This window comes from Capricornis sumatraensis, chromosome 10, assembly GCF_032405125.1.
Source record: "Capricornis sumatraensis isolate serow.1 chromosome 10, serow.2, whole genome shotgun sequence".
NCBI classification, from domain to species: Eukaryota; Metazoa; Chordata; class Mammalia; order Artiodactyla; family Bovidae; genus Capricornis; species Capricornis sumatraensis.
In genome coordinates this window covers 21,025,272-21,169,450 of record NC_091078.1, presented here as the reverse complement: position 1 = coordinate 21,169,450, position 144,179 = coordinate 21,025,272, and the positions used below count along the sequence as shown (strand labels likewise).

The 144,179-nt window shown below is 40.0% G+C and overlaps 1 protein-coding gene, 1 non-coding gene and 3 pseudogenes across 3 annotated transcripts; 3 read left to right on the top strand and 2 right to left on the bottom strand.

Annotated features, from left to right (window-relative positions):
* Positions 1-11,948: 11,948 nt before the first annotated feature.
* Positions 11,949-12,791, bottom strand: LOC138087324 (small ribosomal subunit protein uS2B-like; annotated as a pseudogene).
* An 18,376-nt stretch (positions 12,792-31,167) lies between these two features.
* Positions 31,168-33,846, top strand: LOC138087323 (small ribosomal subunit protein eS1 pseudogene; annotated as a pseudogene).
* Positions 33,847-38,461: 4,615 nt separating this feature from the next.
* TRNAS-UGA (transfer RNA serine (anticodon UGA)) lies at positions 38,462-38,543 on the top strand. Its single transcript has one exon. It is a non-coding gene; the product is annotated as a tRNA-Ser (tRNA).
* A 31,716-nt stretch (positions 38,544-70,259) lies between these two features.
* Positions 70,260-131,506, bottom strand: DNAJC12 (DnaJ heat shock protein family (Hsp40) member C12). Of its 2 annotated transcripts, none has more exons than XM_068982123.1 (6): positions 131,433-131,506; positions 103,670-103,774; positions 96,525-96,603; positions 87,328-87,467; positions 78,130-78,334; positions 70,260-70,771 (listed from the first exon to the last, which is right to left on the bottom strand). In XM_068982123.1, the coding sequence occupies exons 2-6, from the start codon at positions 103,745-103,747 to the stop codon at positions 70,677-70,679; spliced, it is 597 nt and encodes a 198-aa protein (XP_068838224.1). In that variant the 5' UTR covers positions 103,748-103,774; positions 131,433-131,506; the 3' UTR covers positions 70,260-70,676. The 2 variants fall into 2 exon arrangements, with proteins under 2 accessions (XP_068838224.1, XP_068838223.1); XM_068982122.1 differs by lacking the exon at positions 131,433-131,506 and adding an exon at positions 111,581-111,704.
* A 4,832-nt stretch (positions 131,507-136,338) lies between these two features.
* On the top strand, positions 136,339-136,644 carry LOC138087322 (tumor suppressor candidate 2 pseudogene; annotated as a pseudogene).
* Positions 136,645-144,179: the final 7,535 nt, after the last annotated feature.

The window sequence follows — 144,179 nt, the reverse complement described above, 5'->3', positions numbered from 1 at the left end:
AAAATAAATAAATACACAAACACACACACCATAGCACCTAGATGTTCAACAATGATTAATAAAATTATATCTATTCACTGGGAAGAATGTTAGCAATCTAAAATAACATCTATGTAGACTAGGTAATATTATATGGAAAATGTTTTGGTAAAGATTAAATGAAAAGCAAGGTTCCAAATTTTATCCACAGTATTACTGCGATTCATTTTAAAGTTGTGCAGAGAAAAAAGACTAAAAGAAAATGTATCAATGAGATTACAGATAATTTTGTCTGTGCTTTTAAAATCCCTACAATGATCTCATATCACTTTTATAATGAAAATAAAAATAAATTTTACCATAAAAATCCCAATATTCCACTCAATTAAGAAGAGAGACACAGAGTGTGTACAGGACACAACAAATGGAAATAACTGTATATATGCTCTTCGTATTTTGGGCTTCTCCATTTAATAAATTGTCCTATGCCACTACTAAGGTAATTTTTTTATGGTGGATAACAAAATTTTAATAGTTCATCCAAATATGCCATTTGAATTTGACTACTGATAATCTCTATCTCCAAACCACAATGGTTCTCAGTATGTTGACATTTTAGACTGTCTAAAAAGACCTAGCCATAAACCCAGAACCAAGGCTAATTTGAAATCCTATTTTTCCCACCTGCGTGTTTTAAGCAAATCATTGGATCTCTTACATCATCAGATATGTTGCAGCTGTCTTAGTGGTGCGTATCCATGACTCAAAACATGCACAGTTAATGAACTTCCTGATGCCTAACCTAAATTTCTTCTTGTTTCCATTTGTATTTCTCTCCAGTTCTGTTTTCAGTGCAACTAAGAGCAATTGCTTGCAGTCACCCAGCCACTGTCAGACAGTGACCTTCTCTTTACATGACTGATGACTGTTTCCCATATTCATCTCATCTAGTGTGATTTTCATTTGATTATAAATGGCAGTAAAAATAGCTCTGAGAAATTCCTCAATTTCCTAATATTATTAACAATTGTAAAACAAGTATATAAAGCAAATATTAAATTCAAAAATTAAGGCTTTTGCCACATCTCATTTTTAAAATCTCCCATTACTGTGAACAAGTTTTGGGTTGAAAGTAAAATCGCTTCAAATATTTTGCCCCAGCCCCATGCCAAGGCACATGTATCCAGGCCATATCTTATCTTTTCCTGCACTGGATCCCAATCGGCTTTTTATAGCCAGAAACTCTGAATGCACAGCACGACCTTGGCTACTAGCTTCCCCTGGCACTAGTTTGAAAGTTATTTATAACTTTAAACTTAGCTTGAAAGCCTATATTTCTCAACATAACTAGTCAAAACAGTCCTGTTTTATATGATAATGTGATGTTCTTTAATTCAGAAAGAAACCCCACACTTTAAACCTACGATATGTAACTAAGACAGAGCAATTTCAACGCAGAAACAAGAATGCACTGAAGTCCAGCTCCTCTTTTTACAACTTGACTCTTACCTTTCTGTTGCATCCTATAGAGTAAATGTGTTTAAAATTCGGCTCTTGTAGGAAATTTTCCAAAAAGATTTTGGGGGAGGAAAGAAAATAAGACTTCTTGGTTAGACACAGAGTTCCAGAGTACCAAACTGAGAGGCAGTGACAGTGGGGCAGTCACTTCAGCTGAGCGTCATTCACCCAGGATGAGAAAGAAGGGGGAGGTTACAGACCAGGGTGGGTGGTATCTAATCCTGAACTGCTAGTCACTGACCTCACTGACAACTTGTTACTGAAAATACTTTGTTGAAAAAGGCCAGACACATACTTTACCCAGAGATCTACAAACATAGCTGTCAGGAAGCTCTAAATACGTAGGATCTGCATTTCTCTGGTACCTTTCTAAAACAAGGACCTCTTACATCTAATTAAAGCTGAATGCTGGAATTATCGAGAGTGAAAAATGATAAGGCGGGGATAATAGGAAAGTCCAGGAAATTCACACATCAAAAGATCAATTATGTAAAATTCAATGTCTTCAGTACCGTAGAATTCTGTATCACATCTGAGATAGTTTTTTCCTCTGAAATCTTACCAAGCATCATGCTCTTTATTAATAAAGAATGTAAGTGAAGATGTACCAAAAGCTCCACAGGTGAAACCACTATTAAAATCACAAAAAAAAACTCTTTTCCAACAAAATTTCTTTTTCCTACAGCTATTCTTTTATATATTTCCTCTTTCCCTTTTTAATCTCTCAGTATCAACATCTTAACATTCACCGGAACAATCTTCCATACCCCTGCTTTATGCTTAATCACTTCATCTATTCCTTGACACCCCTCCTGAACTTGTACCATATTCTTTTAGGCATTAACACTTTTGTGACTTTCTTCCGAAGTCATAAAAGTAGTGACTGTAGTAGTAGGTGGTCACTACCCCTAAAATAGAACTGTTCGTTTGAGTTTTGGAATTCCTGTTCTTAAAAGGCTGAATTCAAAAACTTTTCAAGGCATTTTTTTATTAGCTCTATAGGCACTCTTAGAACAAACATTAGGGAGCTAAGAGGAAAAGGCAAGGTCTGCAAATTGTCAGAGAGAATCAATTATGAAAGAGGTCTCATTTTATATGATTTCTAGGGAAATCTGTGAAATAACTATTTTTATGTAGCTTCCTTTAAAATGTGCATACACTTGACATTACATTTCTCTAACGATTCTTAGTTGCTAACATATTGTCTTCCCCAGATTTTTTTTTAAGCAGCTTTTTCCCCCTGGAGAATCTAGGAACAGCCTCTTTTCACAGTGAAAACAAAGAGTAAGTTTTATGTCTCTCAATCCATCTTTTCTTGAATAAAGAAATCACTTTTCACTTGCAAAATAGAAGTTTTTGTTTTAGAGTTTTAATAATGAATGTTTTCTAAACACAGACTGTTGAATTGAGCCCAAGATTAGACACCCAAATTCTATTATGAGCCAGCCTGCTCCTACTTTAAAGCCACAGATAAGTTACTTACCTGCTCTGTACCTCTCCTTTCCATCTGCAGAATGGAGATGAAAACCCCTATTCTTTCTATCTACTTTTCAGGGGATATGTGATTTTACATGGATCAAATCTGAAATGCTTCAAATTACATTGAGCTCCTCAGAGATGCAATACAGATGCAATTATATTACTTGGTATAATCAAAGCAATTAAATAGTATAAAAAATGAAATATAATTTTAAAGAGCTCTATAAAGTTGTGTGTTTTTTTTAAATTCCCTCTTAAAAATGTCTGCAGCCCTCAAGATAGGTTTTAGCTGAAGTATTTCCCACTATAGCCACAAGAGGTCCTCCTCCTAGCAATTCAAATCACGTCGGATTTGATGAGCAGAGGCCCCACGGTTCTCTATATTTATATCGGTTGGGTGACAGAAAATACAGATCACCTATGTCAGATTTCCATAGCAAACTATAGGGTAGCAAACAAAACCGGAAAAATCTGGCTTTCTCTGGGTGATCACTGAAGCATGCTGAACACTAAATAGTTCCTGTAAACTACACAGCCACTGCATTTTGTGCCCTGGCCCGCTTCCAGATTTTCACAGTAATTCCATCTTGTCACCTTGCCCAGTCTTGTTCAGTATTTATTATCCTTCCCTATTTACTTGTTTTCTTTCTTTATACTTTAAAAACTTTAAAATTTTGGCTCACATTCTTCCTGCAAGCAAACAAAGGTTAAGGATAGAGGAGCTAGATAAAAAGAGAAAAAAGAATAAACCAGAGCCATCATAGAAATCTTTCTGAGGTAATCAAGGGTGTCTTTGGCTTTAGGTATCAGGGCTGGCCCCAGACAAACTCACTCAACCACATGTACTGAGAAGCCCCTTTACGCAGAGCCCTGTGTCAGGGGCCAGTTAGATTAGAGGAACAGAAGGGAGGCCTCCAAAAGAAAACAACTCAACCCCTATCAGCAGTCCCTCCTGGGAAATCAGCCTTTCAGGGTACAATCAGTATTTTAATCAGAATGGAATTCAGTTTCTTCTTTACATTAAAATCCCTTAAAAAATGAAAGTTAGCTTTTGCATGAACCATGAGTCCATTTTATTCTATATATGACACCCGAAAATATTGGCTTTCAGATTGAGACGTAAAAATATGTATTTTCTGAACAGCTATAACACTTTTTTTTTTTCTAATTCATGTTTTATTGACTAAGGAGAGGCACCTAGCTGGAGTTTAAACACAAGATGGAAGTTGGAATGTCCCACCCCAAATCCTCTTTCTCATTCCAGGTTCCAAGTAGCCTCTGTGTTGTTCACCTCACCTTGCCTCTGTCACACCTTTTTAAGATGATATTTGAAGTGAAGAATACTTTCAGTTTGTGATAATTAAAGGTATTTTATTCTAAAAATATGTGATAAATAGTTCTGGTACTTTGTTGGGCGTTGTAGATGAATCTGCTCCTATTTCAACATTTGTATACTGTAGTAAAAAGAGGTTTACCCCACTCTCCCTTTCTACCCACCTTGTTATTAAGTACTAACCAACTCTCCTGCCTCATTCACAAAAATAAGCCATCTTGGAAGACAGCCCCTACCTTCTCATCATCAAATCTACAAACCCACCCATTCGAGTCCTGACTTCTCTCTTATTACAATTCAAGCTGTACCCTTGCTCCTACCAAAGGTTAATCTCTCCTCTTCTGCTCTGGATCCCTTCTTCTCCTACCTTCTCTAGGACTCTGCTCTTTCATTATCTCATGTACTTCATTATAACCCCTTCTCTACTTTTCTTGGCAGAAAATCAGGCCACCATCTTTAATTTTAAAACATTGAACAAACATCAGCTTCACCTTACAGATCTTTCCAGCTGCTCCTCCCAAGTTCTCTGCTGCCTTCATCACAACACTTCCCTGAGTTGCTTGCCATACCTATGTTTTCACTTCTCATTTATTCTACAAACCCATTCTATGTGACTTCTGTCACCTTCACTGCCACAAGGACCATTTTAAAGTCTATCCACAACTTCCCTGTGGCCAAATCCCCAGCAGGGATTACATCATCCAATCTGACAGTTTTAAAAATGAGATCTGTAATAGGATGCTGAGCAGAATTTTTCTTATTGCTCAGAATTGGCAACTAAGGCTCAAAATGAAAGAAAAAGAAGCCTTCTATGTACATCACATGCTAAGGGATTTAGAACAGACATCTCTCTCTGGGGCTTACTGAAAATCAGTTTGAAAAAAGCACATCATGCTTCCCTCTCAGCCCCAGCAACAGAGGAATAGTTAGGGGACTTGAAAAATTAAAGGAGTCCACGGGGTCGCTAAGAGTTGGACACGACTGAGCGACTTCACTTTCACTTTTCACTTTCCACTTTCATGCATCGGAGAAGGAAATGGCAACCCACTCCAGTGTTCTTGCCTGGAGAATCCCAGGGACGGGGGAGCCTGGTGGGCTGCCGTCTAGGGGGTCGCACAGAGTCGGACACGACTGAAGCGACGCAGCAGCAGCAGCAGCAGCAGCAGGCCAACTACTCATCTCCTCTAGAAGATATCAGAGCAGGAGAAGTGGTGGAAAAGTCAATCTTGCCCCTTCCTCCTTTCAGGTCCCTCAAGAGGACATCTGGTCAGTGCTGGAGGAAAGGGAGGAGATGAGATTTAAATAGGAATGAGATGAAAGTTTCAAACTGGACTAAGCAGGCCTTAAAGCACTGAAAATGGCAGGAAAATTATGGAACCCACCAATGTGTCATTAAGGAATGAGACAGGGAGGTGTAGCAGAGCAGAGTGAAATGTAAGAATTGAACTAACTGATACACTCAACAGTCACACCTTCACAGGCTAACCATTCTCAAACGTGTATCCCCAACCCAGACCTCTCTCAGGAGCCCAGAGGCATATATCCAACTGTTATTTCCATCTGGAGAGCAAGCATACATTTCAAATTTATTCTGTACCCAAAAAAATGTTCTTGATTTTTCCCTTCAAACCTATCTCATTTATGGTGATTATAACAGAAATATCAAATCAATATGTTGTACACCTGGAACTAACATAGCATTGTAGGTCAAGTATATCTCAATTTTAAAATTATAATTTAAAAAAATTAAGGGATGGAGGGGTGTAAAAGCCCTATTTCTATCTCTCATATTCTAGTAATCGGCACCATCACTTAATTGCTTAAGCCAAAATCTTGCAGTCATCTTTCATTCATTCTTTTCCTTTAAAATCATCAAGAATTTCCATAAATCGTATTTCCAAAAGTTATCTTGAATACATCCACCTGTCTCTGTCTCCCCTACCCCAAGTATTCTGAGGCATTTGCAATCCATTTTCTACATAGCATCTAAATGATATTTCATAAGACAGTTTAATTCATGTTATTCTCCTGCATAAAGTTATCCAATGGCTTCCTATTATCCATAGCACAAAAGGAAAATCATTTACCAAATCTACAAGACCCTTCATGATCTGGCTCCTGTCGACCTCTCCCACTGGACTCACAGTACTGTTCCCCCTAGTTCACTGACTTCAGTTACACTTTCTGTTCAAAAAACATCCAAGCTTATTCCCTTAGGGCCATTGCACTTGCTGTTCTTTTGCCTGAAATCATTTTCTCCCAGCTATTTACATGCCTGGCTCATTCTCATCTTTGATATAATCCCTCAGAGAGGTATTACCTGATTACCTTTTCTCACTGCCCCTAGTCACTTATCACAACCTTGCATATTTATTTATATGTTTACTTTTTCTGTTTTCACCACTGGAATAAAAGCCAGGGGCAATGGCAATGTCCTTAACAGCAAGGCATATGAAAATTAACTATACAAGATAAAGTATCAATAGCTATTGGCTTTCAAACGAAGAAGAAATAGCTCTAGAAGGAGGAGGTAACCAAGAAAATTTCCTGGAAGGAGTTATATTTGCCTTAATACAGAAACGAAAGATGTCAGCATCATGATAAAATGATATGCTATTAATTTTATTTCTCAAATATCCTTCAAACCCATTGCCTCTCCATGTTTACAGCTATTACCCTGATACAAACTACGGTTGTCTTGCTTGCTGTCTTTATATACTTACCACTTAATTTCTCCCTCTCCCTCTGTTTCACTTTGTGTAAACCCAAATATGGTATTTAGATGCTAGTCAGAATATGTGGATGCTAAAATTTAAAATCTTGATTTAACTATTTCTGAATTACTAAAACTGACACATTAACTTCACTGCCTTGGTGAAAACAGAAGGGCTAAAATGAATGTTCTTCTGATTAATTTTCTCAGAGTGCCATGCCTCAACTCTGACAGCTCATCTTGCTGTTAGTCAATAACCTTAACGAGCACAGTAATTACAGTCAATCATGTCTGCTTTACTTCATTGATTACTTTGTTATTTCTTTTACAACTTGTTAATGAAAATTCCCAGCACAGACATCCTGGGTGACATTTCTTTTATTAATTAACTACCCTATCAGTCCCTTGACTATATTATAACACAAAAGCATCTTGTATTGATAGTTTTAGAAACAACTTGCTCTTGCAGCTTTGAAAAAAATCAAAATCATTTTCAAGGCCATAGGATTCTGAGCATAGCCACAGTTACTGCCATAATTATGATGTGCTGTCTTTTCTTTTTCCTGCCTCTTTGTATAAACTTTAGTTAAAATGTTATCCTGTAGAAAATTAAGGAAAGGGTCTATTTCTTGAATTAGATGGAATATCGACCTGGAGAACAAGAGCAAAAGCAGCAGTGCAGCAGCATGGCAAGGCATCCAAAACAGGAAAACATGATGGACCTCTTCCTAAACACAGCTGAGAGAGCTCTGGGCATGACTCAAAAATAAACCAGAAACACATTCAGGGGCTGATTTCCAGCACTAAGGCAGGAAGAATTTAAGCTATTGCAATCTAGGTATCTAAAATAATAATGAGACTTCATTTTATAATACAGGTGTTGAAATAGAAATTTTAACAACATAAAGTTTTCAAGTAAATAGTAACTTTTTAATCATGTTAACTATGTAGTAAATGGCATACAGTTCATATTGCATTTTAGGCAGGCTCTATTTCAATTTCAGCAGTGAGAAAGTACAAGAGAAAGAACCAAGCAACAATAAAGAGCTGAGCCCAATCGAAGTAGCTTGGTGGCCTAATGAAATACAGTTAACTTGTATTTAATTAGGACCAGTTACAATATCTAAGAACCAACAATCTAGAGAGTGGGACACTGCAGCAGGAGTCTCTACCCAGCAATGTCACTGTATGTTAGGTGGTGGTAATGCCCTATTTCAGGTGGTTCAACTAAAAACATCCAACCTGAGGCATAAGTTAGAGCCACAGTCAAGCACACTGGGCAGAAACCCAGTCACCTAGATTAAATGAACATGGTGGAAAGTTAGATGGAAGGATATGATTCAATGGACACAAAATTGCTCAGGCTTCACACAGGCACACCAGATATGGGACTAAAATTCTGGCTTCTAGCTACAAGGTAGATTCATTTGGAAACAGGATCTGACTAAGGCTGGCTGTTTGCAAACATTACAATCTACACAAGTAAAAAAGTTTGGGGTAGGCATTCTTCACATAATATAGGTTTAGTTCTTCTCAAGTAATCAGTGCAAATACTTATCATGTCCTAAGCTGTAAGAACCCTTTTCATACACATATTCTTAGGAATAGGTATCTTTTTGCCTATAGTCTGCTGAATAAGAAGAACCTTTACTATAAGGCACCTAGATATGAATGATCCTTGTTTGGGTGGGCTACTCCTTTCAGTAATACAAACATAAGAGCTTAATGTTTTATTTCAGAATTCAGATTGTCAAATACAGGAATATTAACACTTACCATGTGCAAACTAGGAATTTATGTCTCAGAAATTATGCAAAAAAACTAACTTTAAGTATTCATTAAATTAATGAATGTATTTGCTCATGTATATTCAGTGTTTATGAACTTGATTAAAATCCTTTCTATGGGTTTATTATGACACAGAAACAGTGTATAACCCAGAGTTTTACTTGAGGAAAAGGAAAGAGAAGGGAGAAAAAACTACATTTTCTCCCAAATTTTTTTCAGTACTCTGATAAGCAATTTAATCTCGTGATTATAGCGTCACTGTGAATGTTTCATCCACCTTTTAAAACATTATAAACCAAGTATCAGCTGTATCAGAAACTTCTGGTTAGCCTCACCCCTGATTCCCATCACACCTGTGGAAGATAGTTATTGGCAGGCCATAACACCCTCACATTGTTAGCATCACACCTCACATCTCTCACTGTCTGCAGTGGGGCTTCTCCAATACCACAGAAAACAGGGGGAACCCACTCAGTATGTGCATATCCATAGAAGTCCCCAGGACTGAGTGTCCAGGATTAAGACACAACCAGTGAGGGTGAAGAACTGCTCCCTCCAGTTGACCCCCATGTAGAGAATTCTAAGGGGCATTTTACACAATCCTCAGAAGGTTCTGGGTCGCATCAAGTCACAGTTGGACTCAGTAGTAACTCTGACAATGCAAATTTATAAGATTCTTTTCTCTTTTCCTCATCCTGCCCAGTCTCTCATCCCTGCTCCCTGGTGCTACCACCTAAATAAACTACCTAGACACAAGTCCTTAGCTCAGGCTTTTGCTTTCAGGGAGAATCCAAGTCAAGGCTTGGAATGGGTTCCCCCTCTCCTCTGTGGTATTGGAGAAGCCCCACCGCAGACAGTGAAAGATGTGTGGTGTGACACTGAAATGTGAGGGTGTTCATGGCCTGCCAGGAACTATCTTCCACAGGCATCATGGTTCTGGTATAGCTGATACTTGGTTTATAATGTTTTAAGCCACTTAGAATCAAGTAGGCCTAGAAAGCAGGTCCTTGGAATGATACTCTTGAATCAGATCACTAAAAGGCCAAATGGAAATAAGAGCCTATTGCTGGTGAGTTGCATGTGGCATCTTACCTATTGTGGGGTAAGATGAAGTTACAGGTGAGAGAACTGACTGCCAGCATCTAATTCCAATTCTGCATTTACTGACTTCATGTAGGTAATTTTTAAATGCCCCATGGTTAGGAGTATTCATAGCACAAAAATTGTCGAACACTACAAATCAGGGCTTTCCCTTTCCCAGCATTCTCTTGAAAGGACTAGATGTTTGGGAAGCGGCTACAGAACTTTGGCCAACACTCTAGTTTTTAGCTTCTTTCTTTCCATACCCCATTTAAAGAGGTAACCTGATAACTTTTCCAGGATTTATGCTATAAATCACCAATTCCAAGGCTGCTCCTGTTAGCATATAAATCAGCTGCTTCCACTATGGTCAACCTTGTATCCAAATGCAATAAATCTTTTTTTAGCAATTAAAAATTCTTCTATAGTGTAGTTTGGGAAAGTTTCTAAATATACAGTACATTGTGGTCTGCTAGTGCTCAAGTGAGGTTTCCATAAACATAAACAGCTAATACATATTAGTCATATTCTATTTTTATAAAATCATATCATTTGTACTTCAACTACAATTTATTTTCAAACTTTTTATCTCTCAGGGCACATAATGCTTGATAAGACAATGGCTCTACAGTCTCTACATGAGTCATTTAACTATGTATCCACCTAATAAAAATATTAATTTATTATATTGCTTTTAAATAGTAATATCTGCCTGTCTAATATACTCTAAGGACAAGAGATTTTTCTTTCTCCCAATTTCCAACTACCAGTTCCAAAATAAAAGCATATAAATATACTAAGGAGAAAAAATTTTTCTTTTCTGATTGGTTATCTTTCATACAGGTACCCACCAGTCTCTAGAACAAGAACAAACCATGCTCTTCTTTTTCCAGCAAGCTTCCTTCAAAACACCCTCCAACCACTCCTTAAGACTGTCCATTTCCCCACACGCTATGGTGAAGAACAGGAAAGCCTGCCTTGCCGCAGTCCATGGGGTTGCAAAGAGTCAGACAGACCGAGCGACTGAACAACAACACTTTCATAGTGGTAGACACTCTGCTTGTCTTCAATTCCCCTACAATAAAAAAACACTGCAGCAGGAGACTTCCTTGTCAGTCCAGCGGTTGAGACTCCATGCTTTCAATACAGGGGGCACAGGTTTGATTGCTGGTCATGGAACTAAGATCCCACATACTGGTTCATGGGTCCCAAAATAAATTAATTAATTAAAAAGAAAAACACTGCAACAAAAACTCTTGTAGTAATACTTAGGATAGTGTTATTTACTGTAACCAACAAACCCAAAATTTTAGTCCTCTCAGCTCCAAATCTGCTATTGCTTTGTGATACTGGAGCTGGAACTCAGCTTGCCCTCCTTCACCAGCTGGTTTTCTCTTAGCTTCTTCCAAGGACACTCGAACGCAAGAGAGTAGGTGGAATTTGCTTTTTCCTATTTCCTTGCTGTTCATACAGCTCAACCCAGCAACGGTTCTTCATTCCTTGAATCAGCAACAGCTGTTCCAGGTTCCGCTCCTTCACAGTCCCAGAAATGTCCTGTCTGTATCCTTCATCCCGACAGTTCTCTCTCCTCAGACAACTGTGTCCTGGCTCCACTGGACCAACTTGAAGGTTTTAAGAATGCCTCTCCTTGCCTTTGTTCCCCCAAGGGTGATAGCTGTGCCTGTATTCCCTCTGGTTCCCTGATTTTCAGCCCTCCAACACCAATTTAACCATTTCCTAATAGTGAATTATTTTTACTAAACCTCCCTGTATGTTTTTTTTTTTTTTACTAGATGCTGGACATATACAGTTTATTGGCATTAATTATGCTATAAAGTCACCATAAACACTGAACTAGTGACTACTGAACCATTGCTCCTAGGAGAAATACAGTTACTGTGAGTCTGTGGTCACAATATTTCCACTATGATCAATATTTGCTTCTTGTTTTACGTGTGCTTCTGTTAAAAGCATCTTACTTGATATATTCTCTTTTTTTTACAACTGTTCATCTTCTGTCAACCCAATTTCCATTTTAAGAGTTTGAGGAAGAACAGTTTATCCCCATTCTGTGGCCCGAGCAGTGTGAGTTGCTGAGCAGTGAGCAGCGGCAGGCTGAGCACTCCATTCTTCAGTGGGGAACTGCTGAACAGGCACGGAAGGGACCGGCACACCTTGCGACCAATCCAGTACCTCAGGTTGAGGAGAAGTGAACTCTGGAGCTGAAGTAGTCCATTTACCCTGAAACCCCTCCTCAGTCACACCTGCTCAGCTGCTGCCTGCTCTTCCTTTTCAATCTCTTCAGGATATCTGTAGATATCTCTTCAGGATATCATGCAGAGATGAAGCATGACTTCCCATGAGTGTTCCACGCATGTGCTGAACTTCCCAGTTGAGCATCCACTGCACTCGACCCACTAAGTGAGCTCCCTTGTTGTTGCATGGCAATATCCACAGTGGAGAATCTGTCTTACACAGAGCAATGGTAGGCAGGTTAACATAGGCTTCTGTGAGAGGCTGGTGGTCAGCCCTGGGGTCAGTAAACACCAGAAATCATGGCTCCCAGAACACTGCATGTATCTGGTTAGTGAAGGCTCCAGGAGTGGAGCAGCCAGCAATAGAAGTGGCCGCAGCGGCAGCAGCAGCGGCAAAGTTCAACAACACTCACTGGCCAGTGTTCCTAGAGAATGACACCAGCATCAGCTGGGTTTTCAATTGCAACAATGAACAAGCTGCCAACAGAATCTTCTCCCAGGCTCTCTTCAGATTTATGATTTAGATGCCATCATTTTTGTAGATGTACTGTTCCATGTGGAAGTCAAGGTTGGTGCCACCTAAGTGGGTTCCTACTGCAAGGAATTTGAGGACATTCTCCTCCTTCATTTGCAGAATGAAATCCATTTGAATTCTTGACCAGTAGCCCTGTAACTCATATCTGAAAAAGCTTATGTAACACAAATATCTTCTCCATAAAACATATCACAGACTCCTTGCACTTAAGAACACTAGAGAGCGCTTGAACACTATACATATGTGGAAGTCATTTTAGATAGTGAAATCACTATCAAAAGGCACAAATTTGGGACTTCCCTGGTAGTTGGGGGATTAAGAGTCTGCCTTCCAAAGAAGAGTACGCAGGTCCAATAATTGGTCAAAGAACTAAGATCCCACAAACTGCAAAACAAATAAGCCAGCATGGCAGAACTAGAGAGCCTGAAGGCCACAAGAAACATGCCCTGTGACACAACTAAGATCTGACACACACAAATAAATAGGCAAATATTTTTTAAAGCTGTGGGAATGTGTAATAGTAAGGCTTTTTAATATGTATTAATATTTGTTTTCCAGTAGTCATATATGGATGTGAGAGTTGGACTGTAAAGAAGACTGAGCACCAAAGAATTGATGCTTTTGAACTGTGGCATTGGAGAAGACTCCTGAGAGTCCCTTGGACTGCAAGGAAATCAAACCAGTCAATCCTAAAGGAAATTAATCCTGAATATTCATTGGAAGGGTTGATGCTGAAGCTGAAGCTCCAATATTTTGGCCTCCTGATGCCAAGGACTGACTCATCAGAAAAGACCCTGATGCTGGGAAGGATCAAAGCCAGGAGGAGAAGAGGACAACAGAGGATGAGACAGTTGGATGGCATCACCGACTTGATGGACAGGAGTTTGAGAAAGCTCTGGGAGTTGGTGATGGACAGGCAAATCTGGTGTGCTACAGTCCATAGGGTTGCAAAGAGTTGGACTAGACTGAGCTACTTAACTGACTGACTGACTGATTTCATATCTGGCAATCTCACAGAACTTTCCTTAGTTTTACATTTCTTGGTTGATTCCTATGTCATCTACAAATGATAACAGTGCTCCTTTTATATTCTGCTCTCTGTTCCCTCAGATATACCAGCCTGGGCCACTCTGAACTTGGCTCAGTTCAGACAAACATTTTCTTTGACAAGTCTTACCTAATTGCCTGGCCTCATATACAACTAAGTTCCCCAACTAAGTTAAATGCCAAGTTAAATGTACCAACCACATGCTTCTTTCTATATACCTCTGTTATAGAACTTAGCATATTGTATCAAAGTTATGTGTTCACATGTTTCTCCACAAAAGAAATGAACTCTACCATATCTTACCCATGCTTATCCACCTAGGACCAAGCATGGTATGTAACACATAATATTCACTCAATGAAAGGTCGATAAGTAAATGAATAAATGTAATAGGCCAAAGTATTGCACACTGCTCACTCAGCACATGGAGAGAACAAATAAATACAAATATAATCACTTAAGTGAGTAACTCATGCTAAACAGCTTTCTTGGAGTCAATAAACATATGTCCAAAATCCCCAAAATTATACAATATAAGAATAAAGCTTAATTGTGCTTCCTTTATTTTTCAGTTAGTATTTTAAGTTATGATGCCTAAGAACTAAGCATATTCACAGATTACAAAAAAATATTAAATAAGCTTATAATTAATAGTACACTAACATATGCTTTTCCCTGCAAATTTCTAGGAAAGCTGTAATATTATAATGGCAATAAAAATAAACTTACTTTACCAAAGATACTTCCTCTGAGAAAGTTTTTTATAAGTTTGAGTTTTTAAAAAGAAGAAGAAAATAGGAATCTGAGATAATGCCTTCATAAAACACCTTTCCATAAAAATTTAAATTTTAAAGGTTAAATATAATTGTAGGAAAAAGTAGAGCCAGTTTTCCATTAACATAAAATGTAAATAACTTAAGCATTATTAGTCACAAAAATGAAGAGCTAAAACCAAGAATCTCAGCAGCTGTACAAAGATGGCTCTAGAGTTAAACAAACACTAATAGTGCTTCTAACAGTACTATCTAATAGTTATTGGGAATTTGTCAGACATTATCCTAGCACTTTATATATAATGTAATGCTCATATCTATAAATTATAATTTAAGTGTAATATAATGCTCACATGTCTCAGTTAGATACTGTTAGATTATTTGTTTGTTAGATGAGCTAGTCTAAGCTCAAAGGTATTTATTTTCCAAAGACAGAAAACTAATACATGGAGAGGTGGTCTGTCTGGCTCCACAGGTCCTCCATCAACCCCTATGCTTAAGTAAGCAAGCACCTCTATGCTGAGATCCAAGGCAAGTAGGTCAAGTACCTTTTCAATTACTTATCATAGTCTCCAAATTCCTGCCTTTAGGGGTTTGAAGATAGAACCTGAGGAAGACTGTGAAAATATTTAATGGAAGAAACGAATCCAAAAGACACTGAGCAGCAAAAGGGTCAGTAAACTGAGGAGACAGGAAGGATACAAGCCTAAAAGGAGGTCTCAAAAGGAGAAGACATGAAATGGAAAACACAAAATTGTACCAAATTAATATTTTTAAGCACCAGCAACTGCCTGCTTTACAGTTTCACCAAATTTGTCTATGCCTTTTTGACAATATGAGAAGATATTGCCAAGTATATAGAAAATAATATTGTAAGCAAGGAACTGCTCCCTCATCTCAACTTCTAGAAAGATAACCTTCCATAGTACAAATGGAAAACAAAGAGAATGAAATTATGAACTTTTAAGCAGTCTTTAAATAGTATCTTTACAACATACTTTTAATGACTTTTACAAAGTACTTTTTTACCATTAGGTAAGTCCAAAAAAGACCAAAGTTTCAAATTGTATAGATCATATTTTCTAAAATTTGTAAAAGTATGTGTAAGAAAAAACCCTTAAAGAAATATTGAGGGAGGACAATTTTAGAAGACAAAAAAAATTCTTTTATTTTCATCTTTACTTCGGGATTTCTAGGCCAAGCCCAGTTATTTGTCAATGCAGTTTTGGCAAAAACACTGGAGGGCACTCTATCAGTGAATAGTAGGGTAAAAGTGAAAGTGAAAGTTGCTCAGTCCTGTCTGACTCTTTGCGACAGTCCATAGAATTCTCCAGGCCAGAATACTGGAGTGGGAAGCCTTTCCCTTCTCCAGGGGATCTTCCCAACTCAGGGATCGAATCCAGGTCTCCTGCATTGCATGGCGTAGTAGGGTAATTCTCCACTCTCCAAATTTTAACGTGAGTCCTATATTAGAACCACCTGGTGGTCCAATGGTTACGACTTCATGCTTGTAATGCAGAGAGCCCAGGTTCAGTTCTTGATCAGGGAACTAGATCCCATATGCCACAACTAAGAGTTTGCATGCCACAGCTAAAGATCTTGCATGCTGCAACTATGCCCTGGCACAGCCAAATAAATAACGTTTTAAAACACAGTTTAAAAATAAATAAAATAAAGAACCACCATGAGGGCTTATTAAAACAGGGCTTGCTGGATCCCACCCCTAGAGTTTCTGAATCAATAGATACTATAGTTCTGACAAGTTCCTAGGTGATGCCAATGCTGCTGGTCTGGGACCCACACTTAAAGAAACACTGTTTTAAATAATTACATATATGTATATATTTATATACATAATTTAATTAAAATGTAATTTATTTTACTTATTTTATTATAGTACTTTGGTTATTGTTTTCTATTTAATTTACTATCCATAATTAATGTAATTAAACTTTGTGCTTTTTTATAAATCTCCATAGTTACATAGATTTATTAGGTATATGTGTTGTTGTGTGGTATTTTATTCCACACTAAAACAGGAAAAAGAGACTAGCTGTATATTTGATTGATAGAATAAAACAACAAATTTGGCTTAACTGCTACCCATGACTAACCAAAGCTGGTGAGAGTCTGCTTTCCAGAGAGAACGTTTCTTCCTCTGAAGCTTTCTTATTCATTTCTAAATCTCATTTACAAAATAAACAGCTAGATAATAAGAAAAGCAGAAATTTGAAGGCAAGATATCTAATTTTTAAAAATAGAGTTTTAGGAGAAAATGAAAAGATAAAAGCATTCTCTGACCCTTTCCCTATTCCCTTCTCTTCCACCCCCCACAATGGTACCAGAAATTATTCTCCATTAAATTCTACCCACTTTAAGCCCTGTTTAAAAGAGAATCTCCATCACAGAATGACAATGTTGATCATTCTACAGCATATGACAAATGAGAGCATATGTGCTGGTTAAAAAAAAAAAAGCAAAAACATTTACAGATCTATTAACTTATTTGCTAAATTAACCATTCTTTATGAGACTTGCCTACTCAGCAGCCTGCATTTTCAGTCTTATAGCAGTACACTTCTAAATATCCTAAAACAAAAACAATAAATAAAATGTTATTCTAGGTTTTTTAATACTATGTTCTGATTTAATTTCTACATGACTGGATTCAAAGAACATGATAGGAAGAAAGGACATTAATATCCTTTTGAGATTTTCTGATAAGAAAACTATAAACTGTATAAAGTGAAGCTCTAAAGGAATTGCATGGTCAGAATATAACAATCTGGCTTATTTCCATGGTGGCTGGTATATTAAGAACAAATTTTGAAGCCAGTGTACCAGTTTATGTTCCAGAAAAAGTATCCATGTCTAGATTGGGCAGTCTTTGGGGATGATAAAAATGTTTTGGAACTAGAAAGTGGTGATGGTTGCACAACACTGGGAGAGTACTAAATGCTACTGAATCATCCTCTTTAAAATGGCTAATCTGGGGGTTTTCTTGGTGGCTCAGTGGTAAAGAATCTGACTGCCAATGCAGGAGACACGGGTTCGATCCCTGGTCCAGGAAGATCCCACATGCCGCGGAGCAACTGAGCCCATGCACCCCTACTATTGAGCCTGTGCTCTAAAGCCCATGCTCACATCAAGAGAAGTGAGAAGCCCGCCCACCGCAACCAAGAGTGCCCTCGCTCAGCACAACCAGAGCCTGCCCAGCAACAGAGACCCAACACAGCAAAAATTAAAAACAGATAAAATGACTAATTTTTGTTTTGTCTTTTTCACCTCAGTAAAAAATAATAAAAGCAAAAACAAAAATCAGCAAGACAACTTTCACAATGTCCACATCCTTTTAAGATCCTTGCTCCTGACATTTTACAACAGGAAGAAAACTTTTAAAAAGAAAATATTGCATTTCTTATGTATAAACCCAATGGCCAAAAAATCTTCAATGCTCTACTCCCAAAAGTATTGAGAGAGTCAATTACTAGGCAGGTAGATAAGAATTCTGGCGGTCCCCAAGGAGAGAGGGGTCTGGAATTCTCAAGGAGGAGGAAAGGACAAAACTTTTTTTCCTCTACATTCCTTAGGATTATATAACAATAATGTATCCTGCTTAAGGACAGTTTCTGGGCAAAAAAAAAATTTCTGGCTAATCTTGTTATCTTAAAATGTAAATTATGGGAGTGGGTCTAGTAACATCTTTACAACCTCCAGACATTCTTTTGATACACTATAATATTTTTCTGGGTTCCAAAATCACTGCAGATGGCGATTTCAACCATGAAATTAAAAGACACTTACTCCTTGGAAGGAAAGTTATGACCAACTTAGACAGCATATTAAAAAGCAGAGACATTACTTTGTCAACAAAGGTCTGTCTAGTCAAGGCTATGGTTTTTCCAGTGGTCATGTATGGATGTGAGAGTTGGACTATAAAGAAAGCTGACCACCGAAGAATTGATGCTTTTGAACTGTGAGAGTCCCTTGGACTGCAAGGAGATCGAACCAGTCCATCCTAAAGGAGATCAGTCCTGGGTGTTCATTGGAAGGACTGATGCTCAAGCTGAAACTCCAATACTTCGGCCACCTGATGCAAAGAGCTGACCCATTTGAAAAGACCCTGATGCTGGGAAAGATTGAGGGCAGGAGGAGAAGGAGACAACAGAGGATAAGATGGTTGGATGGCATCACCCATCAATGGACATGGGTTTGGGTGGACTCTGAGAGTTGGTGATGGACAGGGAGGCCTGGCATGCTCCAGTTCATGGGGTCACAAAGAGTCAGACACGACTGAGCAACTGAACTGAACTGAATAACTAATTAAGAGTATATAACTTCATTCCTAACACTAGTGAGGGGGTACTCTTTCTGCCCCCTTCTGATGTCTATGTCAGAAGCTTTCTCTATCCCTTTTATACTTTAATAAAACTATTACACAAAAGCTCTGAGCAATCAAGCCTCATCTCTGGCCCTGGATTGAATTCTTCTCTGAAGGCCAAGAATCCTGGTATCTTCTTGGTTCAGCAAAACCTTTCAGTATTTAATTTGATTGGTTTCCCCAACCCACCTGTTTCTTCATCTACTCTCCCCTCTCTCTTGGAGTGACAGTCCCACTCTGACTTCACACATGTTATCAGTAGTTCTAGAGAAATTTTCAAAAATTTCTAAGTAAAACTTTACACATACATCTGAATGGTACACAGTTTTAGAAAAGAAAGTGTCATAAAATCTCAAAAATCATAATTTTTACAATTATTGTTGACTTTATCTTTTGATGAGTAAAAACTTTGCGTTACTAATTTCACCCAAACTAAGAAGTCACTTTGTGTTCTAAGCACTTACTAATGATATAACTTTGAATTAAAAATGCACTGTGCTTTAGGGTTTAAAAAAAGACATAACCTTTCATTTCAGAGCCCATCAGTGACAGAATGGCTTTATTTCTTACTACATTATTTACAAATAATGAGCCAACAATACAAAAATGGGCAGCGGTTTTATAACTGAGATATTCTAATAGTGTATGAAATTAGATAAAATATTTTCCAATTTACAATCTCACACAACATATTAGTTTCTCATTATCTTTTTATTTGTTCATATGACTCTATAAGACCTGACTATTAAAACTGTGCACTATAATTTATCAAGAAATGATTAAGAAATAGGTTAAAGATGGCAAATTGAGCACACCCTTATCTTCTCTTCATCTCAAGACTTCATTAAAATTATGCAGTTAAGCAAACAAGTCCAGCTCCTAAATGATCAGAGAGCAAACAGACCAAACTTGGAACAGTGTTTATGGGAGAAATGCACAGAGATAGGAATAATAGCACGTTCACAGTCCCATGTTGCCCAATACATAGCCAAAAAATGTAAATGGCTAGGTATGTGATATAGGTACTTGCCTGAAATGAAAATATAATAATGCTGCAGGAATTGTAATGAATTACCCATGTACTTGTATTACATACATCTATTTAAATTTTTAATTTAGGGACTTCCCTGGTGGTCCAGTGGTTAAGACTCCATTCTCTCAATGCAGGGACTGGGGTTCAATCCCTGGTGAGGGAACTAGATCTCACATGATGCAATTAAGAGTTCACAGTTCAGTTCAGTTCAGTTCAGTCTCTCAGTTGTGTCCACCTCTTTGCAACCCCATGAACCGCATGCCACAACTAAAAGGATCCTACAATCTGCAAATGAAAAAACAAACAAACAAACAAAATCCCCGTATGCTGCAATGAAGATAGAAGATCCTACATGTTGCAAATAAAACCTATTACAGCCAACCAGATAAATAAATAAATACAGCAAAAATAAAATTTTAATTTAAAAATCAGTAAAGTTCTGTTTTGGAAAAGTTCAGATTAAAAAATAAAATGGCCCATAAAAATTTTATTTGAAAAGTTGCTACTATACTTTCAGTTCAAAAGATTTTATTTTTCCTGAAAGAGTACCAGCTCAAATCATGATAAATCTATTTGAATGTGTCAAAGGCATTTCAAATACAATAGATATCTACAGTGGAATTCTCTATCACTCACTCATTCTCAACTTACTCTCCATTCCTAGATCATACCCACATCCCACCTCCATGCATTGATTCAACATTTAGAGAAGAAGATGTCCTCAGTTTGGAGAAGGGCCACAAGGACTTAGATGGTATATATTCTCTTCTATTGCTCAAAACAATTCAATTCTTGCCCTAAACTTGTGCTTCCTACTCACCTTCTCCAAGCTAGACTTCAACAGTATGTGAACCATGAACTTCCAGATGTTACAGCTAGATTTAGAAAAGGCAGAGGAACCAGAGATCAAATTGCCAGCATCCATTGGATCATAGAAAAAGCAAGAGAGTTCCAGAAAAATATCTACTTCTGCTTCATTGACTATGCTAAAGCCTTTGACTGTGTGGATCACAACACTGTGGAAAATTCTTAAAGAGATAGGAATACCAGACCACCTTACCTGCCTCCTGAGAAATCTGTATGCAGGTTAAGAAGCACAGTTAGAATTAGTCAAAGAAAAACAACATGGCTCCAAATTGGAAAAGGAGTATGTCAAGGCTATATATTGTCACCTTGCTTATTTAACTTATGTGCAGAGTGCATCATGAAAAATGCCAGGCTTGGTAAAGCAGAAGTTGGAATCAAGATTGCCAGGAGAAATATCAATAACCTCAGATATGCAAATGACACCACCCTCATGGAAGAAAGTGAAGAGGAACCAAAAAGTTTCTTGATGAAGGTGAAAGAGGAGAGTCAAAAAGCTGGCTTAAAACTCAACATGTATAATATCATGTATGAAATGAATCACCAGTCCAGGTTCGATGCATGATACTGGATGCTTGGGGCTGGTGCACTGGGATGACCCAGAGGGATGGTACGGGGAAGGAGGAGGGAGGGGGTTCAGGATGGGGAACACGTGTATACCTGTGGCAGATTCATGTTGACGTATGGCAAAACCAATACAATATTGTAAAGTAATTAACCTCCAATTAAAATAAATAAATTTATATTTTAAAAACTCAACATTCACAAAAACGAAGATCATGGCATCCGATCCCATTACTTCATGGCAAGTAGATGGGAAAACAGTGGAAAGAGTGACAGAATTTATTTTCTTGGGCTCCAGAATTACTGCAGATGGTAACTGCAGCCATGAAATTAAAAGACGCTTGCTCCTTGAAGGAAAAGCTATGACCAACCTAGGCAGCATATTAAGAAGCAGAGCTATTACTTTACTGACAATGGTCTGTCTAAGTCAAAGCTATGGTTTTTCCAGAGTCATGTATAGATGTGAGAGTTGGACTATAAAGAAGACTAAGTGCTGAAGAATCAATGCTTTTGAACAGTGGTGTTGGAGAAGCCTCTTGAGAGTCCCTTGGACTGCAAAGAGATCAAACCAGTCCATCCTAAAGGAAATCAGTCCTGAACATTCATTGGAAGGACTGATGCTGAAGCTGAAGCTCCAATACTTTGGCCACGTGATGCGTAGAACTAATTCACTGGAAAAGACCCTGATGCTGGGAAAGACTGAAGGCAGGAGGAGAAGGGGATAACAGAATATAAGATGGTTGGATGGCATCACCGACTCAATGGACATGAGTTTAAGCAAGCTCCAGGAGTTGGTAATCGACAGGCATGTCTGGCTTGCTGCTGTCCATGGGGTCGCAAAGAGTTGGACATGACTGAGCGAATGAACTGACCTGACTCAGCACTCAGCAAAGGAAGATTGGACCCACCTTCCTTGGAAAGTATCTAACTGAACACATCTTCCTTAGGTAATAGTTTAGCAACATCTCTCATTGTTGGAGCATGTTGCCCACAAATATCCCATTATTAGCACCCTCCCCACCCCCATCATTCCAAGCATTTTAGTGCTTCCTGTCATATTTACTTTTTTTCCTGAGAGACATTCAGGAAAACACCATTTTCTCCATTCCATTACATTGCCACTGACGTTTTAATAACACTTATAAGTGAACATTTGGGGGAGCTTCCTGGTGGCCAGAACCGAAATTTGATGCTGCCCTTTAAACAACACAAAAGAACAAGCCACAGTCCGTACCCTTCAAAGTTTCCCTTTCCGTTAAAAGGCTGCAACTGGACCATTAAGAAGGAGACAGATTTTCAGAAAACACTTACCCTCCACCAGGGAATTTATTTTGTCTCATAACAAAATAAAAACACACTGGGATAGTTTTTATTATGTCCAACTCAAACTCTTCCAGAAGCAGTGTCAGTGCCTTCTATCAACTATGTAAAACCCACTTATGGACTTGAGCCTTATTAAATAACTCTTTCCCTTTCTCTTTTTCTAGCCAATTAAAATTCCTTTAACCTGTGTTCAAATATTAATTCTACATTTTAATTAATTCAAATTAATTGTCCTTTTTTTAAAAAAAACAATGAACTTAAGAACTGTGTGAAGATGGACTATGACTATGGTCAAAATCAGTGTGTCATTGGGACTGAAACATTAACAATCATATAATACATTCTGAATCTGGAAGTGAAAGCTGAAAAATCTCCTGTTTCTGGGATTCAAATCAAACAGATAAAAATTTATTGAGTGCTTATCCAAGACAAGCATCCAGTAAAGACAAATATGAAGAAATAAAAGATTCAAAAACATATCTGATCCTGAAAAAGTGAATAATTTAACAGAAGAAAATAATACGGTTTTACCTATCACAAAAGGGATAATTCACATAACAGTCAATTAATCAAAACAAGGAGAAACTATTTATTGCTTATTATCAAAATATAAGAGAATAATCAGACTGGGCATAAGAAAGTCAAGAGTGCAGAGAAACAGATAGCAAGACACTTCCAGTGTGTATGCAAATTGGGAAAACAACTCTAAAGGACAATTTGGCAACAAGTACCAACATCCTTTTTAAAATACATACTTTTAATCAGAAATTGCATATCTAGGGATTTTTCCCAAAGAAATAACCTGTCAAGTATTTAAAGACATATGTACTACAAGGATGAAAGCAACACGGTTTGTAACCATGAATAACTACAAATAATCTAAATGCCCTACAATATGGACGTGAACGTGATGACATAGCTGGCTAACCACCAGCATGGAAATATCTTTAAGATAGGATAAATGGGAAGCTTTATTAACAATACAAAGTATTTTTCCGAATAATATATACCATTGTTTTTAAAGACAAGTAATGTCCCCACAAAAAAATAAAATAAAAATAAAGACAAGCAATGTCCCCACACACTCTAGTATAAAAGGCTTAGAACAAGGCCCGGAAATGTGAATTTTCAATATTCCCCCTCCTTGCACACGCACACACACACACAACTGACCTGGGTAATCCTGGCACAAGTGTTCTATAGAGGACCCTTTGAAACATGGTGTATGAACATACCTCAAATTTGAGAGTGAGTATATATGATAAAATATATATACATATATATGATATATGATAAATGATATGATATGATATATGATAAAAAATATATACAGTCTGGAAGTGATGTTCAATTGGAAGATTGAGAGATAAAAGAATAAGAAAAAGAAATATAATACATCTACTCAGACTATCATGTAACCATTAAAATAATAACCACAGTGACAGAAACAGACAATATGACATAGTTATAACTTATGTCAATCAACAGCCAAAAAAAACAAACAAACCACAAAAATCTAGATCAAAAAAGGCAAAGGAATTTGTGACAACACAGATGGACCTTGAGGGCATTATGTTAAGTAATATCTTTCTCAGACAAAGAAAAACAAATACTGTATGATGTCAGCAATATGTAGAATACTTTTAAAGCTGTACTCATAAAAATAGAGAGTAGAATGGTGGTTACCAGGGGCTATGGGGTAGGGAAACTGGGGAGATGTTATTTAAGGGAACAAACTTGCCACTAGACAATAAATAAGTCCTAAAGATCTGCTGTACAACACAGTGATTGTAGGAAACACACTGTATTATAGATTTCAAAGAGACTAGATCTTAATTATCCTTCCCATAAAAAATGAAATAATAATTATGTGACATGATACAGGTGTAACCTAATGCTGCATTGGTAATCATATTGCAATATACAAATGTATAAAATCAAAACACGGTATATTTAAACCTACATGATATTATAAATCAATTAAATCTTGATTTTAAAAAATAGGCAAAGGATTTAGATAGACATTTTTTCAAAGGAGATATACTAATGGCCTATAAACACATTGGAAAGAGTTCTTAGTCATTAGTCATTCAGTTCAGTTCAGTCAAGTTGCTCAGTCGTGTCCAACTCTTTGCTACCCCATGAATCACAGCATGCCAGGCCTCGCTGTCCATCACCAACTCCCAGAGTTCACTCAGACTCACGTCCATCGAGTCAGTGATGCCATCCAGCCATCTCATCCTCGGTCATCCCCTTCCCCTCCTGCCCCCAATCCCTCCCAGCATCAGAGTCTTTGCCAATGAGTAAACTCTTGGAAATATAAATCTAATTTACAGTGAGGTGAAAAAGCAAGAGAGTTCCAGAAAAACACCTATTTCTGCTTTATTGACTATGCCAATGCCTTTGACTGTGTGGATCACAATAAACTGTGGAAAATTCTGAAAGAGATGGGAATACCAGACCACCTGACCTGCCTCTTGAGAAACCTATATGCAGGTCAGGAAGCAACAGTTAGAACTGGACATGGAACAACAGACTGATTCCAAATAGGAAAAGGAGTGTGTCAAGGCTGTATATTGTCACCCTGCTTATTTAACTTCTATGCAGAGTACATCATGAGAAACGCTGGGCTGGAAGAAGCACAAGCTGGAACCAAGATTGCCAGGAGAAATATAATAACCTCAGATATGCAGATGACACCACCCTTATGGCAGAAAGTGAAGAGGAACTAAAAAGCCTCTTGATGAAGGTGAAAGAGGAGAGTGAAAAAGCTGGCATAAAGCTCAACATTCAGAAAACAAAGATCATGGCATCTGGAGCCATCACTTCGTGGGAAATAGATGGGGAAACAGTGGAAACAGTGTCAGACTTTATTTTGGGGGGCTCCAAAATCACTGCAGATGGTGATTGCAGCCATGAAATTAAAAGACACTTACTCCTTGGAAGGAAAGTTATGACCAACCTAGATAGCATATTCAAAAGCAGAGACACTACTTTGCCAACAAAGGTCCGTCTAGTCAAGGCTATGGTTTTTCCTGTGGTCATGTATGGATGTGAGAGTTGGACTGTGAAGAAGGCTGAGTGCCGAAGAATTGATGCTTTTGAACTGTGGTATTGGAGAAGACTCTTGAGACTCCCTTGGACTGCAAGAAGATCCAACCAGTCCACTCTGAAGGAGATCAGCCCTGGGATTTCTTTGGAGGGAATGATACTGAAGCTGAAACTCCAGTACTTTGGCCACCTCATGCAAAGACTTGACTCATTGGAAAAGCCTCTGATCCTGGGATGGACTGGGGGCAGGAGAAGAAGGGGACAACAGAGGATGAGATGGCTGGATGGTATCACTGACTCGATGGACGTGAGTCTGAGTGAACTCCCAACAGAATTTGAACATCTGTTTGCAGTTCTCTTGAGTAGATACCTGGGAGTGGAATTGTGGGGTCATAGGGTAATTTTATGTTTAACTCTTTGAGGAACTGCCAAACTGTTTTGCAGTGGCTGCATCATTTTACACTTTATCTTTTACATATTACTGTCATCAGTAATGTATGGGGGTTCCAATTTTTCTACATACTAGCCAACACTTATTTTCTATTTTAAAAACTATTGTATCTTAATAGATGTAATGTGGTTCAGTTCAGTTCAGTCACTCAGTTGTGTCCGACTCTTTGCAACCCCATGAACCACAGCACGCCAGGCCTCCCTGTCCATCACCACCTCCCGGAGCTTACCCAAACTCATGTCCATTGAGTCAGTGATGCCATCCAACCATCTCATCTTCTGTTGTTCCTTTCCCCTCCTGCCCTCAATCTTTCCCAGCATCAGGGTCTTTTCAAATGAGTCAGCTCTTCCCATCAGATGGCCAAAGTATTGGAGTTTCAGCTTGAGTATCAGTCCTTCCAATGAACACCCAGGACTGATCTCCTTTAGGATGGACTGGTTGGATCTCCTTGCAGTCTAAGGGACTCTCAAGAGTCTTCTCCAATACCACAGTTCAAAAGCATATTACATTAAGTAAAATATGCCAGACACAAAAAGATAAATACTGTATGATTCTACCTAAGGGAGGTTACCGAGAGCTGAGGAGGAGAGGGAGGAATCAGGAGTTATTGTTTAATAAGCACAGAATTTCCATTCAGGATGATGAGAAGGTTCTGGAAATGGATAATGGTTGGTGGTACAACACTGTAATTGCATTCAGTGTCCCTGAATCCTGAATTGTACACTTAAAAATAGTTAAAATGGCATATTTTGTGTTATGCATATTTTGTCACAATCTTTTAAAGGCAACACAGAAAATTACTGTCAAAACACACATAAAACTTAAAAAATAGTGATGTATGGTATAGTCACATATAACCTTGAAAATGATATGCTAAGTGAAAACAGCTGGACACAAAAATCCACATATCATATGATTCTATTTATATGCAAGGTACAGAATAGGCAAACCTATAGAGAAAGATCTAAGACCATGGCAGCCAGTTCCATCACTTCATGGCAAATAGATGGGGAAACAGTGGAAACAGTGACAGAATTTATTTGGGAGGGGGGCTCCAAAATCACTGCAGATGGTGACTGCAGCCATGAAATTAAAAGACGCTTGCTCCTTGGAAGAAAGCTTATGACCAACCTCAACAGCATATTAAAAAGCAAAGACATTACTTTGCCAACAAAGGTCCATCCAGACAAAGCTATGGTTTTTCCAGTAGTCATGTATGGATGTGAGAGTTGGACTATAAAGAAAGCTGAGTCCCGAAGAATTGATGCTTTTGAGCTGTGGTGTTAGAGAAGACTCTTGAAAGTCCCTTGGACTGCAAGGAGATCAAACCAGTCCATCCTAAAGAAAATCAGTCCTGAATATTCACTGAAAGGACTGATGCTGAAACTGAAACTCCAATACTTCGGCCACCTGATGTGAAGAACTGACTTACTGGAAAAAACCCTGATGCTGAGAAAGATTGAGGGCAGGAGGAGAAGGGGATCACAGAGGATGAGATGGTTGGATGGCATCACCGACTCTATAGACATGAGTTTGAGTAAGCTCCTGGAGTTGGTGGTGGACAGGGAAGCCTGGCGTGCTGCAGTCCATGGGGTCGCAGAGTCAGACACGACTGAGCGACTCAAATGAACTGAACTGATAGGGACAGAAACATATTAATTGCCAGGAAACAGAAAGAGTGAAAGAGTAGGGAGTGATTGCTTAATGGGTACAGGGTTTCCTCCTAGGATGATGAAAATGTTCTGTAGTAAGATATTGTGGAAAAACCCAAATGAACTTTTTGGCTAGCCCAATAGATAATGTTGATGCTTTCACGTAATGAATGTACTGGAAGCCCCTGACATGTACTTTAATGGTTAAAATTGGGAATTTTATGTTATATGAATTTATCTCAATAAAACAAAAGCAGAAAAATTGTCACATACACAATTAAAATTATGCAAAAACCTATGTAAGTGTAAGGGGAAAGATAAAGCAGAGATGCTAAAAAAGGCTTAAGTGGGTCAGGGTTTTTTCTATTTCTTAAAACTTTTTATAACATTATTACATTGTTTTCATAATAAAAAGAGAACTATCATGTATCAAGTACCTACTAAAAATTAAGCACTCTGTTAGGCATTTTCATGAATCGTAGGTACTTTCCAACATACTGGGTGAACAGGAAACATTTGATAGAAACATGGAAAGGAGAGCAAAGGAATCTAGTTATGGGCATGGGGGGTTGAATTCTTAGTTATGTATTGCTGTTTAACAATCCCAAAACATGGCTTTAGAAGAAAGATTTGTACATTTAATTCATAAGCTTATATAAGCTGCCTAAGGTCAACACTTGATTTTCCCTTATAATTGAATAGCCCCAAAGAGAAATCAGAATTAGTAAGAGACAGCATTCTTTTACAAAGAACCAGGACAATGTTAAAGTTATAATTCCTTAAAGTTAGGACTTCCCTGGTGGCTCAGACGGTTAAGCATTTGTCTACAATGTAGGAGACCTGGGTTTGATCCCTGGATCGGGAAGATCCCCTGGAGAAGGAAATGGCAATCCACTCCAGTACTATTGCCTGAAAATCCCATGGACAGAGGAGCCTGGTAGGCTACAGCCCATGGGGTCATAAAGAGTCGGACACAACGGAGCAACTTTACCTTACCTTACTCCTTAAAGTTAAAAGAAAACTGGTCTATGAGTTGTTTTCCAATCAATTTTAACTATAATGCAGTGATCATAGCTATATTTTTATATAATTCATAAAGTTATTTTTATGACCTCTGTTCATAATTTCAGTTGCCTTTATAAAAGCCACTTGGAGTAACAACCTGGAGGGTAGGACTGGGTAGGCGGTCGGAGAGAGACTCAAGAGGGCGGGGAGATGTGTATGCTTATGACTGATTCACACTGTTGTATGGCAGAAGCCAACACAAAATTGTAAAGAAATTACTCTCCAATTAAAAATAAATTTAAAAAAATAATTTTTAAAAAAATCCCACTTGGAAACCCCAGTACCATCAATTCTATATAGAGAGCCAGTCCAGAGAGTTTTATAAGGCAATTCAATTCTTATTAATAAGCTGGGTGAAGATTTCATCCTTAATAAATTTATTCTGCCCTTTTGATATTTAATTGCACTTAAAAGCATACTAAGATGTCTTCCCTGGTGGCTCAGATGGTTAAGCATCTGTCTACAATGTGGGAGACCCGGGTTCGATCCCTGGGTCGGGAAGATCCCCTGGAGAAGGAAATGGCAATCCACTCCAGTACTATTGCCTGGAAAATCCCATGGACAGAGGAGCCTGGACAGCCCATGGGGTCGCAAAGAGTCAGACACAACTGAGCGACTTTACCTTACCTTTACCTTACCTAAGATGCCTTTAGTAAATCTAGATCTCTGCTATTTCAAAATCAGTAGGTGCTACTATTGAGAACTCAAGACTGAATATCATACCAGCATCATACCCTTCAAGAAAAGAGGATTCCATCGTTCTTGACTTTATTTCTTAGTTGACATGGCATTAGAGGACTGATTAGGTAGGAAAATCCTACCAACAAATTGTTCTAGTCCTTACTAGGATATATCTCCAGTCTTCTTTAAAATATATACATATAAGCAATCTAATGATCAAAAAGCAATCCACAACTAATTGCTTAGACTTTAAAAGCACAGTTGGTGGCTTCCCAAGTGGCTCAGTGGTAAAGAATCTGCCTGCCAATGCAGGAGATGCAAGAGACACAGGTTCCATCCCTAGGAAGAGCCCCTGGAGGAGGAAATGGCAACCCACTCCAGTATTCTTTAACCTTGGAAATCCCATGAACAGAGGAGCCTGGTAAGCTACAGTCCACAGAAACTCAGTCAGACACGAATGAGCACACACACATGCAAAAATACAGTCATTTGCAAAGGAATAATTTTCAAGAGAATTATTTACATCACTTTTCAAGATGTCTGTAATTTAACAACTAAATTTTCATCAGGGTTTTGCTGCCAATAAATCAGTAAATTTTTTGGCCATTCTGAACTAAGCCCCTTACATATGTTGTCACAAATGTACAGCTAGGTTTATTCTCCAATCAGTATAGAATTAAATTCAAGAATCTTGAATGGTGGCTAAGCCTCTTAAACTCTGCAGTTGTTACCAATTCTCTTCCTTTTAAATGAAGTACAAAAGCACAAAAAGCAGCTAAGTTAAAATTTCCACACTCTGATTACCTATCATTGGTTACCATATGTACTGTGCAGTGCTGAGTTCAATTCAATTCAGTAGCTCAGTCGTGTCCGACTCTTTACAACCCCATGGACTGCAGCACGCCAGGCTTCCCTGTCCATCACCACCTCCCAGAGCTTGCTCAAACTCATGTCCCATAGAGTCGGTGATGTCATCCAGCCATCTCATCCTTTGTTGTTCCCTTCTCCTCTTGCCTTCAATCTTTCTCAGCATCAGGGTTCTTCGCATCAGGAGGCCAAAGTATTGGAGTTTCAGTTTCAGCATCAGTCCTTCCAGTGAATATTCAGCACTGATTTCCTTTAAGATGGACTGGTTTGATCTCCTTGCAGTCCAAGGGACTCTCAAGAGTCTTCTCCAACACCACAGTTCAAAAGCATCAATTCTTCAGCACTCAGCTTTCTTTGCAGTCCAACTCTCACATCCATACATGACTATTGGAAAAACCATAGCTTTGACTAGATGGACCTTTGTTGGTTGTGTGCTGTGTAGGATGCCCATAAAAATACAATTGTATAATGGAAAGAACAGGGATTCTGAGAGAGTCTGATTGGCCCAGCTTGAGCTGTCTGGTGGACAGAATTCAAAGATAGCTCCCCAGATCCCTGCCCACACTGTACACAGCCTGTATAATCCCCCTCACTTGAGCAGGATCTGTGGTATGATGCAATAGTCACTGCAGGAATTACATTATATTATATAAAACTCTACTGTAGTAAACTAGAGAGCAGTTTTCTCCTGCTGGCCTTGAAAACCCCAACTACCATGTTGTAGAGAGGGCCACATGGCAAGGTAAGTGTGCAGCCTCTAGGAACTAAGAAAGGTCCTCCTCTGATGGCCAAAAAGTCCTGAAACCACAGGAGCTGAATTCTGGCAACAACTAGTGATCCTAGAAGAGGATCCCAAGCCTTAGACTGAGAACAAAGTCTCAGTCAGCACCTTGAAAACTGGTGAGACCCTAAGCAGAGGACACAGTCAACCCGTGACCACACATCTGACCCACGGAAACATAAGATAATAAATCCATGTTGTTTATGCCACTAAGTTTCTGATAACCTATTATTCAGCAACAGAAAACCAAGTCCCATGCCTACCCCTTAACCAGAGCAGGATGGAATACCTTGACTAACAGATGAAGTAAGTCCACATCCAATGGGAGAGGATCCATCCTCCTAAAGCGCAATTGAAGTGTCATCATCAGTTTGGAGGATGCATACTGGAAAAAAGAAAAGCAAAAATTATCCACCACAATATATTCAGTATCTGATATTTCATAGGCTTTCAGTGTTCAACTCACAACTCTTCCCTATTGTTGGCTCCCTAATCTCCCTCCCAATGCAAGAGATACAGGTTCGATCCCTGGGTTGGGAAGATCCTCTGCAGAAGGAAATGGCATCCCACTCCAATATTCTTGCCTGGAAAATCCCATGAATAGAGGAGACTGGCAGGCTACAGCCCATGGGGTCGAAAAGAGTCAGACACGATTGAGCATGCATGCACACTGCCGTACACACACTTCTAGAGCTACATGTCACTGAGCCAGAGACTAACAGAGAAAACATGAGGGCAACAAAATCTAGTAAACAAAGTAGGCTAATAAAACAGATTATAGTCTTGGATCTGCCCACTAATTAGATGTGTGACCTTGGGCAACCACTCATGGGCCACAGTTCCTATCTGAAAATAAAAGGATTGGACTAGCTCTAATGTTATTCCAACATTTAAATTCTGATTTATTAAAATTGGGGGGATCATCAAAATAATTCAAATTAAGTTCTGATTTGTTATAAAAGGACAAAGAAATGTCACACTGCTCCCAAACATATGCCTTATCCCTCTCAGGATTCTGCTTCTGAAAGTGGCATCAAGAAAGTTTTCGAGTGAAAGCCACAAATATTTGCCTTCCACACACAAATTAGCTTAATAAAAACTACCACATAAAGGAACAAAATCTGGGGGTGCTATGGAGTAGGAGGCAACCAGAATCACAGGGGACCTTTATAAACTAAAATGTCCATAGTTGAAAATCAAATTTTTATGATGTTATTGTCTTGAATGATAACATATCATAATTGGGTTGAAACATATGTATTTCATTTTTTTTCTGTTACTTGCCACTCACTGCAGTAAATGGCAAGGCTAAAGAGCTAATGCTGGAAAAGAACTAATTTAGAAATTCACACTTTTAAAAAATAACACCTATAATAAATTTGACCTCCTGGCTCATTTTAGCAATATGATAAATCATTTTAAAAGGCAATTTAAGCTTTTTAAAAATCTACAGTAACTCAAAGAAGCTGAAAATTAAAATTCAGAGGAAAAATCATCAAAATAATGTTAAACCTAGGGTATTGCATTTTTTAAATGATTCAAAGAAAAATTACTCACAATTGTTCTTATCAAATGCACATTAATTTTGTAATATTCTTTTCCTTTGCAGCATTCCTTTCGTCTACACAAACACACAAAAACCCTCAGTAGAATTTCTGACTGAACTATTTTAACCATAATCAACTCTCATTACTGTCAAGTGTTTAAGCAAGTGAAGAAAATTCTTAAAAGGGGAAGTTAGGGAAGAGTAAGAATTTTCCATAAATATTATCATTCAACGACACAGAAGAAAGGAATTTTTAAAAGACTTCAACTTTTGGCTCTCTGAGCGGCACCACGGCGGTCGGCAAGAACAAGTGCCTTACGAAAGGAGGCAAAGAGGGAGCCAAGAAGAAAGTGGTTGACCCATTTTATAAAAAAGATTGGTATGATGTGACAGCACCAGCTATGTTCAATATAAGGAATATTGGGAAAACACTGGTCACGAGAACTCAAGGAACCAAAATCGTATCTGATGGCCTCAAAGGTCGTGTTTTTGAAGTGAGTCTTGCTGATCTGCAGAATGATGAAGTAGCATTTAGAAAATTCAAGCTAATTACTGAGGATGTTCAGGGCAAAAACTGCCTGGCTAACTTTCATGGTATGTATCTTACCCGTGGCAAAACGTGCTCCATGGTCAAAAAATGGCAGACCATGATTGAAGCTCACGTTGATCTCAAGACTACCGATGGTTACTTGCTTCGTCTGTTCTATGTGGGTTTTACTAAAAAGCACAACAATCAGATTCGGAAGACCTCTTACGGCCCAGCACCAGCAGGTGCGCCAGATCTGCAAGAAGATGGTGGAAATCATGACCTGAGAGGTGCAGACAAATAACTTGAAAGAGGTGGTCAATAAATTGATTCCAGATAGCATTGGAAAAGACATAGAAAAGGCTTGCCAATCTATTTATCCACTCCATGATGTCTTCGTTAGAAAAGTAAAAATGCTGAAGAAGACCAAATTTGAATTGGGAAAACTCATGGAGCTACATGGTGAAGGTAGTAGTTCTGGAAAAGCTACCGGGGATGAGACAGGTGCTAAAGTTGAACGAGCTGATGGATACGAGCCACCAGTCCAAGAATTGGGATAAAATGCAAACTCTTAATGGTGACAAATAAAAGATCTTATTTGTGGTAAAAAATAAATAAATAAATAAATAAATAAATAAATAAAAAGACTTCAATATATAACCAATAAATAGTAAGATAAAATTATAGATCATCTCAGCACACATAGAATATAAGAGATATAAAGACAAAGCTTTATTTCTTCTTGGATAGTGTCTAGTAGAAAAGCAAACGTCAATATAAATGTTAATATACATGATAAAAGTACATGTGCATACATGATACAAAAGTAAATGTTAATATACATGATAAAAGTTATGCCTGGAAATATCAGAATAATTTTGCTCTCATATAGTGTTCATAAAGAAACTGAGACCACCCACATAGCTCTGCCAAATTAAAATCAAACAAAAAGATAAAATTTTTAAAAGCAAAATCTCAAATTAGATAAAACTTATTCTTACAATTCTCAAGTATTTTGCTCCTCATCCACAATTCAGTTCAGTTCAGTTCAGTTCAGTCGCTCAGTCATGTCCGACTCTTTGCGACCCCATGAATCACAGCACACCAGGCCTCCCTGTCCATCACCATCTCCCAGAGCTCACTCAGACTCACGTCCATCGAGTCTGTGATGCCATCCAGCCATCTCATCCTGGGTCGTCCCCTTCTCCTCCTGCCCCCAATCCCTCTCAGCATCAGAGTCTTTTCCAATGAGTCATCCACAATTAAATAGATTTAAACTAAAGGAGATCAGTCCTGGGTGTTCATTGGAGGGATTTATGCTGAAGCTGAAACTCCACTACTTTGGCCACCTCATGACTCACTGGAAAAGACTCTGATGCTGGGAGGGATTGGGTGCAGGAAGAGAAGGGGACAACAGAGGATGAGATGGCTGGATGGCATCACTGACTCAATGGACATGAGTTTGAGTGAACTCCGGGAGTTGGTGATGGACAGGGAGGCCTGGCGTGCTGCAATTCATGGGGTCGCAAAGAGTCGGAAACGACTGAGCAACTGAACTGAACTGAACTGAGACACTTAGTACCTTGTTTTAGTTAAGCTGTTGTTCTGTCACTCTGTTGTGTCCGACCCTACAACCCCATGGACTGCAGCATGCCAGGCTTCCCTGACCTTCACCATCTGCCAGAGTTTGCTCAAACTCATATGCATTGAATCAATGATGCTATCCAATCATCTCTTCCACTGTCATCCCCTTCACCTCCTGCCTTCAATCCTTCCCAGCATCAGGGTCTTTTCCAATAAGTCAGCTCTTCACATCAAGTGGTCAAAGTATTGGAGCTTCAGCTTCAGCATCAGTCCTTTCAATGAATATTCAGGACTGATTTCCTTTAGGATTTACAGGTTTGATCTCCTTGCTGCCCAAGGGACTCTCAAGAGTCTTCTCCAGCACCACAGTTTGAAAGCATCTATTCTTTGGTGCTCAGCCTTCTTAATGGTCCAAATTTTTCACATCTGTACATGACAACTGGAAAAACCATAGCTTTGACTAGACAGACCTTTGTCAGCAAAGTGATGTTTCTGCTTTTTAATATGCTGTCTATATTTGTAATAGCTTTTCTTCCAAGGAGCAAGCATCATTGGACCTCATGGCCGCAGTCACCATCCACAGAGATTTTGGAGCTCAAGAAAAAGTCACTGTTTCCATTGTTTCCCCATCTATTTGCCATGAGATGATGGGACTGGATGCCATGATATTAGTTTTTTGAATGTTGAGTTTTAAGTCAACTTTTTGACTCTCCTCTTTCACCTTCATCACAAGGCTCTCGAGTTCCTCTTTGCTTTCTGCCATAATGGTGGTGTCATAGGTCATTGATATTTCTCCCAGCAGTCTTGATTCCAGCTTGTGATTCATTCATTCACAGCCTGGCATTTCTCATGATGTACTCTGCATATAACTTAAATAAGCAGGATGACAATGTACAGGCTTGATGTACTCCTTTCCCAATTTGAAACCAGTCTGTTGTTCCATGTTCAGCTCTGTTGCTTCTTGACCTGTCTACAGGTTTCTCAGGAAGCAGGTAAGGTGGTCTGGTATTCCCATATCTTTAAGAATTTTCCTCAGCTTGTTGTAATCCACACAGTCCAAAGCTTTAGCATAGTCAATGAAGCAGAAGTAGATGATTTTCTGGAATTCCCTTGCTTTTTCTAGATCCAACAGATGTCGGCAGTTGATCACTGGTTGATGATCGCTGGTTCCTCTGCCTTTTCTAAGTCCAGCTTGTATATCTGGAAGTTCTCAGTTCATGGACCGTTGAAGCCTAGCTTGAAGGATTTTGAGTATTCCCTTTCTAGCTTGTGAAATGAGTGCAATTGTGCAGTAGTTTGAACACTTTTTGGCATTGCCCTGCTTTGGGATTGGAATAAAAACTGACCTTTTCCAGTCCTGTGGCCACTGCTGAATTTTCCAAGTTTGGTGGCATATTGAGTGCAGCACTTAGCTAAGGGAGATGGCCGACAAACACGGGAAGAGATGTTCAACATCACTAATTATTCAGTTCAGTTCAGTTCACTCTCTCAGTCGTGTCCAACTCTTTGCGACCCCATGGATCGCATCACTAATTATTAGAGAAATGCAAATCAAAACTACTATGAGATGCCACTTCACATCTGTCAGAATGGCCATCATTTTAAAAATCTACAGACAATGCTGGAAAGGTTGTGGAGAAAAGAGAACCTTCTTGCATTGTTGGTGGGAATGTAAACTGATACAACCACTTTATGGAAGTTCCTTAAAAAACTAAAACTGAAACTACCATATGACCCAGCAATACCTCTGCTTGGCACATACCCAGAGAAAATCATAATTCAAAATGACACATGCACCCAAAGGTTCGCTGAAGCACTATTTCCAATAGCCAGATTATGGAAGCAACCTAAATGTTCATCAGCAGAAGAATGGATAAAGTGGTACCTATATACAGTGGGATATTAATTACTCGGTCATAAAAATGAGTAAAATTGGATCCTTTGTGGAGATGTGGATGGACCTAGAGATTGTCATACAGAGTGAAGTCAATCAGAAAGAGAAAAACAAATATTATATATTAATGCACTGGGCTTCCCAGGCGGCACTAGAGGTAAAGAATCCACTTTCCAATCAAGAGACATCAGAGATGCAGGTTCAATTCCTGCATCGGGAAGATCCATATGTATGGAATCTAGAAAAATGGTACTAATGAAACTGTTTGCAGGATTGGAATAGAGACACAGAGGTTGAAAACAGACATGTGAGCATGAAGAGGGTGGGGAAGAAGACAGTGCGACAAATTGAGAACGTAGCGCATATATGTGTGTGTATACACCCTAGGGAACTCCACTCAGTGCTCTGCAGTGACCTAAATGGGAAGGAAAGCCAAAGAGTGGATATATGTATGGCTGATTCACTTTTCTATGCAGCAGAAAATAACACAACATTGTAAAGCAACTATACTCCAATAAAAATTATTTTTTTAAAAGTTTAGATGAGAAAGGTACTGGAAAAATATCTCAAGAAAATTCACACAACTTTCAACTGAGGTCACTTAACATCTGGTCTTCCAAAGAGCAAGAATTCGTTCTCCAGCCTTACTATGAAATCCCGGCCCACGCCCAGGAAAATTTCTGCATCTGTGAAAATTTCTGTGAGAAATTACCATGAGAAAGATGGTAACGTTTCCCTGAACAGGTTCAGAAATTTAAAGTAATAAAAGGCCTCCTATGGTTTTCTGAAGATCTTCCTTCAACAGACAGAACTTTCGGGTAGTAGGACGCCACAGTGCGCGAGTAGGAGGTGCTTGCATGCACCCTGGGATTCCCAGCGCCAACCCTTGGGCCACATTCCCGCCTCAGTTCTCTGAGGTAAGAACCAGGGAGGGTACAGACCTACCGGATTCTGAGAACCTTAACGAAATAACGCAGTTAAAGTACCCAGTGCAGAAGCTACACTTAACAAGTGGGGGTGGGGGTGGAATTAATGGCATTTAAAGGTAAAATGCAGACCTAATTCGCAGAACTCTGTTCTCAAGGCATCCCCAAGTCACCCGGTCAACTGAGAAAACTGAGGCCACAATCGGGCACATTTTCTTCCAGAAGGGCTCAGCAACGAAGGGGTCAATGGGGAGAAAAGACTGCATGGGCAAGAGCCTGGGAGAGGCGAGCCCCGGGGCAGCTGCGGAGGGCTCATGCATGCCCGCACTCCTCCCTATCATTCCGCAAAAAGAGGAGCGCTCAAACGCGATCTCCGCGGTCAAACCAGTCCAAGATGCAGAACTTTTCCAGGGCGCGGGCCCGCAACACTGAAGGAGAGAGTTATTTGTTTCAGATCTCTCTCTGTGACCGAATGAGGAAGCGGGAGGGCAAACAGCAGGTCTGAGACCGGAAGCTAAGTGGCGATTTTCGATTTTCCAAGCACATGGAAGGGAAGGATTTCTAAGATCCTCCCTTAAAGGCGTTTACTTAAACTACTTAAGGGAGATTTTATTATTTCTTCGCGTTAACGAGGTAGCTCCTGCAACTTGAGCCCCGACCGCCTCTCACAGCAGACCTCCGGGAGATTGTAGGCCCCGCCCACTAGCGTGTCTGGTGCGCCTGTGCTCAGTTTTAACACTAAAGTGTCTCCGCCTTCCCTTTTTCGCCGTGGCAGCGATGGCCGAGTGGTTAAGGCGTTGGACTTGAAATCCAATGGGGTCTCCCCGCGCAGGTTCGAACCCTGCTCGCTGCGGAAGCGGTTGGTTTCACTCTTTTTTTCACCGATTTCTAATAAATACCTTCAAATGATAATCTGCCTTCTTCAGCTGAATTTCCGGTATCTGCCGGCTAAATGGTCTGACTACAGAGAAATTAAACGTGTCAAAGAAAAGCCAGTAAGTGTCAGTGCTGTGAACATGCCGCTGTTCACACTAATGGAAATAGTCTTTCTTTATCCTAAACAGCAAGCTAATCTTTCAGAATCTTGTTCCTCATTCGCAGGATAAAAATAAAATGAAGATAAATATTGGTGAGAATTTTCAGGCTACGATAGCCTGAACAAGCTATCATCTCATTAAAACTGATGGCAAACCTAATATTATCTCTCCTTCCATCCCAGAATCACCTTCACCTTCACCTCACAACATCTAAAAGTGGTGTGAAATGCAAACTTCTAAAAGTTCAACTTCTAAAGTAGAATAGGTAGATCCGCACGATGGAACGCTGCATGTAGCCACTAAAATATTACAGACATGGAAAGACTTTTCCAATATATTTCCAAATGCAAAAAGTTGGACAGGTGGAAAGACAATATATATTATTATCACATTTTTGTTAAACAATTCATTTATATAATCATTTATGTGGAAGGAATGGCAGAAAAAAAGAATAAATGGGGGCTGGAAAGAAAGAACCAAAATGTTAGCAGTAATTATTATCTCTGGATGGTGGAATTTGGGGGGGTTTTAATTTTAGTTTTCCTAAAAGATAGTTTTTTGTTTAACTTAGTTTTCTAAAATGTGTGTATTTATCCAGTTTTGTGGTTTTTTTTAATAATAAAAGGACCAACTCTAGCAGCTTAAGCACATAAGTGGTTTGTCTCAAGAAATCTGGAAACAGTTAACTCTCCAATGGAACAATGGAACAGTGCTCTTTCCAGCTTTCTTTTCTGCCATTTTTATTTTATTTTATTTTTTGTCCACATGGCACATGTGGGATCTTAGCTCTCCAACCAGGGGAACCATGCCCCCTGCCTTGGAAGGACCAGTCTTAACTAGTGGGCTGCCAGGGAAGTCCCTCTGCTCTGCCATTCTTAATGCACAGGCCACATTCCAAGCATGTTGTCTCATTGTGCTAATATGATTGCCAGACCTCCAGACCTCACATCTATATTCAGCTAAAAAGCAAAAAGACAAAAACCCTGTTTATATCTCATTTCCTTGAACTGTGTAACATGACTACCACTCAGTTCAGTTCAGTTCAGTCGCTCAGTTGTGTCCAACTCCCACCAGTTACAAGGAATTCTAATGAAATAAGTGTTTTAAGCTGAGTGTATTGTTACCCAATTCAAAATTAGAATTTCACTGATAAGGAAGAAAAATGGATGGATATAGAGTGGACAATCAACTGTTTCTGCCACACTCTTCTATAGGAAAGTCAAAATTTCTAGGCGTAAGACCTTCAAAATAAGTCCCCTATCTGCCTCCCCAGCCTTCCCGTCCTTCTCTTCCATCTCCTTTTGAGTTATTAGAAGGCTTCCCAGCCCTGTTTGATGGCTCTTATCTTTGAATGTTTTCGCTTGTTCACACACAATTGCCTTCCTAGTTAGAAGGAGGCAGCATGTGACCTAGGCCCAACCAATCAGATGTGCTCACTGCCCCCAACTTTCAATCAGAGGTATTAATGCAAAGAAGCAGGGAGGGTAAGGATCCACCCTGTTGGTAAGCAGAGGCCACAGTGGCAGCTGCAGAGATTGCTAAGGGTAGCAGCACCAAGGCTACAAATGAAGTTTACAGTCAGTCCTTCCACAGAAGCAACAGTAGTGTCATCATTCCACAGTGTCGTCATTCCACATTGATCTTGGACTTTGCCTAGCCTAACTTACTCCTGTCCCATTTTCCAAAAGTGGCTGTGCAGCCCTCCTGGCGATCCTATGAACTATTTGATTTCCTTCCAGTAAGTATTCTGCTTAAATCAGGCCCAGTCAATTTCTTTTCTTCCAAACACCAGATATAGCTTCTCTCTTCACCTCACCATTACCTGCTGGGAAAACTCATGCTCTTTCTTCAAGTGTCACCTTCTGGGTAAAGCATTCGTGCAACTTCCAGGTTTGACCCCAGAGGCCCCATTTTTATTCTTTTATTCTCGCTACTTATTATAGCAAATCTCACATTGAACTATTTCTGCCCATTTGCCTCTCTGCCCACTAAACAGTAAATTTCCTGCAAATGTAAAAAGGGATCATGTCTCATCTTTGTATCCCTGACTAGCACAGAGAAGGTACTCTATAAATCTTTAATAAAGGAATGAATAAATATATGAATCAACACACAAGTCCACAGTCCACCCCTAGAATACCCTGGAAAAAATGGCCGGGGGGAAGCAAACTTGTTATCTTCCTTTTGAAGACCACTTACCTTTGCCTCAAGAGCAATTCTCCTGGGTTTCCTTACCCTACTGCTCTCCACCCAGGTGTCCTTTCCCAACAAAATCTCTTGCTTTGTCAGCACATGTGTCTCCTCGGACAATTCATTTCCGAGTATTAAACAAGAGCCCAGTTTCGGGCCCTGGAAGGGGTCCACCTTCCTGCAACAAATGTCGACTCTGGTGGGATTCTTCTTTGCTGAGATTGACATCCTGACCACTCGGGGTACTCAGGGGCCAGCTTGCCTGCCAATGGACCAGACCCAGCGGCCACAACTGGGACCCTTTTGTCCCTGGTCTCCTCCTGACGCAGACGACTGGCCAGAGTGCCCCGACCGGTAAGGAACAAGAGACTTTATTGACCTCTCTCCCCTTCCCTCTCTCTTTCCTCTCCTTAACCCTTCCTATCCTTCCCTGTTTTTCCAGTCCACCGGTCCTGGACGCAGGAATCTGGTCGAAGGGCCCTCAGCCTAAGCTGAGGATTGGAGACTGATCACCTCCTCTTGGCAGAGAACTCGAATTCTGGTTCTGGTCTGGTCTGATTGCTGATAGGGCCGAGTTCCAGTCCTCCCTTCTCTGGAGGCTCAGGGAAAAGGCCCCAAACGCCTGGGCATCTGTAGGTGGCAGGAGACGTCTGTAAGGCCACCCCTTTCGCCCCCCCACCTCCCGCCTCCTCCCCCTTCTTCTTTCAACCTGGCTTCCTTTCCTCCCTTGAAATCTTTGATGTTAATACTTGGATTCTTGTATTTAAGGGCTTCCCTGGGTGGTGCAGAGGTTAAAGCGTCTGCCTGCAATGCGGGAGACCTGGTTTCGATCCCTGGGTTAAAGCGTCTGCCTGCAATGTGGGAGACCTGGGTTCAATCCCTGGGTCGGCAAGATCCCCTGGAGAAGGAAATGGCAACCCACTGCAGTATTCTTGCCTGGAGAATCCCATGGACGGAGGAGCTTGGTGGGCTACAGTCCACAGATCGCAAAGAGTCGGACACGACTGTGCGACTTCACTTCACTTTCACTTTACCTTTGCCTCAGGCTTCCCAGGTGGTACAGTGGTAAAGAATGCAGGTTCCTGAGTTGGGAAGATCCCCTGAAGGAGGGAATGGCAACGCACTCCAGTATTCTTGCCTGGAAAATCCTATGGACAGAGGAGCCTGGTGTGCTACAGTCCATAGGATCACAAAGAGTCAAACACAAATGAAGCGACTTAGACACGCAACCTTTGTCTTAGCGTGAACGTGAGTTAATTTAATATATAACATCTTCCTCCCTTCCTTACCTTTCCATTTCCTTCCCTTTCCTTATTTTTTCCTTGCCATCTTTTTATTTTTCTTCTGTTCCCTTGTCTTGTAGCACTGAAAGAACCAACTGAACCAGGAGGCAAGTGCATACAGACCTCTATTTCTCTGGGCAACCTCCATGCCCATCTCCCTATGAGTGGTTCACTTTCACCCTGGCCTCCATGTAACCTGAATGTCATCTCTCTCCGTGGGGAGCAAAGAAAAATCCACAGAAGATTTTGGAGATGTGGAAGTGGTTCTGTAGCACACTCCTCAGAGGACACAACCTCAACTTCTTCTCTTCCACCTTTGTCTTCATCCCAGTTGCCCAGCACCTTCACTCTCCTGTGCATCCCTGAAGCCTACAATTTCCAACCCAACTTCATATGGTGAATGATCTTGAGGATTTTCCCCCAAGATCCCAGCTCTCTCACTCTTTTATAATACAGAGTAATTAAGTCTCATCCCTGTGCATTGGCATCAGTGTGCCCAACAATCAAAGAGCCCCTCTTAGAAGGCAGAGGAAGTTATAAATATGGTTCCAAAGTCTCCTTACACTACCTCAGATATTTCTCTATCCACTTCTATTAATACAAAATAAATCCTTTAAAAAGTAAATAAATAAATCCTTCAACTTCCCAGAAAAGTTTTTCAATGTAGATAAACTGAAGAGAATTTTTTGTAAATTGTAATCAGTTGATCTGTAAGCAAACACTGAACTCTTAACCATCCCTCCTCACCTTCCAAATCCAGGTCCTTCTCCATCTGTGCTTCCAGTTTGCAGCATCTTGACCCACTGAGCAGGACATACCCACTTGGAATTATCCTGATACTTCCTATTCCCCACCTCATCTATCCACCCCAAGTGCCCCTGAGGTTACCCCTAAATATGCTCAGAATCCACTCTGTTCCAAATCTACCACCATCACCCAATCTAAGTCAACATCACCTCTCAGGCTGATTACTTCTCAGCCTCCTGTCTCCCCCATCTACCCTTCCTCCCCTTTAATCTACTGTCCATAAAATAAAATTTAATATACTGGGAATTACCTGGTGGTTATGACTCTGCTTTCACTGCTGTGGGCCCAGGTTCAATCCCTGTTAGGGGAACTAAGATCCAGCAAGCCACGTGACACAGCCAAAAAAATACTTAATGCACATTTGGTCTAATAACTCTGGTCTGAAGACCTTTCTTGAGATTCCCAAGTGCTCTTACAATAAAGACTAAACTCCCTACAATGACCCCTTAGCTCCCCATGATCCTGCCAGCATTCCAACTGGGCTTCTCCCACTCATTCTCTGGCAAGATATACTGTCCTTTCCTTTAGCTTCCTGAAGAGATTCCACTCTTTCCCACCTTAGGAATTTTATGTATGTTCCAGTGCAACCCTCCCCATCAAATTAGGTTGCCTTCTTATGTGATTTCATACCATTTTATTCTTTTTTTTTTCACAACATTTACTGTACTATGTGACACATTAGTATGAATATTTGCTTAATTTCTCTCTGCATGTGAACATATAGTGTGGGATATATATGTGTGTTTAACCACTGAAACTCCTTATCTGGTCCTTAGTGGGCCCGCAATAAATAATTTTGCTGAATGACTTTTGTGGTTGAGAAGATCAGCAAGCACAAGGTCTCAAAATGGGACTCCTCTGGTGGCCCAGTGGTTGGGAATCCACCTTGCAATATGGGGGACAAGGGTTTGATCCTGGGCAAGGAACTAAGTTCCCACATGCCTCAAAGCAACTAAGTCCACAGCAGAAGGATCCTGCATGAGGCAACAGAGATCCCCCTATGCTGCAACCAAGAACTGAATGCCACCAAATAAATTTTTTTAAACAGATCTCAGAATACTTGAAACAGTAGGAGATAGAGTCTCTAATGAGGGTGGGTATACTCTGCTTTCCTTCAGCTTTCAGGGATGAATCAAAACTGTACCTGAGGGATTTCTCTGGCGGCTCAGTGGTAAAGAATCTGCCCGCCAATGCACAGCACAGAGCTTTGATCCCCAGTTCAGAAAGATCCCACATGCTGCGGAGCAACTAAACCCATGCACCACAACTACTGAGCCTGTGCTCTAGAGCCCAGGAGCCACAACCACTCAAGCCCTCAAGCTCTAGAGATTCTGCTCTTCTATAAGAGAGGCCACTCCAATGAGAAGCCCACACACCACACTGAAGACCCAGCACAGCCCAAAATAAATATAAATAAATTAAAACTTTTAAAAAAATTATGCCTGAATAGATTTGTGTCCTGACTGCATAGATCAGCAGGAGTATTGCAGCTGAACCAACTGATGTATTGCAGCACTCTCTAGTATGATTTATGAAGCTGTTATTTTGTTTTAACACATCATGTTTATTGTAAAGGAGTTTCATCCCCAGTGGTTTCATTACTGGAAACCTACACTGGGGTGTGTAGTGTGGCTGGGGAAAAGCGATTCAGAGATAGGGCTGGCCTAGAACACGGCAACCCACTCCAATATTCTTGCCTGGAGAATCCCATGGATGGAGGAGCCTGGTGGGTTACAGTCCACGGGGTCGCAAAGAGTCAGACACGACTGAGCAACTTCACTCACTCACTCAGAACATGTATAAAACTTCTGGCCCTGACAAACCCCCCATGCCCACTTCTGAAGGCATCACTCCCCAATGTGCCCACATCCTCAAGAACATCTGGTCTTATGCCTTTTCTAAATGCAAGAGCGGAAACAACTAACAATGATGCCTAAGTCATAGTCCCTGCAGGAGCTAGAGAGACAGAACTTCTGACACTGGAATTTTCAGATAGAACAGATGATTTGTTCTAATCTGAAGCAATGATGGAGAAAACTTAGAGCTTTCAGCTCTTGTTTTAATCACTAGTTTCCTTCCCAACATACATGAAGTTAATCAGACAAGCTCACTCAGGCTGGTAGACTGGATGCCACAGGAAACTGGTTATTTCTTTTTCCTTCCCATTTTCCCTCACTTCTACTCATCAGTCCTAGGCCTGGGTGACACTCAAGAGTTGAATTCCAAGACCTAAAGAGTGGATGGGAGGGACTTAGATTTACTTTAGCTTAGTCCTAGACCTGGGGACACTCTTTCATGGGTTGGATTCCAAGGCCTAAAGAGGGACTTAGGTTTACCTTAGCTGCTTTGTCTGGTACTAGGCTGCCAGGAGAGGCATGAGTGAACAAGGCCAGGTATCCATTGGTATCTCTAGGTCAATCAGGAGACACCAGTGACAGAGAACATGGCCCATGGGCTTCGTGCTCTTGATGCTCTTTGATGCTTGAGGTCAGGGATGGAAAAGAGTCAGGAATTGCTCTGCTCCTCACTGAGGTGCTGAGGCAAGGCACAGTCCTGGCCTGGTCAGCTCATCAATACCAGGTCCCACCCCAGAGATCTCAGAACCCTTTGTTCTTTCGTATCACATTCATTCCCAAACACTTCAGGGGGATATGTTTCCCTCCCAAACATAGTCATTTGAGACAAATTCAAAGTATTTGTCTAGAGAGGCAATTTTTTACATATTTCACCTGACACCATATTTCATTCTAAGAGATAAGTATATACAGTGTCCATATAAAAGGTATTTATCTTCCAGATGTTAAGACACATGCATCAGTGGAGAAAGACTGTTAATGTTCTGACATCATACATATTGGGACATTGGAGCACAGAAATACCATACTTCCTTTTGGTACACATTTGTAGTACAGAGATCAGCAAAGTTTTACTGTAAAAGATCAGCTAGTAGATATTTTCAGCTTTACAGGTCATGCGGTTTCTGTTGCAACTACTCAGCTCTTTGTAACCTGTAAGAAGACATAAACAAATGAGTTCCAACAAAACTATTTACATGACCAGGCAGCAGTGAGAGGGTAACAGGTAGCAAGGCCAGAGGTCCCCAAGCAGCAAGAAGAAATAAACTGCAAGTGGCAGATGTTTTCCCTTCCCTACACAAAATTAAAGAGTGCTCAACTCTTTGGGACCCCATGGACTGTAGCCCACCAGGCTCTTCTGTCCATGGGACTTTCCAGGCAAGGATACTGGAGTTGTTTGCCATTTCCTTCTCCAGGGGATCTTCCCAACCCAGGGATCAAACCTGGGTCTCCTGAATTGCAGGTAGATTCTTTACCAACTGAGCTACCAGGGAAGCCCTCATGGCTTTCTAACAGACATAAAACACTTTGCTAAAAACTGGCAAGGGGGCACTCTTTCTGTCCCCTTCTGATGTCTATGTCACAAGCTTTCCCTATCTCTATTATACTTCAATAAAACTTTGCTGCACAAAAAGTTCCAAGTAGTCAAGCCTCGTCTCTGACCCCGGATCGAAATCCTCTCCTCTGGAGGTCACCAATCCCGGCGTAACACACGGCTTGCAGCAGCAACCTTTCAGCAGGCTGGATTGGCCCACAGGCTGGAGTTCACAATCCCTGCTCTAGAGGACTCTCCCCGGTATAATTTTAAAAAAAGAAAAAGTCTTTCCAAGTCATAATTGTTAAAATACAATTAACTGGGACATTGTTAAGAGGCTGTTAACATTTCACTTATGGTTTCACATTTATATTAATACCTAGCTATGAAATCTTACAATTCCCATTAATATAAATATATCTGGCTCAGTGGTAAAGAATCCACCTGCCACTGCAGGATTCCCAGGTTCGATCCCTGGGTTCAGAAGTTCCCCAGAAGAGGGAAATGGCAAACCACTCCAGTATTCTTGCCTGGGAAATCCCATGGACAGAGGAACCTGGCAGGCTATAGTCCATGGGGTCACAAGAGTCAGACATGACTTAGCGACTAAACAACAAGAAGAAAAGATATCAAGAAAAGACATCAGTAATACATACATGAAACAAAATTGGGAGTAAATGTTTTCTCAGATCATTCCATCTCAGTACATCAATGTGAATACATCTCAGTACATTTGGAGTTCTTTCCTGTACATCATGCTTGTCAGCTCCACTCAGCAGACTGATGGGGTGCAGACCGTGGAAATACCTGCTTATTTTCTTCTTTTTCTGTATTTTGCCATGTAGGCCTCTGCTCTGAAATAAGAAGGTATTGGATCTGCTGTTGTAAACAAAGCCATTCAGCCTTTGAACATCTTAAGGTGAGGTTTGAATTCATGTTTGCAAGTTTATTTGCAAAGTGCCCTGAGCAAGCAGGAAGAAGAGAGACTTTGAAGTCAGAGCAACCAGGCTTCAAATCCAGGCTCCTTTCCTTTCTTGCTGTGTAACTTTGGGCTTGTTAACTTAACCTTTCTCAGCCTTAGTTTCCTTATCTACTAAGAGGCAATAATTATTACTTCTACACTGTGGCATGATCAGAGCCATTTTCTGAACTGGAACCATAAAGTGCTTTATATACATTGTTTCATTTAACTCTGGAAACAGGTCACAGCTAGTTTACCAGTGAGGAACTGAGGGTGGGATCACATGCTGTTATGTCCTTCCGCTTTTCCCAGAGCTGGTCCCTCACAACAGTGTCTAGGACCAACTCAAAGGAGCCACTGGATAGGGATGAAAGAAGTCTTTCGATTTATGTTGCTGGTGTGCAATTTTCTTTGTTCTGTTGTCTGTCTCAGCTGGATAAATTAGGGAACAAGTTCCCAGGGAGTTGATAGGTAAAGCTGCCCAGGCTCTGGTAAGGATGTGTTTGAGACTAGCTGAGGCCTTCTCTAACAAGCTAGCAGCTCCTTTGAGATTCTCTTATGTGGGCTTTTTTCCCCTGATGCCTTTAACCGTTCATTATTGGTTTCAAAAATATAACTTCCCAGCCTGTGTTACATTCCTCCTTCCAACTCCAGTCCACTCCAGTTGTTTTTTTGTTTTTTAACTTATTTGACTGCAGCGGGTCTTAGTTGCAGCACGCAAACTCTTGGCTGCAGCATGTGAGATCTAGTTCCCTGGCTGGGGTTGAACCCAGGCCCCTTGCATTGGGAATGCAGAGTCTTAGCCACCAAACCACCAGAGAAGTCCCTGCCCCAGCTTTCTAAATGTATGTATCAACTGCATGATATGTGTCTTGACCCTGGATGTGAGATGACCTATCTCTGGGAAGGAAAAATCTGATTTGGAGGACCCTCTTTCCTGCATCTTCTGGACTTGCTAAGTCTGTCTGGCCACCATCATTGCCTCTTCTTAGGCACCACCAATCTGAACCACCAATCTCCCCAATGGATCCCCTTGGCGGGCAGAATAAAGGCAAACTCCCTAGCTTAGGAGTCTTAGCAAAGGCCCCTCAAAATTTGGCCCTGACATCTTTATTACCTTCTTTCAAAGTACTCCCCAACATGATGCTGGAAGTGTTAATCTGACTTAACAACATCTCCCACAGAACAAACTTAGCAGTTTCTCAGACGCTGGCACTCTTGGCTCTCCTTAATGGCTGATTTGGAATATACACACCCAGCAACATGCACGTACACATACATACACACACACTACCCCACACACACAGATTTGAGGATGAAGGAAAATTCAATTCATGTTCTTCCTTTTCTGTCCCATGTTCAAGAAATACTCCAGAAAAGCCAACAAGAATATCCGGTATTATATATCAGGGAAGCCAAGAATGGAAACACCAGGAATCCTATTATACAGCAAGACAAAGTGAAGATTTCTTTTTAGTTAAATTATGTTGACTTGCTTATCAAATAGGCAATATATTCTTATAGATCAAAATCATAGTGGTTCCCGCCCTTCCCTGGCATCCTGCCACCAACATCACCTTACTGGACCACCAGCTATCAGTTTCTCGTTTTTTCTTTCGGCACCTTCTTTATGCACACACAAGAATATACATATTTTTAAAACAATGTTAGCATCCTATACAAACTGTTCTGAACCTTCTTTTGCTATTGAAAAGAACATTGTGAACATCTTTCCATAAAAAGCTTTCTCATTAAAAATGGCCTCTGCTAACTCAAATACCATCTGCAGGTAGAGCTCAGTGCCTCAGAATGAATGGACCCAAGTTTATTTAACCAAATCATTGTTGACGATCATTCAAGTTTTCCAATCTTTTCAGTTTACCAAAAAAAAAAAAAAAGTGCTTAAAAGAAAATCTTGTGTGTGTGTATACAAATATATATGACATTTTCTAAAGCAAGAAGCTTAATCTCTGTTACCCATTTTCATGTACAATTGGGAGAAAGGGGTCAGCCCTTTGAGCACCTAACAAGAATTCGCTACAAGAAATCAAACAGTTCTAAAAGCATAGTCAAACCTCAATAAAGCTGAAAAATAAATAAAATAAAAAGGTATAGTCTACACAAATAACCTAGAAAGAAAAAGGAAGCCTCCACTCTGGTAATCTATTTCATTTCCAGGGGAAAGGGAGGATCAGAAGTTAAAGTACTCATTTACCTTTTGACATCTCAAGTGAGTTAATTTCCGTTTCCCTTCTCTTCTTCCTGTTTCCCCTCCCTGCTGCTTAGCTCCACATTCTACCCAGTAGCTACTGGGCTTCCTGGGATTTTTATTAACAATTGAAGATGCTCCAGGAAGCATTTCTGTGACCTCAGCCAATGGCCTCTGGGCATAGTGCTCACTGCCTCTGGCTCATAAAAAAGACAGCAAAGGCTGATGTTACAAATAATGAAGGTCTGGAACTTTCCCTGAAGAATGACAATGATTATTCGTAAGGCAAGGGAGTGATGGAAGGTCCACAAGACCCACTCTCAGTTCCTGCTTCTATTTTCAGGGGTGAGATGTATGACTTGATGAATTTTTTCAGTACCTATATTAATATCATGCCACAGTCCCAACTCCTTTGCAAGACTGACTTGAGGGTGCATCCATTGCAGAAACAAATTTATTTCTTTTTTTTAACATAAATTTATTTATTTTAATTGGAGGTTAATTACTTTATAAAAATTTATTTCTTAAATGCAGGCAAAGAGGCACAGAGACACTCTTATCTATTGCTTTTCCTGTTCCTGTTTTTGCCATGAAAATTAGCTAATATATGGTTCAAATCTACTTGTAACAATTTGATTTTGCCTTACATTCATCCAGGCTTGAAAAATGACCAGAGCTCAGGCAGATTAATGCTTCCTGGCCACTCGTTTCTAACATGTATTAATACACCAGCACCACCAGCACCAACTTTGAGTAAATTATTCTTTGTTTTTACCCTCAACGCTTTTTAAACTTCATTAAAACAGAAACCCCTAAACATTTTTCCTGATTGTCTCTATGAAACACCCAGACTGCTGACAACTAGGCTGTATCTTCATATTTTCAATTTTTTAATTTTTTGGCCACACCACACATCACGTGGGATCCTAGTTCCCCAACCAGGGAGCCAACCTGTGCCCCCTTCTTTGGAAGCACAGGGTCTTAATCACCGGACCATCAGGGAAGTCCCCATATTTCAATATCTTAGCTGCTCTTTTTTATTATCTATTACTATTACAACAGCATTCCCATTGAGGGGAATGTTGGGCTATTGAGGGAATAGGAGAGATTTTCATTGGTCAAAAACCAAAATTCAATTGAGTAAACTTGAAGATCTAATTGGCTTTCTTCAATAATTCTTAATCAGGCAGAGACCCAATCAGTAAATAGAGAAGCTCTGAGGCAGAATGAGGGTGAGGCAAGAAGATATTAGCAAAAAAAAGGATTCTTTTAGGCCAGGCTGATGTCTTTGGGCGAAAGGGAACGGTAGGGGTCTTTGTCACAAAGGATTCCTCAATAGGGCTGATAAGGAAATTTCAGATTGACTGTTTAAACAGTCACTTTTCTAGTAGGTGTTGAAACTGCAACTAAATCTTGGTATTTTGGGGGACAAATGATTTCATTTGGGGTCTCTTTTTTTAAACACATTTTTTTAAGGTAATAGTCTCTCTCCCTTTTTAAAAATACGAATTTGATAATTTATTTGGTTTCACAAGGTTTTATTTGCACCACATGGGCTCTTCGATCTTTGCAGCATGCAGGATCTTTAGTTGAGACACGTGGAATCTACTTCCCTGAGGAGGGAGTGAACCTGGACCCCTAGCATTGGGGGGGGGGCAAAGTCTTAGCTGCTGGGCCACCAGGGAAGTCCCTTGACACATCTTTCTGCTAAAGCCCACCACACAGCTACATCATTTCCAATTATGACTCTTTTGCAATGTCACAAGTTCTAGTGGGCATTATATTTGAAAAAAAAAAAGTATCAAAATGTTTATATCTGTTCTAAAAACTAGGTTTTATTATTCATGTATGGTAAGGACAACAGAGATTATCATTGAAAAGATAATTTGTTATTCACAATATTGACTGAAAAAAAAAAAAAATGCACTGGGTGAGAGTTGTGAGTTAAGTTTTTACTGGGAGCAATAGCCCAGGAGAGAGTTCTCAGGAATTGCTCCAAAGTGGTTGGGGGAAGGTCAGTACTTTATTTGATTTTAGTGAAGGGAGATAAGTACAGACAAACACACATATAAACAGAAGGTTGCTGCTAGTCATGAGGAGGGGATGTCTCTGTTAATTATTTTAGTGCTTTTCTAAATATGAGAAGATTCAAAAAATTGGACTCATAAAATCTCTTGAAAATATTTAACTATCCAAAACCTGTTCTGCCAGTTTATCCAGAGCACAGAGTGCCTCATGCCTGATCTCCACCCTGAACTTCTTTCAGGTCAGTGACTGAAGTAGCCCAACCTAATCCTTATCACAGCAGATGTTGTTGTTAAGTCACTAAGTCGTGTCCAACTCTTTGTGACCCCATGGACGGTAGCCCATCATGCTCCTCTGTCCATGGAATTCTCGAGGCAAGAATACTGGAGTGGGTTGCCGTTTCCTTCGCCAGGGGATTTTCCAAACCCAGGGATCAAACCCACGTGTCCTGCGTTTCATACATTGGCAGGTGGCTTCTTTACCACTGAGCTACCAGGGAAGCCCACAGAGGCAGATGGCAAGTGACAATTTTTCGCTGGCAACAGTTACCAAAGGGAGGGGTCATGCCAAGCCATGGGTCTGTCCAGAAGTAGACGAAGCAAAGGGGAAAGGTGGGCAAGGGGCTCCATTTTAGTTTCTGTGAGGAGCTGGGAAGACAGGGCAAATAGGTTTAGGATTGGCTAGTTTGAATGAGTTCAGCAGGCTGTTGGGTACTTAAGGTTTATTCCTAGTTGTCTGGTATCTGGCGCTGGAGTGATCAAGACAGAGTAATAGTGGCCCACAGGCGGTGGAGGTACGGACTCAGGATTGGTTCACTTGCATATAAAAGGTATGCTTACAGCTGAGATGTTCAATGTCTCCAGGAACTGGTTGCCCTGGGAGGGACAGTCTCTCCAGGGTTAGCTAAGGCCCCAGATGTCAAAGCACCAAAAATATAGACAATGAAAGGGCATGATTAATAGAGTAGCAGCAAGTATCTCAGCAAGAAACTGAAAGCACACTCAACTTAGGGCAATCCTATATGGGCTTAGTAAGAAAAGACTATTTTCGAAGGTTATGGAGAGGGTACAGAAAACTCACAAGGGACAGGAAAGTGGTGAAAACAAGGAATGTCCCTTGCCATCTAGTTCTGCAAGGATTACTGTCACTGACCAACAGTACACCCTAAAAGGAATTCAGGACTAAGAAAAAGTTGAGGCATTCTATGCTTCAGGGAAACAGGCCCTGAGATAGTAATATGAACCCAGATTCTTGCATCTTCCCACACTTAGAAAAGCACAAAAATAATTAACTGAGATACCTGCTCCCTGTGACCAGCAGCAAATGTCTACTGAGATGTGTGCTGGGCCGCACCTACTCCTTAGTCAATATCACATTACATACTCACCTCTCCCCTTACATCCTCAGAGCAGCTCCTCAGAGCTCTCTGAAAGGCTGTCTCCCAGGTTGTAGTCCTTACTGAGTCCCCAGATAAAACTGAAACTTAGTTTTCTCATTGTGCCTTTTATGAGGAGAGGGAGTGGACACCAGAACTCAGAAGGGAGTTCTGAGGAAAGGACTGTCCCTGAGGAGTCCACAGCGATCCTGAAGGCAGAGAGCTGAACCTGCTCACTCTTCTGCCTCCCTCCACACCCTGAGTGGGCCTCCCCATGGTCCAAACGCCTCTAGTCAGTCTCTGTAGCTAGAAACCGGGCAGAGAGTGGGTCCAAAGGGGCAAAAGGAGATAGCAGGACTCTGATTTACATAAAACTTGGAAAACAGAAAATAAAAATACTGATACCTAATCAAGCACCTGACACACCAACTTTATCACAATGGTCTATTTCCTTCCTGTTCTATTTGTATATAGTTTAGTACATAACTGTATTTAAAATTAAATCATTGCACTTCCCTAATGGTCCAGTGGCAAGAATCTACTTGCTAGTGCTGGAGGACACAGGTTCAATGTGCCACAACGACTAAAGCCTGAATGCCCTAGAACCTGTGCTCCACAGCATGAGAAGCCACCGCGATGAGAAGTCCGCACACTGCAGCCAGAGGGTAGCCTCTACTCTCGGCAACTAGCTCGTGTGCAGCAACAAAGACCCACATGATGTACTCTGCATATAACTTAAATAAGCAGAGTGACAATACACATCCTTGAGGTATTCCTTCCCCAATTTGGAACGAATCCATTGTTCCATGTCCGGTTCTAACTGTTGCTTCTTGACCTGCATACAGATTTCTCAGGAGGCAGGACAGGAGGCAGGTCAGGTGGTCTGGTATTCGGGTCTCTTTTAAGAATTTTCCACAGCTCGTTGTGATCTACACAGTTAAAGGCTTTGGCGTAGTCAGTAAAGCAGAAGTAGATGTTTTTCTGGAACTCTTTTGCTTTTTCAATGATCCAACGGATGCTGGCAATTTGATCTTTTGTTCCTCTGCCTTTTCTAAATCCAGCTTGAACATCTGGAAGTTCTTGGTTCACATACTGTTGAAGCCTGGCTTGAAGAATTTTGAGCATTACTTTGCTAGTATGTGAGATGAGTGCAATTGTGCAGTGATTTAAACATTCTTTGGTATTGCCTTTCTTTGGGATTGGAATGAAAACTGACCTTTTCCAGTCCTGTGACCACTGCTGAGTTTCCCAAATTTGCTGACACTTGAATGGAGCACTTTCACAGTATCATCTTTTAGGATTTGAAGTAGTTCAACTGGGATTCCATCACCTCCACGAGCTTTGTAGAGATGCTTCCTAAGGCCCACTCAACTTTGCATTCTAGGATGTCTGGCTCTAGGTGAGTGATCACACCATCATGGTTTTCTGGGTCATGAAAATCTTTTTTGTATAGTTCATCTGTGTATTCTTGCCACCTTTTAATCTCTTCTGTTTCTGTTAGGTCTATACCGTTTCTGTCCTTTATTGTGCCCATCTTTGCATGAAGTGTTCCCTTGGTATCTCTAATTTTCTTGAAGAGATCTCTAGTCTTTCCCATTCCATTGTTTTCCTCTATTTATTTAAATTGATCGCTTAGGAAGGCTTTCTTATCTTTCCTTGCTATTCTTGGAACTCTGCATTTGGATGCGTATATCTTTCCTTTGCTCCTTTGGCTTTAGCTCCTCTTCTTTTCTCGACTATTTGTAAGATCTCCTCATGCCGGGAGCCAGTGTGAGGAATCCCGCCCGTGACAAGGTCATGAGGAAGGAAGCTGACATACGCAAGGCGTGCTCAGACTTCAGGGGCCCCTCTGGAAATTCCTAAGCATGTACCCCAACAAAAATCTGCCGGCTTTTGTGCTCTGCTTTTCCACTCTTCTGACATTTTCTGGAAAAAGTCAATTCAGGGCTTTAGTCTTCTGCATTTGAAAGAGTGTTTCAATCCAAAAAACCCCTCTGATGGCTTTCTAGCCTGCCTGCAGGACTCGTACAGCTGCGCATGTGATTGTTTGAGGCCTCCTGACCGCAGGAGGCACAGGAAGCTTAAAACATCCTAGGAATGTAGGGGCTTCCGAAGAGTCAAAATCTTTAGAATAGGACTGATTAAAAGTTTCATTTGTTGAGTCAATGCTTGCTGCCAAATTTTCATATCCTTTATTTTTAGATATAGTTGGTATATAGAAAAACAAGTAGTAGACCTTGTATTAGCAACATTAGACCTTTGAGTTAAGTACCTTCTTTGTTATAACCCACTGCGCCTTTGTTCTATAGAGATGCAACTTTAATGCTTTAAGGAGATGCAGATCAAAGAAAAACACTTCAGGGGAAACAAAATTAACATTCATTAAGGAAGAGGGCCAAAAAGTGTTAACAAGCCTCTTGGCCAGAAGATAATGTAAATCACCTGAGACCTTTTGTATACAAAATGATGTATAGAAAGAGTCTGGGCTGCGAACGCTACGTAATTTTGTGTTACCCATTGATCTCCATGTTTTATCAAAAGTATAAAAGGCCTTCTGAACAATAAAGGATGGGACCAGGTTCTCAGACCAGTTTCTCGGACCAGCTTCTCGGACCAGTTTCTTGAACTAGTCTCTCGGCCTGGTTTCTGGGGAATCTGGCTCCCCCCGTGTCTCTCTCTCTTTTTCTCTCCCTTTTCTTCCCTCTGCTCTTTACTTTAATTTCAGGCTGAATTTCCATCTGGGGCGCGGAGGCTCTCCAGGTCTACTTATTTGCCCTGGTTATTAAGATCCGCGCGAAAGGGAGCTTAAGGCGAGGCACCCTTAGATATTCAAGCGGGCACCGGTGGCCCAACGTAGATGGTGCAAATTCCTTGTCTGGAATGTTATTGGTCTTCCGCGTAAACCAAGCTATTCAGCCCTCTTCCTCCACTTAATCTTCCTACTACACTATAGTTTCTTAATCTAATCTTATATTAATAAATAAACGAGTTTTTCCACGCCAACGCCGTCCACCCTTCGAATTCCCTGGATCCACCGGGGCTGGACTCCGGCATCCTCAGACAACCATTTTGCCTTTTTGCATTTCTTTTCTTGGGGATGGTCTTGATCCCTGCCTCCTGTACATGGTCACAAACCTCCCTCCATAGTTCTTCAGGCACTCTATCAGATCTAATCCTTTGAATCTATTTGTCACTTCCACTGTATAATTGTAAGGGATTTGATTTAGGTCATACCTTAAAGGTCTAGTGGTTTTCCCTACTTTCTTCAATTTAAGTCTGAAGTTGGTAAAAAGGAGTTCATGATTTGAGCCACAGTCAGCTCCCAGTCTTGTTTCTGCTGACTGTATAGAGCGTCTCCATCTTTGACAGCAAAGAATATACTCAATCTGATTTCAGTATTGACCATATGGTGATGTCCACATGTGGAGTTGTCTTTTGTGTTGTTGGAAGACGGTGTTTGCTATGACCAGTGCGTTCTCTTGACAAAACTGTTAGCCTTTGCCCGCCTTCATTTTGTACTCCAAGGTCAAACTTGCCTGTTCCTCCAGGTATCTCTTGACTTCCTACTTTTGCATCCCTATGATTAAAAGGACATCTTTTTTGGTTGTTAGTTCTAGGAGGTCTTATAGGTCTTCATAGAACCATTCAACTTCAGCTTCTTTGGCATTAGTGGGTTGGGGCATAGACTTGGATTACTGTGATATTGAATGGTTTGCCTTGGAGATGAACAAGATGAATCTCGTTTTTGAGATTGCACCCAAGTACTGCAATTCAGACTCCTTTGTTGACTATGAGGGCTACTCCATTTCTTCTAAGGGATTCTTGCCCACAGAAGTAGATATAAAAGTCATCTGAATTAAATTCACCCATTCCAGTCCATTTTAGTTCACTGATTCCTAAAATGTTGATATCACTCTTGCCGTCTCCTGTTTGACCACTCCTAATTTACCTTGATTCACGGATCTACCATTCCAAGTTCCTATGCAATATTGCTCTTTACAACAAAGGACTTTACTTCCATCACCAGTCACATCCACAACTGAGTGTTGTTTTCACTTTGGCTCCATCTCTTCATTCTTTCTGGAGTTATTTCTCCACTCTTCTCTAGTAACATATTGGGCACCTACCAACCTGGGGAGTTCATCTTTCAGTGTCATACCTTTTTGCCTTTTTATAGTGTTTATGGGATTCTCAAGGCAAGAATACTGAAGTGGTTTGCCATTCCTTTCTCCAGTGGACCAGGTTTCGTCAGATGGCCTCACTGGTGCTAACCAGAAAATTCCAAACTGAGCAGTTAAAACTACATTTCTGGAAGAGACTGAAACTGCAACTAGGTTAAGTTCTAAGTTTCAGTTCGGTGATGTGAGCTTAGCACTCATGACTTCATTAGAGGCCTATTGCTTCTTTTGTAACAATAGTATATTTTATATTTTTCATTAAAATTATTTCATAAGGTTTTTGCTCTCCTTTGTCTTCATAATCATGATTTTTAATGCCTCTGTAATAAACTAAACAGTAGCTGCATCAAATTTAATGAAGCAATGATACACTGTGGCTGCTTCCTTTTTTAATTTTTGCTAAACAGCAATGTTAAATAATGTAATGTACATCCCTGAGATAGAAGTTTTTCCCATATTTTATTTTATTTCTTTAGGATCTACATCTCCAGGAATGAGAATATTGAAGCTAAGGATATGAACATTTTTGTGGCTCCAAATACATATTCCTAAATTACATTCCTAAAGAGGTGTACCAATGCCTAGTGCTACCAGTAATGCATAAGAAAGCTGTGATCATAAAATACTTATCTACATTGAATATTATCACTTGCAACTTTCTTTTTGCTAATTTAACAGGTGACATGCTCATTTTTATTAATTTGCTTTTCTTTGATTACTATTACTGTTTCTGTGTTTTACTGTATCTTTGTTTACTAGTTGTACTTACTGCTTAGTTTTTGACTTTATACTGAATCAGCAACCAGTCCCTAAAACTGCTGCTGAAATTGACTCTTGGAGGAATCCTCACTGAAAACAATTGAGCATCATGGTGATAAGACAGTAATTTCAAAGGAAAGAGGCTAATGAATTTCAAGTTAAGGGTTTATGGTCTTAACATCTACTTTTCTGGGAAGTTTATTATTTAACTCTATTGGATTACAAGATATATCCACCTCTTCCTTAGTACCCTTCTTGCCCCTTGTTTCACCACTTAAAAGAACTTTTGCAAAACTAAATTCAGTCTGACTGACTGCAGTAGCCAATCATGTTACTTTCTGTTCTTTATTGGCAATATGATAATCCAGCATCCATCCCAGGAAATACTGGCCTTGACTGACTGATTCTGAGATATATATGGATCTATTATGGCATAGACCATATTTTATCATCATCATCAATCATCTTCTTCTCTCTTTCATCATTTCACAGGTTATTTGAAGAAGCATCTTCCTTGACCCACCAGAATCCAGGGCAGTGAAGGGGTTCTTATTATATCAGAGATTCTCAAAAATTAAAAGAATCACCTATGACAGATTACTAAAATCACAACCCTTTCACCTCATTGTTGGAGATTCAGATTCAATAAATATGAGGTGACCCCAGGAATCTACACTTTTTTTTAATGATTGAGAAGGAGAGGAGTCTAATGACCAAAAAAACACTGGCATAAATCCTTGAGATAGGAAGTAAATTTGTATTGAAAATATTCAACATAGAGGCAGAAAAGAGGCTAGCAGTGGGGAGATTGGGGAGTACAGTCCATTAAGAGCTCCCTCTGAGCCCATTCTCCAAAAGTGCCAATGTGGAGGAAACTGCAAATAATGCCAGAATTGGGTGGAGAACGTGGTCAAAGTACACCCAGAGCAACTTTCAAAATTGCAGGATTGTTTAAGATTTCTTCTAGGTTATATTCATGAAATGTCAGTGGTGGACAAGGATACCAGCTAACCACACTGTAGAGGTGCAGAAGCAAAGAAACAACCAAATCTGGTGTCTTTTCCAACAGCACAGCAACTAGCAAATACATGTGGGGTGGTGGGGGGCGCGCGGGGACCTGTCTCCTACTCCTGGCCCAAGGCTGCCATCTTGTGGCCATCTAAGGAATGGCGATGCAAGCTTATACATTTTAAGAACTTTTGTTTTAGGGGAGGATATGAATATATTGGTTCCCTGGAAGAAGTCTTTACATTTTCTTCTCACATCCTCTATAAAATTTTAGCTTGGATAAAACCTACTTCGGCTAATTCTGAAAGTAGAAAAAAACCTACTCAGATAAGCATAGAAATTTACAACAGAAAAGATTTTAGAAATCACCTTATGAAGAAATAGCCTTGCTCTTTGTAAAACTAGTTCACCAAAATGCCAACACCTTGATGTGTCTATCACTCTGCAAAAATCACTAAAGACCACATTATACATTTTTCACACAGTAACTGTGCATCATGAAATTCCTCTTTATCCTGAAATGAAATCACTCCTAAGGAAAGACTTCATTTGATACTCATTGCAGAAACCAACCTCCTCTGTTTGAAGTGCTCTCTCTGGCTCGTTTTTCTTCAGGGCTTCAACTATACATGCATATCTACAGTTCTAATGTCTTCCCTTGAGCAAAGGAAAAATCCTTGTTTCCAAACCCTTGGTAAACACCTCCAGTACTGTGTCATTTTCTTGTTTCCTCTCTGAAACGACTTGTAAGGCTCTATTCTCATCATTGAAAAGCACAAAACATCAAGTACACGTACACATATATACAAAAATCTACCCTGGGCAAGCACTTTAGTTGTCCTCAGCACAGCTTTGGGCACTGTACCAAATGCACAAATAGTGTCAGAGCTCAGTGAGGTGGAAGCCACCACTGGGAGGGGGACTCGCAGAGACTGATTGCCAAATAGAAAATAGAAGAGCAGTCCCTGGCAGCACTCACAGTAAAGAGTTAAACAGTTACATGCACACAGATTTTTTTTTTTCCTCTAGCTCTCTGAAAGAAAATTTTTACCATAGATTTGTACAGAATTATCATAAATACAGTGTTATTGTAACAGACTACTTTTTGTTGATCTGTTGTGTGTGAGGTCAGGGGTTCAACAAGGTCTGGTGGTGAACAAGATAGTCCCTGCTTCAAGGAGCTCACAGTCTTGTGGCAGTGATAGGCAATAACCAAGAACAAGCAAGTGATATACGCTACAGCAGGTGCAGATTGGTTCAGATGCTGTTCAGTGCAGGGCAAGCAAGGGAGGCTTCCTGGTGTAACCCAACTCCCTCACTTTACTGAGGAGAAAAATATTCCGTTGGCCAAAAAGTTCACTCAGATTTTTCCATAACATTTTATGAAAACCCAAGCAAATTCTTTGGCCAACTCACTAAATCATCTGTATATAATGGTTTGCCCAGTGTTTCTGAGTTAGTAAATGGCAGCTCCAAGACCAAAAGCCACATCCGTGATTCCCAAGAGGGAACTAACAACGGCCCAGAGGAGCATGGCTTGTTCAGGAAATTCAACGCTGTCTCGTGGGGCTACGTTGATTGCTAAGGCAGCGTATGCATTTGTCTAGATTTCTACTCCCACCCTCCTTACCTCCACCTCAACCTCTCCCTCTTTTTAGGTTTTCAGTTCTCTGTCATTCTCCTTATTCAAAGTAACAAAAGATCGTTCCCAAGATGAACATATACTGAAGATGTTTAGACTATGTTGTGGTAGAAAAAAGAAGCAAAGACAAAAGAGAAGAAGAGTTTAAGTTAAAGATTTACTCTTTTGACTTTTTAGTATGGAATGCATTCGCTTCCTAGAGATGCCAAAACAAAGAACCAGAGTAGGTAACTTGAGCCAACAAAAACATTTATTGTCCCATGGTCCAGGAGACCAGAAATCAAGGTGTTATTAGAATCATGCTCCCTCTGATGAGTCATCAGATGAGACTCCTTCCTTGCCTCTGTCTAGTCTGGGGATAGCCATCAATGCTTGGTGTTTCTTGGTTTGCACCTGTACCACTCTAGTCTCTGCCTCTACCAGTCACATGACATTTCCCCTAAGTGTCTCCATCCAAATTCCCCTTTTCCTTTTTTTCCCAGCTTTACTGAATATAACTGACATATAACACTGTGAAAGATTAAGGTGTACAAAGAGTTGACTGGATACTTTTATACACTGCAAAATGATTACCATCACTTTGCATTAGCTTATACCTCCACCAGCTCACACAACTGCCAATTCTACTCTCCAATTCTACATTGGAGAGTAGATCCAATGTAAGATCTACTCTCATATACTTTCAAGTATATAATACAGTATTATTAACTATAATCACCATACTATACTTGGACCCTCAGAATTGAATTCATTCTTTTTTTTAATATTAATTTTTATTTATTTATTTGGCTGCACCAGGTCTTAGTCGAGGTACATGCAGGAACTTTGATCTTTGTTGTGGCATGTGGGACCTTTTAGCTGCAGCATATGGGATCTAGTTCTCTGACCAGGGATTGAACCCAGGCCCTCAGCATAGGCAGTGCAGAGTCTTAGCCACAGGACCACCACAGAAGCCACTAAACCACCAGGGAAGCACAACATTTTTTTAAATTTTGACTTAAAGTTAATTAAAATGAAATAATATTAGAAATGCAGTTCCTCAGTCACACTAGCTATATTTCAAGTGCATAAGAGCCATGTGTGGCTAGTAATCAAAATTTATGAATCACATAAAATCCAGATGTCTAGCTTTTTCAACAAAAATGAAACAATTATCCTAGCCTAGGCTTAGCCTCTTCCATGGCAACATTGGCTGAATCTGAATATGCTTTTCTCAAGTTACCACAGTCGCCAGCACTCCCAGCTGGAGTCCTGCCATGGGCCTGCAGTATCACTGGCCACTTACCATTGCCTTTGTGCTCTTGATTCTCTTATAATTGGCCTGCTTCATTCATTTACATCACTTGCTTGACTTTTAGAGTCTGTCACCCTTGTCCCAGGTAATCTGCTTCACCTAGATGCTCTGTGGCTACAAAAAATAATAATAATTACATAACAATAATTATTCTAGAGCATCACTGTCCAATAGAACATTCTGAGATGATGGAAATGTTCTATAATCTGCAGTGTCCAATACTGTAACCACTAGCCCCATGTGGCTCTTGTGCACTTGAAATATGGCTAGTGTGACTGAAGAATTGAATTTCTAATGTTATTTCATTTTAATTAATTTAATTTTAATGGCCAGTGACTACTGTATTAGAGATGCAGTTCTAAGGCAGAGCTTCTTGTGATTTAACTTGCATATAAATACCCTGGGGAGGGAGGGGCATTGGGGAGCAAGAAACCTCTGGCGGTCCCGTGGTTAGGACTCTGAGCTCCCACTGCTGAGGGCATGGGTTCAATTTCTGGTCAGGGAACGAAGATCCCACAAGTTATTTGGTGTGGCCAAAAAAAAAAAAAAAAAAAACCTGGTGATCTTGTTAAAACACAGATTATAATTTAGCAGCTCCAGAGTGAAGCCCAAGATTCTGACTGTCTATCTAATAAGTTCACAGATGATGCCAATGATTCTGGGGTTTGGTCCACACTTTGGGAAGGAAGATTTTAGAACAGTGCTCCTTCAACTTTAGCATGTACCTGGAGATTCCAGAAAAATTCCAAAACATATTCCTAGGCCTTGCCCCTCATAGTTTCTGACTGAGTAGGTTTGGGGTGAGGTCCAATAGTTTGCATTTGTAACAAGCAACTGGATGATGCTGGACTACCAAAGGAATGGGATGGTGTTGGCAAAATATCTTTTTAGTCACTTTCTGATTTTCTTCCCAGTCATTACTATTAATAGTTAATATTTGCGTTTGATATTTATTATCCCATTTTACTGATGAGGAAACTGAGGCACAGGAAGGGTAATGAACTTACCTAAGCTTACCGTGAAGGTAACTGCCTTCTCTAGAGCAACCTTCTTAACCACACATTTCTCACCATGGATGATGTCACCGTGGATGTTGCCCAGTGTACTGTCCCTGCCTTGATGTAAAGACTTCATAATTCTTTGAATTTAAACTGGAAGATAAGAATCAAAAGCAGAACAGTCTACTTTGGATTCCCAATTTTCCTGCTTTCCTTTCACATCTCATTTTAAGAGAGGAAATGGGTTCAGAGAAGTAAAGGACTTGTCTGAGGCCACACAGCTAATCATTTCTCTTTAAGTATGATCTGGTAAATAACCTTCATGCAGGCTTTTTTTCTTTCCTTTCCTTCTGTTTTTTCTGCAAAAAGCTTTACTGTTTCCATATGGTCCAAGGCTTGGGAAAGAGCTCCAGAGTGCTTAAAAAGCTACTCAGTGGCTGCAGAGAGGGGCTTCAGGCAGAAGCGCTGTCACCAGAGGGGCTCTTCAAAGGCTGCTGGACTTCGGAGGCTTCTAGTCATGCTGGAGGTGTGCCTTTGGAAGAGATACTCGCCCTGCCCCGCCTGGGAACCAGCCAGCCTGTGAAGGTTGGTCAGGTAGCTGCCCATTTTCTTGATGAGTTTCACCTTCTTGTCTAGGAAGCCGGTCGCCAAGGAGTCACAGAAGTGGGAGTCTGCGCGGACAGACCATCAGAATGGCGCCTTCCACACAGTCCTGGGTTTTACCCCACTCCTGCAAATGGCTACTGCCTCTGGTTTTGCATTTTCAAGAGAGGCTCAACCTCGTGCTTCTCCTCAGCCAATTTCAGGAAAATAGTGTCCCAGGTTCTCCAGAGCCATATCCTTCGTGGTGGAAATACAAGCCCAGAGAGAGAGAAGTGTAGGAGGCCTGCAGACCCCTGTTGACCAGGCGGCTGAAGACAACCTCCACCTCAGTGGGATAATTCTGAGGTATCTGGGAGCTCACGGTTGATTGGTAATAAGGAGTTAAGCTCAAAAAAATGGTGTTAGCATGTCCTGGCAGCTGAGGATAGCTGAGTAACTGATTCCAAAGCTTGCGACTGGAAAATAGGTTGGAGGGGGTCGAGGCTTGAAGGGGTGTGCCTCGGTCTGTTCTGTCCAAACACTGTTGAAGCAAGAGCCGTAGACCTCTGAACCCGCGGCTCCCCCTGTCAGTCCCTCACCCACACCTCACCAGCTGGCAGAGGAAAGGCACTGGGGGTGAGGCCAAGGTGAAAGAGGAGAAGGACAGTCTGGGAGAGCCAGTTCTGTGCTCCCAGTCAGGCGAGGGCGAGTCGCAGCCGCTGAGGAATTGTTTAAAACGAGCCTAGCGAGAACAAGCCTCCGGAACAGGCCCCCAGGCGGCCCTTCTTCCCGCCAGCAGTACTCAACGCGCGGCAGCGGCAGCAGGGGGCGCTCCAAGCGGCCTCCTCGGCTGGAGGTGAAAACCAGAGAACCGTGGCGAAGGCAACTGCCTTCAAGGTGACTGCCTCTCACAGACCTGTTGGGAGCCCAAATGAAGCGCTTCTGGGGCCAGGGGAACCCAAAAAAATGACCAGTGCCCCGGAAGGGAGAACTCTAATCTCCTGTATGCAGGTAGAGCCAACAAGATGTTAACCATTTCATCTGTAACCTATTTAAGCTACCTGGTCCTCAACACGTGGCACTTTAGTATTACCTGGAGCTTTGAAAACCCAGCGCCCTTGGGATAGACATAGAGGCCAATTAAATCAGAACCTCTGGGTTTGAGACCCAGACATCGAGGGCACATTCCCAAGGCAGATTACAAGACTGAGAAAAATGATTTCACACACACAAAAAAATTAATTAAATTTAAAAATCTGTTTTCCATTCTATTGTAGTTTTTAGGATATGAAAAAGTTACAAATTCCTCCAGAAAATGGAGTTAGTTGTGAGATTTAAACATGATACATGAGAAAATGCCTTGGAAACTGGTAAAGATAAGAGTTATTATTGTTGTTGTTATTATTTTACCTGTTTTAGAACTTCCCCTGATAGTCTAGTGGGCTGGAAAGTATTTAAATACTTTAACATACTCTGAAAACAAGTCACCATTGTCTTCAGAGATGGGATGCTATCAAGAATGGCATTGAACTCAAATGAATGTAAAAAAATAATTGAGGTGTTCAAGGCTGTGCCTATAGATAGATATATTAATATATACTTAATTGTAATCTCTCCTTTTCTATCTCTGCCCTTTTACTTAAACGAACAGTAAGAAAGGAAGAGTTATTAGAAAAAATGAAGGAGACAGAACATTCTTCCTCTGCCTTTCCTGTCCTCACTAATCTTTGACTTCTTCTTCTGGACTACACACTCCATATGTTTCCACACTCTCCTGGCCCCCACCAGAGCCCTGAACAGGTCAACTCTGAACCTGGTCCTGAGCCAAGAGTCTGTGTTCTATAAAGGGGAGATTCTTAATTCCAGCCTCAAGGAGAAAAAACTGGATCAGAGAATTCAAGTCATTTGCCCTAAATCTCACGATAGGTTAGAACCAGAGAAAGATCTAATTCTCCTTCAACCTAACCTAGATTCCACTGTGAAAACATTTACTCTTGGCTGCTAATTAATACAAAAGTCATCAAAGCAAAAACATTGGAAGATATGAGAGCCGAGGTGGGAGGAGAAATGGTGAGAATGACCTGCCTAATACAAAATGTTCTCCACCATGAGGGTAAGACGACACAGGGAGCTGAGAATAATACTAAACACACAGCCACGCTGATGCGTATCACAAAACCTGAAATTGAAGGGAATTGAAGCCTTTCTTGTGAGACATTTCATCATTTTCTCAGTAATTGCATCAGTTTTATAATTTCTTCCATCACTGAGTCCCCAGTAGCCCTGGCATCTCCTCGTCTGTGATATGGAGGTGGTAGGTAATGGTGTTTGCCTTCAGGAAATTAAAGACCCCTCTCAATAACTGCATTAGTCATCCACACTTGCTGCTATGATTGATCTTGTAACCACAATCAGATCTGGGCACGGAAAGGATATGAAAATTCATAAGCGGGAAAGCAACGTTATCTTCCCCTGATCCAGCTCTCTCTTTATGAGAAATATCTGCAAAGTTTTTTTTTTCACGTTTCTAATTTGCTCATCAAAGGGCATGTTTTAGACAGGCTGGTATATGTCCATGGGCGACTAGGAACTATTGGGGATCATAGGAAATTGTGAATTCTGCCCAAGTTTTCGAGATTTGCTCTGTTGAGTTGCCCTTTACTTAAAAAAGCAAAAATGTTTTAGAACTGTATTTCAACATTTCGGGACACCCAGAAGCCATAACACTGTAAAGAATATCCTGAGCTCATCCTGTCTCTGTGGAAGATACTAGAAGAAAAGTATACTCTGATTTTATTTTTGCTTTATATCTTGGGCAATCCCTGGTACGGCAGGGGGTCAGAGACAGCTGGTAAATTGTTCCATAAGCTTCAAACTGAGGTACTCAACAAAGTCTGTCCTAGAGTGGAAAAGACTAAATACAAGAATCCAATGAACATGAACTATTTTCTGGGTTTTATAATTCAGTGGCTCTAAGATCTGCAACTTCCCAAATTGCATCTGTTGTTTGCTGAACTATATGGTAATCTAATTATGTGTGTGTGAAAATCACTAAGTCATGTCTTTGCAACCCCATGGACTGTAGCCTACCAGGCTCCTCTGTCCATGGAATTCTCCAGGCCAGAATACTGGAGTGGGTAGCTGTTCCGTTCTCCAGGGGACCTTCCCAGCCCAGGGTTTCCCACATTGCAGGTGGATTCTTTACCATCTGAGCCACCAGGGAAACCCAATCTAATTCTAAATATACATATACACTCTTTGATCCATTCCAATAAGAAGTATTTATCTTACAGTATATTTCACATACAAGAAACTGTATGTAAAGCTATTTACTACATTGCTCTTTGTGTTTCAGGGGAAAATTGAAATGCTCAAGTAGAGCAAATTAAATAACTTATGGTTCACATAATGAAAACCATGTAGCAGATTAAGAAAAAAAAAAGGGTAGAATTTACATACTAAACATGGAAAAATCTCCAAGACATAGAAACTGAATAAATGAAAGGTATGCCACAGGATGGAGAAGGCAATGGCAACCCACTCCATTACTCTTGCCAGGCAAATCCCATGAACTACCCATGAGGAGCCTGGTAGGCTGTAGTCCATGGGGTCACTAAGAGTCGGACACGACTGAGTGACTTCACTTTCATTTTTCACTTTCATGCGTTAGAGAAGGAAATGACAACCCACGCCAGTGTTCTTGCCTGGAGAATCCCAGGGACGGGGGAGCCTGGTGGGCTGCCGTCTATGGGGTCGCACAGATCGGACACGACTGAAGCAACTTAGCAGCAGCAGCAGCAGCGTGCCACAGGATAGTGTTCCCATTTGAGTAGAGAAAAGAACAGAAACACATGTATGTATGTAATGCACAGGATATCTGGAAGGATATACAAGAAACAGCGCTTCTGAGATGGAGAATTGGAGGAAAGGTAACAAGGAGGGAAAGAGGCCACAGTTCTGTTAACTGATTATCACAAGGTTTAATATGTAAGAATAGTAATAGTACACTTAGTGCTTACCATGTGCCAGGCATGTACTAATCACACGACATACCTAAACTAATACAGCGTGCCCCCTTTTAAACTACGAGATATTCCGATATCTGTCTTACTTCACTAAATTTTCAACTGTGTTAAGTGTGCTAAGTTGTTTCAGTCATGTCTGACTCTGCAAACTCATGGACGGTAGCCTTCCAGGTTCCTCTGTCCATGGAATTCTCTAGGCAAGAATACTGGAGTGGCTTGCCATTTCCTTTTCCAGGGAATTTTCCCGACCCAAGGATCAAACCCATGTCTCTTACATCTCCTGTTGGCAGGCAGGTTCTTTATCACTAGTACACCTTAAGCATTTTTATATCCTACACAAAGTGAAAGTTGCTCAGTCGTATCTGACTCTTTGTGACTCCTTCCAGGCCAGAATACTGGAATGGGTAGCCTATCCCTTCTCCGGCAGATCTTCCCAACCCAGGAATCGAACCAAGGTCTCCTGCATTGCAGGTGGATTCTTTACCAACTGAGCTATCAGGGAAGCCCCAATTGCTAGTACATATCACATAATAATTTTCTCAAGAAATATGTGCCTCATTCATTCACTCATTCAATATCAAATATAAGAGAAACTAATTATCTTTTCCATTTGGAGATGACTTATGAGCTTAATCACTTTCATGTAAAATTATCTTTTCATAATCATTTTGCTATGCCATGAATTCAAGCCATAATTCAGTAATAAGTGGCTTTGAAAATGTGCTGTTACACATACATACAATTGTGATTCTGCTGGACACACTGGGGAATTCAAACAAATTACTGAGGAAAGTTGTCCTGTTTTCTTCTTACTTTTTATTCAAAGAGAAACACTCTTTCTTTTGATTGTATTATCAAAGTATAGTCACCTCCCTTTTTAAGTCTTGAGTTCAGGAGAGTTCTTAACTGTTTTAATGTGAAAGATCTCCTACTAAGTTAGATGGAATCAAGTAAATAAAGTGCTTAGCACAAGGCTGACCTATCCGAAATCCCTATTCAAGTGGCGCTATTTCTTTAGAGGATATTTCTTATTTAGAGGCTTCAAATGGGAGAGGAAAGTAAACAAGAGCTAATGCTCAGTCTTATCAACAGTTGGGAAATATGTCTGTGACAAAAGCAGAGCAGACTGGGGGAATGAGAATGTTTTTCCCCTCCAAAAGTCACTAAAAGTCATCAGTGCTGTAAATCAGACAGTCTAAGGGAAAAAAAGAGGAAAAAATTAAAACCCTGATTCTTTAGATTCAAAAATTCAGTTGTTCAATCTGGTATTTATTCGAGTGCCTACTTGGGCTAGGCAGGCATTATGACAGGCAACTATAGTCCAAAAACTCATTTTATTAATTTAACATGCAACCTCTTTTGAATTTACTTTCTGTTTTTGAAATAAACTTTGTAGACATGATAACAATGCCAAAATACATTTTACTAAAGTGGTAAAATGTTGATAGAAATTATTATTTAAATGGCTGGCCCTGATTTTTGGATTTGGCAAAACAACAAAACTTCAAATAATATTAAGGGAACCAATACAGGGTTGTATTTGTTTTAAAAAAATTTTTTTCATCTATGTTAGCTACTGAATTATGTTCCCTTAAAATTCATTTATTGAAGTCCCTGCTCCCAGTAGCTCAGAATGTAACCTTATTTGGAGATGAGCTCTTTAAAGGGATGAAGTTAAAAGATGCTTTTAGGCATCCTTTCGAATATGGGGTCCTAATCGAATATGACTGATGCTCATAAGAAGAAAGGCCTTTGTGAGAATAAAGCAGCCATCTGCTAGGCAAGGAGAGAGGCCTCAAACGAAACCAAATATGCATACACCTTGACCTTGGATTTCTAACCTCCAGAACCCTGAGAATTATTGTTTAAGCCACCCAGTCTGTCGTATTTTGTTATGGCATCCCAACAAACCCATACAATCTACTATGACACTATTTCATAATAGGAAAGCACATTTTAAATCACAAAGGTAGGAAGGACATAATTTCTGAATTATTTTACTTTAAAAAAAATCTTCCTATATTATTTTTTTTCACTTTGCTATAGAACAGTGAAAATTCTGTTTTGGACAAGGAACTCCTGCTCTAAAATCATTTTTATTCTTAATTTTTCATTCACTTCTTTCCACAATAAAAAGTAACCATCAACTACACTCATGAAAAACCTAGTAATTCCAACCTAAAAAGGACATATTACGTCATAGGTCCATTTTCATAGTTAGAATATAGTTTATAAATGTATCACCTGCTATATAATAAAAGAACTCTTGTGAAAACATTTTCTCAAATGAATAATGTTTTAAATTTATAATTATTAAAATTGAAGTAGAAATACTTATTCAAATTATTTTCAAAATACAACTGAACTATAAATTCATTATGGGGACTTGCCTGGTGGTTCAGTGATTAAGAATCAGCCTTACAATGCAGGGGAGGCAAGTTCGATTCCTGGTCAGGGAACTAAGATCCCACATGCCTCAGAGCAACTAAGCCCAAGCACCACAACTAGAGAGCCCGTCTGCCGCAACTAGAGAATCTGAGTGCTGCAACAAAAGATCTCTCATGATGCAACTAAGGCCCAATGTGTGTGCGTGATCAGTCACTTCAATCGTGTCCAACTCTGCAACCCCATGGACTGTAGCCTGCCAGGTTCCTCTGCCCATGGAATTCTCCAGCCAAGAATACTGGAGTAAGTTGCCATTCCCTTCTTCAAGGGATAAGGTCTGATCCAGCCAAATAAATAAATTTTTTAAATAAAAAATTCATTATGAACTTTGGAAAGATTATTTATTTCATTCAATATACATAAGTAATTTCACATTTCAAGTTCAGAGTCACAAAACATTTCTTGTATATCCAGCACTAATAACGATCATGGAACATCAATGAAATATTTAACAACAGGGATTGATTTTTAATAGATATCTATAAATAACATTAACAGGAAAATACACATAATACAATCTACTCTGGATCTAAGGGCCTTAATTTACTTCAATATTGAAAGAAATTAGTCTGGAAATTTTCTCATTTAAAAAACACATTGAGAGAATGGGTTCAAGGATGGAGGAATGATTTGGTACTCAGCAATTCACAAATATGACATTTTTAAGATCTGAAGAAAGACTGCAAGTTGGCAGCACAAGAAATGATCTCTCTTCTCTCTCTCTCTCTCTCTCTCTCTTTCTTTCTTTTTTCTCTCTCCTCTATGGAACAGGGATATTTCATATTTCATAGTTTCTGAATTTCCTCAGGAGTTCTGAAGGAGCATCCCCAGACCAGCGGAAACGAAGGTGCCAACAGTTCACGTCTGCAAAACCTGTAGAAGAGAGAAGGGGATATTTTAAAATCAAAGGTGGGAAAAGTCAAGCTTATCATAGTAAAATAGCTTGTTCATAAGATTTCAAGCAATAAATGAAATGTAAGGGTAAGTCTTTGGTGTCAGTTTTTAGTATCTTACACAAATGGACAAACAGACTTTTGAATCTTTATGAACAGGAATTGGTTTATATGGATGAGAGGACTTCACATGTTTAAATGCTTAAAAATAAAAGGATATTTATAGATGCTTCCAGTGGTAGGAATTTTGACAATTCATCTGCAAAGAAATTGAAAACTACTTTCAAAGAGCTGCCAAAAGTAAAAGGTCAATGGAAAGAATCCCTGGAAATACAAATAATTTATTTAACAATAGTAAGACTGTTTTCTTCTAATAAACAACTTTGTTGAAAACTAGAAAAAAGGTCATGTTCATTCTCTACTAGAGGAAGGGTCAGTTCAGTTCAGTTCAGTCACTCAGTCGTGTCCGACTCTTTGTGACCCCATGAATTGCAGTACACCAGGCCTCTCTGTCCATCACCAACTCCTGGAGTTCACTCAAACTCATGTCCAGCAAGTCGGTGATGCCATCCAGCCATCTCATCCTCTGTCGTCCCCTTCTCCTCCTGCCCCCAATCCCTCCCAGCATCAGAGTCTTTTCCAATGAGTCAACTCTTCGCATGAGGTGGCCAAAGTACTGGAGTTTCAGCTTTAGCATCATTCCTTCCAAAGAACACCCAGGACTGATCTCCTTTAGAATGGACTGGTTGGATCTCCTTGCAGTCCAAGGGACTCTCAAGAGTCTTCTCGAGCACCACAATTCAAAAGCATCAATTCTTTGGTGCTCAGCCTTCTTCGCAATCCAGCTCTCACATTGATACATGACTACTGGAAAAACCATAGCCTTGACTAGATGGACCTTAGTTGGCAAAGTAATGTCTCTGCTTTTCAATATGCTATCTAGGTTGGTCATAACGTTTCTTCCAAGGAGTAAGCGTCTTTTAATTTCATGGCTGCAATCACCATCTGCAGTGATTTGGGAGCCCAAAAAAATAAAGTCTGACACTGTTTCCACTGTTTCCCCATCCATTTCCCATGAAGTGATGAGACCAGATGCCATGATCTTGGTTTTCTGAATGTTGAGCTTTAAGCCAACTTTTTCACTCTCTTTCACTTTCCTCAAGAGGCTTTTTAGTTCCTCTTCACTTTCTGCCATAAGGGTGGTGTCATCTGCATATCTGAGGTTATTGATATTTCTCCTGGCAATCTTGATTCCAGCCTGTGCTTCTTCCAGCCCAGCGTTTCTCATGATGTATGTACTCTGCATATAAGTTAAATAAGCAGGGTGACAATATACAGCCTTGATGTACTCCTTTTCTATTTGGAACCAGTCTGTTGTTCCATGTCCAGTTCTAACTGTTGCTTCCTGACCTGCATATAGGTTTCTCAAGAGGCAGGTCAGGTGGTCTGGTATTCCCATCTCTTTCAGGAAGGGTAAATTGGCAAATTTCTTCTAGCAAAATTCTTCTAGCAGGTAATTTGGCAATATTTATCAAACTCATTAAAATGTATAAACCTTTAAACCAATAATTCTTACTTCTAGAAATTTATCTTAATGAAATAATCATGATGTGCCCAAGGGTTTAACTATAAGGATGTTTATTGTGATACCATCTATAAATGTTTCAAAGAAACAATCTAAATCTTCAGTAACATAAAATTGGTTAAAAGGTTTTGATATAGTCATTAACAATTTTTTAATATTTATCATTATAGAAAAATGTTCATAATATATTGCTAAGTAACTAGTAGTTAGGAAATAATTTCAACAGCATGATCTCATTCATAAATTCATTATTTACATGGGTATTTATATAAAAGCTTTTTTAAGTCTACAAGGAATTACCCCTAAATGTTGATAGTAGCTATTCCTGAACAGTTGCAATACATGATTTTCATTCTTAATACTCTTTTTCTGTCCATCTGTATTTTCTTACTTTTCTACAATGAACAAGTATGCTTTATATTATTTTTTATGTTTAAAATACTGCCAATAAAACACAGGTTACAGAATAATACATAAAATATAGAATTATAAATAATACATACTTCACTGATATTTAAAATATTATCTAAAAATATCTAGTAGGAAAAATATACACAGAATAGTTGACAGTGATTATCCCAGGAAAATAGGACCTGCACTTTCTTTACAATTATCAGAGAAAAAAATCTGAAGAATGTCCATTTGGGGGAAAAGGCAAAAAGAAAATTGTTTCCAACAACCTGTAATTGAAACACACAAAAAAAATATGTACAGTGATATCCTTTTCATCTTAAGTATACTAACATATCTTAAAAATATACCAAAATAGCAATAATAAATATTTCCCTAAGTGGTAAGACTGCAAGTTATTGTATTTTGTTCCTTTTGCTTGACCGTATTTTCCTCACATTTCTACACTAAATATGTGTTATTTTGGGAATTTAAAAAAAGATATTTTCACATTTGGGTTACCCTAGAAATAGACCTCAGACAAGAATTTGAATGCAAGTGGCTAATCTGGGAGGTGATCCCAAGAGGCCCTGATAGGGAAGTAGGGAAAGGAGCCAAGTCTATAAAAGGTACATTTTCAGGAAGTTACTACTCTGGACAACTAGGATTTGATCCCCTGGGGAGCCCTGGGAGACAATACTAAAAAAAAAAAAAAAAATCAAGACTTGTTCCACTTGCGGGGTGAAGGTGTTGGAGAACTTACCCTCCCACTCACATTCATTATCTGACGGCTACATCCACAGGGTGTTTACTCCCTGGCACTTAACTGTCCGCTCACTTGCTGCCAAACCAGATTCACTGCCAGTGAAAGCCCTCTGGTGGGAGCCGTATGGTTGGCAATGCCTGGGAAGGCAGATGCCCAGAAGATATGTTGGCACATCAACAGCATCTGCTATGTTTGATTTTTTTTTTTTTTACTCCAGGATGTTATGCAATACTATTTGATTCTAGAACTGTATTTATCAGAAGGCACATTTATTGCATATTTAAATGAAAATAAAGTAAACATTAGATTGTCTCTTATGCGGGTTTTCAGATGCTGCGCTCCTTTTTTTCCTGGTTGCAATGAAGAGCTGGAAATGATGGGGGCTGTTTGATGGATGTTTATGACGGAAGAGGCATCAAAAGGCAAACTTCAAAGTAAATACCAAGCACTGCTTGAGGAAATCAACAAAAATGCTGAAAAGTTATGTGGGAAGCCACTTGGGGCTTGGTAAAGCTGACATGAATAATATTTCTTAAATGCTGACATTATAAAAATTTTCATTGCAGTCAAATGAAATTATAAATAAGCATGTAACTGTACTTTGGCATATGAAAACCCAACTTTAAGGCACTACTCAGAACAGCCAATAATCTCTTAAATAACGTTAAGAAAATACTGGTATATGCAGCCTTCAGCGAAATTTCCTAATTCTTATTCTTCAGTAGTAGCTTTCAGAACAGTGATCCTCTCCCCCTCTCACCCCCTTCACTTCCTTCCTTAACCATAGTATAATATACTTCATGATGTGAGGGTATCAAAACTGGCATCACAACTTGTTCAGAGTCAATTACAATATATCTACACTATGAAATATTTATCAGTTGTTAAAACCAGTGAGTTCATTCTAAATATAAGAGTCTAAGGAGAAACCCCATAGTAATAAAAGCTAACACTAAAAAAACACTGGCCATGTACCAGGTCTAAATAGTTTACATATGTTATTTACTTCTCAAAAAGACCTTATAAGGTAGACACTAATATTTTAACCATTATAGAGAGATAAGAAGATATAAATACAGAGAGGTTAATTTGCTTGCCCAAGGTCACATAACTCAGCAGTGGAAAAAGCCAGGCTCTGGTTACAGAGTCTGTACTCTTAGTCACTGTATGACAGAGAGGAATGTGCACAGTATAACCCTCACGAACGAACATATGCTTATGCATGCCTTTGTTAACATAGAGAACCAGTGTAGAAGGAGACACACCGGGCATTTGCACTATTTACTTCAGGAAGTAGAAGCAGAGAAGGATGAGACACTAGGGTAGACACTAAGTTATTGTCTATGTATGCTTCTTTGAATTTTTAATTTTTTTTTTCTTTTTTGGCTGCACTGCTTGAGATGTGGGACCTTAATTCCTGGACCAGGGATCAGACCTGAGCTCCCTGCCCCCTGGAAATGGGGAGTCTTAACCACTGGACCACCAGGGATGTCCTGATTCTTTGAATTTTCAATGATAAGCTCATATTACTTTGAGGCTTTTAAATATCTAAATAACTTTTTTAAAAGAAAGAGAAAATTTTATAGAATCTAATGAAAGGGATTTGAGTGTGGCCTTAGTGTGAGGCTCTGACATGATCAACCCCCTCAATTCTAGTGAACTCAGAATAGGCCTGAATCTGAAATAAAAAGTCACAAGGAGGGCCTAGAGAGGTTCAGGAAGCACAGATCTGAACATTCCAAGGATAAATGGGAAGCAGTCACGTGTTTACCTGTATATGCAAACTGTGGTGGATGGGTGGGTGTTTATATGTGTATGTTTCCCTGAAACACTTCTTGGGACATCTGGCCTTCTGCTTTGATCTGTTTGTTATATTATAACCATTGCCAGTTATGAGGCTGATGCAATCAACTGCAGGCTCTATGAAAGGATCTCTTGGAAAACCAGCAGAGGCACCTGAATGAAGCACTAAAAATCTTTATTCCCACCAAGAAATAAGCATGTAAAAATTCTCACCAAAAAGAGTTTAGAAGAGACTATTTCTAGAAAGACTGTAGTTCACTGTAACCTATCTATCTAATTACCTTCTTTTTTATAAGAAGATTTTGAGGACATTCAGGAAACTTCTACTGAAAGACTAGGGACTTCCCTGGCAGTCCAGTGACTAAGACTTTGCCTTCTGATGCAGGGTGTGTGGGTTTGATCCTTGGTGGGGGAGCTAAGATCCCATATGGCCAAAAATCCAAAGCATAAAACAGAAGCAATATTGTACCTAAAGGCTAAATTCTACTGGGGTGTTGAGGGTAGTTAGAGTCTGGATACATAACACACCTATACAAGATAAACAGTGGGCAGATAGACAAAGAAATCATAACCATAGCTAACAATTGCCCAGGGCCCGCTATAGGCAAATCACTGTCCTAAGCATTTTGCATGGATCACCTCATTTAATCCTCTTGGTAACTCTATAAGAAGGTACCACTTAGATCTCTGTTTTGTAGATGAAGAAACTAAAGTGTAAAGGAGTTAAATAACTTTCACTTCATTTCACTTCAGTCACTCAGTCATGTCCGACTCTTTGCGACCCCATGAACTGCAGCACGCCCGGCCTCCCTGTCCATCACCAACTCCCGGAGTTTACCCAAACCCATATCCATTGAGTCGGTGATACCATCCAACCATCTCATCCTCTGTCCTGCCCTCTCTCCTCCTGCCCTCAATCTTTCCCAGCATCAGGGTCTTTTCAAATGAGTCAGCTCTTCGCATCAGGTGGCCAAAGATTAGAGTTTCAGCTTCAACATCAGTCCTTCCAATGAACACCCAGGACTGATCTCCTTTAGGATGGACTGGTTGGATCTCCTTGCAGTCCAAGGGACTCTCAAGAGTCTTCTCCAACACCACAGTTCAAAAGCATCAATTCTTCAGTGCTCAGCTTTTTTTATAGTCCAACTCTCACATCCGTACATGACTACTGGAAAAACCATAGCCTTGACTAGACAGGCCTTCGTTGACAAAGTGGTGTCTACTTTTTAATATACTATCTAGGTTGGTCATAATTTTCCTTCCAAGGAGTAGGCATCTTTTAATTTCATGGCTGCAATCACCATCTGCAGTGATTTGGGAGCCCCCCAAAATAAAGTCTGACACTGTTTCCACTGTTTCCCCATCTATTTCCCATGGAATGATGGGACCGGATGCCACGATCTTCGTTTTCTGAATGTTGAGCTTTAAGCCAACTTTTTCACTCTCCTCTTTCACTTTCATCAAGAGGCTCTTTAGTTCTTCTTCACTTTCTGCCATAAGGGTGGTGTCATCTACATATCTGAGGTTATTGATATTTCTCCCGGCAATCTTGATTCCAAGTAATATAAATAATAAATGGTAGAGCCAGAATGTGAGCTGACATGGTCTCCTTCGGTGTCTATTGCCAAGGACGTTGGGCCTCTGGATGCATGCATGGCTCTGGGCCTTTGGAGCACCACCTGGCACCCAACTTGGCCCTTGCTGCTTGAGCTCTTTCATGTGCGTCTGGATTTTTAGGGGCTTCCCTCGTGGCTCAGGCAGTAAAGAATCTGCCTGCAATGCAGGAGACCTGGGTTCAATCCCTGGGTTGGGAAGATCCCCTGGAGAAGGGCATGGCAACCCACTCCAGTATTCTTGCCTGCAGAATCCCTGGACAGAGGAGCCTACAGGGCTACAGTCCGTAGGGTCACAAAAAGTTGGACAACAACTGAAGAAACTTAGCATGGAATATGAACCCAGGTGGGTTAGCTTAGGAGCCAAGAGTTTAACCTTTGTAATACCCTGCTTCAGTGGACCTATATGTGGGTCAAATGTCTACAGAGCTACCTACAGATAGTGTATCTTCTGAGGATAGTGCAGTGCCTTAGAATGCAGACTCTGCAGTCAAACTGTCTCATCTCAGACCCCTTCCCTGCCACATACAAGCTGGATAACCTTGAGAAAATTATTCAGCCTCCCGAGGCTTCAGTTTTCTCATCTGTAAAATGAGAATAATACTTGTAATGAGGATTAAATAAATTAACTCATGTAAAATTAATATTAAATAATAGATTTTAAGTAATATATGCAAAGAACCGCACACAGTAAATACCCAATACAGGGATTTCACTGGTGGTCCAATGGTTAAGACTTTGCCTTCCAATGCATGGGGTGTGGGTTCAGTCCCTGGTTGGGGAGCTAAGATCCCACATGCCTCAAGGCCACAAAATCAAAACATAAAACAGAAACAATATTGTAACAAATTCAATAAAGACTTTAAAAATGGTCCCACATCAAAAAATCAAAAAAAAGTTTAAAAATAAGTAAATATATACATATATACCCAACACAAGCTAGCTAGTGTTTTTTCAGTAAAGCAGAAGATGATCCCAGAAATGTCTCAAGTTTTCGCTTGCAAGGAATGTGTTAAGGAATATATCTAGTTTCTGTGTTGATGCTAAGTATCTTTCAAGGTGCCAAAACAACATTTATAGTTGGTATTACTATGTAACTGGAAAGGTTGAGAATACATATGATATAAAACAGGTCTTTTAATTTCAGACCTCTGTTCTACAAAATACATGACATGACTTACCTGGAGAATCTGGATTTTGTGGGGAGAATGACTTCTCCACAGATTTAGATTCTTTCTGCTCCATTTTCTCTGTGGTTGAACCAAACTCCTCTTTCTTTATCTGTTTTTGCTCGTCCTGTTCCTCATTTTCAATTTTGTCAGTATGAGTCTGATCAGATTCTTCCAACATCAGATCCTTTTTTCCTCTGACAGCCCAGTGCATTGACTACATTAATTGAAAGCAGATGTATAATATAAAATCCATATTATATAGTCTCTATATTTAAAGTTCAATACATAGTAACATTAACCTACTATTATAATGCTGATTAACAAAATGTTAGACTTGACTATTAGCCAGATATTAATCAACAAATTCAGATATTAATTGATTAATCCTCACTGATTTGGAAAACTAAGAATATGAGGAGAAATTTGTATCCTAGTATAAAGGAAAGGGACCAGCATCAGAGAAATTAAAAGAATGATGTTTTTCCAGAAAATTAGCCATAAAATTACCATATGTCCAAGCAATTCAGTTCCTAGATACAAAGAATTGAAAACAGGCATTCAAAGAAAAACTTACACACAAATATTCATAGCAGTCATGGAAATAATCCAAATGTCCATCAATTCATTGGATAAACAAAAATGTGGCACATCCATGCAATGAAATACTACATTACCATAAGAAAGGAAGAAAGTACTACAATGTGGATAAACCTTATAAATATTATGCTTAGGAAAAGAAGTCAAACATAAGAAGCCACATTCTGTGTAATTCCAGAATAGGCACATTCATACAGATAGAAAGCAGATTAGTGGTTAGCAGAGGCCGGGTGAGAAGGGAGTAGGAAATGATTGCTAACAAGAACAGGGGTTTCCTTTGGGGGTGATGAAAAAGATCTCAAACTAGACAGTGATGATGGGTGAACAACTTTGGGAATGTACTTAGTGCCACTGAAACGTACACTTTAAAATGGTTAAATGGTAGGTTTTATGTGTATTTTACTACCAAAAAACAAAAAACTGGACTGTGTACCTTGAGCCATGCCAGAGATTAAACCTACTACTGTTGTGACCTTACTTCCAGCCATCATCAATCCAGAGCTGGCAAATATTAGAATTCTGGATTATACATCTTCTCTTTAAGAAAACTCATGGCACAAGCAGTTGTTGCTCAGTCACTCAGTCGTGTCCAACTTTTTGCGACCCCATGGACTGCAGCACGCCAGGTTTCTCTGTCCTTCTCCATCTCCTGGAGCTTGCTCAAACTCATGTCCATTGAGTCGGTGATGCCATCCAACCACCTCATCCTCTGTTGTCCCCTCCCCCTCCTGCCCTCAGTCTTTCCCAGCATCAAGGTCTTTTCTAATGAGTCAGGTCTTTGCATCAGTGACCAAAGTATTAGATCTTCAGTATCAGTCCTTTCAGTGAATATTCAAGGTTGATTTCCTTTAGGATTGACTGGTTTGACGCCCTTGCAGTCCAAGGGGCTCTCAAGAGTCTTCTCCAACACCACAGTTCAAAAGCATCAATTCTTAACTCTCACACCCATACATGACTACTGGAAAAAACCATTGGTTTGACCCTATGGACCTTTGTTGGCAAAGTAATGTCTCTGCTTTTTAATAAGCTGTCTAGGTTTATCATAGCTTTTCTTCCAAGAAGCAAGCATCTTTTAATTTCATGGCTGCAGTTACCATCTACAGTGATTTTGGAGCCCAAGAAAATTAAGTCTGTCACTGTTTCCATTGTTTCACCATCTATTTGCCATAAGGTGATGGGACTGGATGCCATGATCTTAGTTTTCTGAATGTTGAGTTTTAAGTTAGCTTTTTTACTCTCCTCTTTCACCTTCATCAAGAGGCTCTTGAGTCCCTCTTCACTTTCTGCCATAAGGGTGGTATCATCTGCATATCTGAGGTTATTGATATTTCTCCCTGCAATCTTGATTCCAGTTTGTGCTTTATCCAGCCAGGCATTTCACAATATGTACTCTGCATATAAGTTAAATAAGCTGGGTGACAAATACAGATTTGACGTACTCCTTTCCCAATTTTGAACCATTCTGTTGTTCCAGGTCTGGTTCTAACTGTTGCTTCTTGACCTGCATACATGTTTTGTTGGAGTTTTCTTTAAGGAAACTCATGGCACAAAGCAGGAAGTTAGTCAATATTTATTGTGAAATAGCTGTCCTAATTTTAAGTGAATTCACTTCAAGTCCAGTTACCATCAAATAACGAGAACTTTTAAAATATCTCTCCATTTGGTTTTTTTTAATGATATTATGGATTTCCCTCAGAGAAGGCAATGGCACCCCACTCCAGTATTCTTGCCTGGAAAATTTGATGGACGGAGGAGCCTGGTAGGCTGCAGTCCATAGGGTTGTGAAGAGTAGGACACGACTGAGCGACTTCACTTTCACTTTTCACTTTTATGCATTGGAGAAGGAAATGGCAACCCACTCCAGTGTTCTTGCCTGCAGAATCCCAGAGACGGGGGAGCCTGGTGGGCTGCTGTCTCTGGGGTCGCACAGGGTCAGACACGACTGAAGTGACTTAGCAGCAGCAGCAGCAGCATGGACTTCCCTAGTGGCTCAGACAGTAAAGCATCTGCCCACAATGCAGGAGACCCAGGTTCAATCCCTGGGTCGAGATCTCCTGGAGAAGGAAATGGCAACCCACTCCAGTATTCTTGCCTGGAAAATCCCATGGACGGAGGAGCCTGGTAGGGCTACAGTCCACGGGGTCACAAAGAATCAGACATGACTGAGTGACTTCACTTTCCTCTCATTCAATGATATAATTATTCTGGAGACTTCTTATGAATGTGCCTGTATACATTATGGAAGTTTTCTGAAAGAAAACACAAGAAACTACAATGGTAGCTTTCTGGGAGAGGGAAGTAGAACTGAGGTATGAAATAAAGGTGGACTCACTTTTTATTACATACCCTATTGTACTAGTTGTGTTTTTTTTTTAAGTGTTTTATTATTTTTTAAGTTACAGTTTTAAAAAATCAGGAACCATAAATCAAGTGTTGGGCATTCCCCCATTGACTTCTGGCTAAACTTTTATATTTTTAGACAAACACAAGATTCAGAACACTTGAAAACTCTCCCCAGAAACTCGATATCCTAGAATGGTGTCCGATATACTTGGTAGTGGTCCTTTGCCAAATAATTTAATTGTGTAATTTTTCCAGCCTAGCTCTGGCTACTGATGGTGATGTCAGGAGTGAAGAAAAAATGAAAAATGGATCTTCAAAATGGAGCAAAGGTAAGAGACAGTTACTTTTACCCATGCATGCTTTTGGACCCTTTTCACATATGTCTTATATATGTATTTCCTTCTCTCTTTTTTTTTGGCTGAGCTGCATGGCTTTCAAGATCTTTTTTCCTTGGCCAGGGATTGAACCTAGACCATGGCAGTGAAAGTGCCCAGTCCTAACCTTGGGACTTCCAGGGAACTCTCTGTATTTCCTATTAAGATGTTTAAAACTGGATGGATGAGTAGATAAATTAAAGGGAGAATAGATGAATACAGAGTAAGAAATAGAGAGAGTTTGCTGTATCAAGAATATTCAAGTAGAATAATTAGCTGTGGCATAAGCCAAAATAATAAACATAACTGTTTCTTGAAATCTCATCTGATACTGTGGGATGCTGTTCCTAAAGCACTACTGAACAGTAACCTCTGTTACTCAGAAACCCAAGAAAAACCCATAAGCCATGTATTGGGGCAAATTAAAACCATAGAATAAATTATTTTCCTAATAATGAGGATATTGTTTTCCTATACTAAAAGAAAAAAAGGATGAAAGCAAAGCAAGAGCACAAAGCAAAAACAAAAACATTGATTTTCTGAAGTCCAAGGCTTAGTGGACTACTCGGAAGTTGTGACATTTAAAAATTGTGCCAAAACTCACAGAAGGGGCCACTGCCTCTGCTACACACCCATCCCATGATGCAAGGGACATCAGGCTTTTCATCTGCAGTGCACCGAAGTCTGAACTCTCTCAAAATACTGCAGCTGCCAACTCCTTCCCAGAGCACCACTTTATTTGCCAGTTTGAACAAAGCAACATAGGGAGGCGGTGGCCCATTGCATGTGGGCTTGGCCATGTTTGGTCACCCAAGCAACGTGAAGGGGATGGGGCGGGGAAGGAGCAGGGATCATCAGGATCTTACAGAGCTTAGAGTGATACCATAATTTCTTACCACTTGTCTCAGGAGCACTAACACTGACCACATAGACAGGAACCAGGAGAAGCACCTCATCAGAAAAAAGGGAAAGTACAACCTGGTAAAATGCTTCCTTGGAATCTTAAATAAATCTGTTCATCATCATTTTTTAAGAGAATTTAGAAATGTTAATAATATGGTATTTATGAATAGCAGCCAACATGATCACAAATGGGCTTCCCAGGTGACACTAGTGGTAAAGAACCTGCCTGCCAATGCAGGAGACTCAGGAGGCGCAGGTTCAGTCCTTGGGTCAGGAAGATCCAGGGAGGAGGGCATGACAACACACTCCAGTATTCTTGCTGGGGAATCTCATGGACAGGGGAGCCTGGCGGGCTACAATCCATGAGGCCACAAAGAGTCAGACATGTCTGAAGTGACTGAGCACACACATGATAACAAATAGATGATCTCAACTAAATTAAAAGGTACAAAGATACATTCAAATACAGATAAATAAATATATATGTAGATACACATACATAAAATATACATACTAAAGGGCAATATAGCCTTGTGCACACCCTAAAACCATAAGGATATTCAAGCCTTCTGCTTTGATCCAACCAGAGAACTCACTTCTTCCCACATTCAACCTGTCTCTCCTCAACTGCAAAGGAACATCATCCTAATTCATCTTCCCCAAAGAAAGACCCCGTAAAGCAATGTCATCATTCAGTGTAACCGGCTCTCACACTAACAAATGATGGGCAGAAAACACTGGAAGGAAATGCATCAAAATACTAATGGGGTTATCTTGGCATGGCAGCATTATAAAGTGTTTTTTTTTTTTCTTTTTATATTTTGGTGTCTTCTAAATTTTCTCTGACAAGTCTATATATAGGTACAACTAGGTTTTAAATTTTTAATGAAGGACTTCCCCAGTGGTGCAGTGGTTAAGACTTCTCACTTCCATTTCAGGAGACACAAATTTGATCCCAGGTAGGGGAATTAAGATATGGCATGCCAAAGGGTGTGGCCAAAAATTAAAAATTAACAAAATAAAAATTAGATGGAGTTATGATTGCCAAAATATATTAAGGAGGGAGCTTCTGGGTACCAGTAATATGTGTGTTGGGGAGAGGAATGGTTACAAGTATACACTTCACAACTGTTTACTAAATTATAAACGCAGGTGTTGAGCATTTTTCTGTAGGTTTTATTTCAAAATAAAAGTGTTAATTTTAAAAAGAGGCAATGGCTTCAGCTGGTGTAAAATATAAGCTAGTTTTAGTTTGGTTGGTTTGGGTCTGTTGTTATTGTTTTGTTTGCTTCGTTTCTTGGGTTTTATGCATGTGCAAGGAATAGAGGAGGCTGGCCAGTGGCTTTGTCTGTGGAGGGCAAAGGATATTGAGAAACTTAGTGAAAAACTGAGAGTAAGAAATGCAAGCTTTCAGGTTCAGAGAACTGAAAACGTGAGCTATATGTGTCACAGGTCAGCTAGGTGGCCTGAATACAATATCTTGACTCTCTGTCTCAGTACTTCTCTCTCAGAATAAAAGCGCCTACAGTCTGCCTTAGATGACGGGGTGAGGATTAATGACTGACCTATAGTAAATACTCTGAAAGCATTTGTAGCAACTGATACAGCATGGGACACTTTTAACAGCTTATGAGAATGTTTTTCTCAGAATTTTATTGTGACTGTGGCTTTGCTGTAACCCTTTCCCCAGAAGCATCCTCAAGCCATTTTGGAGGAAGAACCATTCACACCGTGGATCCCTTGGGGTAAAACCATATAATAAGACAGTAATGATTTCCCTAAGATTCTTTAAGCTGGAAAGGTATCTGTTTTCAAGTTATTCCAAGATCTGAAGGCCACCGTTACTGAAGTCCCCACTTCATATTCCCTTTTTTAAAACCAACATTACATATCTAGATTTAAATTTCCCTCTTTTAAACCAATATTACATATCTAGGCTTAAATTTCCAACATATTCATTGACCTGATTGAATTCTTTTTTAGTTGTATAGTTGCCTTACAATGTTGTGTTAGTTTCTACTGTACAGAAAAATGGAAGAGCCATTCATACATATATATCCCCTCCCTTTTGGTGATTGATTTATCAAAAGTTTTACAAGTTAAACTATCAGGAGGAGCTTCTAAAAAGGAAAAAGTAAAATCAATAGCTGGTTAAGTGACAAGGACTTGCTGTGGGGGAAAAAAATACAAATTAGAGTTTCATCACCATTGAATGATAGAAATGTATCATCCCTGAAGCTGTGTGAGGAATTCCCTCTAGGAGATTCTCATGATAGGAACCTGTGTGATGCTGCAAAAGTGCATTGTGATTTGTCCTTAGGGCAAGCAAACATGCAGATGTGTTTTAGATAAATGTCACCTAAAATTTCAAGTCCTGAATTATAACCATTTTATCGTCAGAATGGCGTATGTAGTATATCTAGTCCCAATACCCTAATGATGATATTTATCTACACAATGGTAGTGATCTAATAGGTGCTGAACAATACTGGGTAAGAAAATTGTTATTAATTTCTCTAGAGTAGTGAGTGTGAAAGGACGGACAAAAAATGCACACACACACACAAAAAACGTCAACTAAAATGTTATAGAGAACCTTGCTTCTGCATGTGAGGATCAAATGCAGAAGTCACTATGAGAATTAGAACAGAAGGGAATGAAAGGAAGTTACGGAAAGTCTATCTGGGACTTCCCTAGCAGTGCAGTGGTCAAGAATCCACCTGCCAAAGCAGAGGACATGAGTTCAATGTCTGGTCCAGAAAGATCCCAGGTGCTACATGGCAACTAAACCTGTGTGCCGCAGTTACTGAGCCCATGTGCCTCAACTACTGAAGCCGGTGTGCCCCGAAGCCCGTGCTCCACAACTAGAGAAAGCCCAACACAGCAACAAAGACCCAGTGCAGCCAAAAATAAATAAATAAATAAAAATTTTTTTAAAAAAGAAAGTATATCCAGTGAGGTACAAAACACATGAAACTTGGTATAGGGGTTTCAAAGTCCACTGAGGAAGAAATACAGAAACAGCATGGTTGAGCCCAAACAAAGACTGTGCAGGGAAAAATATCACTGCTGATTTAAAGTGGAAAGATATGCATTTCATCATTTTTGTACCACTAATAAAAATAAATCCCGAACCAAACGCTAGCCCAGCATAGTAGTTCAACATTGCTGACAAGACCAATAATGCAGCCCATAAGATCTGAAATGTAATTATTGTAGGCCCTCAAACACTTCATAATTAAACTAAATTCTAAGCAGAAATGATGTGTTTGGAGATAGGCCATTAGTATTTAATGGAAAGACATCTGCAATATAAATGAGAACAGGGACTTGGAGAAAAGTTTTTGAAAAATCCACAGCTAACTTGATATTAGCAGTTAAAATTAAGTAATACAGTTCAGTGGATCATCAAGAAAAATTAACTATAAATCAAAAGGCATTAAAATAGCAAGGGTCACTAATTCACTAGCAGTTACAGTGTATAATACTCAAGAGAATAGAAATATGGTTATATAGAGGTGGCAGAACAATGTTTAGTCAGAGTTAACAAGGAATTTTGGATATACAAAATGTAGAAGAAAAATCCTATTTTTGAGTATGTGAAGCTAAGTCACTATTTTTTTAAAGATTCTCTCTAGATATTTTGTATGTATATTCAACAGTCTTATGGTTAGTCCTTCATAAATAATTAACCAGCCGTAAACAAATCATATGACTATACACTGCATTCTAAAATGAAATGAAGAAAACCATTTACATGTTATATAGAGTGGCTTTCACTATATACTTTGAGAGTTTTGCATTGTTCTTCCCCATTACTTCAAAGACCCTCCCTCACTGGTACAGGTCATTTATCAGTGAAAAATCAATTTGATCAAGTCTTGTTTAAATAAAAACTATTAAGAAGGAATCTGAACATAACCCTGAAGAACTGGAATTTAAGAGATGTGAATCACTTTATACACTTATTCTAACATGTCCCTGAACACTTCCTTATAAGGTAACTTCTCCATTTTTAAGTCTCATGTTATAGAAAAATATCCCTGTAGGGAAAAAAAAAAAAAGACAGATTAAAAAAATCATGTAAATCATGACTAAGAATGTAGAAACCTTTAAAATTACATTCTCTCTGCAATCTACAATGGTCCATGGAAGGACAAAATAAATATATAACATAAAAGTTATAGAGATTATTTTATATTTGGTTTTTTTAATGGCGTGGAAGAAAATAACAGAATGGTTTTAAAAGTCTCTCTGCATCTATCCAATAATTCTTTTACCAAAATAATAACAGGAATAGTTTACAAATTTCTTTGATTAATCAGGTCCTGTTTTTATCAACTTTATTAAGCTTTGAAAAGAGAACAAGCTCACATGAACTAAAAAGATGGAGCATATGAATTTGCATTGGTTCAAACTTCAGCAGTGTTGTATGAGCAACTTGAGAAGCACAGTTATCAGAATGTATCAAACAATAGATGATAACAGGAAGCATATGTATATACATATTCATGTATACAAATCTACATATACATATACAAACAGCCAAAGAGACTGAAAAGCATAGTCGGAGAGTCTTCTGACCCTGATGTATTGAATTTCCTTTCACAAGATTTTGTGAATACTGCATTGTATCCAGATTCTACCAGCTTCTTGGTCTTTTCTCTCCTCTTGTCCACCGACACTTTAAGCTACTGGGCTGTGTGCTGTGCTTAGTTGCTCAGCCATGTCCAACTCTTTGCGACCCATGGACTGTAGCCTGCCAGGCTCCTCTGTCTATGGGAAGTCTCTAAGCAGGAATATTGGAGTGGGTTGCCATGCCCTCCTCCAGGGGATCTTCCCAACCCAGGGATCGAAACCAGGTGTCCCACATTGCAGGCGGATTCTTTACCATCTGAGCCACCAGGGAAGCCCCTTTAAGCTACTGTGTGAGTCTAATCCAGGGCAGCCTGAGCTTCAGAAATTCCCTTTATCCCAGAGAGAAACCTACCATTTTCACCGAGTCACTCAAAGCTTCCCACTGCTGGAATGACATTGACATCTGGCTCCTTCGCCACTGGTCATAGCGGGCTCGACTTGCTTCATTAGTCAAAATGTCCTTTGCCTTCTGCAGTTTCTGAAAAGTCTCCACTGGAAAACAAATCAAAAAATGAGCACGCCCCAGAGGAGTTATTTTAAATGCCCAGTCAAACTGATCTCACTGAAATATGTGTCTGTTATTTACCATCTATGTAACCTTGGGCCAATTCACTTCATCAAGCTTTCTTTTCCTCATTTATAAAGTGTACCATGAGGACAAGTGAGATAATATATGCAAAGTACCTGGCTCACAGTTTATCCACTCCCTTTACTGAGCTCCAGTGATGTGACAGGTGCTATCCCAGGTGCTGACAATGCAGATATGAGCAACAGACATAATTTATCTCATGGGATAGACATTTACAAACATTGGATAAGTTACAATCTTTTCTGCGTGTGTGTGTGTGTGTGTGTGTGTGTGTGTGTGTGTGTGTTCAGTCACTCAGTCATCTCTGACTCTTTGTGACCCCCTAGACTGTAGCCCACCAGGCTCCTCTGTCCATGGAATTTTCCAGGCAAGAATACTGGAAAGCGGTAAAGAATCTCCCTGCAATGCAGGAGACCCAGGTTCAATCCCTGGGTCTGGAACAATTCCCTGGAGGAGGGCATGGCAACCCACTCCAGTACTCTTGCCTAGAGAATCCCATGGACAGAGGAATCTGGCAGGCTGCAGTCCATAGGGTCACACAGAGTCGGACACGACCAAGCAGCAGCAGCATGGAATCTAGAAAGATGATACCAATGAACCTATTTGCAGAGCAGCAATGGAGATGCAAACATAGAGAACAGACTTACGGACACTGTCAGGGGTTGGGGAAGGAGAGGGTGGGATGAATGGAGTGAGTAGCGTGGAAACATGCACACTACCATATGTAAAATAAATAGCCAGTGTGAATTTGCTGTGTGACTTGGAACTCAAACCAGGACTCTGGTGACTACTCTGTGACTAGGGGGTGGGATGAGTATAGTTTCTTGTTCACAACAACCTTATCAAGTGCATGTTATTAATATTAGTATTGTTCACATTTTACATGATCTAAAGCTAAATGAGGTTAACGTAACTTGTCCTAAGCTACAAGTGATGGAGCCACAATTCAAATCCAAGCCTGCCAGGCTCTCCAGCTGGTGCTCACCAGACTGCACTTGACTGCCTCCTGCCCCTTCCATTTTCCTGCAGTACACGTTACCCTCTAATCCCCACTTTCTCCTTCATCTCTGAGGATAATGAAAATGTCATCATTCATCACTAAGATCCAGGTTGTGCCCTTGAGAAACTTAGAGTCTAGTAAGGAAGAAGACATATAAATAAATCATTTCAATACAGTGTGCTAAAGAGAAATACAGAAGTAAGATTAATTGTGCTTGAGGGGTCAGGAAATACTTCACTAGTTTCCTCTACACTTGGGGTCATCCTTGACTCTTCTCTTTCTTTCACATCTCATTTCTAATTCATAAACAAGCCCTGTTGACTCTATCTGTGGAGTCAGTATACCTTTAAACTATACCCAAGCTTTGACCTCTTGCCCCTGCCTCCACTGCCGTCACTCTAGTCCAAGCCACCATCCTCTCTTGGCTGGATGATTATATTAGCTGCTCAGCTCATCTCCTTGCCTTTGCCTTGCTTTATCTTCTACACAGCAGTCAGAGTGGTCTTTTCAAAAATAAGTTACATAGGGGATACCCTGGTAGTCTGGAGACTGGGACTCCACGCTTTCATAGCTGAGGGCCTGGGTTCAACTAAGACTCTGCAAGCCACACAGCATGGCCAAAAAAGGGAGAAAAAAAAAGGAAGAGGGACTTCACTGGTGGTCTGTGGCTAAAACTCCACATTCTCAATAGAGGAGGCTGGGATCATTCCCTGACCAGAGAACTAGATCCCACATGCCAGAACTAAGAGTTCACATGCTGCAACTAAAGATCCTGTGTGCCACATCTAAGAACCAGCACAGCCAAATAAATAAATAAAATTTAAAAAATTTTTAAATGATCTTAAAGAAAAAAGAAAGTAAAAGAAGTCACATAATATCACTCCTCTGCTCAAAATCACTTCCATTTTTACTTTTCATTTTTGTTGGAATTAAACTGAAAATTCTCACCGTGGCTATTAGGTCTGACATGCTCTGCCTGCTCTCTACCCTTCTCTTCCTTCTCCAGCTTCATTTCCTCCTACTTTGCCCATCTCCTTCGCTACAGCCATAGTAGCTGCCCTGATGTTCCTTGAGTACACCAAGCCCACTGCAGCCCCAGGACTTGGAACTTGCTGTCCTTTCTGCCAAGAACACTTTACCCTAAGCACTCACACAGCTTACTTCTTCCAGATGTCAGCTTGGGTATTGTCTTGTTGATGGAGTTTTCTCCAACCTTCTACATAAAATAGCTGCCCACCCCATCAGCCCCATTCCTTTATCTCCCTTACTCTGCTTTACTTTTCTTCATGGTACCTGAGTGTGTGCTAAGTCACTTCACTCATGTCTGACTTTGTGCGACGTTATAGACTGTAGCCTGCCAGGCTCCTTTGTCCATGGGATTCTCCAGGCAGGAATACTGGAGTGGGTTGCCATTTCCTCCTCCAAGGGATCTTCCCAATCCAGGGATCGAACCGGCATCTTTTATGTCTAACCTGCAATGGCAGGAGGGTCCTTTACCTCTAGTGCCACCTGGAAAGCCCCCAGTACCTACCCCCTGACATTAGGTACAGTTATTTGTTTATCATCCTCCATGAGAATGCAAACTCCATGAGGGCAGAGACTTTGTTTTGTTATCTGCTGCCTCCCTTGTACTAAAGAGGTGTAGCAGGTGCTCAAAAAATATTTGTTCAATGAATGAATGAGCAGATGCTTCCAATCTGAATGTGAATATAAAGATGTTCATAGAATGCTATTACCTAAGCTCCAAGCACCAAAAGAGTGACATATCCTTAAAACATCTTGTGAATTAGGCACCTTTGAATAGTGTTAGTGGGAAAAATAATTAAAATTATCCTGACAGTGCTTAAAAATACCTCATGGGAAGTAGTCAATATCCTCTGAAACAAAAGATGTTAGGACAATGTACAGTCAGTACTGATGGTACCACCATACCAATTGTGAAACTACTGAAATACTTCTGTACCCCAGTTGGTAAAGGGCTACTGTTCCTGAGCTCTCATCCCCCAAAACCACTACTTCAACTACTCCTTCAGCAACCAGAGACACTGCCCAACATGGCAGGGTTCCTCCTGGACCCTGTCCAAAGCTGAGCAGCACAGGTGCTTAATATATCATTAAATATTTAATATCACTGCTGGAGGTAGTAGCAATTGATGGATTAAAAGGAAAATCCTAAAGGTGGGGCTATTGAAAGAGAAGGAAAACAAACACATAAAAAACATCTTGCAATAGCTGCCAGCTCGAGTGAGTAATCCTTCCTGTTGCTGACGACAATGTAAATGTACCAAGATATAAACGAGATGTCACTTTTTCCAACAGAAATAAAAAGCTCATTAAATTATTACCATGGATGCACACACCAGTGACTACTAGAGCAGAGGTTGTAAAAATTTACATTTTTATCTACGATTCACCTTCTCTTTGCACACTATTGTTGGCCTCATTTTTCAGAGTTTCCAGAATGAAAGAAATTATTCTTATGTCAATCCCTCAACAGCAGATGATAAGCAGAAAGCAAAAGAGACCTTACCTTTCCTGTTAGGTGGCCTTTTCTTTGTTCCACACCTTCACCACATTTAATAAAAATGAGCTTGGATTTATATTTGTCCTTTAATATACCATCTAATCAAATGAATCATACAAGATAAACATGCACCAGTTCTGGGAAGAGAGATTTCATTTTATAAGCTTATACGAGCAAATGATGATGGAATACTTAAGAAACATTCCAATTTAACGCCAGATCTGCTTTGAAAATACAGAGGTCCTCTTAATTCATATTTCACAATAAAAATTATATTATTATAATAGCCACATTTTAACTGTAGGCCACTTAAAATTACTTGAGAAATAATAATGAGAAGAAGTCAGGATATGCTTTGAAAACAATCTGGAGGAAAATATACCCACTGTTAACAGTGGTTCTCTGGCAAAGAGAGATAAGAGCAGACTTTCACTTTCAACATTATTTAATACCGTATGTTATTTTTATTCTAAGAGAAAAAAAGCAATAAAGAGTTTTCAAAGTAGGAAAACATTGACAGATTGAAAGATTTCAGTTAGTAAAAGACAAAGAGTTCCCCTTCTTCAAATATTCAGATGTCTCTGAAGCCTGTAAATCAATAACAAAAATACCATTTCACAGGTCCTTAAGTTAGTCTGAAATCTCTTCAGGGTCAAAGGGAAGTTAATAAAGGGTTGACTTGAAACCATTAGTGTCACACACACACACACATATACACACAGGACTGGCATGAGCACCAACCAGCGGCTTTTGATCTCAGTGACTCAATTTCTATAGCATGACCAGTCCTGCCTGCATCACCCACTGCAAAATGAGGATCTCAAAAAGCCTTAGATTTAGAGGTTTTTTTAATGAGAGAAATGGCTAATATTTACTTACAAAAAAACTGTCCCATTTTGTTAAATTTTTATCTTGCAGTACTTCATAGAACAAGAAAAGTACACTGACTCATAATTGCCGACATCCATTGAGTTCTTCCCACATGCAAAATACCTCATTTAATCCTCACAGCAGATACATGAGATTCCCAGGTGGCACAATGGTAAAGAATCTGCCTGTCAAGGCAGGAGATGCAGGAGACTCAGGTTTGATCCCTGGGTCAGGAAGATCCCTTGGAGGAGGGCATAACAACCCACTCCAGGATTCTTGCCTGAAGAATCCCATGGACAGAGGAGCCTGGCGGGCTACAGGCAATGGGGTCACGAAGAGTCGGACATAACTGATCAATTGAGCACACACAGACACAGAAGAGGTGATAATATGCTATTAGTCTCCCATTCTGCCTAGGAGAATGCTGAGGCTTAAAGAGTTGCCCCAAATCAACTAGTTCATAAGTAGGAGCTAGGAGCAATGCAGACAGACAGACCTGTGTTCTTGTCTACTACTCCATCACACTACCAAACCAGTCATTTCAATGGCAATGGTTGAGACTACATTTAGCAAGCCAAAAAGGCATATTACACAAGTTTGATTTCTTCTACCTGCATTTGCTCTACAGGCTTAGCTTTTTACCTTAATGAAATGTGTTTCCAAAATCTGTCCAATATATTCTGGATTTCAGTCAAGCTAAAACCAGCATCAGGGTGAATTTTTGTTTCACATTTTTAAGTATTTTTATCAGTAACCTTAACCCTTCTGCAAGTATGTAAAGAATGACTTAAATGTTCAGGAAGTCATGTTCATCCAAATTAAGTAAATAGATGCTTGAACATGTTTGAAAACAATTTCTATCCAAAGGTTGAATCATCTATCTATTGCAAACCTGAACAAAGGAAGATATTAGTGTCTGTGTATCTTTTCATTTTAAACAATATTTACACAGTCCAGTGTTTCTCTGAACAGGAAACCTTCAGGTCCCTGTACATGGAACTCCCATCACCATGGCAACTAGAATGGCAATGACTGCACAATGATTCATCATGTATCCTTAATGGAAATCATTTGCCGGGACAGAAAAACAACTCAACGCCATGCTTCACTGGAAGAGAACCCAGCTAAAGAATAATCTGTGGTGGTGATTTTTTTAAGTGTTTATCAAATTTTTATAGTTTTATGCTAAGATACTATCTTAATATAAATTCTAGAAGGGTAACTAATATATGTCTCCTACAGAAATGTTCATGAATTCATTCTTTCACTCATTCAAGAAAGTTTGTGCACAAAGTAGCTGTCCTCCATGGCAGGTGCTGTGCATGCTATTTTGGGTGCAAGGCATACCATTTTGAATTAGATAAGCAAGACCAGCTTCACACAGCCTCCAGTATAAGTACTAAGCAAACAGTTAACAAGCTAACAATATAATATACAGTTGGCCACCTGACATATGTACAGGGGGCTCTGGGTAGCTGGGGCACACATGAATCCCAGAGGAAGTGATGGCCAAGCTGAGACCTGACTTGGGAGCATGACCCAGCCAATCAAAAGCAGGGCAGGGAGGTAAGCAGGCCTCAGGAATGTTCCAGGCTGAAAAAGCAATAAGTATAAAGGTCTAGAGAGTAGACATCAGGACACATTAAAGAGCCAAGGTAGTTTTTTTTTCTTCTTCTTTTAAATAATTCCTTAAATGCTGGGACTTTTTAAAGATTCATTTTTGGCTGAGTCGAGTCTTAGCTACAGCACCCAGGCTCTCCACTGTGACCCACGGGCTTCCCTCTAGTTGCAGTACGCAGGCTCCAGAACACATGGGCTCTTCGGTTTGCAGCACACAGACTCTCTAGTTGAGGCCCTCGGGCTTAGTCGTTCTGTGGTATGTGGGATCTTCGTTCCCCAACCAGGGATTAAGCCCATGTCCTCTGCACTAGGAGTCAGATTCTTAACCACTGGACCACCAGGAATGTCCCTAGGAGCCAAAGTGGTGCTGAGTGGCTGAAACGTAGGGCTGTAAGCGTGGTGGTGAAGAGAAAATGAGACTGGAGATGTGGGGAGGTGCACATGAAGGGGCTTATGCCTCAAGGCCCAGCAATGACAGAGAATGAACCACTGTTACATGCACAATCAAGGTGTAAAGATTACAGACACAAGGTAAAGCAAAAGAAGCTTCACAAAAGAGTACATACCATATGATTCCAGGTATATAAAACTTAAAACTAGGCAAAACTAATCAATGATGATAAAGATCCAACAATGGGAAAGGGTGCTGGCACTGAATGGGACATGAAAAGGGACTTTTCCTGGAGTGGCAGAAATGTTCTACATCTTCATCTGGGCAGTGGTTAAACTGGTTATATGTAGAAAAAAATCTATCAAGTTCATACTTAATGATTTTTTCACATTTGCTTTAAGTAAGTTATGTCTTCATAAAAAGGGGAAAAATCAAATGTGCAATGGTAATAGTTAAGTATCTAACAAAAGTTGACTCTATACATTGGAAAATAACCCATTTATACAATCAAAGGGATCAGTGATTTCTAGAGAAAATTAAGAGCTTTAAATAAGGGAAAATTTTTTTTAATAAAAAGGAGTTGAGTTTCACCATTTGTGAAATGTGGAGTTAAAGACAAGTCTTAATGGGCTTTCCTGATGGCTCCAGGGGTAAAGAATCCACCTGCTAATGCAGAAAATGCAGGTTCAGTCCCTGGGTCAGGAAGATCCCCTGGAGAAGGAAATGGCAATCCACTCCAGTATTCTTGCCTGGGACATCCCATGGGCAGAGGAGCCTGGCGGGCTACACTCCATGGGGTTGCAAAGAGTTGGACACAACTTAGTGACTAAACAGCAGCAGCAGCAGACAGGTCTTAATCATACTTTCCTTATAGAGAAATCACATATAGTACTTCCCTGATGGTCCAGTGGTTAAGACTCCACCCTTCCACTACAGGGGGTGAGGGTTCAATCCCTGCCCAGGGAAGATTCCATATGTTCCAAGACATGGCAAAAAAAAAAAAAATCATAGGTATACACATACTAGACATATACCAATAGTAGGGTAGTACATACATGGACACGACTGAGCGACTGAGCATGCACATAAAAGGTGAGAGAAGGATGAATAATGAGGCCAGTTTTTGACAGAGAGATATTGAAATGTCCTCAAAAGGATATTTTCAAAGAGCAGTCAAAGCCACAGTCTGAAACTGAGGAATGAGAACTGAGTTAAGGATAAAATGGGAAGCCATCAACAAATAACTGATGATTGAAAACCACAGATTTCAACAAAATTATAGAGAAAAAGTAGGGAGTAAGCCCAGAAGAGAGTTTTAAACTTTTTTAAAGATTTTTTTATGTGTTCCATTTTTAAAGTCTGTATTAAATTTGTTACAATATTGTTTCTGTTTTATTTTTTGCTTTTTTTGGCTGCAAGGGATATGGGATCTTAGTTCCCCAGTCAGGCCTCAAACCTATACCCCATGCACTGGAAAGCCAAGTCTTAACCACAGGACCACCAGGGAAGTCCTCAGAAGAGATTTTAGAAGGGAATCTCAGGACGGAAGGGAAGAAGTCACAACGGAGACAGAAAGAGGAGCCCAAGAAGTAGGAGGAAAAGCATAAGGGCATATCCTGGTAGCTAAGAAAAAGGAGTGTCAAGAAGATGAGCATGATCAACAGTTCCAAATTCTGAGGCTAGCTCAGGGAAGATAAGGACTAAAAGGAGTTGGCAGCCAAGAAGTTCTTAGTGACTATTACAAGTGCCATTTCCTAGAAAGGTGAGGAGGAAGTCAAACTGGGATAAACTGAAAACTGGCTGAAAGGGAAGTAGCGATATCAACTGTGAACTTCTTTTTCAGGAAAATTGGCTCTAAACGGAAGTACAAAGATAGAGAAGAAGCAGGAGAGAGAGAGGTTAAGAAAGGATTATTGTTTTATCTGTATTTTTTCCAGCTGAGATACACAAAAGCATTTATGTATAAATTCATGATCATGAAATTTAAAATATGATAAAGAAAAAGCAAATGTATGAATATATTATTATACAATATATACAGACCTATTCAGAAGAAAACACAGCAAGGTTCTCATTAAGATAACCACCTAGTTACAAATGGAAGTCACTGTTAACATTCAAAAATTGGTGAAAGGAAGCATAAAACTGACACATTTTTTTAATTCTTTTATTCTTATTGTTATTTTATTTATTTATTTAGGCATGTAGGATCTTAGTTCCCCAACCAGGGATCAAACCCACACCCTCTGCATTGGAAGCACCGAGTCTTAACCACTGGACCACTAGGGAAGTCCCAACTGGACAAATTGTAAACCATGAAGCAGCACGTTATAGCAGAAAGATAAATGAATATTAAGTGACTGCTATTAGAAAAAAGACCCTACCCGGTTTCCTCTTCAGCCTCCATCCAATAGTGCAAAAAACACTCTTTGGCATTAAATGAAAGAATAATTTTGAGCATAAATAGATAAAAGAAAATGAAGCTACTATTCACTGGCTTTTTAGGTCTATATGCTATACATTTTCATGAAAAGCAACCATTATTAAACACTTACCAGCTTTGGAATTTTCAGGATGCTTGTCAGGGTGACATTCCAGGGCCCTGACCTTAAATTCTGCAAGAATTTGTTCAACCTAAAACAGAAATTAATGAATGAGGAATCCAACTTGAATGGCATAAAGGGAAAAGTAGGGTGTCAGTCCTTCCCAAAAAAGCCACCATGAACACCTACCTTTTTATTTTGATTCTTATTTGTATTTTGACTTTTTAGTCGAAGAAATTATTTTCTCAATCACAAAATTCAGAACGTATCCAATAAACATTCTTATTCAAATAGTAGTATGCAATGACAATTGAACTTGCTACTGTATTTAGATGATGGCACAAGACACCTATGAGTTCAGTAAATTTAAACATTAAAAGTGGTCATATAGGTTTATCCTGCAGCTGCTGCTGCTAAGTCGCTTCAGTCGTGTCCGACTCTGTGCGACCCCATAGACGGCAGCCACCAGGCTCCCCCGTCCCTGGGATTCTCCAGGCAAGAATACTGGAGTGGGTTGCCATTTCCTTCTCCAATGCATGAAAGTGAAAAGTCAAAGAGAAGTCTCTCAGTCGTGTCCGATGCTTAGCGACCCCATGGACTGCAGCCCACCAGGCTCCTCCGTCCATGGGATTCTCCAGGCAAAAGTACTGCAGTGGGGTGCCATCCTAACAATATATAGAAGGTGTGTTTACACACCTGAGTTCTTCAAAGGATGTTTAGCCACCTCTGTTATTCAAGATGATTGTCCAGTTTATAAATTACCCATTATAAAGTTCTTTCTTTTTTCGTCCTTTTCTTTTCTATTAAGAATTTCACACATACACACAAAAAGAATTTCACAACTGGGGATGGAGGGGTTAAATAAAGGTAGTCAAAAGATACAAATTTCCAGTTAAATAAGTATTAGTGATGTAATGTAAAAAATGATACATATAATTAACACTACTATATGTAGTATATGAAGGGTGTAAAAGAGTAAATCCTAAGAGTTCTCATCACAAGGAAAAAATTTCTATTTCTTAATTTGGTATTTATATAGATGATGGATATTCAGTAAACTTGTGGTAATCTGCATTTCAGACTTACAGTACTGTATGCCAATTATATCTCCATAAAGTTGGAAAGAAAAAAATGTTTCACAATTTAGGGGGGAAAAAACAGGATAAACTTGATCATTTTGTTACCAGTAAACAGTTTGGTTAGAGATATTGATTGAAAAAACAGAGATTTCCGCCCAAACTAAAATGAGGTTTGAGGGCCATCTATGATTTTTATTGGGTTTCACTCACCCGTCTAATCCTTATTATCATGAATTATCAAGACTTGGCTTTATCAGTTATAATTGTAATGTCAACATCAGAATGCAAAAGTGGTTATGTGGCTCTTAGTATCTGACTTTTTGTTGTTATTTAGTCGCTAAGTCATGTCCGACTATCTAATTGCTTTGTTTTAAATCCCAGTTCTGCTCTGTCGGTGCAGGCAAGTTGTATAATTTCCATGTGCCTAGATTTCCTCATCTTTACATTTCATGAATAATGTAACTCCAGCACTTAACACAAAGCCTGATCACAGTAAGAACTTAATAGCTATTAATTAAACATCAGTGGTTAAGTTCCTTGAACTCATTTAACTTGATACTGGGGAAAAAAGCTGAGTTTTCTGTTAACTAAGCAGTTGGAATTCAAATCCAGTAATTCTTTTTGTTTTTTGGCTACAGCTTGTGGGATCTTAGTTCCTCAACTAAGGATCAAACCACGGCCCTCAGAAATGAAAGTGAGGAGTCCTAACCACTGAACTGCCAGGGAAATCCCCAAATCCCATCAACTTAACCACTGTTTTACATGGGCCAGTTCTTCAGGCTTAGGACCTATTAGCAAGTTCCACATTTACTATGCACGAATTCATGAAAGCAAATTACCTCATTTGAGAATTAAATTCTCAAGCAGTTCAGTTCAATATTGTCATAAGAATCGTGGGAGAAATATTTTTATCAGCTCCATGTCATCCTTAATCAACTCTCATAAAAAAAAATCTTCACTTTTACAATCAAAGACAGTATTAGATATGAGTATGTTTAAAGCCCAGATTGATATCTCTGTTCTCTTCCTTTAAGTATGTCCTGGGAGACCCTTGTAATAACAGGAAGAGACAGATTTCCTAGGAAGAACTATAGTTATGTTTCCTCTTCCTGGGTGCTCACTTACCTGTCACCATAACCTGCTAATAGAACAAAGAAAATTGAGATTGGGACTTGTTTTAAAAGTTTTTAATATTAAATATTTTAAAGAATCTAATAGCATTTTTTAATTAACAAGTAATTTATAAGTACTCACAAACTCTCTTTGAAAAGATTTCCATCAATACAGAATATTTTTTAAAAAAAAACCTTTATTCCTGGACTTTCCTGGTGGTGCAATGGATAAGAATCTGCCTGCCAATTCAATATCTGATCAAAGAAGATTCCACATGCCTCAGACCAACTAAGCCAGTGTACCACAGCTACTGAGCCCATGCCCTAGGGCCTGAGAACCACAGATACTGAGCCTGTGTGCCACAAATTCTGAATCCCACATGCCTAGAGCCTGTGCTTCTCAACAAGAGCAGCCACAGTAATGAGAAGTCCTTGAACCACAACAAAGAGTAGACTCTGCTCACCGCAACTGGAAAAAGACCCCAAAAAGCAACGAAGATCCAGTGCAGCCAAACATAACATGATAACATTTTAAAAACACTTTTACTCCTTTTCCCCTATGATAGAGTCCTTCAAGACACATTTTTATACACATTATATATTTATGTATATATCTTGGGGAAATTAATAGCACAAATGGATAGAAACTATACCTATATATCCAAAGTAGAGAGTTTGAGGGGTTTGTTGTTTATTTCATTCCTATCCAATTTTTAAAAGTTAAGAATAGTGCATATCAGTCTATCATTACTTTTCATATTTTACTGCCACAAAATTTATCACAGATCTCCTGTGTAGGGCTGGTTCTGGGGAAACTAACCAATAAAGTGGCTTAGTTTGTCTTGGGCACATTCTATTTATCTCCTGGCATCACTACCCCATGTTCCTGGTGCCAAGAGCAGCTCATGGACAACTGAGGCCCTTCCTGTCAAAGTCCACTGAATTTTGCGTTTCTGACACAATGTCCAATGATCTGGAAAGCTGTCTGTTCTACTGGCCAATAAATATACAATAAATATCAACTTTACTCATCATCAAAAAGTCAAAACATCCATGGATTATTATAACCAGTGTCACTGAGGGTACAAGGAAATGAACTGACCTGTGCTTTCCTGGGAAGAATTTAAATGTTCTTTTAACATTTTTAGCAAAGTTTAGCAAATTTTCTATAAATCAATTGAGATATACATATATAAAGCTATGATAAACATAGACAGGATATTAAAAGGCAGAGACATCACTTTGCTGACAAAGGTCCATATACTCAAAGCTATGATTTTTCCAGTAGTCATGTACAGATGTGACAGTTGGACCATAAAGAAACATGAGCACCAAAGAATGGATGCTTTCAAATTATGGTGCTAGAGAAGATTCTTGAGAGTCCCTTGGACAGCAAGGAGATCAAACCAGTCAATCCTAAAGGATATAAACCCTAAATATTCATTGGAAGACTGATGCTAAAGCTCCAATACTTTGGCCTCATGATACAAAGAGCCAACTCATTGGAAAAGACCCTGATGCTGGGAAAGATTGAAGGCAAAAGGAGAAGGAGGTAGCAAAGGATGAGATGGTTAGTTAGCGTCATTTACTCAATAGACATGAGTTTGAGCAAACTCCAGGAGATAGGAAAGGGCAGAGGATCTTGGTGTGCTATACCCCACGGGGTCACAGAGAGTCAGACATAGCGACTGAACAACAACAACAAAATATATAAATCCTTTAATTTTTTTCATACTTTTCAATCCAACCATTTCAATTATAGGAATTTGGCTAAGAGGATAATTGAAGGTAGGGAATGGATTTAGTTCTAAGAAGGTTCAATGAATAAAAAGTTATACATTTTAAACAAAAACCTGTGTGCCTAGTAATAGGATATTGTTAAAATTAATTGTAATAGGGTTATAGGATGGCATATTTTGCAGTCATTAAGAAAATCTTCTTGTAGTAGAAGATTTTTAATAATCTGAGAAATTTTATATAAAACATTCTATGAGAAAAAGGTAAGCTATAAAGCATTGTGTGAGGTATAAAATCTTAATGTTTTACTCAAAAGGAATCATGTAACATATATGTATATATAAGTATATGTAAAATAATGAGGAAATTATCTGGCAGTCCAGTGATTAGGACTCCATGCTTTCACTGCCATGAGCCTGGGTTCAGTCGCTGGTTGGGGAACTAGGATTCTGTAAGCTACGCCAAATAAATAAAATAAAATAATTATAAATAATGGCTAAGATTTATTGAGACCTAGTGTGTGCCAGGTACTGTTCTAAGTACTTTATATATAGCATGTCTTTCAATTCCCACAGCAACTCTGTGAGGTGGGTACTATTATTATTCCCATTTTGCAGATTAGGGAAACGAAATATAAGAGAGTAATTTTCCCAGTCACAGAGGTAGTAAGTTGCAGAGCCAGGATTTCAACTCAGGCAGTCTGACTCCAGACACAAGACCCCATGGACTATACTAGAGCCCATAGAATTCTCCAGGCCAGAATACTGGAGTGGGTAGCCTTTCTCTTCTCCAAGGGATCTTCCCGACCCAGGGATCGAACCTAGGTCTCCCGCATTGCGGGCGAATTCTCACCAGCTAAGCCTTGGGGAAGCCCATATATAAAGATAAACATATAAATATGTATACATGTACATGTACTTATTTATGCAAAATTATATATATATATGCATGCATAAAATGGCATGCATATATCATAATTCCAAACATTAAGCGTTTGGGTTGGCATTTTTCCTTGTGCTCTCTTTATACTCCTCATTTCCTTATTGAACATACATAATTTTAGAAATTAAATTTTAAAACTTAAAAGCTTATATTTTGCAGATCCTAATAGCACAGTATTTTGCTCTGTGTCAGGAAATACTCATGTGCAATAGGGACTAATTTGATTCCCACTTTAAGGGATCTTCTCCAGCTTTCCCCTGGTCACTCAAATGCCCTCTGCGTCTTGCTCCATGCATCTAAATTTTAATGCAGAATCGTTTCACACCCCATCTCCTCTCCAAAGTCTTTTCAGACATTCTTTCCTTAAACTTTGGTAAATGTTTCTGAACAGGGAGTATTTGTTTTCCACTCAACAGCATGGAAATTCTCCCATGGCCTTACATGTGTCATTTATTAATTTCCAACACAAGCTTTAAAGTGTAAGAACTGTATACTAAGCAAAAGAATTATGTGTGTGTCTCAGTTGTTTTAAGTAGTATCAAAATATCAAGTTGCTAAATTGCTTTTGGATAGAAACAGTTCTGGTTAATTTTTTAGAGTATCAAACCAAGGAATATTTGAAACAAAGAAAATCCAGACAACACAAATCAAGTAAAGGAAATGTCACAATAATAGTTTAAAAAAGCATTAATTATAACTGGTCACGACAAAATGAAACTGTTATAAACATTATAAATAAACAATGGGATCATTTTTTTAGTCTTTCAAAACTAATCTTTCTTTGTAAACTGAAAAGACAATAACATAACTACAGAAGCCTGACTAAAGAGATTTATTTAGGGGATATTACAACCTTTACTTTATAACCTAGCATAACAATATTTTTAAAAAATCCAAATTGTGAAACCTTTCAAATTAAATTATGTTCCTTCGATTTAAATAGTTCCTTCAAAAATTATTTGGCAAGAGTATAATTCAAAGTATGAATAACACATGATAAGCTTTCTCAATTAATACAAGTAAACCACCCCTAAAGAAAACAAAAGTAACCTATTACCCTAAAGAAGAAATATGCAATTAAGAGAATATTATAACCTCTTTTGTGTGTGGGTGTTTAACTACAAGGTACCTAAGCGAACTTCCTCAGGGTGATGAAGATAGAGATTTCAATCTTTGCGTCCAATACTGCATTCGATTTGCCAAACAAAACTAAGTATATTTTATTACTTAACTCCAGCCTTATAAAACAAAGATAAATAGAAAACTAATTTGCTTTAAAGCATTTAATATTAATAGTTATATTTTAGTAATAAAATAAATATTTTAATACTCATAAATATAAAACAATGTGAATATATTTAATAATGTAATAAAATATATTTCATAATCATCTAAACAATATTTTAAATACTAAAAAAACTGTAAATGAAATGTTTAACAATAAGAGAATAATCAGTTTTGGTACAATAGTAAAATAAAATTTTATGCAATCATTAACCCATGTATGAAGAACCTTTAGTAGCATGGAGAAATCCTTATTATAATATTAATGGGTAAAAAGTAAACACGTTCTTCAAAAATAATACATAGGAAAGAGTCTGGAGACTAATCTACCAAACATTAAGAATGTTACCTTTGGGAAGTAAAATTATAAATGAACTTTCCATAATGTGAAAAACTTTTATGACCTTATAATTATCCATAGGAACCTTTAAAACATTGTTCTATTATAGATCAAATGAACAGTTACAGAGTTGTCACATATTTTGTTTCAGAAGCCACAGTTTAAAGAAGTAATTCCTTTTACACAATTTGAATTATTAACCCAAAAGGATGTTTCTTGGTTTAAATAACTTACATGCTCATGTAAGACTACATATTTTAATGAAACATTTTAAAATCATTACTAGAAAATTAAATTTTATCTCAATTACAGTGTACATTACCATAATAAAGATATAGCTTATGTATATACTATGAAACACTGCCAATAGCAATTACAATAAAATTTCAAATATATATTTTTAGTATATTTGGAAAACAGTCTATGACCATGTGTAAGAATACACATATTCAATCAGAAGTGTCCAGAAAATTGAAAGAGGACACTATTCAAGTAAAGACCCAACACTCTATTTTAAGTCCTTAACTTTCTCTGAGCCAAAAGAGCTTTAAAATAATACATGATTAGGTTTTTAGGCAATGTGACTTAAAATTCAAAATGTTAAAACCTTAAATAAAACTTGAAATACTGTTGTGAAAAAGAATAGCATTATTCATTGCTTACCGAAGACAGTTCATCACATCCCAGTAACGTGTAGTAATCTTCAGTATCTTCCGACTTGTAATTCAGTATCGCATCCATTGAGATGACTAAACCAGTTTTTCTTCCCTTTGAAACAAGAGGCACAATGAACTGAGAATTAACAGGAAACGCCTTTTGAGATCTGGTTTACAGCAGCGCGTTCCAAACGGCAGTTAACTAGATTTAAGGCTGGCCACAGTCAACACGTCAGCTGTCATCCTAGACCTTTGTAAACTCTAGTTTTCATTGGCTGTTTATACAAGAGAAAAGAATAGCCCACGTGCGGAACTGTTGCAGTGCTGGCTGGGATCTGTAGTTTGAGTTTATGTAAGTGATGCAAATGAACCATTCCTTTTAGAAGTTGATAAACACCATCCATTTTTACATACTCCTCAAATTGGCCATTTTTTACCTCTGATACATTTTCACCTCTTTTTTTTTTTAAGGAATAGAAAAAAATTTGAAGCATTATGGTAAAATCTTAGTGTTTGTTAAATATGAGTAGTGAGCACTTTTCTGAGTGTTAAGAATATTTCATAATTTTTTAAACAGCTTAAGAGTAGACAGGCTTCCATGGTGGCTCAGATAGTAAAGAATCTGCCTGCAATGCAGGAGACGGGGTTCAATCCTTGGGTCGGGAAGATCCCCTGGAGAAGGAAGTGGCAATCCATTCCAGTATTCTTGCCTAGAAAATCCCATCGACAGAGGAGCCTGGAGGGCTACAGTCCATGGGGTCACAAAGAAGCAGACACGGCTAAGCAACTAACACACATAAGAGTAGAAAGAAATAGACTAAGAGATCATTTGATAATCTATTCATTCAACAAATATTTATTGAGGACCTATTTTGTGCTCAGCATGATTGTAGAAAAAGATGTAGTAAACAGTTCTTAGGGAGCTTATAGTGCAACGGAGGGAGGGAGACAAGACGCATACAAACAAACAGGATTATTTAAAATAATGACCTGTGGGACTCCCCTGGCAGTCCAGTGGTTAAGACTGCACTTCCAATCCAGGGGAAGAGCGTTTGATCCCTGCTCCAGAAACTAAGAAACTAAGATCCCACATACTGCATGGTGGAGCCAGAAAACAAAAAAGAATGTGTACAAAGATACAGCAATAATGATAGTTATCATTACTAATTAAAATAATGAAAGTTTTGTAGAAAAATTAACTGTCCAACAATCATTTAAATAATGATGCACCTACAGTAGTATATCATATAGTCATTTTAAAAGATGTCAGTTCAGTTGAGTTCAGTCGCTCAGTCGTGTCCGACTCTTTGCAACCCCATCAACCACAGCACACCAGCCCTCTCTGTCCATCACCAACTCTCGGAGTCCACCCAAACCCATGTCCATTGAGTTGGTGATGCCATCCAAACATCTCATCCTCTGTCGTCCCCTTCCCCTCCTGCCTTCAGTCTTTCCCAGCATCAGGGTCTTTTCAAATGTAGAAATATACTTAATACCTGGGAAATGTTCACACACTGTTAGTTGAAAAAAAGGTAACAAGCAATTATGTAAACATTCACTGAGCATTGAGACTTATGCACATTACTGGGCATAAGTTATACCTCAATTGAAAAAAGAAAAAATACAAATATTAAGTTTTAGAAGTATGGTATGATTTCTGTTTTATAAATATACAGCTCTTCCTCAATTTAGCATGGGGTTTTGACACCATAAACTCATCCTAAATCAAAAATGCATTTAACCCAACTATCCTACTGAATATCATAACTTAGCCTAGCCTACCTTAAATGTGCTCAAAACACTTACATTAGCCTACAAGTGGGAAACAGCATCTAACACAAGCCTATTTAATAATGAAATGTTGAATATTTCATATAACTTATTAAATACCTGAGTGTCATACCACATGTCCCTGGCCCAGGAAAAGATCCAGATTGAGAATTCAGAGTACCATTTTTACTGTACTATATTTCTTTTGCTCTATCATATTCCAGACCAGAATACTGGAATGGCTAGCCTTTCCCTTCTCCAGGGGATCTTCCCAACCCAGGGATCAAACTCAGGTCTCCCACATTGCAGGTGGATTCTTTACCAGTGGAGCCACAAGGGAAGCCCAGCATATTACCTCATCAAATGTTAAACTGTACGGTTTAGAGGGAAATTTTAAAAGAAATCCATAGGAGCACTTACAGAATAAATGGAGAGAAGGAGGAAGGAACAAAATGCATAAGGTGTTGTAGGAAAAAATATTCAGGGAAAAGTGAAGAAAACAACTTTACAGCAGAGTGTGCTGAAGAGAATAACATTTGAGACCAGTACTCAAGATGAGAGCCAGAACATGGAGAGCCTTGAGGATCAGGCAGAGGACGCTGAACAAGTGGGGAGGCAACAGGGAACTGCTGTAGCTTCTTAAGCATGTGACATGTTAAAGTGAAGGTTTAAGGTTAATCTGGTGGCTGTGTGCATTTGGAGGAAGGAAAACTGGAAAACATTGACAATATGACTTAACCATCACTTTGAAGTTAAATTTAATTTTAATTAAATTTTATATTTTTAATGGGCACTGTTGTTTGATGTTTAGTCTCTAAACTGTGTCCAGCTCTTTTGAGACCCTATGGACTGCAGCCCACCAGGATCCTCTGTCCACGGGACCTCCCAGGCAAGAATACTGGAGCGGGTTGCCATTTCCTTTCTCCAGGGGATCTTTTCGACCCAGGGACTGAACCCACGTCTTCTGCTTGGCAGGCAGATTCTTTACCACTGAGCTACTTGGGAAGCCCGTAATGGGCACTACATGCACATACAACAAAATTTTAAAGCTATAAAAGGGATGAAAGGTAAGGGTCCCTCCCTCCTTGGGTCTTCCAGCCATTAGTTTTATTCCCTGGAGGTAACCAAGATAACCACTGCCAACAATGTCTCGTTTTTGCATTCATTATATGCATTTACACACATGTATATATATATGTGTGTGTGTGTGTGTGTATGTATGTATGTGTGTATTTATTTTTTTAATCTCAGTTCCTTAGTGTCAGACACTTCAAATCTTCAGCTCTAATAAGAAATACTACACTGAATACTCTCGTTCTTAGATTCTTTCACTCATGTTGGCACATCTTTTAGAAAAGAAAGCTAACCTATATGTAAGTCAGTAGGGATTTACTGAGAGCCTATTGGCTATACACTTACACAGTTCCTATAGTTTTGCGTTTTTTTATAAAGAACTCTGATGATTTCTTTTATTCTCCCTACATCCTATAACTGAGTTTTACCAAAATTTTTATTTCATGTAAGCATAAGGTTTTCATTACTTTCTTTAATCACCTAAAATTAAGCAGTTCTACAAATAGAATACACCTGCATCATATTGTGTTATTTATCATATTATTTACTTAACTGTGGCCTACATGTTTGACACCTTGGCTCTGAATGGTTCCCTCTTTAGTGCCCTCAACTCACAGCACTCCTTAGGATAAAGGTAAGGATTAAAAAGAAAGAGCTCATAATTCAATAAGTACCCAGCTGAAGGTGTTCTTTATGTTGTGAGGTTACAGTTTTACGTGGCATTACTGGTTATTTTCCTCATTTTGATATTTCCACATTTATTTTCACTGTCAGAATTCAGTAAAAAGCTCCTTCCCATCTTGTTTTAAGCCTCTGAGGTTTTGTTATTTTTATTAATAATAGTACTGAATGACTTGGTTACAAGATCATATCCCCAAAATAAAAACATTGATTGTAACAACTTTGCATGGCAATAGATGGTAACTAGACTTACTGTGGTGATTATATAAAAATATTAAATCATGGGAGTTCCCTGGTGGTCTAGCGGTTAGAATTTGGTGCTTTCACTGCCTTGGCCCAGGTTCAGTCCTGATTGGGAAACTGAGATGCCACAAACTACACAGTACGGTAAAAAAAAAAAAAGTCAAATCACTATGTTGTACACTTGAAACTAATATAGTACTGCATGTCACAAATAATTTAGCTGTATATATTTAAATATATATTAGTATATTTATATGTGTTCTTAGTTGCTTCAGTTGTGTCCAACTCTTGGCGACCTCGTGGACTGTAGCCCACCAGGCTCCTTTGTCAATGGGATTCCCCTGGCAAGAATACTGGAGTGGGTTGCCAGTCTCTCCTCCAGGGAATCTTCCTGACCAAGGGATCAAACCCTCGTCTCTTATGTCTCCTGCATTGGCAGACAGTTTCTTTACCACTAGTGCCACCTATGTATTTTTACATAAAATGTTGAGTTTGATAAGTCTTGATGAAAATGAATACAATGTGATTTTATAATCAGAGAAAAAGAAAATCTTAAAAGGAAGTGCCCAACCATACATCCTCATGTTTTTCTTGTTATAAAAACGGGCTTCCCTGGTGGCTCAGTGGGAAGCTACCTGCCTGCCAGTGCAGGAGACTCGGGTTTGACCTGTGGTCTGGGAAGTTCCCACGTGCGCGGAGCACTAAGCCCACGCAGCACAACAACTGAGCCTGTGCTCTAGAGCCCGAGAATCCCAGCTCTTGGGCCCACACGCCTCAGGACATAGTATTCTAAGGTTTTAATAGAAAAGTAGAAGACTTGCCTCCTATCTCCCTCTGCCTGGAGGCAAATATGGTAAAACATTTAGCTATTTCTTCTTGTATTTTTCACCATGTTTTTAAATGATGTTTATACTTCAGAATTTAAGTTCAACATATTGCACCACTGTATCCACACTTAAGTCTTGATCAAACAATAGCAAAATGACAAGAACACATTATCCAGTCCTGAATAAGAGCCTAAGTTTCACCAGTGAGACAATCCGCCCCGCCCAAAGGATGACTTTGGGGTCATATTTGTATGTATTACATGTGAATGTAATATACATGGTAGTGGTGGTGGCTTAGTTGCTCAGTTTTGTCCAACTCTTTAGACCCCATAAACTGTAGCCCCCCTGGCTCCTCCATCCATGGAATTTCCCAGGCAAGAGTACTATAGTGAGTTGCCATTTCCTTCTCCAATATAGTGTATACATTATATATAAAATAGTCAAATGCTTACATGTAATACTTAACTTTCATTATTTAGCTATATATAAAATGATCCAATGACCTATAATATTCAGCTTTTTAAATTTACTTAAACCTATATATTTAAAATACTATATTATGAAAAACTGTATTAATTTAAGAATAGTGCTGTTCTTCCACTGTATGAGAAACTTTGTAAGGTTACAAGTATAAGGTATCTACATTTTCTTCTAAAGGATGATTTGGGCAAAAAGTTTCCTTTATATTTGAATATACATAACCCTCTGTCAATTTGGGAATTCTGCTTCAATCATTCATAATTTTTAAAATCATTTTCATATTTTTTATTTTTCAAGTTGTACAATGATTAGAAATCTTCATTACTTTAATAAATATTAAATAAATAATAATTTATATAAATATAGTATAAACACATAAATAATAGGAATCTTTTGGGGGTATTGTTTGAAAAAGCAATAATATAAGGTTAGTATGTGTTTGGAGAAAAGTAGAGTACCACTTATTTATTTCTACTCTTTTCCCCAAAACTAACTTCTAAACTTGCTGCAGCATCTTATGGTAGGGTATATCTTTAATGTTCACTGGGTTTTTCTCTCTAATGATAAAGGTAATAAAAATCACGTTGGGGCATTGGCTAGTATTTTGAAAAAATGATGATGCTAGAGCCATTCCTCCTTATACCAAAGTAAGTTACAGATAACCAAATAACCCAGAAGCCATAGGATAAAATTAATAAACATGACTGTACAAAATTTATGCAGATGTGTAGTGGCAAAAAAAAATACAAATGCGAAATCAGAAGGTAGGTAAATAATGTACAAGGAAAAAAATTTCACAATTCCCATAACAGACAAAAGACTGAGTTCCCCAGTTTACAAAAGTACCAAAAAATCAGTAAGAAAAAGATTAACAACCCAATAGAAAACTGGATTAAGGATATGATTTCTTTCGGAAATATAAATAGCCATTAAATGTATCAAGAAAAGTGCAGCCTCATTCATAATTATGAAACTGCTAATCACTCAAAAGAAGATACATTGTTTACTTCTCAGAGAGGCAAAATTTCTAAAGTTGATAATACCCAATGCTAGAATAGAAGGGAGGAAGCAAACACCTTCATACATTGCTGGATACTACTATAAATCAGTGTGTGTGCGCGTGCTCAGTTGGTTCTGACTTTGCAACCCTATAGACTGTAGGCCACCAGGCATCTCTGTCTCTGGGATTTTCCAGGCAAGAATAAGGTAGTGGCTTACCATGCCCTCCTCCGGGGAATCTTCCCTACCCAGAGATTGAACTTGTGTCTACTGCATTGGCAGGTGAATTCTTTACCACTGAGCCACCTGGGAATTCCAGTGTAAACTGGTACAGTTTAGCAATTTGGTGATATTTGTAAACTTTTATAAAGCATATATCTCCTTGGCTTGATAATTTTTCTATACAAATTTATCCTGTGGATTTACACCAAAATATGTTCCAGGCAGTCATTGCAAAATTGTTTGCAACAGAAAAAAGTTGGAAATAATCAAAATGTCCCTCAATGGGATGGTGAAGATCAATGGATGAATAAATTATGGTATTTTTGTTATGAAATACCATACAATCATTTTAAAAAAAGAGTAAGATAGCTCTTTTTGTGCAGTATGGAAAGATCTCTAAGATGAATTATCAAATGAAAAAGAAAGTCTAAAAAGAGTATGATGTCATTACCTCTTTTGCATACTTTTTCATAATTCATATATTTATTGACCAAAAAAGAAATTTCCCTGTGTAAGTGGACCCCTGCATTTCAAAGCCCGTTTTGTTCAAGGGTCAACTATATGTACATTTGCACCTGATTTTTTTCTTTAAAAATCAAATATACGGATTCCTTTTAAGGGAGGGAGCTGAGCAGGTACAGAAAGCCTTTAATTTCGGTTTACATCTCTCTGAACTGTTAGTGTGAAGTCAATATAGTCATCCTACCACTTTTGTTTTCTGTATGCTTTTTATTCTATTTAATAACTTGTATCTATCTCCTTACAGGCCCGGCTTTCGAGATCTTAGTTCCCCCACCAGGAATGGAACCCAGGCCGCCTACAGCGGAAGCAGGGAGCCCCACCCACTGCACCCGCACGGAATTCCCTTGGGATGCTTTTTAAAAGAACAAATATAATTTAATTTACACAAGCTGGTTAAAAAGAAAAAAATTTTTAACTTAAAAAAAAATACATATACCAAATACAGAAATCACAGAGAGCTTTTTAACTTAGCGAAAGCTCTTCGCATGTGCCCCGTCAGAGGCCCAGCCTCAGAACCAGAAAAACCGCCCAGTCTCCTACGACCCAGGCGGCAGTCGCCGTCCCAGGACTACAGCTCCCACAAGACATCGCGGAAATGGGCGTGTAAAAGGAGCGACAAAGGAAAGCTCAGTTACTTCCGGCCTCCCGGAAATGTCCCTCCGGAAATGCCTTAAAAAAAAAACGCACAGAGATTTCCGAGCCTTCTAAGGGAGGGGGAAAAAGCCAAAAGAGCTCAAACGGTAAGTCTAGAAAAGTTTCCAAGCCCCAGGAGCTCCGAGCGAGAACAGAAATTAGGCAGCCCATAGCAATTAGGTGGGCTCCACGCGGACAACTCAGAGTCGTTCTGACTAGCAGCTACTCCGTTTTCCTTCCAGTCTAGCGCCAAGTTCTGCTATGCAGAACGAAATCGGCACCTTCCCCTTGCGGTCCTTCGGAACCCTAACTTCCAAGACGCCAAAGCCCAAGTTCCAGAAAGACCCTGCAATCGTTCGTTCTGATTTCCCACAGCACGGGCCCCTGCTCCCTTCTCAAGCTGGGGTTTGGACATCAGCTGAGCGCTCTGATTAAAAACGGAATCTCATTTCTGATTTAGCTCCTACCTCTCAATGTCTTTTCTTCAGAATCTGCTGCTCCGTTCCAGCGTAATATTCAGTGGAAAGAAAACGGAACTTGCCAAGACCTTAACCTCACTCTTTCAGACCTGGTTGCCAGAGCAAAAGAACATTCTGAGACAGGAACAGGATATGTTTAAAAAAAAAAAAAAAAAAAAGGAAAAGGTCTTTCTGTTAAATCAGACATAAAATAGAATCTGTAAATGATTCGTTAAAGGCTGTTGAAACATTGCTTTGAAGCTTCAGTCAAGTGCAAAGTGCAGTGACAAATGCTAGTAATCCTCTTGTTAATGTTAGTGAGGGACAGAGGATAAAAGGGAACTCTGCTTAATTTGGCTGTGAACCTAAAACTGCTCTTCAAAGTTACTTATTAATTTTAAAAATAAAATAACAGTAACAACAGGAAGAATAATCACCATTATTGAGCTCCTACTGTATGCCATGAATAAACCTAGCATTTGAACTGTGCTGTTTCTGACTCCAAAGCTCTTAGTGAACATAATGCATAAAAGCACTGCATCAGATTTGGCCAGAATTTCGGCATTTCAGAAAATGCACTTGACAAGGCTGTTAGGAAACCTGATTTCTAGTATCAGCTCTCCACTGGCTCCTTGTTGAGCGGCACCACCTCGATTTGTGAAGGAGAATTCAAGACCAGAGCAGTGATTCTCAAACTTAAAAGTGCACATGAATCACATGGATTTGGTGAAGATGCAACTTCTGCTTCAGGATGTTTGGGATAGGTCTGAGATTCTGCATTTCTGACACGCCCCCAGCTGAAGTCCCTGTTAATCCAGGAATAGCAAAGGACGGGATGACCTCTGAGATCCTTTTAAGTTCTAACCCTCAGCATGGATCATTCTTTCCCACTCTAATCTTAGCACCTTTGCTCTTAAGGAAATATGGAAGGATATGTCAAAAAGGAGAATGACTGAAGTACAGATTCCTACTGAAGCCAAAATATGAAAATTAAAAATAACTGTAGACTATAGTGTCTCTGGAAAGATACACAAGAAACCCATAAGAGTACTTATCTTCAAGGAAGTAGACTTGATGATCCAAATATAGGAATGGAAGGTAAACATTATACTTCTATAACTTTCATAATTTCACTCTGTGTGTGCTTTCTCTTTTTAAAAAATAATTCATTTTTAATTATCATTGAAAAATGGTTTAATATGTCACTTGTTAGTGAGGCAGAAATCACCAGGTTTTTAGTTTAGGCCTCCTGTTATTATCACAGATTTCTTTTAAACAAAGAAATTCCATGAACAGTCACTCAATTATGTTTGGGAAACAAGCACTTAAATATCTCCCCGAGGTTTCAGCTTTTTCCCCCTCTTCTCAAATAGAACTACAGACAAGTATATTGGTAACGTGAAAGTGTTCGTCTCTCAGTTGTGTCCAACTCTGCGACCCCATGGACTTATAGCCTGCCAGTCTCTATGTACATGGAATTCTCCAGGCAAAAATACTGGAGTGGGTAACCATTCCCTTCTCCAGGGGATCTTCCTGACCCAGGGATGGAACCCAGGTCTCCTGCATTGCAGGCAGATTCTTTACCGTCTGAGCCACAAGGGAAGCCATATTAGCAGTATAGTAGTCAAATAAGATATAACAGCAATTTTAGGAAAATAGTGACTTAAGGGCATGAAATTGGGCCGAATAACTCATGAGGTAACTTCTGGCAGTAAGATCAAGATTATCTGGTCTTATGAGTTCTGATTACCAGATACCAGACCAGTGACCCTCTCTAGTCTGACTGCACATTAAAATCACTTGGTGGGGAAGTTCCTGGTGGTCCAGTGGTTAGGATTCTGGGCTTCCACTGCAGGCGGCCCGGGTTCAATCCCATAAGCCATGTGACCTGGCCAAAAATAATCACTTGGTGAATATATATATATACACACACATATTTATACACATATGTTTATATACATTTACGTACACAACAGTGCCAAGACCCTCCTTTAGAGCAATTAAAATGGACTTCCTGGGGTTGAGGCATGGGTATTTTTTTTAAGGCTATCACCAGAGATTAAAATGTGCATCAAGGTATGACCTAGACCAAGGATATCAATCTGATACCAGGATTATTCCAAGTACAAATGCAATAAAAACAAGAAACTTCTAATGAATATTTTGTGTCCTAGGCCCCATCATCCTCTTTAATAAATTCAAAGAATCCATTGGCTCTGATAAATTCACAGTATAGTGTATGTTTGCCAAAAGGAACTGAAATCTAAATATAGAATAATACTCATGAACAGTTTCAAAGCTCAGCAAAAATCTTTTGAGTACTTGGCTGGTACCTACCACTGTGAGAGATAGAAAAGAAATCTGCTTTTGCAGTTTCTCACAGGGAACTTGCATTGCAATTAAAGAGACAAGAATGAACTTATGACCCACTGATCAAATCAGTCCTGCCAAACCATGTTCTTAAAATGTGATTTCATTGCCAATGTATTAAATTTGGGAGATTTTGCATAAAACTCCAGAGTCCTATCTTCTCTTAAAAAGATCTGATGATTTGGGATTCCCTTGCTTCCCTGGTAGCTCAATTAGTAAAGAATCCACCTGCAATGCAATTGCCCAGTTCCTGGATCAGAAGATCTGCTGGAGAAGGGATAGGCTACCCACTCCAGTATTCTTGGGCTTCCCTCATGGCTCAGATGGTAAAGAATCTGCTTGCAATGCGGGAGTCCTGGGTTTGATCTCTGGATTGGGAAGATCCCCTGGAGAAGGGAAAGGCTACCCACTCCAGTATTATGGCCTGGAGAATTCCATGGACTATATAGTCCATGGTGTCACAAAGAGTCAGACACAACTGAGCGACTTTCACTTCACTTACCATTCCTAATGGCAGCATTTTTCTGAAGCTGAGCTGGGAGTAAATACCTCCTTTATGTGAGACCCATGCTGCTGAGTCTACCACAGTCTCCAAACTCTCTGTTGCTTTCTGATACTGAAGTTAATAATCAGTTGCCAGGCATTATCACATATTTTTATGATAAAGTTAAGAGGAAAGTGAAATATTTTTGATCCCCCTTTTTCAAATGTAGAGCAACAAAAACTGGAGCAAGAAGGCCCCATATTTCACATCCTGGTCCCTATACACATCTGAGTTTATGCCCCATGATCTACACTGATTGTATGTTCATTATCCAAATAAAAAACTATATTCAGGTAATTCAAGTACTGGCTAAATGCCTGTGGTCTTGAGTCAGACAGGGATTCAGTTCCAAGCTACCACTTATCAGCCATACGTAGGCGTATGGCCCAATGCCTCAGGTCTACCTTCTCCATCTGTACAAGGGAAGCGATCAGAGCAGCACCTCCCAGGGTTGATTTGAGGGTTGAACAGGGTAACATTAATTAACATGGTATCTGGTACCCAATGACAACTCCCTAAACATCAGTTATTTTTATCCTGGTTAGGAAATGCCAAGGTATGAGTTAAGGATGGGGCACAGAAGGAAATGGCAACCCACTCTAGTACTCTTGCCTGGAAAACCCACAGACAGACAAGCTTGGCAGGTTATAGTCCATGGGGTCACAAAGTCAGACACAACTAAGCAACTAACACACACACAAAGTGAGTTGTTGGGGAACCTTTGTAGAAGGATGAGCTGACCAAGATGCGTGGAAGATATAGATTGTTCACATGGAGAAGAGACAAAGCAAGATAGGCCTGAGCAGAGGCTCAGAAGAGATGGTGATCAGGGCCTGAATATTTAAGCCACACCATTGTAAGACTGCTGCACTGGAGCGTTTTCCTCATGGTTTACTTTTGAACTCTAAAGACTACTTTTCGATTGCTTTATGATATACAGTAGATGACTGTAACAATCACTGTAGAGATTTTGGGCTCTTTCCCACTCATGCTTTGGCAAGGATTTCAAGAATTCAAACATCTGAATGTTTCAGAGTTCTGTTAAAGATACATTAGCTGGGAATGGAATGTTTGTGCTTGTACTCAGTCACCAGGACTGCCCCACGCTTGCCACTAGAGGGACTAGAACCAAAGGAATCATCAAGCTTCTGGGTACAATTTTCACCTTCCTAGATTCTTACTCAATACTCTATTAACATTTTTTTCCCTTGAAACATATTTTTTTTTTGCACTTTAAAATACTTTAAAAAATCCAAATTCTCCTGTATTATTTCTTCTTTTTGTTCTGTGTAAAAGGGGGGAAATTAAAAAGCTAGAATACCACCTCCCCCTAAAAAAAATCCAGATCCTGCCGTGGTATAGAAAATTAGAGTCCTACTAACCATCATCCCCACAAAATAGCCACTTAATAATGGTAATAAGATTTTCTGTCTCCTTCCAGATGTTTTCAATTTGTATACAAACATATGTATTATTCTTTTATTTAAACCCATGATTTGTCCCCTGACTAGCACTTTGATTTCACCCCCTACCAGGCTCTGCCTGCTGTACAGACAATATTCTAGATCTTCAAACTTGCCAACCTGTTCCAGGACTTTTGCACTCAGGACGTTTGCACTCACTACATTATCTTCTTGAACCACTTACTTCTCCCAGGTTATCCTCACTCAGAGCTCAATTCATATGTCATTTCCTCAGAGAGGTCTTTGTGATACCCATCAGGTAACTATTCCCCAGCCCATGTCACTCTCCGTCACCATTAGTTTTACTTTCTGCTTCTATCACTGTTTGAAATTAACCTTGTTTATTTAAATGTTTGCCTACTGTATTATTGTTTAGTTACTCAGTCATGTCTGACTCTTTGTGACCCCATGGACTGTAGCCCACCAGGTTTCTCAGTCCATAGGATTACTCAGGTAAGAATACTGGAGTGGATTGCCATTTCCTTCTCCAGGGGATCTTCCCAACCCAGGGATCAAACCCATCTCCTGCACTGACAGGTGGATTCTTCAGAACTGAGCCATCTGTGAGGCCCTATGCACTACTAAAATGTAACCTCCATGATAACAGGAACTTTGGCTGCCTGATGTACTTCCATATCACTAGTATCTAGAACATAAATTAGGGACCTAAAAGTATTTGTTAATTAAATAAATAAATGAAAAGAGTGTTGTACATATTATTCTGTGACTTTTTTCTCACTTAACATATCTTGTTCAAGTTATAATTTACTTATTGTAGATAAGCCTATTCTTTTATTTCAGTCAGTCTTAATTTTTAATTCAATTTCTTTTAAGTTACATATTCAAAAACCTCAAAAGTAGAAATGTAGAAAGGTAGTCAGTGAAAAGTCTCACATCTACTTCTATCTACCATATACTGTCCCCAGTCAACCAGGTAAACATTTATGTTAGGTTATTGTATATCCTTCCTTATGTCAAGCACACATATGTGTATTTTTTTATTCTTATTTCTTCCCTTTTTTGCATAAAACAGAAGCATAATATATATATATAAGGTTCTACACCTTTATTCTTCTAATGCTTCATGGTATTCATAATTTATATGGACCTATAATTTATTTTGCTCAGTTCTCTATTAATTGACTTTTGGTTGTTTCTGAATTTTATTATTGTAATTGATGTTTCAGTAATCATTTTTATTTTTAATATAAATTTATTTATTTTAATTGGAGGTTAATTACTTTACAATACTGTATTGGTTTTGCCATACATCAACATGAATCCACCACAGGTATACACGTGTTCCCCATCCTGAACCCCCCTCCCACCTCCCTCCCCATACCATCCCTCTGGGTCGTCCCAGCGCACCAGCCCCAAGCATCCAGTATCATGCATTGAACGTAGACTGGCGATTTGTTTCATATATGATATTATACATGTTTCAATGCCATTCTCCCAAATCATCCCACATTCTCCCTCTCCCACAGAATGCAAAAGCCTGTTCTATACATCTGTGTCTCTTTTGCTGTCTCGCATACAGGGTTACCATCTTTCTAAATTCCATATATATGTGTTAGTATACTGTATTGGTGTTTCTCTTTCTGGCTTACTTCACTCTGTATAATAGGCTCCAGTTTCATCCACCTCATTAGAACTGATTCAAATGTATTCTTTTTAGTGGCTGAGGAATACTCCATTGTCTACAAGCAATAAATGCTGGAGAGGGTGTGGAGAAAAGGGAACCCTCCTACACTGTTGGTAGGAGTGCAAAGTAGTACAGCCACTATGGAGAACAGTGTGGAGATTCCTTAAGAAACTGGAAATAGAACTGCCTTATGACCCAGCAATCCCACTACTGGGCATACACACCGAGGAAACCAGAATTGAAAGAGACACGTGTACCCCATTCATCACAGCACTGTTTATAATAGCCAGGACATGGAAACAACCTAGATGCCCATCAGCAGATGAATGGATAAGAAAGCTGTGGTACATATACACAATGGAATAACCATTTTTATACTTGGTTACTGTACAGAGGAATAAATTCCTGGGAGTGGAATGACTAAATCTAAAGACCTATATATATATATTAAATCATGAAAGATCTTACCAGATTTCCTTCCAAGAAGGTTGCCTCAATTTCTACTCCCACCACAGTACAAGAGCACAGCTTCCCCACACCCTCACCAAGTCCTAAATATTATAGGCTTGAAAATATTTGCAGATCTGATGGATGAAAAATGGTTGCTACTGTTGTTTTTAACTGTCATTTCTCTATGTATGAGTGAAGTTGAATATCTTTTCATATTTTTAAAATAGGTTTATTGATATGTAGTTCACATTCCATATAATTTACTTATTCAAAGTGTACAGTTGGATGGTTTTTAGTATACTCACAAGTATCAATGCAGTTGCACAGAGGTGCAACCATCAAGGTCAATTTTAGCACATTTGCATCACTTCAAAAAGAAGCCCATATTCTATCACTGAAAAAGCAAGAGAGTTCCAGAAAAAAAATCTACTTCAGCTTTATTGACTATGCCAAAGCCTTTGACTGTGTGGATCATAAAAACTGTGGAAAATTCTGAAAGAGATGTGAATGCCAGACCACCTGACCTGACTCCTGAGAAATCTATATGCAGGTCAAGAAGCAACAGTTAGAGCTGGACATAGAACAACAGACTGGTTCCAAATCAGGAAAGGAGTGCATCAAGGCTGTATACTGTCACCCTGCTTATTTAACTTACATGCAGAGTATATCATGCAAAATGTCAGGCTGGATAAAGCACAAGCTGGAATCAAGATTGCCAGGAGAAACATCAATAACCTCAGTTTTGCAGATGATACCACCCTTACAGCAGAAAACGAAGGAGAACTAAAGAGCCTCTTGATGAAAGTGAAAGAGGAAAGTGGAAAAGTTGGCTTAAAATTCAACATTCAGAAAACTAAGATCGTGGCTTCTGGTCCCATCGCTTCATGGCAGATAGATGGGGAAACAATGGAAACAGTGAGAGACTTTATTTTTCAGTTCAGTCAGTTCAGTTCAGACCAGTTGATCAGTCATGTCCGACTCTTTGTGACCCCATGGACTGCAGCACACCAGGCTTCCCTGTCCATCACCCACTCCCCGAGCCAACTCACTCATGTCCTTCCCATCACTGATGCCATCCAACCATCTCATCCTCTGTCGTCCCTTTCTCCTCTTGCCTTCATTCTTTCCCAGCATCAGGGTCTTTTCCAATGAGTCCATTCTTTGCATCAGGTAGCTAAAGTATTGGAGCTTCTGCATCAGCATCAGTCCTTCCAATGAATATTCAGGAATGATTTCCTTTAGGATCGACAGGTTGGATCTCCTTGCTGTCCAAGGGACTCTCAAGAGTCTTCTCCAGCACCACAGTTCAAAAGCATCAATTCTTTGGTGCTCAGCTTTCTTTATAATCCAACTCTCACATCCATACATGACTACTGGAAAAACCATAGCTTTGACTAGATGGACCTTTGTTGGTAAAGTAATGTCTCTGCTTTTTAACATGCTGTCTAGGTTGGTCATAGCTTTTCTTCCAAGGAGCAAGTGTCTTTTAATTTCTTTTAATTTTCTTTGCACAGCCCCAATTCTTTGTAATCTAACAAATAACAGCTTGCCTCGACAAGCAGTATTTCCTCTTGTGATGATGAGCTTATTGTCAGGAGAAACTATTTGCCTCACAAAATAATTTGAATCACAAGCGAGTCTCCCATTCAACTAATGAGAAAAGTCAATATGTAAGTAATGCTTCAACAGCATTCTTTTCAGAGTTATGGCTACCCTGTATTTTTATGGATAAAAATAAACACCCTCTTAATTTTCTGTAGTCAGTAGATAAACTGAAAAAAAAAGTGATTATCTTTAAATGGATACTAAATCAAGTTTGAGAGGCAAACTCTAATGCAAAACTTGTGTAAGAAACGAAAGTAAACTGGTTTTTCCATTAAAATCAAAGCCCACAGGACTTCCCTGGTGGTCCAGTGGCTAAGACTCCATGCTCCAAGGGGGGGCCAAGGTTTGATCCCTGGTCAGGGAACTAGATCCCACCAGGCACAACTAAGACCCAGTGCAGCCAAATATATAATTAAAAATAAGTAAATACTGAGAAAATTGAAGCCACCTCCCCCCAACCCCCTCCCCCAATCAGAATGGGAGAAAGTGCAAGGCATATATCTACTCAGGGAATTATATTCAGAATATGTAAACCCTTATGGCTAAATAGTACGTAGGCAAATAACCTAACTAAAACACTAGCAACAGTTTGAATACACATTTCTCCAAAGACATAAAAATGACCAACAAGGTAATAAATGCTGTTCAATGAAAACATGTTCATTGAAAAAATATTCAACATCATTAATCATTAGGGAAACACAAATCAAAACCACTTCATACCCTCTAGGGTGGCTCAGACCATGGTGACAAGAAGACAAGTGGAGGCAAAGATGTGCAGGAATTGGAACACTGAAACTGTGTTGATGGGGTAATGATGGTAAGACTGCTGTGGGAAACAGCCTGGCAGTCATTCATCAGGTAATTGAAACATGGTTTACCACAAGTTTCAGCAATTCCACTCCAACATATATGGACAACAGAACTAAAAAACATAGGCTCACACATAAATCTGTACATGAATGTTTATACCAGCATTATTCCCAATTGTCCAAATGTGGAAACAACCCCATTGTCCATCAACTAGTGAAGAGATCAACAAAGTGTGGTGCATCCATACAATAAAATATTATCTTGAAAATGTTATGCTAAATACAAGAAGCTATTCACTAAAAAACACATGTTGAATGATTGTATTTATATGGAATATCCAGAGCAGCCAAATCTGCACAAATAGAGCAAAGATGCTTGCTCCTTGGAATAAAAGTTATCATCAACCTAGACAGCATATTAAAAAGAAGAGACATTACTTTACCAACAAAGGTCCATCTAGTCAAAGCTATGGTTTTTCAAGTAGTCACGTATGGATGTGAGAGTTGGATCATAAAGAAAGCTGAGCACCGAAGAATTGATGCTTTGGAATTGTGGTGTTGGAAAAGACTCTTGAGAGTCCCTTGGACACAGCAAGGAGATCCAACCTGTCGATCCTAAAGGAAATCATTCCTGAATATTCATTGGAAGGACTGATGCTGATGCAGAAGCTCCAACACTTTGGCTACCTGATGCAAAGAATGGACTCATTGGAAAAGACCCTGATGCTGGGAAAGATTGAAGACAGGAAGAGAAGGGGATGACAGAGGATGAGATGGTTGGATGGCATCACCGACTCTATGGACATGAGTTTGAGCAAGCTCTGGGAGTTAGTGATGGACAGGGAAACCTGGCATGCTGCAGTCCATGGGGTCACAAAGAGTTGGACACAACTGAGTGACTGAACTGAACTGAACTGAACTGAACTGAAGCTGGAGACTGGGTGAAGAGAAGGAGTGACTACTGAGGGGCCCTGTTCAATTTTAGGGACAACTGCAGTGTTCTAACATAGTAGTGATTGCTTCAGCATCAAACCTCCACATTCTTAATAGTAAAAAAGAAAACCCTTGACTCATATGTATGCATTAAAAGGATGAATTCTATCTCACCTTCATTCTTAAGAAGCATAACAGAAAATAACTGCACACTGCATCTGGTTTCCTAGGGCAGCAGCAGTGATAATGATGTGCAGAAGATTGGCAGTGAGAGGCAAGGATGGAGGCAGGGGGTTAGCGGGGGAAGGAGACAGGATGCAGCTGAGGTCTCTCCTTAGATGGGTTGGGAGGAAATCAGGAGGCCACTTCGGGGAGTAATTAGGTAAGACTTGTCAATGATACAAGGTACATGTTCTGTTAGGAAAAGTTTCTACTTCTTAAAATTAATCCTATATATTTAGACTCTGGCTGATGCATTGCTGTAGAAGAGAATTTCATGGTGGCATCATAGAGGAAGACTAGAAATGTCCCAAACGTTCTTCAACAGCAGACTGGCTAAATAAATTCTGACTTAGCCAATTAATAGAATACTGCACTGCTGCTGCTAAGTCGTTTCAGTCGTGTCCAACTCTGTGCAACCCCATAGACAGCAGCTCACCAGGCTCCTCCGTCCATGGGATTTTCCAGGCAAGAGTACTAAAGAACAATTACATTTACATGTGCAGATGGAAGAAATGGAAAAATATATGGTTAAGTTTAAAAAGACAAATATAAAAAATGTAAATGGCATCCCCATATTTTAGGAAAGTTAAAACAGAGAACAAATCTTGTATATTAATAGTACAGTGGGGACTTTCCTGGTGGTCCACTGCCTAAGACTCCACGTGCTCAATGCTGTGGGCCTAGTTCAATTCCTCATCAGGGAACTAGATCCCACATGCTGCAGCCAAGACCTGGTGCAGCCAAATAAATAAAACCAAATATATATAAGTATGGCGGAGCAAGATGGCGGAGTAGAAGGACGTACGCTCATCTTCTCCCGAGAGAACGCCAAAATTACAACTCATTGCTGAACAACTGTCAACAGGAAAATGTTGGATCCCACCAAAAAAGATACCCCACATCCAAGGGCAAAGGAGAAGCCCAGCCAAGATGGTATGAGGGGAAAAATCACATTTAGAATCAAACCCCATACCCTCCAGAGACACTCGGAGGGCCCAAACAAACCTTCTGCTCACCAGGACCCAGCAACCCCACAGAGACTGAGCCAGGACTATGTTTGAGTGTCTCCTGTGGAGGTATGGGTCAGCAGTGGCCTGCTGCAGGGCCAAGGGCTCTGGGTGCAGCAGACCTGGGTATGGCATAAGCCCTCTTGGAGGAGGTCACTATTAACCCCACCATAGAACCGCCAGCACTTACACAGGACTGGGGAAACAGACTCTTGGAGGGCACAAACAAAACTTTGTGCACACTGGGACCCAGGAGAAAGGAGCAGTGACCCCAAAAGAGGCTGACCTGGACTTGCCCCTGAGTATCCAGGAGTCTGTGGCAGAGGTGTGGGTCTTGGCTTGCTGCAGGCTGGGGCACTCAGTGCAGCAGTGTATGCATGGGATCTTTTGAAGGAGATTGGGTCGCACAGAGTTGGACATGACTGAAGCGACATAGCAGCAGCAGCAGCCATTATCTTCATTACCTCCACAATAGTTTGGCCTCAGGTCAAACAACAAGGAGGGAACACAGACCTGCCCATCAACAGAAAATTGGATTAAAGAATTACTGAGACGCCCCGCTCAGTCAGTCTCTCCCATCAGGAAGCTTCCATAAGCTTCTTAACCTTATCCATCAGAGGGCCAACAGAATGAAAACCACAAGAAGAAAATGATACAAATGGACTTTTTACAAACCAGAAATACCATCACAGGCATAGAAAACAAACATGGTTACAAAAGTGGGGAGGAAGGGGAAAAATTAGCCTGGGATTAAAATATCTACACAACTGTCTATAACATAGAAAATCAACAAGGACCTACTGTATATCACCTGGAACTATACTCAATATTTTATAATGAGGGATAATGAAAAAGAATCTAGAAAATAATATATTTCTGTGTGTGTGTGTGTGTATGTGTCTGTATAGCAAAGTGATTCAGTTATATATACATACATATATCAGTTTGGTTCAGTTTAGTTGCTCAGTCGTGTCCAACTCTTTGTGATCGCATGGATGGCAGCACGCCAGGCCTCCCTGTCCATCACCAACTCCCGGAGTCCACCCAAACTCATGTCCATTGAGTCAGTGATGCCATCCAACCATCTCATCCTGTCGTCCCATTCTCCGCCTGCCCTCAATCTTTCCCAGCATCAGGGTCTTTTCAAATGAGTCAACTCTTTGCATCAGGTGGCCAAAGTATTGGAGTTTCAGCTTCAACATCAGTCCTTCCAATGAATATTCAGGACTGGTTTCCTTTAGAATGGACAGGTTGGATCTCCTTGCTGTCCAAGGGACTCTCAACAGTCTTCTCCAACACCACAGTTCAAAAGCATCAATTCTTCAGTGCTCAGCTTTCTCTACAGTCCAGTTCTCACGTCCTTACATGACTACTGGAAAAACCATAGCCTTGACTAGACAGACCTTTGTTGGTAAAGTAATGTCTCTGCTCTTCAATATGCTGTCTAGGCTGGTCATAACTTTCCTTCCAAGGAGTAAGCATCTTTTAATTTCATGGCTGCAGTCACCATCTGCAGTGATTTTGGAGCCCCCCAAAATAAAGTCTGACACTGTTTCCACTGTTTCCCCATCTATTTCCCATGAAGTGATGGAACCAGATCTTTGTTTTCTGAATGTTGAGCTTTAAGCCAACTTTTTCACGCTCCACTTTCACTTTCATCAAGAGGCTTTTTAGTTCCTCTTTACTTTCTACCATAAGGGTGGTGTCATCTGCATATCTGAGGTTATTGATATTTTTCCCAGCAATCTTGATTCCAGCTTGTGCTTCATCCAGCCCAGCGTTTCTCATGATGTACTCTGCATATAAGTTAAATAAACAGGGTAACAGTATATAGCCTTGATGTACTCCTTCCTGAGTTTGGAACCAGTCTGTTGTTCCATGTCCAGTTCTAACTGTTGCTTCCTGACCTGCATACAGGTTTCTCAAGAGGCAGGTCAGGTGGTCTGGCATTCCCATCTCTTTCAGAATTTTCCACAGTTTATTGTGTTCCACACAGTCAAAGCCTTTGGCATAGTCAATAAAGCAGAAATAGATGTTTTTCTGGAACTCTTTTCACTTTTTCGATGATCCAGCGGATGTTGACAATTTGATCTCTGGTTCCTCTGCCTTTTCTAAAACCAGCTTGAAAATCTGGAAGTTCATGGTTCACATATTGCTGAAGCGTGGCTTGGAGAATTTTGAGCATTACCCTGCTAGCATGTGAGATGAGTGCAAGTGGCCTGTAGTTTGAGCATTCTTTGGCATTGCCTTTCTTAGGGATTGGAATAAAAACTGACATACATATATACTTGCTGTTTATTAATTTTTAAATGTCACAGAAGTGTTTAAGAGGTCTTGCCTACCCAGATAGAGAAGCATGGCACACATGAAATAAAAGCGTATATATTGTGTTCTACATGCCAGGCAATGTTTTGGGGCATTCTGTTTTCTGAAAACTCACTTAATTCTCCAGAAAAACCTGATGAGGTAGACAGTTCTTTCCGTTTTTCAGATGAGCAAACTTACAGGTAGAAAAGAGTCTTGCCTGTTGTCATATAACTAAGAGAAGCAGAACTAAAATTGCAATCTTGGTAGTCTGTTTCCTGTGTTCTCTTAACCATCTATATTATCTCTTTATTCACATGTCTTACATCTTATTGTGCTATTTGGGCCAGTTAAAATACGTATTTTCTTGAATTAATGTATTATTCCAGTACAGAAAATTTCACATAACATTAAATACATTTTTGTGTCTCAGATTTATCCCTTATCTGGCTTTGAGAAAAGGGCATGGTATGTTTCTATCATTGAATAACGTTAATTAAACTATCTCTTTGCACATGATATTATCTGTCTATCTATTACCTAGTATCTAGAGATCTGTCTTTGCTGAATGGAAAAGAACATGTTTCTAGGACTTAAATACCTAAACACACGTTCAAAGAGCTTTTGAAAAGGAATGGATTATTTTTGATCCAAAGTAAAAGCACTTCTGAGTAATTAAAATAACAGAATATCAGAAATGATTAGCAATCTGATTTTTTTTTAAATGTGACACTCATCTTTCTAAGTATTTTATAGTAATCTTCTGAAGTAATTGCAAAAATTAGTCCATGGTTTTGCATTCCAAATAATGCTCACCAACAAAAGACAAATTCTACCCAGTCTTAATGGTCAACTAGCTTTGTTTACAATTAATCAATAACCCTAATATATTGTCCCACAAAGAGCTAAAAATATCATTCAGAGAATGAAATGCAACAATATTCAATCTCGTTCTTATTCAGCTAAACATTTTAAATTTCCCTTTGGTAAGCAAGAGCTGAGGATCGGGTTGCAGCTTGCTTGAATACAGATGCTGCTGCTGCTGCTGCTGCTGCTCCTGCTGCTGCTGCTGCTGCTAAGTCGCTGCAGTCGTGTCCGAATCTGTGCGACCCCAGAGACAGCAGCACACCAGGCTCCCCCATCCCTGGGATTCTCCAGGCAAGAACACTGGAGTGGGTTGCCATTGTCTTCTCCGTGAATACAGATAGAGGATGTCAATTATAATTTTGTTCATCTTCCAAAGGATCAACCTGGAGGTTAATGGAATCACTCTGAATAATGAAGGAAAATGCCCATATTTTATTTTTTTTAATGACCTCTTAAAATTCAATTATATATGTCCTCAATGAAAAAGTTAAACTCAGTTATAATGACTCAAAACAGTGTAAAATGAATCATCCCAGGACTCTAAATTCATTATGGAATTATTCTGAAATCTGCTAATTTTCAAAATTATGTTGGAAAACCCATCAGTATTAAGTTAGCAATAATTTTTTAGAAAATTAGTAAGCCAATATTTTTACAAAGTATCTGCCTCATTTTAAATTTTAATAATCCATTAATAAAAATGAAGAAATATTATGATTTCTTTCTCTTCCAATTGTAGAGAGGTAGTCATATTCATGGTTAAGGGCAAGAAATCATCATATCTTGCACACTGAATTTTCCTAATTTTTCTCCATTTTCCACAGCAATAGTATTCTCCCACCTGAAGTAAGCTATTTCTTTACCTAAAGGTTGTTCTTGTTACCAATCTTTTGTGCTTTACTTACATGTATAATTATCTGCTACAAAAGTTAAACTATCTCTGAGTCACTCTGTGTTCCAGTGATGACTTTTCTTGCCTTCTGACCTGCATATGTATTTTGATTCTGACTGGAAGTATTTTCCCATCTCTTGGCCAAGCTGAAGCCCTAACCCCTATTCAGGATTTTGTTAAGAGAACACTTTTTTCTCAAGAAAGCGTATTCTCAGGTTTAACATGGCTTTCTATGTGATCCTCTATTCTCAATCAGATTACATTTTTAGACACAGAATCCAATTATTTCTGTATTTTTAATTCCTTTACCCTCATATGCCTCTATCACTAAGTTATAAGGTGACTGAGCAGATGGCCTGACTACCAGCAGTTCACAGGTGCCCACCACAGAGTATGGCTTTAATAATATCTGATAAATAAATATTGTATCTGTGACACTTCTACATTACTGATTTCATCACGTAAGACCCCTCTGTGACCTGAACCTGCAGCTGTGTTTGAAATAAGTAACTTCAGTTAATCTGTATGTTGGCTTCTTTCATTTTGCTCCAGTTTAAAAGGTCAGGGCATTCAAAACATTCAGTAGTATCCAGTACCAAATATATTTAACAGGAAGAGAGCAATAACACTGGTCTATTTTTTCAAAATTTATTGAGGTATAGCTGACTTACAATGTTGTGTTGATTTCTTCTGAACAGCAAAGTGACTCAGTTGCACAAATGTATATTCTTTTTTGTTTTCTTTTCCATTATGATTTATTATAGGATACTGAGCATTGAACTGGAAAAGGTTAGTTTTCATTCCAATACCAAAGAAAGGCAATGCCAAAGAATGCTCAAACAACCTCACAATTGCACTCATCTCACGAGCTAGCAGAGTAATGCTCAAAATTCTCCAACCCAGGCTTCAACAGTACATGAATTGTGAAATTCCAGAAAATCTGAAATGGTTCCAGATATTCAAGCTGGATTTAGAAAAGGCAGAGGAACCAGAGATCAAATTGCCAACATCCTCTGGATCATCGAAAAAGCAAGAGAGATCTAGAAAAACATCTACTTCTGCTTTATTGACTATGCCAAAGTGTATGACTATGTGGACCAAAATAAACTGTAGAAAATTCTGAAAGAGATGGGAATACCAGACTACCTGACCTGCCTCCTGAGAAATCTGTATGCAGGTCAAGAAGCAACAGTTAGAACTGGACATGGAACAACAGACTGGTTCCAGATCAGGAAAGGAGTATGTCAAGGCTGTATATTGTCACCCTGCTTATTTAACTTATATGCAGAGTACATCATGAGAAATGCTGGGCTGGATGAAGCACAAACTGGAATCAAGATTGCCGGGAGAAATATCAATAACCTCAGATATGCAGGTGACACCACACATATGACAGAAAGCAAGGAAGAACTAAAGAGTCTCTTGATGAAAGTGAAAGAGGAGAGTAAAAAAGTTGTAGTAAAACTCAACATTCAGAAAACTAAGATCATGGCATCTGGTCCCATCACTTCATGGCAAATAAATGGAGAAACAATGGAAACAGTGACAGACTTTACTTTGGGGGGCTCCAAAATCACTGCAGATGGTGACTGCAGCCATGAAATTAAAAGACACTTACTCCTTGGAAGAAAAGTTATGATCAACCTAGATAGCATATTGAAAAGCAGAGACGTTACTTTGCCCACAAAGGTCTGTCTAGTCAAGGCTATGGTTTTTCCAGTGGTCATGTATGGATGTAAGAGTTGGACTGTGAAGAAAGCTGAGTGCTGAAGAATTGATGCTTTTGAACTGTGGTGCTGCAGAAGACTCTTGAGAGTCCCTTGGACTGCAAGGAGATCCAACCAGTTCATCCTAAAGGAAATCAGTCCTGGGTGTTCATTGGAAGGACTGATGCTGAAGCTGAAACTCCAGCACTTTGGCCACCTCATGCAAAGAGTTAACTCATTGGAAAAGACTCTGATGCTGGGAGGGATTGGGGGCAGGAGGAAAAGGGGACGCCAGAGGATGAGATGGCTGGATAGCATCACCGACTTGATGGACATGAGTTTGAGTGAACTCCGGGAGTTGGTGATGGACAGGGAGGCCTGGCATGCTGCGATTCATGGGGTCGCAAAGAGTTGGACATGACTGAGTGACTGAACTGACTGAACATTTGTTGTAAAGCTGGTTTGGTGGTACTGAATTCTCTTAACTTTTGCTTGTCTGAAAAGCTTTTGATTTCTCTATCAATTTTGAATGAGGTCCTTGCCAGGTACAGTAATCTAGGTTGTAACCTAGGTTTTCCCTTTCAGTACTTTAAATATATCCTGCCATTCTCTTCTGGCCTGTAGAGTTTCTGCTGAAAGGTCAGCTGTTAAGTGCATGGGGTTTCCCTTGCATGTTACATGGTCCTTCTCCCTTGCTGCTTTTAATATTCTTTCTTTGGGTTTAGTCTTTGTTAGTTTAAATAGTATGTGTCTTGGCATGTTTCTCCTTGGGTTTATCCTGTATGGGACTCTTTGTGCCTCTTGGACTTGATTGACTATCTCCCTTTCCATGTTGAGGAAATTTTCAACTATAATCTCTTCAAAAATTTTCTCATACTCTCTTTTTCTCTTCTTCTGGGACCCCTATTATTCGAATGTTGTTGCATTCGATATTGTCCCAGAGGTCTCCAAGACTATCCTCAGTTCTTTTCATTCTTTTTACTTTATTCTGCTCTTCAGAAGTTATTTCCACCATTTTATCTTCCAGCTCACTGATTTGTTCTTCTGCTTCAGATATTCTGCTATTGATTCCTTCTAGAGTATTTTTAATTTCAGTAACTGTGTTGTTTGTCTCTGTATATTTATTCTTTAATTCTTCTAGGTCTTTGTTAATTGATTCTTGCATTTTCTCCATTTTGCTTTCAAGGTTTTTGATCATCTTTACTATCATTATTCTGAATTCTTTTTCAGGTAGTTTTGCCTATTTCCTCTTCATTTATTTGGACTTCTGTGTTCCTAGTTGGTTCCTTCATTTGTGTGAGATTTGTGCTGAGTTTTTGTTTTTTTGTTTGTTTTTCCTCTGATGGGCAAGGCTCAGTGAGGTGGTAATCCTGTCTGCTGATGGTTAGGCTTGTATTTGTTTGTTTGTTTGTTTAGATGAGGCATCCTGCACAGGGTGCTACTGGTGATTGGGTGATGTGGGGTCTTATATTACAGTGGTTCTCTTTGTGTGAGTTCTCACTATTTGATACCCCCTAGGGTTAGTTCTCTGGTAGTCTAGGGTCCTAGAGTCAGTGTTCCCACTCCAAAGGCTCAGGGCTTGATCTCTGGTCAGGAACAAAATTTCCACAAGTGGTTTGTTATGGCATTAAATGAGATTAAAACAAATATCCAAAAATTAGAAACCAAAGATGAACCCTAGGCAAATGGCTGTTACAAAATCAGGCAAATAATAATTCAAATAATGGAATATCCACATATACATATACACCCATGAGCCAAGTCAAAACAGTCCAACAAAAATAAAGTACAGTAGATTGATCTGGCAAACAAAGGAAATCAAAAATTATTATATTTGCCAGCTAAGAACAAAACTAACTAAAGCACAAACTGGAAAACAAAACTAAAGCAAGGTGCCAAGTGGGGAACAAAGCAATGAAAACAAAACTAACAACTATGTTGAGAGGACAGGAAAAAAAGAAAGAATGGATATGCAAAGTCAAATAGAGGTAGATGAAGAAGAGTTATATATATTCAAGATTAACTGCAAGGGGAAAAGCAAAGTAGGAAAGGGAAACAAAGGAATAAATGTAGAAAAAATATAATAGGTTTAAAAAATTTAAAGTTAAAATTATAAAAAAGAGAAAAGATTTTTTTAAATGAAAGAAAAAAAAGAGAAAAAAAGGAAAACTCCACAGAACTACAAAAGCCCAATGTAGATACAGAGGTTTATAACAACAATAAAAAGTGTGACAATACACACACACACACACACACACACACATATATATATATACACTCCATAAGCAAAATCAAAACAGTCCCACAAAAACAAAGTACAATAGCTTGACCCAGCAAACAAAGGAAACCTAATATTATATCTACCAGAACAAAAGTAACTAAAGCACAAACTGGAAAACAAAAGTAAAGCAATGTGCCAATTGCAGCATAAGGCAATGAAAATAAAACTAACATATGTTGAGAGGAAAGGAAAGGAAAGAAGAAAAGAATAGCTATGCAAAGTTAAAGGAGGTAGATGAAGAAGATTTATATACATTGAAGATTAACTGCAAGGGGAAAAGAACAGTAGGAAAGGCAAACAAAGGAATAAATGTAGAAAAAATATAATAGGTTTTTAAAAATTAAAATTATAAAATAGAGAAAAGAAAAAAAATGGAAGAAGAAAGAGAAAAGGAAAAAAAGGAAAAAACTCCACACAATTACAAAGGCCCAATGTAGAGGCAGAGGTTTACAACAACAATGAAAAGTGTGACTGAATAAACACATGTACATATACACCCATAAGCAAAATTAAAACAGTCCAACAAAAATAAAGTACAATACATTGACCTGGCAAACAAAGGGGACCAAAAGTTATGTCCACCAGAACAAAACTAACAAAAACACAAAGTGGAAAGCAAGACTAAAGCAAGGTGCCAACTGGGGTATAAAGCAATGAAAATAAAACTAACAAATATGTTGAGACTAAAAGAAAGAAAGAATAGATATGCAAAGTTAAATAGAAGTAGATAAAGATTTATATTTATTAAAGATTAACCCACCAGGGGACTTCCCTGGTGGCTCAGACAGTAAAGTGTCTGTCTACAATTCGGGAGACCAGGGTTCAGTCTCTGGTTTGGGAAGATCCCCTGGAGAAGGAAATGGCAATCCATTCCAGTACTATTGCCTGGAAAATCCCATGGACAGAGGAGCCTGGTAGGGTACAGTCCATGGGGTTGCAAAGAGTCGGACACGACTGAGCAACTTCACTTTCAATGATTAACTGCAAGGGGAAAAGAACAGTAGGAAAAGCAAACAAAAGAATAAATGTAGAAAAAATAATAGATTTTTAAAATTGAAGATTATAATTTAAAAAAGAGAAAAAACAAACTCCCCAGAACTGCAAAAGCCTGATATAGAGGCAGAGGTTTATAACAACAATAAAAAAATATGACTGAGAAAAAAAAAGAAAAAAAAGCTCAAAAGCTTAGAGTTCATAGTGCCAATAAAATCAACAACTACAACAGAGGCGGGGGAAAGGAAAACAAAAAAGGAAAAAAAATCCAAATCTACAGAACACTTATGTCAAAACATAAGAATAATAAATGTTTTTCTTGAGTCACTGCTGTCAGAGTCCTTTCCCTTGCTGGGAGTCACAGTTCACTCCACCTCCCTAGGATGCCCGATAACACTGTGCTGATCTCTGGACCTGCTGTGAGGGCAGCTCAGGTTCTAATCTGTGTGTTCTGTAGATTCTAATCTGTCCTACTCCTGTGTGTTCTTGCCTCCAATGTCCACAGCTATCAGAACTAGTGCGTTTTCTTTTGTGGGAGCTCTCAATGGCCTTTTATATATTTCACAGACACAGAGTCTACCTAGTCGATTGTGTGGATTTCATCTGCAGCTGTACAGCTGGTGAGAGGGTTTTGGGTCTTCTTCCTCAGTCACACTGCCTCTGGGTTTCAACTGTGATTTTATTTCCACCTTTGGATATGGGTCATCCACTGGGGTTTGTTCCTGAGGCTGCCCTGGAGGACTTGGCTTTGCCCTTGTGAGGGCCAGGTGTGGAGGTGGTGCAGCTGCTTGGGTTGCAGGGGTCCTGGCAGCACCAGGTACTCAGGGGATTTGGAGGCTAGGGCAGCAGGAAATATAGTGCTCTAGAAGGGTATGTTAACCAGTATTGGCCAATACACTCCGGTATTCTTGCCTGTAGAATCCCCCTCAATGACAGGGAAACCTGGCGGGCCACAGTCCACAGGGTCACAATGAGTCAGACACTACCGAAGCGACCCTGTGTGCATAGGCACAAGACTTCTTTTGCCTGTGGCAGTCTGTCCCAGTGAGAGTTGAGCGTGAAGGTAGCGCAGCTGCTTGGCTTGCGGGGCCCCTGCCAGCACCAAGTTTGCAGGGACACGGACTGCCTCCGCCACAGGAGTTATGGCCCTATCAGAATCTTTTCTCAAGCTTCTTGTAGCTGGCAATCAGAAGGCCTCTTTGGCCAGTCTTTCTCCATAGCTCCAACCCTTCAGGCACTTAGAGGGCTCCCTTGCCTGGAGTCCTACTTTGTAGATCGGCGAGTCAGGCACTTAAAGGGGCACTCTGGGTGGGGTCCTACTCTGTAGTTCAGTGCATCAGGCGTTTGATGGGACAGCCTCTCTATTGTTCAGCTGCCAGTGCTAGTGTGCTGGGGAAGAGAGGCTATGGTGATGGCTCCAACCCCTATGTGTGACTTGCTTCCATGATTGCCTGGCTTTCCTCCACAGGCATTTCCCACCACAATCTCCTCCCTCACATCCCCTCAATCTGTCTCTTTGCAATCAACAGCAGCCCTCGCCCTGGGATTGCTCCACAATCCCAACTCCAGCTCTCAGCCATTGAGCCACCTAGGGTATGTATGACTGCGGCAAGGGCTATCTGATTCTCATTCCATTTAGGCTGCCACAGATCAGCTGCTTCCCTCAGCCTTAAATGTTTCTCCTCTGACTCAGACAATTGCCCCGGTATGGGGATCGGACTCCTGCTTCAGTTCCCCCACCCGCTGAGGGCAGGAGTCCTACTAACACTCCCGTTTTTCCCCCAGTTCTTAGTCCTACTGAGTTTTGCTGGCGGCCCACTCCAGTACTCTTGCCTGGGAAATCCCATGGACCGAGGAGCCTGGTAGGCTGCAGTCCATGGGGTTGCAAAGAGTCAGACATGAGTGAGCGGCTTCACTTTCACTATTCACTTTCATGCACTGGAGAAGGAAATGGCAACCCACTCCGGTGTTCTTGCCTGGAGAATCCCAGGGAAGGGAGCCTGCCATCTATGGGGTCGCACAGAGTCGGACACGACTGACGTGACTTAGTAGCAGTAGTAGTATATATTCTTTTCTGCTGGTCAGGTACTCCTGTCCACTCTCAGCTGGTGCTCTGCATGCTTCTGTGTCTGAAAGGGTATTCCTGATGTATCCATGGAGAGAGATGTGTTCCACGTTCACCTACTCCTGCGCCATCTTGCTCCTCCTATGTACTACATTTTATATCACTAATATCAGGGAAAAGGAAATCTGTAGATGAAATTATTAGAAAATTGGTCCTTTGAGGACCCATCTCTACTTGCCAGTATGTTTTCTCCTGAGCATTCAAATACTTCTGAGTTGAAATCCAGTTGTAATTTAATAGCTATGTGTCTTTGAGGGTTTACATTCACTCTGTTCATCCTAGCATTCTATGCAACTGTTTTGCTACACCCGCTCCCCTGCCAGGGCTTCAATACAAGAGACAAGGTGAAGTGAAAAGACCAGCCATTGTCTCTCCACCCGGCCTCCTCAAGTCTGGTGTCACTCTGCTTTTTCAGTCTTAATACACACTGTCACTGCAAAAATTAAACAGGCAGGCTTAGTACTTTCTAGGGGTGTGTGTGTGTGTGTTTTAGTCGCTCAGTCGTGTCCAACTCTTTGTGATCCCATAGACTGTATCCTGCCAGTCTCCTCTGTCCACAGGATTTTTTCAAGCAAGAACACTGGAGTGGGTTGCCACACCCTTCTCCAGGGGACCTTCCCGACCCAGGGATCAAACCTGGGTCTCCTGCATTGCAGGTAGATTCTTTACCATTTGAGCCACAATCTACACTTTATTGAAGAGCTTGAAAAAGAATGATGGAGTCCAGGTGGGTGAACCTGTGACGGTGGAAAGACAAAAGGGAAACACACCTGAAAATGGGGCGCTTGTGCCGTGACCTGAGCCATCTCCACTCTGATCACCCTGTTCTGCATGGTCAGGAGATAAACAGGCATTGCTTGTATTTGTACCACAGCTTTCAAATGTAATTTTATCCTAAAGGTAAGATCCATGGATATAACAAAGCAGCAATAAGCTGCTGTATTTAAACTATATTCCTGCAGGAAATTATGAAAGTTCAGAATTAGAAAGCTTACCTTGTTTGCATAGCAACTAAGGACCTTCAGATGCACTGGGTTTTACTCTTAAAGATGGGAAGAGGGGTTTCACTCCTGACTGGTTTGGGACAATGCTCACTAGGGCTCAGAGGGGAGTCTGAAACACTTTAAATGGCAGGTCATTTTCTCAAGCAGTTTTCTGCCTGTAAGCGGTTCCTGCCGTTCTGTTCCCCACAATAGGATGGGCAGTCAGACAGCTACTGGGGGCTACAGAGTTCCACAGGGACCCCACAGATGATGGAAACCAGGCTGTGACCCAACAGCCAGGAGGGTGCAGTCATTCCTGTAAATGAGCCCCCACAGTCTTCTGTTACAAGGATAAAGTCAAACATGAATTGTCCTCTTAGGGTCCTGTGCTGACAATCTGGTCTACTCTCCACAACTCACCACCTGCCATCTCCTCCTCAATTATTCATCAGGAAAGTGAGGAAATACAGCCCTTCCATGGAGCACAGGGCTGTGGAATCCACAGAAATATCCCAGAATGAAAATCGTATCTTCCATGTACTACTTTATAAGTTGGAATCAATTTTGGTTTCCAACTGAATGTGAGAATTGCAAAATACAAAATCTTTTTAAAATCCAGTTGAATTCTGCCTAATTTACTCGTTACGTGGTAGTAGAATCTCTTATTTTAAGACAAAGGAGGGAGCAAATTTCCTTTCCATAACTGTATGTGGTAAAACACTTAAATCAGGCAAAACATGTGGATATAAAAACCCAACTCAACCTAATCCAACACAGCAAAAAAGCCATTTGTGCTATCTCTAAACTTAGAAACTGATCTCTATATATTTGAAATCATCATGTGAAAAATGTAAGCTATGGAGCAAATGTCAAAATAGTGTCTTGATCTCCCTGGTGTTTTCAGAATGCTAAAGCCAAAACTGTGGTGCTGGAGAAGACACTTGAGAGTCCCTTGGAAAACAAGGAGATCAAACCAGACAACGCTAAAGGAAATCACCCCTGAATGTTCACTGGAAGGACGGATGCTGAAACTGAAGCTTTGGCCACCTGATGCAAAGAGCCAACTCACTGGAAAAGACTCTGACGCTGGAAAGACTGAAGGCAGGAAGAGAAGGGGATGACAGAGGGTGAGACGGCTGGATGGCATCACCGACTCAATAGACATGAGTTTGAGCAAATTCTGGGAGATGGTGAAGGACAGGGAAGTCTGGCATGCTACAGTCCATGAGGTTGCAAAGAGTTGGACGTGATTAAGTGACTGTACAACAACGTGTGTGTGTGTGTGTGTGTGTGTGTGTGTGTGTGTGTGTGTGTGTGTGTAGTGGTGGTTTAGTCACTAAGTTGTGTCTGACTCCTTGCGACCCCATGTACTGCAGCACACCAGGCTCCTCTGTCTATGGGGATTCTCCAGGCAAGAATACTGGAGTGGGGAGACAGCGGAGCCTGCGGAAGGCGGCGGCGGCGCGGCATCTGAGAACCAAGGCCCAGGCAGGGTATGGTGGCGCCCACGGCCTTGAAAGAGCGAAGTTACCGCGGGGCCCGCCATCAGCCGGCAGCCCTGACATGGCGCCAGCGGCTCCAAAGCTCGGGGCCTGCGGCCCTTCACCTCGGCGGCGGTCGCTGAGCAAGCTTTGGTGCGACCGCGAGGCCGAGTCGTGCCCCGCTTCGTATTCACGCACAGCGGCTCCATGTTCTGTGACGAGGATGGGGATCTGGCTCACGAATTCTATGAGGAGACAATCGTCACCAAGAATGGGCAGAAGTGGGCCAAGCTGAGGCGGGTGCATAAGAACCTGATTCCTCAGGGCGCCATGAAGCTGGATCCCCCCAGCATCCACGTGGATTTCCCTGTGATCCTCTATGAGGTGTGAGCCTGGGGGATGGCAGGCATAAACACGCCCTGCCCCAGCAAGACACCCCCCGGCTCAAGGTGTGGCTTCCATTGAGGAACCTAGGCTGGGGCCACAACCCTGAATAAACTCCACTGGCCTGGAACCTTCAGCTGTGAGCAGGGCAGTCCTACAGTGCTGGTTGGGTGTTGGTTTGTATGTGGACCAGAGATGGCTGGAAGCTGGTGAGGGCTGACGGCGGAGTTACCAGTCCACCTTTCCCAGCAATCCCTACAAGGAGCATGGCAGGGCACATGCTGGTCGGGAATGCCTGGTTCCTGTGCCCTTGCCTGGCCTGCATTCTTCCAAGCTTGCCTAGGGCCCAGCCCTGCTAGAGGCTGCAGTACTTTACAAGCAAGGTCTGCCTTTTTCCAGCCCCAGGGCAATGGGAGCTCTACAAAAGTGGGAACTTCCTTTCCCTCACTTCCTTTACCCTCTCGTTGGAGCATTTCAGCCGTTTGCTACCTTGATTCCTCCTGTGTTGGACAGAGGCTGGGGGGTAGAACAAGCCTGATTTTTCCTGCCTACCTGCCCATTTGTTCCCAGCCCCACATGGATGGACAATTTGCTGGCTGTTAATAGAAGTAGGGACTGGTGTGGGAGGTTTCTCCCTCTACCCAGGGCTGGCCCGATCCCTCCCCTCTGCAACTGGCTGTTCTCCCCGCTACAAGTTGAGAGGGCAGAGGATGGGGAGCAGGAAGGGCTCTGGATGCCTGTGCCCCATCCCACCTACTGTATCTAATCCCCCTTGCCCTTGCACATCCACCACCCTGTGGTAAGGCACAGCACCCTAGGGCTGGTGCCAGTAGCTCTGAGGAGCCCACCACCCCTTTTCCCTACAGTATACCCCTCCCTTCAGTATCAGTCAAAAGAAAAGTACTGGAGCCCCTGGATAGGGGCAGAAAGGAGAGAACAACCATTAATAGGATTACTTAAAATGTGAAAGCCTGTAAATAGTCTAGTCCATGATGTTGTTGGGGCAGAGTCTGATTTCTACATAGAAATGATTTTTTTTTTAATTTCTTACTGTGAAAACTCTGTGCTTTAAGCATGTGAGAAATGGCTTGGGGAGGGTAGTCCTCAATCTAGGAAGGCTGTTGTGTTATTTGTTCAATAAAATTATTTGTAGACCCTGCAAAAAAAAAGAATACTGGAATCGGTTGCCATTTCCTTCTCCAGGGGATCTTCCCAACCCAGGGATCAAACCGGGGTCTCCTGAATTGCAGGCAGATTCTTTACAGACAGAGTTATAAGGGAACCCCAAATATATAGATATAGATAGATATGTATATATAGATATCTATACATATATGGATGTTGTCACTTATATACATATTATTCCATCCAAAAGTATAATACACTCTTTTCAAGTGTATGTGGAACATTCTCTATGATACATTACATGCTAGGCCTCAATACAAGCCTTGATAAGTAAGAAAATTTAGAAATAATATCAATCATCTCTTCTGACCACAACACTATGAGACTAGAAATCAACAAGAAAACTGAAAAAAGCACAAACCCTTGGAGGCTAATCAATATGTGACTAAACAGCCAATGGACCACTGAAGAAGTTTTAAAAAGTAATAAAATTAATCAAAATACCTGGAGACAAATGAAAATGAAATGACCCACAGGTCTATGGGATGCAACAAAGGAGGTTCTAAGAGGGAAGTTGTAGTGATACAAGTTTGCCTCAAGAAACAAGAAAAACCTCTAACAATCTAACCTTATGCCCAAAGGACTAGAAAAAGAATAAAGCAAACCCAAATTGAGAAGAAAAGAAATCTTAAATATCAGACTATCAAGATAAGTAAATAAAAAGTTGAAAAACAAATAAGATCAAGGAAGCAAACAGCTGGTTTTTTGAAGAGTGAAACAAAACTGATAAACCTTTAAACAGACTCAATCAAGAAAAAAAGGGAGAGGGCCCTAATCAATACAAACCAAACATGAAAAATGTTACAACTGGCACCACAGAAATACAGAGGTTCATGAGAAACTACTATGAGTAACTATACATCAATAAAATAGACAAGCTAATAGAAATGGACAAATTCTCTGAAATGTACAACAGCCCAAGACTAAACAAGGAAGAAATAGAAAACACCAACAGATCAATTACCAGTACTGAAATTTAACCAGTAATTTAAAACTCCCAACAAACAGAAATCCAGGACCAGATGGCACCACAGATGAATTCTACTAGCCATTCAGAGAAGAGTTAATGCAGACCCTTCTGAAACCATTCCACAAAAGCTGCAGAGGAAGGAACACTTCTGAACTCATTGAGGCCAGCATCACCCTGCGGCCAAAACCAAAAAAAATAAATCACAGAAGCAAGAAAGTTGCAGGCCAGTAACACGGATAAACATAGATGCAAAACCTTCAATGAATTAACAGGGAAATTCAGGAATTTGTTGAAAGGACCACACATGATCAAGTGAGATTTATCCCAGGGACGGAAGGATGGCTCAGTATCCACCTATCACTGTGATACAACACAGTAACAAATCAAATAAAAGCCATCTCAGTAAATGGATGTTGCAGCCTGGTGAAGCAGAGACCAGAACCTGCCCCGTAACTCGAGGGTCCAGCAAACCGCACCCTCCTTGTCCTAGTAAGCATGCCTAACGGACATTCCTGGGGCGGGACGTGCTCTCTGCTCCGCTTCACAGCCTAGCCCTGCGTTCGTCCCCGTGGAAACAAAACAAGCTATTCCTGATCAAGAGCAGAGCCTGCGCTAATCAAACTCCCCTGTATAGCTAGTCCCTAATGATGTCATGTGACTTCTGCCAATAAAAGTGCGGGCTGGAAGCAGCTATTTTGTCTTCGTGCCATGGAGAGCAGGAGGCTCCTCTGACTCCCCGCTTGCCAAATTACATGTCTGTCTTTTTATTACGCGCTCGCCCTTGTTTCAGGTCTTTCTCACCCGCTGTGTTGGAAGCGGCAGGTGGCGCCCAAACGGGGACCTGAAGTCGGGAAGGATTCCTGCAAGGGAAAAAACTGAACGCGAAGACAGAGAGAGACGCCTGGACGGAGACAAGGCCCTCAGACTCTAAGGGTGAGAAGTCCCTTGTTGTCTTAGGAAGTCAGGGTAACAACGAGGAATGATTTGAGTATAGGTGAGAAACTTGATCTCCAGCTTTTGAAGCACCTCCGCCATAATGCTGGAGCGCAGGTGAAAGAGGAGCAATTGACGCAATTGCTAAAAGAGGTGGTTAGATATAACCCTTGGCTTCCAGAAGAAGGCGCTCTAGGTATTGAAATTTGGGACCGAGTGGGAGAAAATTTAAAAACAGCACACAGGAGGCGGGATCACAGACTCGTGACGGTATTTGCGACCTGGGGGCTAGTGCGATCGGTCCTATACCCTCTACAGTATGAGAAACCATGTGAAAGGCCATGTCCTCAGAGGTGGCTCCTGTTAACCATTCTTCCCTTTTGCCATCCAAGCCCAAGGGCGATTTTCCAGCACAGCCTCTCCATCGGGTCCAGAAATGTCCTGGGAGGATAAGCCGCTGGCTCGGTTTCAGCAGACCATGACCTCCGCCCTTCACTCGGGCGCTTTGTACATTGCGAACCATCTTGCTTTCCCTCTTGATTACAGGCCTGACCCCAGTAATCCCACTCAGGTTGTTGCAACCCATGAAACTTTTGAAATCAGGTTTTAAAGGAATTAAAATCTAGTGTTAGGTTGAACGGGGCCAATTCCCCCTATAGACAGGAACTATTGGAAATTTGTGTGGGAGATGCTCTTCTTACTATGTTAAAATATTAGCCAAAGCTGCTTAAAGTGATCCCCAATATTTACAGTTTTTTGCCTCTTATACTAAGTTGTGCCAAAAGCAAGCCAATATTAATTTGGCCCATAGACATAGTCTTACTTTTGAAATGCTCACAGGCACAAGGCAATATACCAGTCCAACAGCCCAACTGACTTACAAAGGTGTATTAATGCTGCCGAAGGGCGTGGCAGACGGTATCAGACCCTGGCAAGCATACCGGTTCATTTGTTAAAATATTAGAGAGACCCGGAAAAGACTTCACTGAATTTGTAGACCGCCTCTCATCTGCTCTCCGCTGTCAAATTAACAGCGGAGAACATTTTGTTAAAACAATTAGCCTATGAAAATGCCAATGAAGATTGTAAGGCCACCATTAACCCTATTCATCAAAATGGCAGTCTTGCAGATTTTGTCCAAGCATGTCAAAATATTGGTATACAGGCCCACAAACAAACCATGCTAGCCCAAGCAATTTGTGCTGCCTTTAAAAATAATTTTAACTCTTCCCCTGCTTTCAAAGTGAAAAGCCTGGACATAGAAAAAAGGATTGCCATTCCCATCCCAAAACAGGTACTATAATACCTCCGCCTACTGGTGATATTAAAACACCAGGACTGTGTCCTCAGTGCCAAAAAGGCAATCATTGGTCTAATCAATGCAAAACAAAAGTTCATAAAAACAGTTCCCCTTTACAGCTGGGAAATGGCCAATGGGGCCAGCATCAGGCCCCACAAACAACGGGGGCATACCCTGTGAGGACCTCCAGCACACCTTTCAGGCTATCTTCAGCCTCTCAGCTACTACCAGCAGAAGTGCTGGGTTGGACCTCCCAACCAGAGTAACTGTTCAGATTAGTGAATCGGACCCTCATTTAGCAATTCGTACTGGGATCCAAGGCCCCATTCCAACAGGGACCGTAGGACTCATTCTGGGCAAAAGTGGCCTAAATCTTAAGGGCCTCCAAATTCTTCCTGGCCTTATTGACCGAGACTATTCAGGAAAAAATTAAAGTAATGGCTCTCTCTCTCTGATTCATTTCATGTCATTCCTCAAGATCAGAGAATTGCTCAGCTCCTTCTCTTGCCTTACCACATCCCTAACAATTCTAATCCTGTCACCAAAGGCGAACAAGGATTTGGGAGCACAGGTGATCAAGTAGTGTGCTTTACTCAACAAATACTCTCAGATTGGCCCACTTGTAAGGTTAAAATTCAAGGAAAAACCTTTTCTGGTCTCTTAAATACTGGGGCTGATGGTTCCATCATTACTTCTCGTCAATGGCCAGATGACTGGCCCTTGACTGAACCCCAGGGGAAAATATCAGGCTTGGGAGAACCCCAACAACTTGCTCAAACTGCAGCAATTCTTCCTTACCTAGGGCCCGATTCACAACTCGCCCATTTCTAACCTTTTATTACAGACATTCCCTATAATTTATGGGGCAGAGATCTGCTTGCCCAATGGTACCTGGTTCTCACCAATGAGGGAAAGACAAATCATATGATGGTGAGAATGGGGTACCAACCAGGAAAAGGGCTAGGAAAAAATTTACAGGGAGATCCTTCTCCTTTACCTGTTCAGCCCAAATTGGACAGAAAAGGACTAGAATATACAATTTTTTAATTAGGGCCATTGACATTTCTCTGCCACCACACGCCACACTTCTAACATGGCTTACATCTAAACCTACTTGGGTGGATCAATGGCCTCTAGCAAAGGAGAAACTTACACCTTTACAAGCCTTAGCAGACGAATAATTTCAAATAGGACACTCAGAAGAGAGTCCTAGTCCTTGGAATACTCCAGTTTTTGCAATCCCTAAAAAGTCAGGCAAATGGAGGCTGTGTCATGATCTTCAAGCTATTAATGCAGTTAAGCAACCCATGGGGGCCTTGCAGCCTGGACTCCCATCCCCTTCAGCCAGCCATACCTCAAAAATTGGCCAACTGTAGTTCTGGATCTTAAAGACTGTTTTTATAAAATCCCTTTTGCCCCACAAGACAAAGAGAAATTTGCATTTTCGGTGCCCAGTATTAACCAAGAAGCTCCCATGAAATGGTACCAAAAAAAATGTTGCCTCAGGAAATGATGAATAGTCCTATGCTGTGTGTGGCTAGCATTCTTGGTCCCTCTATCCTCAAGTCTATATCTTTCACTATATGGATGACATAATCTTAGCTGCCCCAGAGTAGTCTCTCCTAAACCCACTTTTTCACCAAGTTCAACATGACCTTATATGATGGGGACTACATGTAGCCCCTGAAAAAATTCAAAAACAGCTCCCTTTTTCTATTTAGGTTACTGGGTTTCAGAACGCACCATTACACCCCAAAAAGTATCCATTAGATACAATAATCTCAAAACATTAAATGATTTTCTAAAGCTTTTAGGAGATATTAATTGGTTGCACCCTACTTTGGGCATCCATATCAGTTCACTTAAACAACTCTTTGAGACTCTTAAAGGGGACTCAGCGCTTTCCTCCCTAGACTCTGACTTCACAAGCTAAAAAGGAACTTGATATAGTAAATATTGCCATTCAAAATGCTCAACTTAATCGTATTCATTATGATTATCCCATTCTCGTTGTTGTAGCTTCTCCAGAAACCCCTACAGGAGTTTTATTTCAGGAACAGCCTACATTTGGCATCATAGAATGGTTGTTTCCACATTCTCAGGAGGGCAAGACCCTGATGACGTTCGTTACCCTTGTGCCTAATTTAATTATGCAGGGAAGAAAACGTACTCACCAGTTGACTGGCTTTGATCCTCAAGCTATTCATGTTCCATCTGACAAAACTCAACAATAGCAACTTTGGCAAACTTGCTTATCATAACAGGTTACCTACCCTTGCTGATTTTGTGGGCATTTTTGACAATCACCCTCCTGCACATAAATTGTTACAGTTTATCTCCCTAACTCCCATTGTGTGGCCCAGAGTCACCAAAGCCGCACCTATCCCAGATGCTCCTACTTATTTTACAGATGGCTCTAACAATGGCAAAGCAGGCATTACCGGTCCTGAGGAAGGAAAGACCCTAGTTACTCCCTATACCTCCGCTCAGTGGGTGGAACTGCTGCTGCTGCTGCTGCTGCTGCTAAGTCGCTTCAGTCGTGTCCAACTCTGTGCGACCCCATAGACGGCAGCCCACCAGGCTCCCTTGTCCCTAGGATTCTCCAGGCAAGAACACTGGAGTGGGTTGCCATTTCCTTCTCCAGTGCATGAAAGTGTCCGACTCTTCACGACCCGATGGACTGCAGCCTACCAGGCTCCTCTGTCCATGGGATTTTCCAGGCAAGAGTACTGGAGTGGGGTGCCACCGCCTTCTCCAATGTGTGGAACTAGTAGCAGTAATTACAGTACTTGTTTCTAAAGATAAGACCCCTATTAATATTGTTAGTGACTCTGGCTATGTTGTTGGAATAACCAAGTCTATTGAGACTGCAAAAATTAAACATGTTAATTCTGAGGAATTATTCCTCCTATTTCTCCAATTTCAAAAAACTCTTCGTTCCCATTTCTTTCCTTTTTTTAATTACACATATTCGAGCTCACTTTCCCCTCCCAGGGCCTCTCACCTTTGGCAATTCTCAGGCTGATCTTTTAAGCCTGCTTACACCAGTAAAGCTTTTAAAGCTTTTTTCTCTCTCTGGTTTATTCGTCACTCTACAGGCATCCCATATAATCCAAGCTATCATTGAACAGGCACATTGTGCTCTTAAAAATC

Bases quoted from the DNA above. Each gene is read 5' to 3' on its own strand.
- DNAJC12 (XM_068982123.1), bottom strand. From the start codon at position 103,747: ATGGATGCGATACTGAATTACAAGTCGGAAGATACTGAAGATTACTAC. The intron at 87,468-96,524 runs GTAAGTGTTTAA...TTTGTTTTCCAG, and splicing joins TCCTGAAAATTCCAAAGCTG to TGGAGACTTTTCAGAAACTG. The intron at 70,772-78,129 runs GTAAGTCATGTC...TCTCTTCTACAG, and splicing joins ACAAAATCCAGATTCTCCAG to GTTTTGCAGACGTGAACTGT.